Here is a 102,584-nt window from a genome sequence, read left to right as displayed (position 1 = left end):
GGTGAAAAGAGTTCGACGAGGGGAACCGAAAATGGTCGGGTGAAAAAATCCGAAAATCCCCGATTCCCCCCACCAGGAGAACCTCAGTGCCGTGGGATAGCAACCTTAGGGCATTTCCCACGATCCGCTATCCCCCTCCATTCAGCACTCGCCTCACCCACTCTGACGCTTTCCTCTTCTCCGAAATCAAACAAAAGGTCCCAGCTCGCGCAGGGATCGCATTACGAAGACCCCTGCTTCGAAAAAAATATCGAGTTACGAGAACAATAAAAACGTGTTTCACGCCCTCCCCCCTTTTCTCACCCACTGACCTTTTTCTGGCTACCTGCTTCGAAGTTCCCCATTTCTGGAGGTCAACTGCTGTGTGAGTACCGTGGGATACTTACATTAGCGCATTTCCCAAGATCCGGTATCCCTCTCCATTCAGCACTAGTCCCCCCCCCTCTGAGGCTTTCCTCTTCTTCGAAATAAAAAAAAGGTCACAGCTCGCGCAGGGATCATATTACGAAGACCTTAGCTTCGAAAAAATACCAAGTTACACGAGAACAATATAAACGTGTTTCGGGCCCTCCCTTTTCTCCCCCACTGACCTTTTTTTTCCTACCAGCTTCGAAGTTCCCCATTTCTGTGGAGGTCAACCGCTGCATGAGTCATCTATTAGCACAAAAGGTGTCTAAGAATGACTTTCGTCAATTGATGTTACACCTTTATTGAATTGAAATATTAGTAATGTGCGCGTAATTTCAAAAAGAATAAGACCAAACGCGACGTATTTCTGTGTTTATTTATGCATTTTACGCAAAGAAATAAATGTCAAAATACGACGGAGACTTAGCATTCTGGCGAAACACGATATGAGCAGCAGAGCTTCTCGGAAGTTGATGCGGTATTTTTTTCCGAAAGCATATATCAAGTTACAATTAATGAGTGGTGCTATAAATCTTTATTGTTACAGTCCCAGACAAAGGGATATTTTCTCAGAATATTTGGTTTCTCCCTGATAGCAATTCCAATTCATCTTCTTATCTCGTGAGAACTCCCAAAGATGGACTGAAAATAATTGAAGATAATCCGGTGGAATAGAGCTTGTATTTTGCAAAATGCCTCAGATTGTCAGCTAGCACTTGGCAGCAGAAGTGGGGGTAAAGCGATGTTAGTTGAATTAATGATATGCCCAATTGTTTCCATAAAATTAAAATATTCATTAATCAGCTAAATTCCTGTTCGAATCATTTAAAGGAAATCAAAATTACTCCCCAAAATCTTGTGTTGCCTGCTGCATAGGCAACCGAGTCAAACATTCCAGCATTCATCATTTAGTATTCGAGGTATTCGAAATTCGAGGTATTCGAATATTCGAGCAATGATTTAATATTCGAATTCGATATTCGAATTCGAGAAATCTGCTATTCGACCCATCTCTAGAAAATATCAATACATATTTGTGATTTCACAAAAATGTATTGATATTTTTGTGAAATCACAAAATTGCCCCGCCCCCAACGGATCTTTGAGGGGGCTCGGGCCCCCTCAGCCCCATGGAGTCGGCAGCACTGCTGGCAGTACATATTCTTTGTAAATAGAGTGTCATACCTCAATCATCATCCTCTCTCTCTTTTGTTCATTAACAGCTCTAAGGAGTCCTCCCTCACAAAATTCCTTGCCATTGTCTTGTGTGGAGTCAGGGCCATCCCAGTGGGGAGAAGTGAGAGGATTTTTCCCAGGCCCGCATATTGCTCTTGAAGGTGGCAAGGGTAAGATACCCTTTGAGAATTTTGTCTCAGACCCTAAAATGTTTCTGGGTGGCTCTGTGTACCAGTCTGTTTTTGGATTCTAGAATTCCTTGCCCTTGATTATCTTCAGTTAACCATACTTTCTCTCGAAATGAAATGTGAAAAACTTTATAATTCCTAAGGTCTGAGGTGTGAGTTAAGGGGAGGGGTTTGTCCAAGGAGGTGTTGATTGGGTTTAAGAGCATAGCTTTAGTCAAGAAGGAAGTAGAGGATTCCATTCTTAACTACTGTCTTCAAAATTGGTGGGGGGGGGGGGGGGAGAGGGAAGGTGGTGCCTGGGTCAGGTGGAAGGGTACAGCACTGTACTTAAATATGTAGTACTCAACTCACATTTACTTAATTACAGTAAATGTGAGTTGAGTGCACTGTTGAAATTTTGTTGCAGCTGATAGGAATATACATGGGGTGGGGGGGAACTGTATGTGAGGGGTGGAGGCTACAACAATGAGAATATTACGAATATACGAAGATGTTGTGGGAGCTATGGCTGGGGCGAGGATGAGCAAATTACCCGGAAATTTACATGTAAGTAATTATATACGTCCTCTAATTCGCGTGGCAAGACACAATTTGGAGTTTTATTTAAAATCTATAAATTGATATGAAAATAAGAAAATTGCGAAGTACCTAACTAAATAAGACAAATGGGGATGAGTTGTAACAGTGATTTCAAAAATTAGAAAAGAGAAAAAATATTGCCATTTCAGGGACTCGAACCCGGAACGCTCACAATAGGAGTCAAAGCACCCTAGAGTGCCCGTGCCGCCATTGTTGAAGTTGAGATAGATCAATTATTCAAGGGAAGTCAAGGTGCGCAAAATATTTACATGCAAAAATCTCTCAAACCAAGTAACAGTCAAGAGAAACACAAACAGTTTCAGGAACTCGCGAAGTAACTAAATAAAACAAATGGGTTGAGTTATAACAGTGATTTCAAAAATTAGAAAAGAGAAAAAAATATTGCCGTCACTGGGACTCAAACTTGGATCGGTCACGATAGGAGTCACAGCACTAAACTGCACCGCCATTGCTGAAGTTGAGAGGGAGCGACTATTCAAGGGAATTCAAGGTGCGCAAAATCTTTACATGCGAATATCTCTCGCACCCGGGTCTATGTGGAAGTAAGCGTGACACTTTTTCTACCTTACCTATATAGTTTCAGAAAATAACATCGGCATCCAGATCCCGAACATCACTTTGGCGATGTCTCCTTGTGAGTGTTTTTATGATAGAAAATTTATGAAAATGGTTTCCTAAAGTTCATTTCCTGCTGGTTTTTAAATTATGTATTCTGATATCTTTTAAAATCGCTTCAAAATTAAACTTTACAAAAACCATGTTTTTCATCAAAATTTGCCCGGCTGTCCTTTTAAAAATGGCTGCTAAAAAAAAAGTATGGCTTGTAATTTTTGTTTTGGATATCATTTTGTGATTGTTTACTTGTAGGCAACAAATATGCAATAAAAAAATCAGGAAAATTAAAAATGTCGAGCAACCTTGCCTGGGTGATTTGAAATGGATTGACCCTATATCGTTATCTCTTACGAAGCAAAGTAGTTGTATTCTTATATTTCCGAGGGGGGCATAATGAGTAAAAGTTAAGACAAATGTGTCGGTGGAGTCCTGATATGTGCAAAGAATACCTTTTGGGATGTTATAAGTCTGGAGTTTTAATGCATATATATTCATCTACCCAAAAATGCGGTCACTCTGAACTAAAATTATACAATTTTAGTCCGAACTTTAAATGTCTAGGCAATATTCTGACAGAAGATATTTAATTACTCGGAAAAAACAAACATACGTAATGTAGATACAAGTGAGAAATTTTGGCTGGATACTAGGTACTAATTTCTCCAAGAAAATCACGCGAAATCTCTTCACTGGCCAACTCATTGTTTTTTTTTTATGAAATGATCATTTCAATACCAGGACATAGTTTGGGATTGTTTCCTTCCTGAATTTTCAAGTGATCACAACATCATCCCACTTATCTTTCATCATTGAAGAATTTCACCACGTTTGTTCAGGGATTGCAGGTTCCTCCAGTTTGAGAGCCATAACTAAAATCAAATGACCTCAGGTAATTAAACAATAGGTAAAAACAAATTAGATTTTTTTATTTCTTTTGTTTTCCAACTCGACTCTTTTCAGTTGGTTATCAAGTTCCTTCCCATCAAGCTCAGCTCGTAGCAACATCAATTGTAAATCTTGCTTCTGCCTCTGGAATTTCAACTTTCCTTCCAGCGCTTCAATTTGCAAACGAGCAAGTTCAGTCTTGGCTTCAGCTAAAGCTGTGAAACACCGAGTGGCCTCCCTAGACTCAGATATTTTTGGGCGTTTTCTCCTTTGTGATGAGGCTGCAAAATAAATTTTTTAAATTAAATAACTAGTCTGATTATATTTTTTTGAGAACGACTAATAGTGACTTGAAGTACTTTTTTTAAGTTGGGTTTTCTCAGGGTGGAATAACTATGTGTCATGAAATAGCTCAAAAATGAAACATTAACAGATGTAAAAATCTTTCATAATGACTTGTGATTGAATTTGATTTATTTTAAAAAACCTACTTACCACCATCCTCATTGGAGCGTATTTGAGGTGCCTCCAAGGCCAATGGGGTTACATTTTCTGTCACTAGAAGATGCAAAATGAAATTAAAACTTGCAATTTAGATTCATCCACTTTAATGCACATGGGTAACCATCACATTAAGTTATAACTGATCATATTGCGTGATTAGTAATAAGGGTGGGTCGTTGAATCCACCTAAATCCATTGAATCCCAAAAATGTGAAGATTATTAAATGGATTTGAAGCAGAACACAAATGGTTTTTAATAAATCCCCTAACTCAGGTGACTCATCTATCAAAGCTACTAATATTTATTTCCATAAATAAAATTTAGGGAGAGCGTTTTCAGAAAGTTCACTCTAAATGAGAATACAATTTTGAAGTCACTAGTGTTATGTTGAGACATTGAGCTCCCTGGGATCTCCAAACCTGAGGATTTGAAATTGTTTGTGAAATTCTTATTGGTGCTTTCTGAAATTGATCCTCTCACTATCTAGGTATGAGCCGCAAATAGTGCTACCAGGAGGCAATGATGGAAAATATCCGCAGCTTGGCAGCATTTCACTACATGCAAAAAAATATTTGCAAGATGTAGAATTGTGAAGCACTGATTTTCAGAAGAAAGCACAACCACATCAGCATTGAAAAAACACATAAAGCTAAGTTATGCCCCAATTTCTCTGCGGCAAGCAATGAAGCACCTTCAGCCGGCATTGATGAAAGAATTTGGAAGTAAGGAGAGTGACGGTACCTTGAAGGATTCAAAATTCGATTCGAAACCCTGAAAGACACCATTTCGGACTTGGATTTGAGAAAATTTTGGATTCGATCCACCCTTAGTTGATAACATAATATGCATTAGCACAGGAAAATATGAAGTATAAAATGTTGTACTTTTTCCGAATAATAAGAATATGCAAAAGAGCAATCGACACTCACTGCCATCCCTGCTGGAACAAGGCTGATGAGAGTCCTCAGAGGTCAGTGGAGATGATGAACCAATTGCTGGGAAAAAATAAACTTTACCTGTAATATGTGCATTGCATCTCAGAAAATCAGATTTTGGAGAGGTTATTTATAAGCTGGAACCAAGGTGGGTAACAGCTCCCATACTGAGTTGAATAAGTTCCAAATTTTAAATGAGAAATCATTAAGTCTCAGTAAATAAATGCCCAGTAATCAGCCAATCACCCATTAATTAAAATCAAGAATATGCCTAAGTTGCAACTCATTAAGTACAATGTTATTTGATATTCAAGGGGAATGCCGCGAGGTGATTAGATGGGAGAGGCATATGCTTCTCTTCATAAAAGGATTTAAAATTTCAACATTTTCCAGCCAATAATCAATGGATTAAAAAAATGGAAAAATGCCTATTATTTTTTTAGGTCAATCAGAAATGATAGCAGCACTTTTTGGAGAGCAAGGCATTTTATTTTTTCTAAGCAAGCTAACATGAACCACATACATACAGAGGTAGGAATTGCTTTAATTTCTAATCAACATTAAGCCCGGAAACACGAGGATTAGGCATAATTGTCCTCAGGGGTCATTTGACTGTAGGTCACTACGTAGTAATTACATTGTCCACATGATTCAAATATCAAATTAATTAAATGAAAATAAAATTTGTAATTACTTCTATCTCCATTTTGGATAGCTAGGGATACATGTTTCCTCTTCAGATTTGCAGGAGGATAGGAGCCCCAATCTAATAAACAGAATCAAGATTTCTTGACCAACAGATATTTTCTAATAGAATCATAATGTAATATGATACTCGATGCTATAGTCTCCCTGAGAACTTACATATCAACAAGTATTATTACTCAAGGAATTGTCCAAAAAGAAAGTATTTAAAAAAACATTTAATGAGCTCTTAACAGCTGCCTTCATGTAATGGTCTTTCAGTTTGTGGCTGTTTAACAGTGATTTTTGCTTCACTTTTTATTTTAAGTTACATACCTGCCATTCCACTTGCACTAGTTCTGCTGCAGTTCCCATTATCCTAAAAAGAGCAAAAGATTTTAATTATATAAAAAAAGAGTAATCATCTGCTAATAAGTAAATCACAGCTAAAAAACTCACCAGCCCATTTTCTTCAGTCCTTTCTATTGGTTGACCTACCAGGTAAATGGAAATGAGACAAATATTATTTAAGTATTTATAAAAATAATAATAATGAGGTAATTGGAAATAAAAGTGAAACAAAGAGACAGAAACACAAGCACGTGAGGTGGACTTTACTCAAAAGGTTATTATTAACTTACACAAGATTTCACTTGAATATGATGCATTTAAATAATTACTATTACATCATTAAAAGTCAGTCTAATGTAAGTAATCCCATATAAGACTTAGCACACAAAAGACTTTTACACCCAATATGTACTTGAACGTTTATAATCATAATATAGAATCTCAGGTTTTCTTGGAAAATTAAAAGCATGGGAAAAGTTCTCAGATTTCCATTAGGGTCCAAGTGTTAATTTCTTCTGATGTGTTGAGGGCATAGTGTGCCATTGTCTTCAAGGTGATGAAGACAACGATGGCAGACTACGCCCTTGAAATGTCACAAGAAATCAACCCTTGGATCCAGAGGAAAGAACCCTTTCTACTATCATAAAATAATTTTGGCTGCTACATCTGAGTTGGCTTTCTGAGAAAAAATTTAATTGCACAGCTTATCTTTATTGCTGTACTAGAATTCGATGGGGTTGTTTAGTAGATCCACAATCACCATTCAATACAAGAATTCAGTAAATGGAAGGGAAAGATAAGTTGTGATGAAAAAATACTCTTCATTCATCCACTTCCTCAGTTTTAGATAAAAACACACAGCAGTTGGTGCCTAATTTCATAGGTGTAATGTTTTAAGAGTTACAATCCATTAACTTAAACAGGGAGAACTGCATGAGACTCTACCTTTCAAACTCTGTCATAGTTAACAATTACAATAAAAAATCGTAGATGAGGCCATTCTATCAGGTGATGGGATGAAGAATATGCATTAATTCAATCGTGAGATTTAGTCTTATACACAAAAAAAAGGACAAACAGCCTTTTAAATTATAGAACAATAATAACAACACTAACCAATATGAGAGAATTAAGACTGCTGAGCTAAAATATAAATCATGTTAATGAAGTATGATGTAAATGACAACCCAATTCACAATAATATAATTGATGTATTATGGATACCTGAATCGATCACCGAAAAAATTAATAAGTAATGCAGCGAACTTAAAAATAGTAACTTAAACAGAAGATATTTTGAATTGAAAAAATACTCACAAAATGTCATGAAATTTGTATCAAAGGTATTGTTCAGCCCATCTACTGCTATCCCAATTAAGGAGCACAAGCGCTCGTGAACAGGACTTATACTTTTGCCAACTGGTTCACAACCAGATCTTATAGCCTCCTCTCGTTCCGCAATCGCTCTGGCAAGAGCCTTTCTTGCTTCTTTCTTCAGGCTATCATACTTAATTCTCAGCTGCTCAGCTGTACGTGGAGTTGGGACCATTGCATTATATATATCTGATACTTCTCTCCATGCCTTGCTCTATTGACGGAAGAAATGCAAAGTACCCTTTTACTATACCCATGCACATTGGATGTAAAAGTTGATGCATTGACACTATCATTCATACTAAAGTGTATATGAGGATTTACCTTATCTCTCCAGGTTGCGGAATCAGTCTTTTTACTTTCTATTATCTCATGGAAGGATTCCACGACATCAATGAGCCGCCTCACTTCATGTTGACTGAAATTTGGTGACTTTCTTGATAAAATCATGTTCAATAGCTGTGTTCAATAATGGAAGGAAAGAACATTTGGAATGAAGAGGAATTTATGCCTAGAAGCCTCTTTTTAGTGAGTAAAGGATTTTTGTAACCTATATCCTTACTTCTGTAGGTCTCTGATAGATTGTTTTAGCGACTTAAACTTATTTTGGCTTTTAATCCAACTTTTAAGTATCAAAGGCAATAATTGCTTAAATTCTGGCTGTACATTGACAAGGTTACACTCATTCCTATAATAAAACCATTCACTTCACTTTCTGGAGTTTTTTTAAAAATAATTCCCTCACTAATCCTACCACTAATAAATAAAATAATTACATCAATAGATAAATGATTGAAATTATAAAGCCCTAGTCATAGTGTACCATTGTAGATTTTCATATCAGTCTTAATTGGTGACATATCATTATTTCTAAGCAATCATTCAATGGCAGAAGACTTATTCACACGATTTGTGTGACACATATACAGGGGAAGAATTAAAAATCATCGACAAGGGTGCACAAATAATAATAAATGCTATCATAGGATAACACTTCCTACCCAAATATGAATTCAACCTTAGTGTGTATTTACTTGAATGAAAAATTCCAGTCAAACAATACCACAATGCTGAAAAAAGTGAATTCATACATAGTAAATACAGCTTAGTGAAAGTTAAACTTGGATTGCAGTTTAAGAATTAACGTCAGGTACGCCTCCCATGCATGCATATGCAAACTCAACCAACTCTAGCTGAGTTGAAGGATAGGTAGTTGACAGTGTTACTGGGAAACATTACACGGATAAACTAAGGCAAGCTAATGACGAAATTTAAGGCACATGTCACAAGAGAAAACAGCCATAGATCAATAATCACCCTTAGATGAATATAAACTTCTTACTTTTCACATTCCCTGAGCATTACGCAAACATGAGTAGAGAATGATAATTCTTTCATGAGGTTGCCTTTGCCAAAATAAAAATACATATGACAAAAAGCAGGTGATGGTTCAATGGCAGAAGACTCAAGTAAACAAAAAAATTGATGAGGAAACATTCAAATTGGGCATTGATCTATCAGCCACTCCATGGATGAAGCAAATACAGCAAATAATGTAATGGTTTCCTCCGCCAGCACACACATTTAAAGGACTGTCACAGCCCAAAATTGGTTTATTCTACCATCTGTTCCAAATGGTCACATACTAACAGCTTCCTGAAATCCCGGAGGCCTGAATAACTTCAACTGGAAAAATCACACCTAACACTTCTCTTCTTCTGTTGAATCAACAGCATCCTCAGCCTCTCAGTGACAATCACTCTCAGTGGTTTCTCATGGCTAAGGTGGATGTCACCTCCCATCTACAAGGCCAGTGGTCTATGCCTTATGTGCTATCCAATAGCATTCAAACACATGAACAATTTTCACTAACTTACACATCTAAATGCAGAGATTAATCCAACAACATAATCCCTTTTCATTGAGGGACCAATTACTGCTCCATGAGAAGAGAGATTGGTTCACGAACTCATCATCCAAATGCTAATATTTTGATTAGGACACAGGATGGGAAGTTACTTCCATAACATTAATTACCACAGCCGAGGCAAGACATCCAGAGACGAAGTTTTCATCTATTAGATATTTGGTGAAGAATCCACTACTAAGTTGCTCAATTCCTCGAATATTTGCTCTTCTGTCTCAGTTTCATTCAATATATTTTATTCCTAATCACCTTCTTCACAGCAAAATATGTGGACATTTAAGATGGCAATACCTTACACACTTTGGTGAAGGGTGAGTCCACCAGTAAGCAACTGCAGCTACATTACAATAGATGGTGCTTCAGGTGCACCCACTGTGCCATCCATGCTTGCCAGTGATCTGTGGAAATAAGCAACTATGGAGTAAAAAATGAAGACTAAATATGCATGCACTAAACTCTACACTACACAATTAAAACTCATGTCAACACCCCCTATTAACTGATCTTATTCAATTGTTCCCCACAGACTGAAAATCCTTCACCATAATACCAATCTTCATAACAGATGCTATCCATGAGACAAAAAAACAGGGATGATATCCAAAGGTATGAACTATGTTAATCATGATAGTTATAACATATCTTAATAAAAGAAACAGCACCACCTTCAGAGTGTGAGAAAATTTGATTGAGGGAGCATAGTTTTAATGATGTTAAAACAATATTTGACAAGTTAACGCCAAGGAAGAATAAAATGGGTATGGTAATGGTGAAGAAATCTTTCTTTCTATATCATAGTTTTTGCTATATTTTTCCAAATATGAAGTAGGCTTGCATCATAAGGTTACTATTATAAACTGACAAGTTGTGAGTTGGAACAAAGGAATATAGGCCTATAAGAAAGAGAACACGCAATGCAACATGTAAATATTAATAAGTCCTTAGTAAATATAATGCAAAAACCCAATGTGCGAAAGATACTAAGCTGATCAAAAGTAAGGGACTTATCAAATAATACTCTCAGGTCAATAATCACAGCACACCTAGAAAAGAGAATATTCAAAATTAAGTCGTACCTTTTTACAATATGGAGTCTAATTCAATACAGACAAATGCAGTGGAAACAAATTCTAATTCAGCACAGAAGAAAATGAGGTGGGGACAAAAAGAATTCTGTGAGTGTAATATCTCACCTTCAATGAATCTGAATTTTCTGTACTCTTTATACTATTTGGGATCCTGGGATCAAAATTATCTCATTGTCAAGGCTGAAAAACTTTTTATCTTCACTGCATGAGACCTGACAGAAAATTTTCTCCTTTCACCATTTGTTTCCCCAAGAATGACTCAGACCCTTCCTTTATTGTTACGGATATACCCTCACTCCCACCTTCCAAATATCACCTCCCACCTTACACCTACAGCACAATAAGCCATTTTGTCCTGCATGTGGTTCACTTGTGCCTTTTTCCTTCCCTACTCTTCACTCTATAACCACAACCAACTACAAAAATTTGTTAAAATACAACTGGTATTCCCAAACACATTGGAGTTTTGTGTGTAGATGATGATACAAGAGCATTGAAACTGATTAGGTTTATTAATACATTATATGGAAATTCTCGTGGCTAAGCTCAAAGCCACTGAGGAGAGGATGGTGGGTCAACATTAAGATATAAAAGCAAGAAAGTGAGTTTACTAGTCAAATAAACAGTTGTTTCCTAAAAGCAATGGCATTTGGTGGGGGTATTGGTCTATTATTGGGTAACAAATTGATTGTCGACGAGTTGACTTTGTGGAAATTCATGGATAGTAATAATTCAAACATCTGCAGTAATTTTCCACACTTTTTTTAAAATTTGCTCTACCGAATGCTTACCCATCATTTTCAAGAGCTGTCTCTTTAATAAGACTCGAGACAACTCTTGATAATGATGTGTAAGCATCGAAACCCATTGAGCAAATTAAGAAGAGAGTGTGGAAAATTACAACAGTTGTTTGAATTATTATTATCGTTGGATAAGTTAGCCTAGTTAACCCTTTCGCTGCTGTTCAATCTCCGAAAACCTTCTCCTCACATGCGGCAAAAAGGTTAAAAAGTGTTTCATGGGCCCATGGAGCAGGTACTTCAATAATGGGCGTGGGACACCCTCTAAAGGGTCACTGATCCGGGACCCTATCCTCGACGAGCTCACCCACGCAGGACCATCTCATCGACCCTACCAGCGGAGGGCCTCCCTCCCGAAAAGTGACCGTCCTGACTGCAATTTGAAAATCAACCAAACAATCTGATCATCAAATAATGATTGCTTGCATCGCACTCCTGCCTATCAAGCAATCAAGTACATCTTTGAAACGTGTTTCTACAATGAAAAATAACGATTTTGTTAACTTTGCTAAAATGGCCATTTTCCGGTGGTTCGCAGCCACGTTTTTAGCAAAGTTAACAAAATCGTTATTTTTCATTGCAGAAACACAGTTCAAAGACGTACTTGATTGGTAGGAGTGCGATGAAAACAATCATTTTTTGATGATCGGATTGATTGATTGATTTTCAAATTGCAGTCAGAGCGGTCACTTTTGGGGAGGGAGGCTCCTCAAGGCTGGTAGGGTCGATGAGACGGTCCTCCGTGGGTGAGCTCGTCGAGGAAAGGGTCCTGGATTAGGGACCCTTCGAAGTGAAGACCACAGTGGTCAGTACAGCAACACTCATATCTTTGCAGGTGAGGTGACATTTACTTTAACAGCCATAGTGCTGCAATGTGGAAGGCTAGGAGAAACCACCACATCATTATTCCAAGGAGTTGCAGCCACTTCAATCAAATAATGAAAGACATGATGGCATTCTCTCAAGTAAAATATTTTGGAGGAGAACTAGTCCCCATTCCGAGCTCAAGGTGGGGCCTACTTGAGAGGGTACATTGGTAAAATGTGGTAGAACATTAAGGATGGGAACAGGGAATGAGAGAACACTTCGGATCAGTGCCAGGCTAGATAACTTGGAGGTGGAAGTGAGAAGAATGACCCTTGATATATTGAAAATATGTGAAGTGGCCTGAAGAAGATAATTTTGAAATAGAAGCAACAGAAATGTACACACAGGATTGATGGTTGTTATTGCTGGGGTGAGGATAATGCTTAGAAGAAGCACCAGTATGCGGGTGAAAAGCTTTCTGCCACATAATAGAAGGAAAATCATGGTCATGATTGAGGCCAAATTGTTAAGGCCTGTTTACACGATACATTAACACGTACGAGTTAATGTCTGTTTGCATGAATGACTTTTCGTGGACCAGAATGGAACATGTACGAATGCATGAACCAAATTAGAACAGGTTCTATTTTCTGGGCATGCATTCGCACAAGTTGGGTGGCTACACGGTGCATTTTTGCGTTCATTCTCGCATTCATACATTTAGACATTAACCCGTAAGTGTTAGTGCACCGTGTAAACAGGCCTTTAGATGCCATGGCGGTACAGGTTTACATGGCAATGACAAACTATGAAGGTGAAGAGGAGGAAGATGTAACATAAGCAGCATAACAGATGTGACGTAACGGGAGCAGATGTCTACAGGTACCATAATTTAGTATGATGATGAAATGTCACCTGAAATTCAAGAAACTGAAGAGAAATACATATGAAGTACAACAGGTGGAAAAAGTGAAGGAGACCCAACTATGTTAAGAAGAAGTAATGAGTGCAAAAAAGAGGATTTTACTAAGAAATCAAGGGAAGAAAGCTGGAACACCAATAAAAGGGGACAACAGGAGTTCACAAAAGAAGTTTTTGGGAGAAAAAGAGCCATCAAGAAAAGTCCAAAGATTACAGATGAAGTCGCATTGAAGAAAGTATAAGAATGCTAAAACTGAAAAAGGGCAACTAAACTACAAGGAATGAGTTTTTTTTAGGAAACATTATGTAGGATGTAACAGAGAATGCACAGGTGAGAAAGAAAAGACAGGGCGATAGGACAGTCGAGAGGTGAAGCTAGATTGGATGGGTGGGTGGTTAGGAGGATTGAGTGGAACACCGTATCAAACCAATCTCATGATTGCTGAATAATGATGATAATGAACCACTCCAGGGGTGGAGGAGGGTTATTCAAGGGGAATGAATTTGTGAGTCAAACCAATGTTCCATGGAAAGGGAACCAATGTTCCACCCTTTACATGCGGGAACCGTTCCCAAGGGGTATTTCAGAAGGCTTCAGCCGCAATACTGTTGCAGTGACAGATGAAGGGTAGCAGAGAACTGAGGAGGGAATGTGAGTAAACTGAGGACTGATGCTGCGAGAGGACAGAAAGTTGGAAAATTTTGATGGAGGGAGAAATTCATGATGAATAAAGAAGTGCACATATACAACAGACAAGAGGGATAGGGATGAGACAGCAGAGCAATACCAATAGGCAATATAGCAAATCAGTAGATATAACTGATTGAATTGGGAGGAATATAACAATTCAGGAAGAAAGGTAAGAGGAATGGACAAACGAAATAGAAATGAAAAAATGAAATAGAAAAGTTAAGGTTGAATGCTGCTGGGTGAGCTATGCCTAATACTTGGTGAGGCTGAACGATTAATGATGATATACTATATCCAAAGATCAAGCAATCAATCAATTAGCGGATGACAACAATAGAAGAATACTTTGAATGAACAAGAGTACCTTAAGTTCTAGGAACCCGCAACAAGAACTGTTCTGACAGACGAAAAATAGTGTACCTGAGGGCTGCGTTTGGCCGATATGAATATTGATTGTATAAGAGAATTATTGATCAATTAAAATTTAATGATGATCAGCCACATCAAAATTCATGATTCCAGACGCAGAGGCAGAAAAACATTGGCCACTCTATTTTACAATTGAATTAGAGAAGTTTACACGAACTGAGGTTATAGCGGACCGAGGTACGGTGAATCGCGAGACTTAGAGATAAGGATAGATATTCATAAACAACAAACTTGGAGTGTGAAATCGGTAAAATTAAATATAATAAACATACCTACTCTTCTCCAGAGGCTCGCATTTCAAGGCCTCTGATTTCAGTCGAATTTCTATGAATCATTAAAGGAGATGAGACATACACTTAAATCTGAATTTAATCGGTCAACCTGTAAATGTATCATTGAATCGAGCGGATTTTCCGCTCAATAATTCGCAATATATACAATGGCACTTCACAGAAAATTATTTAGCGCTTGCGGAATTGCTGTTGTTTACATAACTGAGGATGATGGAGGTCGGCCTACAGCTGAGAAGCCATGTTGAAATTGAAGAGCGGGTATGAGCGTACAGAATGCGATATGACGAGTTATTTTACATTTTTGTGAAGCAAGGTTTCATTCTATTTAGAAATGTTCGGATAGTCAATTTAAACCCTAGTAAGTTGATATTTTCATTGATTATTGAAATTGAATGTCTCCTGCGTATGTGCCACTTATATTGAGACGTGGGCTGTGGTCCTGCATGTTTACTGTGTATGTCACAATAATTTGCCATAAATATCCTTATTATTAATCGAAATAAGTGTAACATAACTCCCAGATATGTTTTACTGGCGTTTGGAAAAAATTTACGTTGGAAGCTCAGGAGATGTTAACCGTCACACCTAAGTAGGTGTGCCAGCATTTGTTGACAGCGTATCATATTTTTGTCAAATTCACCTTTTAAGTGTTATTGTAGTTGTTAATTCTTGATTTCGTTCACATTTATGACCTTTTATGTGTATTTTATTGTTCTGAAAGGCTTTTAAATGGTATCAAATTTCTGTTGTGCAATGACATCAATAATCGCTTATTAGCTCCTTCTTATTTTTTCAGGAGTACATGACGAACAAGATCTTTAGCAAATATTCCCTAATCCACATTCTTAGTAATATCCCTTGATAGTGATGAAATTTCTATAAAGCTCAATCCGTGGTGATCTTGATGAAGTAAGATTCCCAGGTAAGTTTTAAACGTATTTGATACCGATGTATTACTCACGAAAAACGGGATGGAACTGGTAATTTCATATTATTTCGTCCCTGCCTCAGTTGATAAGACACTCTTGATAGTCGGGTCTTTTCACACCGAATCAGGAAGATATTGCAAAATCATGCCAGGGGGGCTAAACTGTAGTATCTGAAACTTGTAGATGTGAAGGTAGAAGCAACCTTGTGGTCAATAGTAAACTTAATATAGCCTATGACTTTATTAATTAGAAGTTGTAAACTTTTGAGCAATTCTGTATGTAATCCTTGGTGCAAAAAGTGTAAATTCTCATGCATTCTAATGCTGCAGAATTCAGCCCAGATATTTTTGCATTAATCAAAGAGATTGCATCTGTTTTAAATTTTACTCACCTTCCTTTTGGATTAATAATTGGAAATCACAAAAAAGCTATTATTAAATAATTTCTGTAAAGGACAACCTTATTGCTCTTCAAACTTTCTTGTGACTCCATTGATTTGCGAGTAATTATATTTTTTTATTAGATGGCTGGACAATATATTCATTATCTGCTCTTTGATTCTTGTGTTTTTCAATGCAATTAATGTAAGCTTGTGTTGTCTCAATCTAATTATGTTGATTATGTCTTACATTACTACAATCACTATTGCTAATTTTAAGGAGATCAGTGTTATTTATAATCATCCATTTTATTAACGTAATGTAATCTGGAATCAGTCATCAGAGGTAATTGTAAGTGTTGAATATTCATTCATTAAAGCAATAATTTGGTACCATGGATTGTGTCATAATAGTAATTGTAGTATTCATATTGCTTTCTTTTTAAATGTAGTTCATGTTACAAAAACCTATTGTTAGTTAAATTTCCAAAGTAAGGGAAACTAATCTGAATTCATGTGGTTTCATTCCTTTCCAATACATTTTGCTTCACTTTCAGTAACCCCTACCCATAATAGTCACTTAAATTCTCACTTGTGCTGCAATTTCCTCATTGCTTAGAATCTGTAATTTTCAATTAGAATATTGTACTTGGTTATCCTATTGATCAGAGCTTTCGGTTCCATAGCAATTGGTCTTGGTTTGAAAGGTGGGGCTGGCATATTGAGAACTAGCCTCACCTTCATCGACAAGTGTAAATGAAAGGGGGAGAGAAATTCTTTGGAAATCCTAAAGTTACTGAGTGCAAGTTTTGTGTTATTGATGTATAACATACCTATTTGTCTTAATGTGCTGTGTGCCTAGATACAAGGATGTGCTTTATAATTTTATTAGCTTTTGAATCGAAGATTGTGAATGATTAATTATTTCATTTAGCTTAAAATTTGTTCTTTTTTCCATGCTAGCAAACAGAAGTACTATTTCACTAGGGTTTAATTTTTAAAATTCAATTAAAAAAAACATGTAACATGGGCTGCACTTTTTCACTCTATCTAGCTTTCTCATGTCAATTACTTAGGAGTTTGTTTTTCTTATTGTAATTTTTTTATTGTTCATAAATCAGGTGGAGTCATGGATGGAATCAAAGATGAAGACCGCAAGCGAAGGTTGCGGCTTCTGGAAGAAAAGATTCAAGATCCTCGAAGTATAGCCAATGTAGACTGCCTTTTGGTAAGTATTTCTGTGCTGTAATGAGTATAATTTGATACAAGTACATCTATGTGTCAACATTGATTCATATTCACAGGGTTGCAACTGCAAGTGTGGGATTGACCAAGGATATGTTTTTTTTTTTGAGAAACTTGTTATGTTTTAGATTTTTATTTGGAAAGTCTGTCAGAGTTGGAATAAATTCATTTGGTTATCTGAATTTAAGATCCATTCAAAATCTTGATTTCTGTGTTCATTATGTACTGCAATTGCAGGTTTACCTAACCTTGTGTTATGTTTTGAGGTTTGGGTATGCTTATCATAGTCTGAAGATAGACTACCATATTAATTTATCTCGCATGAATGAGAATCCTAGGCCGTCTTCATGACACAAGCAATTTTTACTAATTTTTGTGTTCATCATAAGTTTTGCTAGTAGTAAATTATTGGTCAGTAATGTCTATCTTTTATTTGTGTGTAAGCTGTCTGATTTCAACTTTAAAGGTCATCAATTTGGAATATTTTGATAAAGCTTGCTTTACTCTTTTAATTTTTTAATGTTTTGACTCAGTTCAGTTACTATCTTTGTGATGTATTTTCACCGTAAATTATTGTATCAGTGAATTAGCATAATGATTATTATCAGTGATGATGTTGCAATATGTACGATATAATTGTGCTTTTTTTCTTGTAGGACACCGTCCAGGCTCTGGTTGCTGATTGTGATCATCCTGCGGTGAAACGAATGAAAAATGTGGAAGCGTACATGAATAGATGTAAGTTTCATTGTTTCTCTTCTCTCTATTTCTCTCACTCGGGGATCATTGGAGTGATTGCTTAAAAATGATTGTTTCCTGGCATAATTTTCAGGGATGGCCAGTAGAGCTACCTATCACTTTCTCCATTTCTCTACTTATCCCTATTTCTATCACTGAAAATGTTATGAACTTGGATAACTTATTTTAAGTTGACTGCATTTCGTGTGTGGGCATTGGGTGGTTGACTATTTATGCGACTCATTTGGTGAGGAGTAGGATTGAGGAAAATGGAAAGGCAGAGAATGGGTAAATCATGAAATCTAACTGACGGTTAGAAATTCCCCCAGCTATGGTTTATGAGGTATGGGTATGGCAGGTTGTTCAAAGAAAAAAATGAGCTTGGATTCTGGTGAAATTATCGCAAAAATTGCTGTGGGGTTTGGTCAATCTATCTTCAATATCTGTCAATTTTTATTTATTAAAGAGAATGTCTGTTTGTCTGTCTGCTTTGCTTTTCTATATGACTGGACGGATTGCTACCTAAGTTAGTACTTAGGTGCATCTCATGCTCACGAACCCCATAGTGATACTTTCTGTTGTGTCCAAGCGTCCTTCGTGTGGTTTTCTCGTTTCAGTTTGTTACTACATGTCATACCACTTCTGCCATTGGGTATCCTGCCATAGGCACACCTCTAGATACGCTCAAATAGAAAAAGTAAAAATGCTGCCATGCGACCATGAATTCCACGTTCTAAGTTTCCCACTTCTTTGTGTACTATCCTGTAAGCAGCACCAGATGGCCTGCTAGTTTTGAATGATTGGGAAGCCCATCTTGCAAAGAGTAATTGTAGGGTGACTTTTGGCTTTCAATAGAATGAGAGCTGTAAATGTTATGATGTCAGAGCAAGTTATGGAAAAGGAGACATCGAAAATGGCAGTGATTCAGGAAGTGATTGCTTTATGGAAGCTACTGTCTGAAGGCTGGTTTATAGTTCAGTAAAACCTCTTTACATCGTAATGGAGGGGATCAAAATTTGGCCAATTTGATGTATGGAGGTTCACTACAGAGAGGTTTTAGTGATAGGCACCATTTTTTCGTATCCTTCGGAAATGAAAGGCACCACTGTCTTTTAAACCATTATATTTATGTGTTTTATCAAACATGCATGCATTGGTGAACATATATTTATTATTTAATAATTACAGATAGCGAGCTCTATGGCTTGATTTTTACCATGATTCGAGAAAAAACAATGTTATCTCTCTCAATTCAAGTCACTTAAAATGATTAGGATAGTTGGATACCTTATTTTTTATTCACTATTAGGTATTCTCTCATATTGAACAAAATGGCCACAACTAATGATTAACGTGAAAATTACAGCATATTAAAGTTATGTAAGAAAATAAAGAGTGAAACATTTATTGCTGAAATTGTCATTCCATGTACGTATTCGCAGCTGCATTAATGGTCTCTTGTTGTCTCGGTACAATTTTCGGAGATAGTTAGGCCGTCTCGGGGTATCTCCTTGGTATGATAAGTGGAGGTTTTATGATATAAAGAGGTTCACTACAAAGAGGTTTGCATATAAATTTACATGTAAATCAGATGGGACTGTAGGGGTGGTATGAAGTACGGAGGTTTACCATGTAAAGAGGTTCGCCACATAGAGGTTTTACTGTATAAATTAGCTACATATCATTTGTTTGGAGCACTTAGCGTGGAGCTCTGTCTATAATATGGGTATGCCAGGGTGTTGGTAGAAAAAAATTCGTGCAGAGCCTGGTGAAATTAATGCCGAAATCAGCATGGGGTTTGGTCGATTTTGAAGTATTGGGAAAATTAGCACAAAAAATTGTAACTTGCAGTGTTGGATTCAGTTTTTTCATGGTTGTTTTGTTAGTTCTAGGTGTGAATCGTGGAAGAAACAACCTCAGAGTGAAAAGCAAGCATCAGTCTGTCTCCAAGTCTAAAGGATGAAAATAATAACATTGTTAATCGAAAAAAGTGTTTGGGATTCCTAAGGGCAATAATAGTAAAAGTGGACCAATTATCATTAGCTTAATATCCTATTCTTATTTTTACATGCGCATAATATCAGTCTTGAAATATAATGTAAAATCTGTTTTTCAGATGACTCAGTTGCCAGTGATATCTTCCAGTTGCGCATGAAAACTGATGACTTCAATCTGATTAAGGTCATTGGAAGGGGTGCCTTTGGAGAAGTACAGCTGGTGGGTACATTCTTTCAATGACTGTTCTTATATCAGATTAAATGGTTCAAGAATCTCTGACTATAGTGCATGCTTTGTTTTATATTTGCTCTGAAAATGAAATGGATACATAGTTTTATCATTACGATGTCCTGGTTGACTCTTTATTTTGCAGGTGAGGAATAAGTCAACCAACAAAGTTTATGCCATGAAACTTCTTAGCAAATTTGAAATGGTGAGTGTGCCGCAAAAGGCTGCTTTTGTTGTCTGTGGTCTTTATTTTACATTTTTTATCGATAAGTTTCTCATCATCTAATTTAAAGACAGTACACTCTTGTTAATACGAAATGAATGAATATAAGATATGGAGTGATACTACTTTGCACTGTTGCATGTTTGCACTTGTAACATGTTTAATGATGTCAGTCTAATTTTTAAGGATTGTTTAGAAATACTTAATAATTGTATTATGATATGTTCTTTCCTATGTAGATCAAGAGATCAGACTCCGCCTTTTTTTGGGAAGAGCGGGATATTATGGCACATGCAAATTCTGAATGGATTGTGCAGTTACATTTTGCTTTCCAAGATACGAAATACCTGTACATGGTAATGGATTATATGCCTGGTAAGTAGACATCAGTTTTGTGGGCAACTGATTATGTAGTGGTGACTGCCTAGTAGAACAGTTTTGATGACTATATATGTTGAACTGTTCTATGATTCCCAAGTTTTTTTGTGATCCATGCAGTTTTTACTTCATTTTATGAATGAAATAAAAGGTTTTTCTGTAAACCTTGTAATGCTATAAGGCTATGGAAACATTTCTAAATGTAACAACTCCTCTTTGAAATCAGATTGGTATCTTTGTAAGAAACAGAGCTAGGTATGCTGTATGATTGGTTTTTATCCAAGCGTAGGTAATACACTTATCATTGTAGATCTAATAACTTTGAAATTCTCAACTTCCGCGTTAAAAAATCTCAAAAATCTAACTTACTTGGGTGTTGATATAGTCGGTCTTAAGCCAGCGCAATGTAAAGTTTTATGGAAATTCGAGAGCTTTACATGTCACGATTTTATTTCTCATGCAAAGTACTTTACTTATGATGATATTTATCATTGTTTTCATTTGAAATATAGATGTGTAAAGCTTGGTTTCCTTAATAGCCATTTGTTTATTTTTTTTGAGTGTGTAATAGCTCTCTTCTTTTTCAGGGGGAGACCTAGTTAATCTCATGTCTAATTATGATGTTCCTGAGAGGTGGGCTAAATTTTACTGTGCTGAGGTAGTTTTAGCATTGGATGCAATTCATTCCATGGGATTTGTACATAGGTAAGCAGCCATTCTCTATGAACTGGATCTGACATTTATACTCTTTCAGGCAAACATTTTTAGCTTGAAAAACATACGTATTTTTAGAAATTTTTGTTGGACAATATTAGACTTAACCTCCTCTAACTACAGCTGTCTCCCGATTATCCGGCTGCGGGTTATCTGTATTGCGGCTTATCTGTGCATGTGTTTTACACTTTTTCGATGTCTTCCGTGATCTTTAAAAAAAATGTAAATGACGGAAAAGCACCAGGATATTTGCATTTTAATGCTAGGCCACACAGGACTTATTATTTACATTAGAATTCCCTTCAAATAATGATATAATTTTATTTAGTTGCTATCAAGGAATGTTTCAAGTCTAATTTGGCGTCTGTTCTAGCAATGCTGACGATGATCAGCAGTGGGAAAAAAACTCTTGATTAATTTCCAAAGATTCTTCAATGTTTAACTAATCATAAATTAGATAAAATGTGATTAATGATCTTTAATTGCATATTTAATATCGTAAATTCGCAATTATTACTGTGGCCTCGCATGCGGTTAAATACGGCCCAAAGGAACCGGAGATATTGTCGCACTCGGGCATGTTTATGCTGCGACGAGTCAAGGTCAAATTGGAGAGAAAGGGAATAGCAGTGAAGGCAGTGAGGGAAGTTGAAGTAGAGATAGCATGAGTCATAGCCGGGCACTCGCCAGCGTAGACAATTTTCCATAAGTCATGGTTTGCTATAACTGCTACTGAGTGATTGCACACCCATTGCCTTCACGGGAGTTCTGTGTTCATGTTTTCCAAACATTGCGGTGTGCGATTGTGCTGCTCAGTGATCACGGATCTGCATCTGGCAGCAGTTACAGCCCGGACAACTTGTGCGAGACTCGACTAAGCGGCGTGGTGCGTGACAGTGTAGTCTCCTACGTTGCACAGTGGTTTTGAAGCATTTTTGTTAACTACTTTTCTGAATCTGTCATCTTGCAGCCACGGATGCGTGGTTTTCGGAAACCAGGTATGATACGGAGTGGTAGGAATGCGAGTAAAATCACGTTTTCGCCGCTAAAAAGATTGCGGTCAGGAAAAGAAAGCTCTTAATGATTCCAGAAAGCAATCTAAAATAACAGAAAATGTGCATAAATAATATTTAATCGTTTGATTTATATGAATTATGAAAATCAAATGATATTCAGGTGAAAGTTTGGATTATTTGTGTTTTCCGATTATTCGTGCTGTCTCTCCACAGCTTGGGTAATAGGGAGTATGCTGTACTACTCAAGTTAGATTAACTTTGTGGTGGCTATGTAACTATTAATTGGCACGTATCGAATGTGATTTACACAAAATCCATTCCATTTTACGTTAATTCACTGGTATGATTACATACATCTGAATTGGTTTGAGTGAAAAATATAAAAAGATATCATAAACTCCTAGGACTTTATCATCACAGTTCAAGTTATTTCTTCGTTCATTCGTATGTTAGTATTTAGAAAATGAATTTCAATCTTTGTATTGGATGTGATACTTGTGTATATTATAAGACATCACTCATACGATTTCCTCGATTACCACCTGGCAGCCCTCATTTCCTTCATCACATCCTGTCTACCCCTTGCTGGTAATGGTATTTGAGCATAATATTGTGTATACAGGTGACAAAGCTGTCTTCTATTCGCCTCAAAATCATTGGAAAGGATTGATTTATGGAATTAAGTTTCTATAAGTTAAATGTGGAGCTCAAAAAAAATGTTTTAGTATCATACCGTGATTCCACCTAGCCAACTTACCTAATTATTTCATTTGTTTTACCCTTTTCTTTAGGGATGTTAAACCAGACAACATGCTCCTTGACAAGCATGGGCACTTAAAACTGGCAGACTTTGGAACATGTATGCGCATGGATTTGGTAAGTGAAATAATAAGCCAAAAATTACTATATGAGAGGGGTCTTGAAACTATGGCCCATCGACCATACGTGGCACGGGAGACCCTCTCACCCGGCGAGTGATTCATGGTGTTTAGAAATATCTGGATAGTTAATTGCAAGCTTGTTAGGTGGTGCAAAGCATTCACCATCGTTTCTGAATTGTGCCAGAATCAAGGTCTTTTTAATTAACTATACAAACCCACTTTGCTCAGAAATTCTGAAAGAAGAAATATTATATTAAATCCTAACAAATAAACCTTTTCAAGGGGATATTGAAGGTTGTAGGGTGTTGCATTTTATGGAGAAGAAACGTCCTGTGAACCAGGCATCTTATCTATACCTCCTATGGTCTTAATGGTTCAGCAGAATCCATGTTCAAGTAGCAAGGTGAAACCCCCCTTTAACCGAAATAATTGGGGCAAGGCCCTCCCAGGTATCTGGAAACATTGATTACCTAATCAATGTTTCTGATTTATTAAATTTTTGTAATTTTTAAGGTCAGATTTAAAAAAAAGGCGTACGTATTGGGTTATCCCTTTGAATGCAGTTTCTGCGGCTACTCAGCTGATGTCACTTGCAGTCTTTGCATCTGCGTCATCTTCTTTGTTGGCAGGCTCAGCTGTTCCCTGCACCATGCCGACAATTTCATCCGTTAGCTCTAGTTCGAAGCAGGGATGGCGAGTGAAACGAAAATGTTTCTTTTCGCCTCGGAGGGAAACAAAAATATGAGGCCTAGGTGGATTTTCATTCCCGCATGAAATTAAAATCACCAAGGAGTTTCATTTCCACCTGGTACGAAACTTTATTCCCAGGAACGAAACTGAATTAATCAAAACTCCACTGCTCAATGAGCAGTGGAGTGTGCTCATAATTAAGTTTCGATCCCAGAAGTTGAGTGGAGGGGGATAAGAGGGAATAGTTTTGATCCATTACGTTTGACTAGTAGAGAGATGGAATGGTTTGCGGCGTAACTTCGTGAAATTGTCTCATATTAGAATGAAAAAACTTTGTAAATTTCACATTAATTTTATTAACACGACCAGTTTATTATTTTATTAACACTGACCACAATCCTAACCCTTACCCCACCCCCCCACCTAACGACTTAGTGTGACACACCGCACCGACTTTCCTAGCCTTCCTCTTCCTGGGTTTTTTCCCCCCACCTTCCCTCGCTCTCACTCAACCACCCCCTCTTGTCCAGCACCCGCCCCCATGTATCCCAGGGTATTTAAGACTGTCATTTCCTGTATATGCACCTGATGATGTCGCGCAGTGATGAAACTGGTCGTGTCAATAAAATTAATGTGAAATTTACAAAGTTTTTTCATTCTAATACTAGTAGAGAGGTTTAAACATTGACCAAAGAAATCGAATGGCCAGTTTGCGTTCACCGTTCTCCTGTTAGTGGTAAAAATATGAGTGCCCCATGCATTATGTTTAATGATGGTAGGCTGAACCTCTACTTCATTCAACCATACTTCATACTTTGTGTGTGGGTCGAAACTAAACTGTTCGAAGGAGAAGCATGTGGTCCCTCTGGTGCAAAACGTCATCTACGTTTTGTTTCGTCTCAGAGTTTTAGTTTAATATCGACCTGGAGTAGTTTTAACTCCGATTTCATTTCAGCCCTGAGTTAAGCTCCCCAGGTTCTAAATCCATTTTGTTTTATTTCTACATTTTGCTCCTGGGAACGAAACTATTGAAATTATCTGGTTTTGACTTTCGTTTAGTTTTGATTGTCATCCCAGGTTTGAAGTCGTGTCCTCATTGGTAGAATACCTGATGGTGCATTTTGTCTAGCCCAACTGTTAAGCAGGGTGCTATTGTATTAACTTTTAAATTGAGTGAAAGAATAGTTTTTGTCAGTAAACCTTTGAATATAACTGAGTACAATAATAAAAAAAACTATAATAACAATTTTGAAAGTGATTGTTTGATTTCATGGGACTACCAAATTCATTTAACTTGTCACGTTAACTGGCTAACAATGCTAGCATTATGTAGTTATCATTTTATGCTAGGCTTTTATTGATGCCAATATTTAATATAATAATTTTATTTATGAATAGGATGGGTTAGTTCGCTCGGATACTGCTGTTGGCACTCCTGACTATATATCGCCAGAAGTGCTTCAGTCACAGGGAGGTGAGGGGGAATATGGACGTGAATGTGACTGGTGGTCTGTGGGTGTTTTCCTGTACGAGATGCTTGTGGGTGATACACCTTTTTATGCTGACAGTTTAGTGGGCACGTATTCCAAAATTATGGACCATAGGAATTCTTTGCATTTTCCTCCTGATGTCGAGACAAGTCCGGAGGCAAGGTCACTGATCTGTGGCTTCCTGACTGACAGGTAAGTGTTGGTCTATGACTCACAGTAGCTGTTTGTGGTAACATATTAATGCATAATTTTGATTTCTCCTATGAGCTGTCTCCTCCATTGTTCTTTTAGATGTGAATACTTAATTGAACGTAATGAAGAAGTTGTGTATACCCTGGGTTCATATGGACTTAATCACCATTTTGTTTATTTGGAATAAGTAACTTTCATACTCTTTGCAGTTTAACTATTTGCTAAAACCCAGTTTTTTATGGAACATGTTTTGGTGTAATTTCTGTGACTTAATTTTATGACAATAAGGAGTTAGCATTTTCAATTTCTGCCATATTATGTAGATGTGGATTTGTGAAGGTATCTTAAATTCAAAACATTTTTTCCTTTTCCTGTATCTTTATTTGTACTTAAAGATGCATCCATGTGGTGGAACTAGTATAATAATTATTTTTGGAAAAGTACACAATGACGCCATGAATGTGAAAGTAATGAATAATGAAATTTGTTGATGTGCATATAAAATTTCAAAATTGTCATTCATGATGTATGTGATTCAGTTGTGTTTGAGGCTAATAAATGACCATTTTCCTTGAATGTCAATTAGGAGTAAGAGATTGGGACGCAATGGAATTGAGGAAATATGCCAGCACCCATTCTTCCAAAATGATCAGTGGACCTTTGAAACGATTAGGGAATGTAAGTAATTTATTTTTAATTTCTTCATGATTAGTTTTACTGGGCATATCCTTTGATAAGGATCTACTTGGCTGTTTCCATGTTCCTTTCTTAATGTAATCATTTCTCCTGAAAGTACTGATGGACTTTGACTGACACTTATGTTAAGCATCAATCTATGTCTCCTAAAATTCCATTGACATAATTTTGATTAAATTTGTCACGGTATTCAATAAATTTGATGAATTTGACAGTTAAGTTTGAAAATAAGTTTGCAACCTGCATTGCCATAAGCATATTTTTTATACGTTATAACCACTATGGCCAATTAGGTCACGCAGTAAAATCTTTTTTGGTGAAATTTTACTGTAATACCCATTTGCATGTAATATTTTTTTCCTTGGAATTGACTTTTTGGTGTTTAAGTTCTATATTTTTTGTCATTCTGTGGAATTCTGTGAAATAATTGTTCTTCTTGTAGTGTGTTTTTGAATATGTGAAGGAGAATCAAATGGAAATTGAAGTGCTACAATGTGAATTCAGTTGGAGTTAATACTGTACATTACTCTCCGTTTCTTTTGAATCACAAAACAATGAACTCTTGGCTTTGAAAAAATACATATTTGGTGCTTTTTCAAGGTTAAAGTGTCTCAGGATGCCTTTTCCTAAATTGTGATACATGCCGTTGCAAATTTCATTTGAGGATGATAGTGTTATTTAAGAGCTAAACGTTGATTTCAGGTGTACCTCCTGTTGTCCCTGAGCTATCTGGGGATGATGACACGAGTAATTTCGATGATGTGGAGAAAGATGAAGGACCAGAGGAAAATTTCCCCACCCCAAAAGCCTTTGCGGCCAACCACTTGCCGTTTGTTGGATTCACGTACTCCAGGGACCACCAGTATGTTCACATTTAGCCAATAAAAATACGTACATGTTTCACCTAAATGTGCACCAGTCGCCATCGTATGGAGCCACCTGACATTATGTACTGTCAAAATTAACTGCTGTGGTACCTCTTTATTAACAATGCGACACCATTTTATGAACTGTTCTCCTGGTCCTGGTTTAAGAACTCCAGATTTGGGAGAGTTCCATTTAATGTTTTACGAAGTATGAGTAATATTAATATCCCGTGGAGTAATATCATGTCTGCTTTACCAAGTCTATCAGTTTGTCAATTGTCTGCGGCAGTGGAGGGAGCTGCCCCATTGGACAATAAGAGAGCTGTGCAGCAAAATTTGTAATCAGAGTGATGAAAATAGCTGTCAATTTTCTTACTTCCCTGCATCAAACAACTGCAGCTCAATTCTGTAAATGTCATATGGCCGTCACATGCGGATTTCGTCAGTTTATTGACGGCTTTGACGCTGGAGCGATTCTGAAACTTTTTACTGATGTCACTCTGACTGCCGCGTCTGTGGAAGTATTCACGGCCAAGAGGGCCCGTGGTAGCTTCGTCGCGGCAATGCGCTCAAGATTTTCATTATGAATTTATGCTATGATTGATAATTAATAGCACATTATTCATTAATTACGATGGTGGCTATTTTATATTGTCACTTCCCATAAATAATATGTATTAAAAACAAATAAAAGAAATGCGTAAAGTTAAATTTACATCCGCCTACTATTTAAATTGATTGGCCTTTATTGCGATTGAAGTTGGTGAGAAGTTAAACCTTGCGCTGAAGGTTTGACAATTATCTTATATTTGTGCATCTACTAGAATGTACAAGTCAAATACTCACAACTTAATGTTCAATATAATTTGGAGTGGAGCCAATGATAAAAGTATTGTGCGGTATTGAATGTTAACAGATTTATTTAATATTTATTTCGTAAGTTCAAGCCTTCGATTTTTTTATTAAGAAGAATGAAGGCTCTTTACATAGCTCTGCTGTTGCATGAGCGTCAATGTCGACGGAGGCAACAGCTGCACATACTTTGGCGGCAGATCCGCGATATCAACAATCTCTTCGAGGATTGGCGATGGATATTGTCACTGAGCTCACACCACGATTAATTTGTAGACGTTCAAGTGGCCTGCCGGGGCATGCTTTAGTACGTTAAGGTAAACATAAATCATTCATTGAGGCTCTTCCATATTGCTGCCGTTAAGGCACACGGCCAACATGATTTTTTTCTCTGTAGACATAATAGAAACACTAAGGCATGTAAACAGTTCGTCCTCTAGTAAAAACTATTAATACCGTATAAGCGCGTGTAAGAGGCGCACCTTTTTTCCTAGAAATTGCAGCCGAAAATGCGGGTGCGCCTCTTACACAAACTTCTTATCTTCCCCCCCCTCCCCTTCACCGGTCGCAAGTCTAAGGGGAACTGAGTGGCCTTGGTTTTCAGTGTGAGTCAGTCATCTGTAATCCTCGGTCAAAAACAAGCGGCAGGCAGGGGAGTTTCTCCCTTAGTGACGTATTTTCAAAATGCTCCTGTTTGCTTTTCTTGTAAGCATCGCGCCGTTACGTCGGTACCCCATAGGTGAACATGGAAGATCGCGCAGGGTTTTTTGCTCCGGAGGGCGCGCTAAATTTACTGCCACGATTGGGCATCTCGCGGCATTTATACTGCATATGGTAATCGGTTATCAAAAGTAGAGAAACGCGTATTTTTGAAGTACATACCTAGTTAATAGTCAATATCTGTCTTGCCGAGTAATTTCCATTACGCTAAGGACCTGATTTTCCAAAAGTCATCTTCTAATGCTAATATGAGGATTATTGCAACTGAAAATTATATTGGTGTCAAAACCTGCACTTTAAAAAATTCGAACGAGTGTGTTCATTGTTGGACTAAATTGTGGATGGAAGAAATCAGAAATACTTATAAGTGAAGAGCGCGGAAGGAGAGGTACAGGGGAAGGAGCGCGATCCCTCCGTCTTCGAAGCAAGCAACGAAATACGGAGGGGAAGGAGCGCGCTCCCTCCCCTCCGTATTTCAAGCTACGAGGCTATGAACGAAGGAGCACGGGAAGAACACGTCCGATCTCGCATGTGACGTCGTTGCCTTCAATTCGAAGGGGCGAAGGCGCAGCAATGTGATATACGCAGTTTGCGTTGCCTAAAGTTTCCAGTCCGTCTCGTCTTGTTTGAATGCGCTTATGCTACGCTTGTTTCTTCCTAAATTGTCCTGTTTGGACTATTTTGAATATTAGTAGCCTTGTTTTAACCATAAATCTTTGTGACAAACAATTAGAGCTTAAAAAACTTAAATTCTGTCAGATATGCGTCGCGTTATCTCTCTTTCTTTTTTTGAACGCCGTGCGTGTCATACAATTATTGAAAGCTACCGAGATATCTTCGGGCTCAGTAAATGACTCACCTAGCATTTGGCCTCCAGAAACTGGGAGATCGATCAAGGTCAGTTGGTGAGACGGGGTAGGGATGAAACACGTTTCCATTGATCCCCTGTAACTTGATGTTTTCCTATTTTCCTGTGGGGTCTCGGAAAGAAAAAAAATGGCAGAGGCATTGGCTGATGGAGGGCCGAGTGTGGTTCCGTTAAATCTAAGACGTGGTTATTATCCTACGGCGCTGAATTGCCCCGATTGTTGTCCAAGCTCTTGGGAAGGTTCATGCTATGTGCTTGTCGTGTTTTGCCTTAAAATTTTCCACGGCTGCAATTCTATTGCTATACTCCTGCGAGAGCATTTAAACAAAATTGTTCGTGAATAGGACAAGCATCGTAGAGCAACAGCGTATGCGAAGAGAGGACCGGAACTCTTTTTTCTCCCTCTTATGCCGCTATTACCGCTAATTAATATTGAAAGAGAAAAGTTCGATAACTGTCGAAATTCCAGGCGAACGTCTGCAACACCGCGCGATAGTATAAAAAAAATGCCGCAAATTTTTTTTCTTCATAGCTCCGATGCTCAAAATAGGGGTGCGCCTCTTACACATGCTGATACAGTAATCAATTCGTATTCGCACTAAAACATTTTCACTGGTAAAACAGTGAATAGTGGCATGTGCTTGCACAATCTGACATATGCACGACAACGCATTTAAAATTGTGTACTAAAATGATGAGAACAGCTCAAACGCATACAAGAATGAACCACTGTGAGATAATAAAATAACACTTGTTCTCATTCCACGTAAGCATTTGCTCCAGATTATGAGAAAATTACTGCTAGTTGTGCAATTCCGTGCCTGCCACGTGATAACCTAGCTTTGATACGCAGCTCTTGACAACATACAAAAGAAGTAATATGAAGTTAATAGCTAAAAACTAAGCAACCGTAACTTATTATTAATAGGTAATTTTAAAAGAAAAGACTTGACTCAAATTTTAGTAAAGTCTTATCTCCTTAAGGAGTGAATCTACCATGGCATTACGTATGTTCCTCTATGATAACTGAAGTTGCAGTTGGCTGCTGAAGTAAGTTTGTGTCGAAGATGCTGATTCGTTCTTCGCATCTGCATAGCTACCAACATAAGAAACTAAAGTAATCGTTCGCAACTCGTCAAACATCTCACGACGCTGGCTTGTAGAATAGCTCGAACGTCTTTAATGGTGAGAGGCGTCAGAACTCCACTGTGGTTCGAAGCATGCCAGACGTAGAAATGACATTTATGGAATCGAGCTGCTGGTTGGGTTCCTACACTGCTATATTAAATAAAAACTAAGTGGAGCCAAGCCCTAAGATTGCACTGTTTTTTTTAACCCCTTTTTCTCTGAACAGCAGTTTAACTTGTCTTGCTTTTTACTCTTTTTTGAGGGGGAAGAGTGCTAAAAAGTGGTATTATAGTTAGTGCTACAAATTATTCATGCATCTTAACATATCTATCACATTCATTTAAGTTGCAATGCATTCAATCTTTATCTAGTTATTCCACTTGTTATCAATCTTTAATCGTGGTACACAAATGTTCACTGTCTTTGATGTGTTTCCGTCTTTCCAGGTTGCTGACTGGCCGTGATGCTCGAGGACATCCCTCATTGGATATGGTCAGTATGATGTCCAAATTAATTAAAGTTTTAAAATTCACCTTTCGTTTGATGCACCTTAAAATGCTGCATGAGTTAATTCAAGGTGGCCACTCTTCCTAAAAGTCAGGGAATTTCATCATGTCAGCAGTTTTGGAATGTCTGGTATTGGAGCAAAAATTCTATAAAGATCTTTTTTTTTTGTTAATGGTTATTTTTCATCTTCTTCTCCTACGAAATACACATATCTGAAACTTAAGCAAAGCATTCCAGGGATTTCATGCAGGTGCTGCTTTGTACTGTTGAAAATTCAGTTTTTCATTGTGATTTGAGTGAATTTACTTAAACATTAGCATTTCATTTTGATAAGTCGCATCTCTTATGTTCTGCATGGAGGATAGTATACTGAAAAATACACTTTTGTACTTGAGTGGCCACCGTGTAATTTTTTCATGAAAATTGTGGGTTATTTGCCTTACTGAAACAAGTTTGTGGACTAGGTGTTCATTTTGTGTGCGAGTTCTTTTATACATCAAGCATAACAAATTTAATTAATATATTCGTATTTTACCTTTTTTAATGTGAGTGCTACATAGTAATTTTTACTTGGTTCAGCTTTTGGTGGTACAAATGAACATTAATTGTAGCCAATTAACAAAGCATATTTTCTTACTGAAGTTTTGAATTGGGTTTTTGAAATTAATGAGCATGTTTTCTAAAAATAATTCTACATTTTAATTAAAGCATTGTTTTCAGTGGAATTTTTTTGGGAATGTGTGTAACAATTAGGGATGGGTTGGTTTGTTTTTTGGTTCCACCGGTTCTAGTGGTTGGAACTGGTACCGAAACGAAAGCCAATAATAACTGGCACTGAAATAATGGCAAGGAAACCCATTTGAATCCAGTACACTATTTGAAAGTAAAGGTTTTGCAAAAAATCTTGTGAAACATACAGTTGAAGATCTTTATGCATCAATCTAAACTACAGAATTAACAATGCGAAAGGTTTTCTGTAAACTTAATGAATGTGATATTTTTATGTCACCCCAACTAAATGACGGCCATATGATCCATTAGAAAACCTCCTCCTCACTCAGTTTGTCTTGTTGGGTAAAGTTACAATGAGGATACGGTGCACACTTCAAAATTGACTTGCATTGTATCCCAATGAACCAAAAGGGGAACTTCCAGAGTAACTATCAGTTAAACTCTACTAAGAGCAGAAATTTTTTCTTCTGGGAGGTGTGGGATAAATTGGTCCGTGCTTTATCAAGAAATTTTTACTGGATGTTGTGTTTTCCCACACGCTTCTATTTTCTAAGGTGGTGGGATCAGAAGGGGGAGAATGATATATCATATGATGATAATGTAGCTGGCTGAGTCAAATGTTCCAGAATGATTTTCATGGAAAAATGCTGAAGAAGGAGTTCTGTGAGATTCATTTGACTCTTGTCAATGTTTTCACGAGAATGTTCTTAATATTATATAATCATCGACAATAAGAGAGAAAGAGGCTACAAGCTTCACCTCGGCTATCACTTCTTTTGTGATAAACATATCTAAAGTTACAGACCATCCTGACTCCTGACAACTTTTGTCCCTTTTAGGGACAGTTCGAGCTATAGCTCTGATTTCAGTATCGACTTAATAATCCCTCTTTGCAATGATCCAGATTGTTTTACAATATTATCAGCAATTGATTAAGGAAAATTTGTCAATGATGCAATTATTATTATCCTATGTAAGCATAATCAGACAAATAATTCCCTATTTAATTGGAATTGAGCTATTTGAGTGCTAAATCCAAGGACCAGAACCATGAGCCGAAGCCTAGAACAGAACCAGAACCAAAAAAAGTGGAGCTGACCCACCCCCTGTTGTTATATAACAATTAAACATTTTTTTTCCTGGGCAGTTGAATTAATCTTTTACCAAGAGATAATATAATTAATCAACTAACAATCTTTTTCATGTCTCCATTGTGCTGAAAAATGCTGCAGGTTGATATTGTAAGTATTTGATTAATATTGATTTTAATAAAATTAATTTTATCATCTTTAAATGAACCACGGACCTTTGGCTTTCCAGGTTATTGCGCTGACCACTACGGAGACCACTTCGTTATCGAGTTTCCTTAAATTAATGGCAATTTTGCCAAGGTTCACAGAGAAAATGTTAGGAAAGCCAAAGGTTCATGATTCAATTCCCGGTCAAGAGTAATTTTTTCCCATGGCAATTATTGTGAATTTTGCAACTGTTCACATCAGGATTGAAATATGCCGCATCCACATTATGATTTTTCTTTTTTGTGGGCTTTCTCGTAGTAAAATAAATGTTTTCTGCTTTAATACCGAGATAGCTAACACACATTTTTAAATTTTGTATCTTAACTGAAGCAAAAGAGAGTCATTACCAAAATAATTAGCTGGAAAACCTGTTTGAAAACTTTTATTGAGAGTAAATTACATCACATTCTAAAAGCTATGCTATTATTGAACCAATCACTAAGGTGATGACTTAATGTTTTGTCTTAGGTAGTTTTCATAATGCTGTAGCAAAAATCATCAATAGCTTTCATAAATTAAACAACAGAAATTAAACAATTGATTCAGAACTGGATCTGAGAACCAATGCCATGAATTGAACAAGCAGAACAGATTAAAAAGTGGAATTGACCCCTCCTTAATTATGTTAATAGGTGTAAAAATACATTGCAAATCACCCACGGAAAAATATAATCATTTTATTTCACCAGAACTTGAGCCCAAAATACTTAAAATTGTGGCGTTTGAATAATAGGTAACCATGTTTGCTTTGAGTTATTTGAAGTCATGATGAAGGAAGTAATTTTGCAAAATGTTTTCAGGGAGGAGGAACAGCACAATTGGAAGGCGGAGAGGTGGCGATTAGGCTTGCCGAGGAGGAAGCTCAGAGGGCAAGGGTGCTTGCTAGGGATGCAGAGGCCAAGGCAGAAACCCTTGCCGCACAACTGGAAGCCACGATCAACAGGGAGGTGTCAGCGAGGTCGGAGGCTGCCCAGGCTCAGTCAACGCTCTCCATCATCAGGCACGAGCTTATAGAGGTGCTGTGATTTCATATCCACTCTTGCAACTTTCTGTTTGAAATGACATGATGGTTGATTTTATTATTTTAATAGATATGTTGCCTGGTAAAGGATGGAAACATTTTCATTCTCAAATGAAGGTTTGTAGGCATTTAATTCTGCAGTTTTGAAATCCTTATTTCCTTGATAGACTATTAAAAAATATAAAATAGGTGTGCAATAATTGCTATTTTATGTCTATAATTGGTTGATTATGCAGCTCTGGTCTCATACAATAATCATTTGTCTCTGCTATGGATCATTTTTATGCATTCAACTCAGCCTGTGGTTCCACAGTTGGGTCACTGAATTTCTTGCATGGGTCATTCCATGTCAGTTCACCCAGGCATGGCACCCACCGACTCGGATTTTAATGAAATTTTTGTCACTAGCTGCTATCACCTATCTAATGACCCATGTAAAATATTTCCTCTCTCACTCTCATAGTTTGTAAGATATGAGGAGTCGAAGTTTGAGATGTTTGCTCAGAAGTGGCGCTAGTGGGAGTAAAATTCCAGAGTGCAGGGCACAGGGTAAAAAGTCATAACTCAGAAACCACATGATATATTTGAATGAAATTTTGACCCCTTGTCTATCCAAGTACATAGCTTCCATAGTAATGTCTTTTATTCCCCTTGCATTGTTATGTTAGCCAAAATGATGTCAACAGTTGTTAATTAACCGATTTTTTTAGCTCAAAAACATTACAGTAAAATTCGGTTATAACGCGGGTCTAGGGGGACATAGCTTACACCCGCGTTAACGGACAACCGCGTTATAACGGGAAAATACGTGGGAAGCAATAAAAAACCCTTAAAGGTAATTTTTATAGCCAATTTATTTGCGTAATACATTATTAAAATATTTATTTTATGATTTAGACGCTCTACTTTAACGGGAGTTACTAAAATACTCTGATATTTTCTTTTGCCGCGGTAGTTGATGGCGTTTCTTTGTCACGTAATTTTTTATGCTTTGCAAGTGCAACAAATGAATACTATCGCAATCACTTTGTCCCTCCAACCAATTCATCAATTCACTTATATTATGTAATAAATGGCCAGTTTTTGGCATCTCGACCTCACATTCGTCTTCTTCATTCTCGCTCTCATCTTCCGATGATGCAGCTGTTTTTGCGCGGCTCTGGACTGCAGCCACAATTTCTTCGTCACTCTTATAAGACGATACAGGAGTTTCCTCGTCTTCGCGAACCCAGGCCTCGAGATCACTCACAAATAGTTTATTAGAAAGAACATCTGAAGCTTCACGTGCGTCCTCTTCCGTGAAACCCAAAAACTCGTCTTCGTCTTCCATGCTATCGCCCGCTGTATACTCGCACTTTGACCAGCAATTTAGGATTGTAGCTGAAGTTATTTTCTTCCATGCCAATCCAATATTATAAGCCATATTCTTCAGGGTGACTGTTTTCAGATATTCTTGTACCTGCAGTTCGAATTTATTACACTAGTGAGCAATTCCCGCCGATAATGGGCTTTAAATGCTCTAATTATCCCTTGATCCATGGGCTGAATAAGAGCTGTCGTATTTTTTGGTAAAAACGAAGCCACTATTTTGCCATCCCTCGATATCAAGAGCTCAGAAGACGGATGGGCCGGACAGTTATCTAACAGAAGTAGAGCCTTCTCTTCTAACTTTTTTGATCTTAAGTGGCTCTTAACCGATGGAACAAAATCTTCATTGAACCAAGATAAAAAAATGTCTCGAGTCATCCAGGCATTCTGACTGTTTTTGTAATTTATGGGTAGTGCTGTCATATTAACGTGCTTGAAGCACCGAGGACTTCGATTTTTACCAATACACAGGGGTTTTAACTTGTGACTTCCTGATTTGTTCGCGCACAGTAATAAAGTCACTCTTTCTTTGCTCATTTTTATTCCGGATTTATTTGCCGACTTCTTAATATCAAGTGATTTTGTTGGAAGCAATCTGTAGAAGAGAGCGGTTTCATCGCAGTTATACAATTGCTCTTCAGTGTACTCACCCTCATCAATCATCTTGCGTAAAGTCCCACAGAATTCTCTAGCGGCTTCACTGTCACTGGAACGAGATTCTCCTTGCATGTTAACTTGCGCTATCCCGTGGCGAATTTTCCACCTCGATAGCCAGCCAGCAGAAGCAACAAAATCATGAGCACCACCAATTTGTTTATTTAATTTCATTGCCTGTGCTTGTAAAAGTGGACCGGATAATGGAACACCTTCACTGCGCTTCTGAACAAACCACGTAAACAAACATTCATCCACATCACCAGCAGCACTCAATCTAGCCTTTTTTCTATCAAGTCCTATTTCGTCATCCACTTGATCAACAAATGATCGTAATTTATCTTCTTCTTTCATCCAACCACGAATAGTTCCTTCAGGAACACCAAACTCCCTGAATAAAGTTGATTTTGAATCACCGCGTTTCACTCTGTCGATTATGCCCAACTTTTCTTTTATTGTGTAAGTTTTCCTTTTGGCAGACATCGTTTTAACCCTAAAATCAATGAAAATTTTCGTAAAAAAGTAATTTTCATATTCATATTAAGACAAAGGTAAAACAGCCCATTCATTGTTAAATACTCGAAGCCTGTGGGCATTGAGTACCTACCTTGGTTTGGGCGCCGCGGTGCGAACGTACGAATGAGAATTATCTCAATCACCCAGAATCTCGAAAATTATTATAGCCGTGCAACACACTTTTCAGCTCGAGTTCACAAGACACAATGACCGATCAGGCATTACCGAGTTTTTTTTTATGGCTACGAAACAATGTATGGAATACGTCGCCAACCGCGTTAATACAATCGCTTGAAGTTGCGACGCGTCGGTAGTCACGCCGAGATAAAATTCGCCACAAAGTTACCTACCTCAAAAAAAAAGGTCAATGTAATCATCTCGGGGGACATGGTGAGACCCGCGGTATATCCGAAACCGCGGTAAAGTGAGGCGCGTAATAACCGGAATTTACTGTACTTCATATTTTCAGAATTATCACCAAAAGGCAGAGCAGTTAACTCATCCAATTTTTTTTTAAATTGAAGGTTAATATGTGCTCCAATATACTGTGAAATAAAAATGGTGGTGTTTTGACTGCCACCATGAGTATTTCAGGTTTTACTTTTTTTCTGCCCCCGTGAGAGGGATTTTGGACACGTACTGTAAGATAATAAGTATAAGTGTATCCATACCTTCATGAGGATATATTTGAAATATTGGTCAGTAAATCTAAGACCAAACATGTAGTCTAGTGAATGTGGCTCTTGTTCATACAATTGTTTTTAATAACAATACTTGGCTTGTGGCAGCTGAGGGGAAAAGAGTCCAAATGGCTCAGAAATGTGAAATGATGCTTTTTTTCCTGGAATTTACCCATTTTTCTAGTGTTTAGTTTATGGAAAAATTGGCATCAAAATACATTAGACTCTTACTGTGCATTAGAGGATAAATGGAAATACTAATTTAAATAAAATTATTTAAATAATACACTTCAATGTGTTTAAGGCATCTCCCGAACATCTCTGGAGGCTCTCTCGGGCAACTAAACGCTTAACAGTACCACCAATTCCATCACATGGGGATTTTCCATATGGGTGCATAAATTTCACTTTCACATCATGTTCTTCCTCTTGTTTAGAAATCACTAATCCAAAAAACCAGTGGTCATCATAAGCACATGCAATGTTCAAGTTTGTTAAGATCTGTGAAAAAGGGATTAAATGAGTCCCGCTGAACTGGAGTTTTACAAAGTTAGCCTCACTTTCACAGAAGAAGTGCGGTCTTCCAGACCCTTGGTGATGGAAGAGCTGGCAGAGCAAATGGTATTATGTACTTATAGACATGCAGCAGGTTGTCACCAATATCCACATTCCTTGATGGCAACTTGAGTATTAAATTTCTATTTCACTGGGAGAGATAATGCTGACACTATGTGCCCTTCTCCCCTGCCTCACATATGATTGAATTACATGGCAAACTTGAGAAGGTAATACAATCCCACCTATTCAGCCTCACTTTCCAGTGTTATTCCATCTCCCCAAGGAATAAGAGAATTAAGTGCAACCTCTACATTAGGAAGAATAAAATGTTTCAATGTATCACAGTGAGGGCATGATGAATCAAAATAGATTCTAGGGCATGATAAATCAAAATTGATTCTAATACCACTTTTACTCTTCTGCCAAGTCTTCTTGTGTGAAGATGCTCCATGGGTGTCCAAGTTTATTCTGTGTGTACGATCATTGTATATTTACCAGTACATTACAGTGTGTGCTATGAGTTAGGCGAAGCTGCTCATCGTGAACGACGACATTAAAAAAGGTTAGTGTCTCCACTATGCTTCAAAATGAGCAAATTGTTGAACTGTGCAGCATTGGAAAAGCAACTGCATCTGATTGCCTAAAAAAAGCTACACACCAGTGGTGCAACTGAACAAAATTGAGATCATGAATATGCTTCAAAAACAGCTGTTATCTCTCAGAAGTGGTGTACCTGGGGAAGTCCTATCCAATGTCTGCGAACATCACAGACTATAATATTTGAAAAAGTATGAAACCTACCAAATATATTGTCTTGATCCTTTTAAGAGCCACAAGAAGAAAATATCAAAATCACTGAGAAATGCAAGTCTTGAATTTGCAGAAAAGGCCTGTAAAATCCCAACTCTTCGGAAATTAGTGCCAGGAATGAAAATATGCCAGCCATGTAGGGAGGAAGTACAGAAACCCTCCAGGTTTGGAAATGAGCTTTCTGATGTTGAAGCAGTAGATAAAGACAGCAATGATAGTATTTTGAATTTTCAAACAACAGTACCCCAAGAAAAATCAACTGAGCTACTTAACAGAACGCTGCAAGATATAGGGGAGTCACCTTTAAAATTTCATGGCATATCATCTCACAGAAGGTCAACCTACGCTAAAAGGAAAGTAGAGTCAGCATGCAGTAATTTTAAAAGGAAAGTTAAGAGTTCTTGATAAAGAATTATCTCCAGAAAAGGATGACCCAAAACTCCCAAAAGAACTACTTCAGAAAGTTCATGATATGGATGTGCTCATAGACTTAATCAAACAAAAAGTTGACACATCAAGCACTCATCAAGGAAAGGTACATCTGTTATCGTTGATACCAACTTCATGGAGCAGGAAGAAAGTAATGGAAGAGTTTCATGTGAGTGAGTACACTGCCTGCCAAGCAAGAGAACTTTTCAGAGACAATGGAAAATTAGCTGCACCTGAATTGAGAAAAGGGAAGGCAAAAATAAAACATTACAATTAGTTAGGACTTTCTATGAAAGTGATGAGTACTCCAGAATGATGCCTGGAAAGAAAGATTCCATTAGTATCTCCAAAAATGTACATGTTCAGAAGAGATTATTACTTGCTAACTTGAAGGAATTGTATTCCACTTTTAAATTTGACTTCCCCAGAATTAAAATTGGCTTTTCTAAATTCTGCAACCTAGGTCCAAAATGGTTTGTGGTAGCAGGATCTCCTGGAACGCATTCAATGTGTGTTTGCACAATTCATTAAAATGTCAACCTACTGCTTAATGCCTGTAATATAGAGGAAACAAGCCAGGACCTAATTGGTTATTTCGTGTGCTCTAGAAATAATAGGGACTGTATACTGCGACATTGCTCTAAGAGTCCTTCACATGAAAAATTGAAAAGCTTACTGCTGAAAAAGTTTGAACAAGGTGACCCCAGAGATGAAGTTTCATACAGTCAGTGGGTTTCCAGGGACTGATATCAACTGGTGAACTTCACTGCGACATTTGATGAATATTGATTAACTTTAATTGAAAGAGTGAAAAAACTGGTGCCCCATTCATTTATTACGAAGGTACAGGCAAACTACCTTCAGCAAATGAAAGAAAATCTTGGGCCCCATGAAGCAGCTGTTCTCTTTGACTTCAGTGAGAACTACTCATATGTTATCCAGGATGAGGCACAAGGATATCACTGGACAAGTGATAGTTGTACGGTGTACACCATGTTGTGATTTATACTCGAGATCACCTGACTAAACAGCTTATTATTTCCAGTTTATGCATCTTGTCAGATGATTTGGATCATGATGTAGCTTTTGTTTATGAAACCCAAAGAATAATATTTAGCATTGTCAAAGAAAATTTTACTTTGGTCAAAAAATTGAGTTACTTCAGTGATGGTTGTGCAGGACGGTACAAGAACTGCAAAAAATTTCTCAATCTTTGCAAGCATTACCAGGATTTCTCCTTAATGGCATCACGGACATTCTTTGCTACAAGCCATGGAAAATCCCCATGTGATGGAATTGGTGGTATTGTTAAGCATTTAGTTAGTTGCCTGTGAGAGCCTCCAGAGATGTTCGGGAGATGCCTTAAACACATTGAAGTGTATTATTTAAATAATTTTATTTAAATTAGTATTTCCATTTATCCTCTAATGCACAGTAAGAGTCTAATGTATTTTGATGCCAATTTTTCCATAAACTAAACACTAGAAAAATGGGTAAATTCCAGGAAAAAAAGCATCATTTCACATTTCTGAGCCATTTGGACTCTTTTCCCCTCAGCTGCCACAAGCCAAGTATTGTTATTAAAAACAATTGTATGAACAAGAGCCACATTCACTAGACTACATGTTTGGTCTTAGATTTACTGACCAATATTTCAAATATATCCTCATGAAGGTATGGATACACTTATACTTATTATCTTACAGTACGTGTCCAAAATCCCTCTCACGGGGGCAGAAAAAAAGTAAAACCTGAAATACTCATGGTGGCAGTCAAAACACCACCATTTTTATTTCACAGTATATTGGAGCACATATTAACCTTCAATTTAAAAAAAAATTGGATGAGTTAACTGCTCTGCCTTTTGGTGATAATTCTGAAAATATGAAGTAATGTTTTTGAGCTAAAAAAATCGGTTAATTAACAACTGTTGACATCATTTTGGCTAACATAACAATGCAAGGGGAATAAAAGACATTACTATGGAAGCTATGTACTTGGATAGACAAGGGGTCAAAATTTCATTCAAATATATCATGTGGTTTCTGAGTTATGACTTTTTACCCTGTGCCCTGCACTCTGGAATTTTACTCCCACTAGCGCCACTTCTGAGCAAACATCTCAAACTTCGACTCCTCATATCTTACAAACTATGAGAGTGAGAGAGGAAATATTTTACATGGGTCATTAGATAGGTGATAGCAGCTAGTGACAAAAATTTCATTAAAATCCGAGTCGGTGGGTGTCATTTTGAAAATTTCTGGGTGATTTGACGTGGAATGACCCGCATAGAAGTTGTTTGATCCATTGTGAGAACAGATGTTTTCTTGGTGTGAGATGAAATTATTCATTTTTATTTACCACGTGAGTTGCTATGGCGAAGACAACAGTTTCACTGGCACTACTGCCAGCATTTTCAGGTCAAAGATGGTCTAAAGGCCAGGTCATCAGTAGTGCCAGGAAAACTTGTCTTTGCCATTGCAACCGACGCGGTATTAATTGAAAATGAAGAATTTGTGTGATCCATTGGTAGCCAATGAATATCTCAGCGCAGCATGAACCTCGCATATGTCATTCTGTTATTAGATTCTTATGAGAAGTTTGAAAACAGCATTTAATTTTTCCTGGCTGATAAATAGTGTTAGATTTTCTTGATGTTTTATGCCCTTTTATGATGTCTTGTGGGATTATCAGATAGTGAAAGTTTCTTTCTTGCTTAGCTCTACTTAATGAGTGTATGGGGAACTTGGCTGTTGTTTCCCATTTTTATGTTTGATTCTATTTTGCATTCCCATGAGGCCACATCAACCGCTTGTATAGAATTTGTCACTCTGATTAAATCCCCTTACTCAATTTGCCTTAGGTAGTAATTTGTCTTGGGTTACATTTCAAATCCTCTTGTTTCTTTCCCTTATAACTGTCTTGGTATTTTGTGGTGTTCAGCTTTGAATGAAAAAGCTATTTGACTCAAATTTTTTTTATTTATTTTAATGCATGAATTACTTTTTTGCTTTGCCCATGGTTTAACATTAGAAATTATTCTCTTTTAGGCTCAGCGTAAAGTAGATTTGGAGTCAGAAGTGAGACGCAAGGCTGAGTCGCAGCTTCAAGAAATAAAGAGGAAGTTGGAGGAAGAACAGGGCAGAAGGAATAGAGAAATGAACAACAACCAACAAGTGAATGAGAAAATTAGTGTTCTAGAGAAGCAGGTGAGATCTCTTGTGAATAATCCACTGTGTACCCATGTATTTTTGTGTCCTTTTCTGATGCTTATTGAATTGAGGCCTTTCACTGTCTCTCTTTCCTTTTGAGCTTCAAAGCCTGGATTTATTACCAATAGTATATTTTTTTCCATTGCTTTCACTCAAGATGAATTTGCTTTCATTAATATTCAGGGTTTAGATTGGATACTGAACTATTTAGTGTTGTACCTTTATGGAGATGAATGAAGTTCGAAGTTTAATTTTAAAAATTATATTGAAGATAGAGAAAAGCATTTTGAAAGTTGGAATGTAGAATGGTTTTTCTAATGAAGCATATGAAAGTACACTTAAAAATTTTCAGTTCCATCACACAATTATTGATAATATTACTATCCATCTCATAATATGACCTGCCAAGTTGAGTTTAAAATATTTATTCTGATGTAGGATAGAGGTGGGAATTTTAGTTCATTTGGTGGATTTGGTTCAAGGGATTTGATTCGTGGCAATGAATCGGTTCTTTAAATTTTTTATAATAAACCGAATGACAGGGGCGGATCCAGGATTTTTTTCTGGGAGGGGCACAAGCAAGGCCGTATCCAGGATTTTGTTCTGGGTGGGGCACAACGATACCTCGTAATACAAAACGAACGCAATCATAATGGGACCGTATTAAAAATCTGGCATATTTTTGAGGGTCTGGGGGGGGGGGGCACGTGCCCCCGTCCCCCCCCCCCCCCTGGATCCGCCTATGCCGAATGAACCGTGGGAATCTCAAATCCATGTGAATATCAAATCCATGTTATTATCGAATCCAGCTGAATCTCGAATCTTTGTGAATCTTGAATCCATGAAGAGTACATTTTGTATGTGTAATGTATTAATCATGCTTGAATCCATGAAAATCTGTCAGCCTACTGCATTTCAAATATTATGACAGATAGCAATTCACAGTTATTATTAATTTTCATAGTAAAGGCATCTCTAATAAATTGCTTTCAGATTTTAAAACCTCTTCGATTTGTCTGAATTTTATGCTGTACAAAATTAGTGGTCCACGAAAAATTGATTGTGAAATTCAATTACTCTTAATGTAAATGACTCCTAAACTAAGTTCAATCCGTCAGATTACAGACATTTTTAACTGTTCCATTGCATGCAACTATTTCTCAAAGACTTTCTTACTAATTAAAACATTTAATTGTGAAAGTGAAGAATTCATTTTAATTCCACCTAAAAAAAATCCGGTGCCTCAAGAAGTTTCATTTCACTGTTATATTCAGATGAATACTTATAGCACTGATTACTCTGGGAAAAAGCTCTTATCACATTTTACAAAATCAGTATATACTTAGTTCCGTCACACTATAATACATACCGCATACACCTATGACTCAAATCGATAATAATTATGGTGAAGAATTCATTTTTATTGCCAACCTGTATGGCCGAAGGATCTAAGGTTTTCCCGGCGAGTAGACTGGAGGAAGAGTTCTTGGGTTTCCAGCAGGGTCCAAGGGTTTTTCAGCGCCGACGTTTCGAGGGCGAAGATGAATGTCATCCTGAAGACGATGGCAGACTTCACCCTCGAAACGTCGGTGCTGAATAACCCTTGGACCTGGCTGGAAACCCGAGAACTCTTCCTCCAACATGTATGGCCATTCGTCAGGATCTAATGATGATTCACCACCTTTTATGGGTAGCATCAATGCAGTCAAGCTGAATTCAAATCGTTCTTATTGAACGATTTGGATTCGGAGGATTTGAATCGTCCATCGCTCATTTTGAACGATTCGAGTGGAAAACGTAGATTCAATTCATTCGGTTAATGCCCTTGAATCATTCATTTTGAACGATTCATTCATGAACGACACAGCTCTAATGTAGGATATTTGCTTATCTGACAAGAGCTGTTTTCCTAATTTTTCTTTGAGATTTCACTTCAGCAATAGGGGTTAAATGAGAAGAAACAATCCTTGGTTGTGAAAGATTATATTCATTACTACAATTAATATCAAATTATATACCAGTCTGCAAGCATATAAATAATTAATTAGACCCAAGCATGCACAGGGCATTATGTGCGAGTTTAAGGTGGTGGTTTCAGTTCCCTCCCAGCCATTGCCATTTTTTTCACTGCATTCATTTATGAGTTCATGATGTAGAGCTGTTATTGAAGCCATGCTTTATGAAAAATTTAACTCAATTGCATATATTGTATGCTTATTCTCTCTTCTCAAAAGGCTAACGAATTGGGAGAAAAGCTGAAAGGTGAAGCTGAAGCCAGTGCCCGTTTGAGGAAGCAGGTGGCTGAGCTCACAGTTGCTCGTACAGCGGCAGAGCAGGCTCGATCGGAGTTGACTGCCTCAATGGCACAGATGCAGTCGCAGCGGGAGGCTCTGCAGCAGGAAGTGGCTGTGCTCCAGGGACAACTGTCACAAGAGCGATCGTCTCGTTCACAAGCATCGGACTTACATCAAGAAATGGAAGGTGTGTCTCCCTATCTTACCGAACCTTTTAATCTCTGTTGATGGGCCTAGCATGTGTATACTGTGGGCAGCTGTGAAAGCTTTTGGTATCTTCTCCCTTAAATGTATGTACATGTATTAACTTCCTCTTTTTTCATTCTCTATTCTTTTGCACTTTTCCATGCCTAAAGTTAATTTAGCCTTACACTTTCATTGGTCATGCAATGGAGTGAGGCTAATATCAAGTTGAGATTTGATAACATATTCATAGGAACTGTACCTTCAGCTTTCTGCTGCAAATGTCATGAAGCTTCCCTAAGTTGAAGTCGCTGTTATTTGATTGCTGTGTGAAGCATTTAGGGATTTTAATCAGTTCGAAGTTTTTTCTGAGGAAGGATTCAATGCAGTTTTCAGTCCCTCAAGCGAGGCTTTTGTGCCAATCCTGTATTTTTTAAGTTAAGTTTTACTTTTTGCCTAATGTATTACTTTCTCAGGGGACTTAACATACTCCCTAATTTAAAATCAGACCCTGGAACAAATTCAATTTCATAAGCTTAGTAAGCAGCAAATTTTGTTGGAGCTGTACAATTCCAATAGTCATGGTTAAATAAAAACACAGTACTATTCCACAACCTTATATTTTTTTTGCAGTCTACTAGTTTCAACGTTTACAACGTCATTATCAAGACTCGTTGACGTTGTAAACGTTGAAACTAGTAGACTGCAAAAAAAATATAAGGTTGTGGAATAGTACTGTGTTTTTATTTAACCATGAATATCTCATCATTCCACCAAGTAACGCCTAAATCTGTTGATTTTAATTCCAATAGTGTTTTCGTTAAGAGTACAGTACACTCCCGATTATCGAGGCTAATGATGGGAGAGATGGCACGAATAAACTGAAAACACAGATAATCCAAACTTTCACTTAAAAGTCTAGTAATGTTCATAATTTACCTAAAACAAGAAATAAATTATTATTTATGCAGTTATTCTGTTATTTTAGAGTGCTTCCCGGACTCAATGAGAGCTTTCTTCGCCAGTTCGCGATCTTTTTAGTGGCGATAACATGGTTGTACTCGTATTATTAATGCTCCATGCAAGGCCTGGTTTTAAAAACCACACATCCGTGGCTGTGCGATTGCAGATACAGAAAAGTGGTTGGAACGAATGCTTCAAAACCACCACTGCTCGACGTCGGAAACTACACTGTCTGGCAGGCACCACGCCACGTAGTCGCGTCTCACACAAGTAGCCTGGGTTGCAACTTCTGCGGGATGTGTATCCATGATCAGGGAGCGCACTGCGAGGCTTGGAAAACAGGAACACAGTGCTCCCGTGAATGCAGCTAGCGTGCGATAGCTTCCGTTTTACGAAGGAGATTCTAATGGAAATAACAAGCCCGGGGTATCCTAATATTAAAGCAGTAATTCTGATGATTTTGCCTCCAATTTTATTTTTTTGTAAGGATTGCGGAAAAAATTGAGCGAGAGTGAAAATAATGAATGGATAATATGCAACCCGGATAATCTGCTGCTGTATATAGTATTGAGGATGTCATGCAGGGGATTATGTACTTGAACTCATTAAAATTTACTCTTATGTGTATTTTTTTCTTTCAGCTCGTCTTCAAGCTGCCCATTTGGAAGTGGAGAGGTGGGTGGTGAGGGGAGCCAAACTTGCAGAGGATAACAGACTGTTGGGGGAGCGTGTCTCTTCCTTGGAAAAGGAGGTGGCGTCGCTTGCCCTTGAGCTCAAAGCATCCGAGTCCCGCTATCGTCAGGAAGTTGCAGCACACCATGAGACCCAGCATTCCTGTCTAGTCTCCAAAGAGGAAGCCAACCTTGAAGTTGTTAAAGGTAATTATAGATATTCCAGAAAACTATGAAAAACATGAAGGATCTGGTACTTTCCCGGCAAATCTTGTTGATGAAGTCTTCTCGGGAAATCAGCCGGGTCAAGATTGACATTGCTGCCAACGTTTGGCCTCATCAATGGCCTCCTCTGCCATTGTCTTCAGGGCGAATGATGGACATGGTTAGTGGTGGGCTTATATACCCATTTGGGGCGGTCAAGTCGTCTGTGATTGGTCAGTTTTAGGTTTTCTTCCTCCTCTTAGTTTTCTCATTCTTTTGATCATGGGATTCCATGTCTTGCTGAGGTTGAAACCCGCGTCTCTATTCATTTTTTTATTTTCGATTCTTATTTCAATGGCCTCTTTTGTAAGACGGTCCCAATATCCCTTTGCCTTGCAAAGGATTTTGGTTTCATTGAACTTGATGTCATTATTGTATTTAATGCAGTGAATTTAGCCTTTCAGACCAGATCCAGATTAGTTACAGACCAAATATTTTTTCCTGGGTAAGCCTTCTAAAAATAATTAGCAAGTGTTATCCTGAAAACTATACTCCCCCTCAATACTATCGCTTGATTTTTACACACTTTGATTTTACTTCATATTTCGGTCCCTCCAACTGCCTAAAATCAAAGTTTTACTGTACATATTTTACGATAATGTAGAATTTTAAATTACTTCAAAAGCAGTTATTGAAGAATACTCACTCAGATTAATTCCAATAATGATTAAAACAATTCCGTAAAGACTCTAAAAAAAATCAAAGTAAGCATTTTGTGAGATTTGAAAAAAATTCTTGAGATTATGTGATGCAATATTACCAAGTTGCCATTTTTTGGTCCCGATGACAAGAGTTCACTGTAATTCCTTTTGACATATCCCTAACTAACATGATTTTAGGAAAAATAAAAGATGGTGCAATATTCAACGTACCATATGTATATAGAGAGGATATAAAACTCTCTAACCAAGTCTCAATGTGTTTTTTGATTGCATTTTGCACTGAATAAATCTCGACTCTTGGATACTCTACTGATAATTTTATTTTTATATTTTAGACAATTTCTTTTTATTATTATAATTGGATTAATCTTTGATGTCATAATTTTGTCATTGTCAAGTATTGCAAATCTTGCCCTTCTTGATTAGTATTACAGGTTTATAATTTTTCATTTTTAATACTACAATTGCCATTTCCATTTATTTTCTTAGGATTACAAGCCAAATTAAATGAGGAGAAAAGTGCTCGTCAGAAGGCTGAGTTATGTTGGCAAGAGAAAGAAAGACAAATGTCCATGTTATCTGTCGACTACCGCCAAATTCAGCAAAGGCTACAAAAACTTGAAGGAGAACATAGGCAAGAGGTTGAAAAGGTAATTACCTTTTTCATTAATTTTTCATTAATTTTTTTGAATTAATTTTTCATTAATTATCCACCTGAATCCGAATTTAATGATTTCTCATAAGGCAGTGAAACCCTTGTAACCGTGAGTGTCTGAGTGTATGAGGCCTTTGGAGAAATTTGTGGCTCTAGGAAATTTTGGTGTGTTTTGCTCATTGACTTCTTATTTTCCTACCATTCTACCCAATCCCTTCTCCTACACAATCTCACAACTGCCATCTACTGCTTTGGGAAATTTATTCAACGTCTGCATGTCTTAGGAACATTTATTATGGAAGCAAATTTTGCTGGGCATAGGCCATTATGAGTTCATGCTGTAACTAATGATTTTCTTGGGATATTCGCAATACTTAATATAGACTTTTCTCCTGGTGTATGGAATAGTTCTGCTATCTTTGCGAGATTTTTTAAATTTATTTTTGTAACTTAATCGATCTAGCCAAGGAAGTCCATAATCTTCCTATCATGTTGTTAATCATCTCATTAGTTCATATTATTATAGGGTGATAGGGAAATTTTTAAGCCTTGAAAATCTGCCTTGTGTATTTTTACTGAAGTGGAAACTCTGTGGTTGGCCTTTTAGGTCAAAGCGCTGGGGATACAGGTTGAACAGGAGCAGCAGAGGAGGTCCACAGTACAGTCTGAGCTGGGGTCTGCTTCGTCAGAAGTGGCTCACTTGCGTGCCAGGGAGACGCAGTTGAGTTCCGAGGTGGACTCGTTGAGGGTGAGCAAGAGAGCGTCCGAGGATGAGGTGAGGCGACTGCAGGCTGCTCGCTCGGTGGAGGAGATGCAGATGCGGGAACTGCAGGATCAGCTGGAGGCGGAGCAGTACTTCTCTGTGAGTGCTAAACTCCTCTTACATGTTATCTGCCAACTGAGGATTCTGTGAAATCTGGGAAAATTCCTTCGGACCATTTCCATTTACACCCTTCCATAATTTAATGATCTTAATTCATTCTTGATAATCCAAATGCTAATTGGAACAGTCATATTGTTCACAGGAAAGAGTATTGAGTCACTCACTCAGTGATTCGACCTGAATGCTGGTTTGAAAAGGTAAGAATAGAGCTCACCCGGGCCTAAGTCAGAGAATTGCACGCATTAAGGAAAAAGGGTGGGGAGGAGGGGAAGGAGAGCAGGTCTTATCCCAGGGCCACCTCACACTTAGCATGCCTTTTGTATCCTACAACTTGTGTTTTTTTTATAGCTCTGCAAGACATTCTATTCATTGTTGTCGCCTGGTGTATGGAATAGTTCTATTCAACAGATCCTTTTTGCTGATCATTTTAGGTGTGAAATGTTTTGGATTGATGGAATGTGCTCTATAAAGGGGTACTTAATCCCACCCACTTATTTTGCAGACGCTCTACAAGACGGAAGCGCAGGAACTGAGGGAGGAGAGTGAGGAGAGGTATAGGACTATCCAGGAATTGGAAGAGGAGAGAGGGGGACTGGCGCAGCAGTTGCAGTTGGCGCTGGCAAGGGCGGACAGTGAAGCCCTGGCTCGCTCCATCGCAGAAGAGACTGTGGCTGACCTCGAGAAGGAGAGAACTGTCCGAGAGCTGGAGGCCAATGACCTCTCTGCTAAGCATCATGCCGAAATAACATCGCGAGACAATTCCATTGCGGCTGTAAGTAGCCTAACACCTGTACTTGAAGTTGTTGGGGCCTCGAAATTTTGAATCAGGTTATCATCTAGGCCTGACCGCTGGATCAGGCTGTCTGTAATTTTGGGTTAAAAAGGGCCAGGTAGTAAATCTTTTAATGGCAAAAGGGGGGTAATGCAGCAATTGGGATGCAGGCACCGTCTTACATGAGAGGAGAGATATGCAAATGGTGAGGCTATTTTATGGCCAAAAGTGGTGTCATTATACCCTGAAGTAGACTTTGTTTTAAAAAACATAATGGATGTTATATCTTGTATGATGTTGGGTTTGATATGGTGGAAGTTTTTAACATTAGTAAAATAATAAATTGCAATATTTCCACTGAGTTTTATTATGACACTACACGTTTCGTCGTTACAAACAACACACTTGATAGTGTTGTTTGTTACGACAAAACGCGTAGTGTCATAATAAAACTCAGTGGAAATATTGCTGTCTTATTTTACTAATAATGGATGTTAATGAAGTGCCATCTTTCCAGTAGGCCTACCTATTAGCCCTGAGTTTTGTGTACTTGCGTAAAGTTAAGCAAAAAACCTGCTTTAATGTATTAATGCACATAATTTATTTTTCATCAAAAAAATATGGGCTAGGGATATGTCATGCATTTAAAGACTTATTCACGTTTAAAAAAATTCATATGTGCTTTTGAAATTCCCTCCTGTCGTGCGGGTGGACTAACATCTGCTATCTCAAGGGTTCGTAATGCATTGCTGGCAGTTGACGATTTTACAAACCAGTCTAAAAATAATTATTATGTCGCCCAGGCCCTTTTGTCGCTGATCAAAATGACAGGCAAATGCTACTTTGAACGCCATTTCATAGCTAGCAGTTTATGAATGATAAATCATTTTAATTTGAAGTCCTCCGAGGCATTAGCAGCTACGTGAAAGTCTTTCAATGCCTTGAAACCTGACCCAGGTTTTCCTTCCCTGAAAATGAATGAACGAGATTGCTTTCTTTTCCAAAACAATATCGTCTCATCAACACTAAAATTAGTATTAGTGTTATGATACTATTTTAATCAAATATGGATGGTTAAAATCAATATGTTAACTCTTAGAAAATCCCCTGTTATGAATGTTTAGCCTGAGGATTGTTTCATTTGATATTTATTTTTATGTTTAATGAATACTGCAGGGCTATTCTGTAAAAGATTGTGGCTGCGCTATCATAACGAAGATGCTATTGCGGCACAATATTATGCCTTCCTGATTCTCTATCTCAAAATAGCGGCCCCAAGCGGAATTTGGGGTCGATTTATGGCATTGAAAATAATGCCAGCATTCGGCTGGCGTAATTCCGATTGCGACTGCCTACCAGGGCATTTTTAACGCACGGATCGTAATACTCAATTGCTTCGATAGAGATATTGGAATGGAATAACATTACCCGTCCGTTACAATGGTTACACATTGTGCACAAATTCACTTAAGAGAAAGGCAATTACTCCACCTGGAAAGGCTCCAATGCCTTTGAAGTCGGAAAAGAAGATTTTATTAGATTTTTCGAGCGACTAAGGAACTATGAAGACACTTGTGCCAATAAACTTAAAACTGGCATTGCTGAGGAGAGGTCAAAGTGATTTTAATGTAAGATTGTCTACATCGCCTAAAAAAATATAAATCAGCATTGTTACTCGTAGTTTTACATAGTTATTGATTCTGACCTCTTTATTCCTCGTGGTTACCCTGTCAGCAGAGTCTAAAAGGAACAATACAAAGGAAACGAAACTTTTGTTTAGATTGTGCTATCAGCTCATGCAGGAGTGTTCTTCTTCCTTGCCTAAATACTATTATGTTTGATCAATTATATTGATTATAAATCCCCAAATGAAGCAGATGGATTAGGGACCGAACCTTGCTATAATTTTTCCCAAAGTTAATTATTGCATGTATACGCATTAGTATTTAAGCGTAAATGCTGCAGTATCATCAATGCTGTTGTCAATGAATTATGACTAACCTTTTCACTGTGTACCCTCATCTCTTATTTGCCGCTTTAAATTAATTATTATGTTTGATCACAGATTTTATTTATGAGTTACATCATAAATACTGTACGAGTTTGATTTTCGTCGCCTGCAATGCGCGGAACTGTTTTCGATTGTCAATTTCTATCTTGCTCTCAGACCAGCAGGTAATATCATAAAATCCAAAATTGGCTTTCGCTGATTGCTTGATAACGATGAAATAGTTTCAAAAATATATTTTAATTAATTATTTTTTGTTAGACAATTAGATAACTTACTGAATCTTTTAAATACCCAACATCCTAACATTATGTTCACAGTGGAAATAGAATCCGATAAACAAAGAAACTTTCTTGATCTCCCCATATCCATAGTTGGTGATAAACATGAATTTGGTGTATATAGAAAACTCTGCTATAGCGATACAATCATTCCAAGTGACTCATGCCATCCAGCCTCCCAGAAATTATCCTCATTTCATTCCATGTTGCATAGATTTACCGTTAAATGCTGTGAATTTCAATAGTGAACTTTCCAATATCAAATTAATTGCAGTTTCAAACGGCTATAGTGTAAACATTATTACCAAAATGTTTCAGAGAAAGTTAAAAATGCAAGCTATTTCACAGCTTTGCTCCCTTCCCCTCATCACAGAGAAATCCAAAAAATGGTGCCGGCTATTGTTTGTGGGGGATCTTTCAAATAGGCTTGCTCGCAAATTCCCCAAAAATAAATTCAATGTCTCTTTTTATAACCCCTACACTCTCGGTAAAGTTTTGTGTCGTAACAAAGACAAAATAGATACCATCAATCAATCCGGCATTTACAAGGTTAATTGTGATTCATGCAACATGTGTTACATCGGTCAAACAGGCAGAAGTTTCATTACCAAAATGAAAGAATGTAGAAGGTGCTGGAAAAATGGGAATGAAACGTCACTTCTCGCCAAACACCTTCTACAGACTTTGCATTGTTGTAATTTTAAACCTGAAATTCTACATTTAGAAAGTAAGGGCACAAGACTGGATGTTGTTGAGCAATTCGAAATTGTACAAAGTGATTTGAATACGCTCATGAATGAGCAAGTGTTTTTCACCCACTCCCCTCTCCTAAAGATACCCTTCGCCAAAACAAATGGTGAAATTCTTCCCTCACCCACGCCTTAAGTGACCCCAACATCCACGGGGTGTTTCCCGTCCGCCCACCCCCTCTACGTATTGTGTTTGACCATTTTCTTTCGCTGGCAATTTCCTCCCTTGTACCCCCGCTAACTTTCACTCCTTCTCAGCTAAACCAAAGGGACTCCTCACCCCCGCCTCTTTTCCTGCATCGCTACTTACTTCTCTCACTTTCAAAAGACACGCGGCCTCTATTTACCCTAAACCGCCCTTTTTTCGCTCTTCTCAACACCCCCTCCTCCCGTTTTGCTATGGTTCATCCCCACGTGTCGTCATTTTACAGTTATGACTAGAACCCTCCCTCCAACGTGGGTTCTCCACATCCCGTAGTTGTATCTTTTCCCACTGTCTCTACTCTGTATGCCTGTTCCCATCCCCCATCCTCAAAGATGTTAAATCCTCTCCTTTCTCAAGGGTATAAAAGGGATTTTCACACGTTCTGAAGTGTCTTGTACCAGATGATGGCTCAGTGAGCCGAAACGCGTTGTACGCATTAAAAATTCTTGTGGAAAAGTGCTACGAACCTTTATTTACTTAAATGTATCGTAAATAACTGAAAATGATAATGGCATTCTGATCTCTGTGAAATGTTGCCTTTTGATAACCTGATGATTGAATTAAACTGTTATTCGGAAATTGTAATATATTCCTGAAAGTCATTTTATTCAGGTGGCTCCTATTAATTAATTTTATTTAAATGTATTGGGGTATTATTATTATCATTATAATTATTATTATCATTATTTTTTATAATAATAGTATTTCAGTTAAATCATTCTCAAAATCATCTCTGAAGTAATGTTAAAATAACCGAGTGTTATTTTTTGAGGGATACATTTTGATTATCAAGACTGCCGTTGGTTCGCTTTGCCCATCCCATGACCCATTTCGCTCTTTCCATTCTGCGCATCCATATCTGGTTGTAGAAAGCTTTTTTTTGGAGTAGTACCCAATATATTGATCACAGCATTTTATTCAGAGTTAGTTTCATGGCATAATTTTATTTTTTCAGCTGAGGGAAAGAGAGGCAGAACTGAAGAATTCTCTGGAGCAGTTGAGGAAGGAGGGTGATGACCTGAAACATCAATTAAAGATAATGAAAGAGGGTGAGCAAAACAATATGTTTTATATCTCTACTTAAAGTAGTTTCAGAATTCAGCAGTTTCTCCCTATCAAGAAGTGCATTGGAGTAAAAATTGGAAGGCTTGTATTATCGAACTTTATATGGACTTTTTTTCAGAAGCTTTGAAAAACGATGAATGGGTTTGGCACATTCTTCTGTCGACAGAAGTTTTTCCCAATCCTTACCTTTTTGCATCATATGATAGCAATTTGCAAAGAAGTGCTTAAATGAAAACAATCACCAGTTGACGAAGGCAAATATTCATATTAGAGATACTATTGGTATCCTAGCTTTTATGACATTCATGTTGAGGTATTTTCAAGTTAAATGCAATAGTTTCGAGCCATGGTTTAATATTCGAATTCGATATTCGAGTTCAAGAAATCTGCTATTCGACCCATCTCTAATTAAGACCATACCTTTGTCACTTACTCTGACAAGTGAGACTTAAAATATAATTCGTGAATTGTAACCTGATATCCTGTTTTCGGAAAAAATGTCGCATCGACTGCCCAAGAAGCTCAGCTGCGAGGATATTGAGTTTTGCCAGAAAGCTAAGTCTCCATCGTATTTTTTCAACCATTGTCGAGGATTGGGAGCTGATAACACACAAAAAAATACTAGTAAATCACTATATTCTTAGATACATTCAAACGCACATACACTCAATCTTTCACGCACGTTGACATTTACTTTCTCTCATATCTCAATAAAATTATGTGAAAATATGATCATTTGAATATTTACTTTGCTGGAAACATCAAAGAGTATTTCCAATGCACAAAGCTAATTAAAATTGAGCTTTTATTCAGCCAACTCAGTCATTAACGTGCAACAAAATTAGTGGGGAAAAGCTTTCAATAACGCAGTATTAATTTACATTTGCGCGCAAAATGAGAGAACAAGAAAATACAGCTTAATAAAATCTTAGCAAAATATAACACGGTAACCCAGTCGCCAGAAATATGTAAACAAGTACGCAATTAATATCGTGTGTCAACTGTTTCTTCACTTTTTCGCAGCGTTCATTGCCAACACTCAAAATTTCAATGCCTATACTAGTAGTGGGTACTAACCAATTATTTTCCGCAATTAAGATTTCTGCTCGAACTTCATTTTCTTTTAAATCCACAGATGGAAATGGCCAACCAAGGATACAATTTTTAAATAGTTGAAAGTCGGAGTTCGAGTGTGTATGCTGTGTAGCAAGCTGTATCGTACCGGAGTGAGCGCAACCACTTCCATCACTAGAACTGCAAATTTTCACGTTGATTGGTGACTTGGGATTTATAAGCGATTTTTCTACAGAAATTAATGTAAATTCTTTCAAGGAATGATAATAAAGGGCCACTTTGTTTTGTTTAACATGTAAAAAACTCGATAACTATTCGATATTTTTTCTGCCATTGGGTATACGAGTGAATATCAATATCTTTGCGCTCGCATTTGAAAATTAACGTTATCACTTGAAATACGGTTATCACTTACGTAGGTACGGATTTATGTAAGTCGAGACATACGTAACTCGGGGGTTCCCTGTGTATGAGAAGACCCATTACTAGAGGTCCGTGAATTTCGCGAGACGCGATATTGCGAAATAACGGGAAATCGGTCAATTAAAACGAAATTTCGCGTTATTTGCGATTTAAGGTGGATTAGCAAAAAAATCACATCTAATGAGTCATAATCCATTGTTTAACGCTGCCGACGTTCATTTGCTCTATCTCATTACGATTCCAAGGTCAATTGACTCGTTTAGTCTCGCGCATAACGCATCCGCGTAATATCGCGCACTGTAGTGATTTCTCCGCCAGAATTTTCCGTTCAATTTATCACAGCCTCTCTCTTCGATTCCCATGCATCAATCCTGAAATATTTAGAATGAAGCACTTTCTCACCTGAAGAATTAGATATTGTGAATTAAAAATGTTGCGGAAAGAAATTTAACGCGGCCGCGGAAGAGCGGAAATACAAGCTCACGCGCGCGTTACGCGTCAATGCCAAGCAGTAATTCCGGTGACTCACCGCGACGCATTAGACCACATTAGACAGCGTTATTGGATAACTTGTTGCAGGAAAACCTTGAGTGTGGGTCTAATGTAACAATTTCGTTGACTTAAACACAGCCGCTGGCTGGGACCGGGCCGCCGTTCACGGCACGGCCCGCAGCGTGGCAGAGAGTCGTCTCGTCTGAAAGTGGCCTGAATTTTAGGGCGTCGTGGCGTGAACGGCGGGCGGCAAAAAGTCGTCTCGTCAGAAAGCGGCCGCAATGTAGCACTGACTGTATTTAACGCCTTAGGCGGCGTACCGCCGCACAGTGGGCTGAAATCGAAAAAAGCTGGACAAAACCTCAAAATCGATTTTTTTGAGTGCGGAAATTGAAACTTTGCAAAAATGTTGTCAATACATTAGTGCAAATTTTGACGCATGCTGTTTTTCATTGTCAATTTTTTTAAACAAATTACTTGGCCTCAAAGTGGAACAAATTTTGAAAAAATTGCCCTCATTGAATTTTTATCAAAATTCAGCATGTTAAAACTAATGCCACACCTTCTGTAGTTATTCAATAGAAACAAAAATTTACAATATTATTATGTGGTTTATTATTGTTAATTCTTGGCAACTTTCATAACTCATTTGTATTATTTGTGGCGGATACGATACAAAATGGCGGACCCTGTTTTTCGTCGAAATTTTGTGTTCTTGTAGGATTATAAAAAAAGGATCACCGAGTTACCTCGAGATATTTACGTTGAATTACATTAAACGTTTTAGAAAGTTCATCCAAAAAAATTAACTACGACCATTAGCATCAAGCAAAATAAAAATCGATGTTTTGAACCGCTCGCAGTCCGCGCGTATAAGTTGAACCATTTCTTTCATTTAATTTTGTCAGAAATTTTGTACAGTTAAAATTGTGTTAAAGGTTATGTAAAATGCTTAATAAAAGTATAAGTATACATGAAACATGTGGCATAAAATAATAAAACGCCCACAAACATGGGAAAATTGTTGCATTAAAATAACACCGCCAAGATTTTCTATAACACCGAAATCACATGGTTTTAAAACGAATTTTAGCAAAAAATAAAACCACTTTCACGGACCTCTACCCATTACTCTTAGATAATAATTTTTCCTATGGATCATTCCTGAACAGGAAGAGAGTTATCTATTTGAATCATTTTGAGAGAAAGAGATCAGTATCACCCATTAAGTCTTCTTATCACTCTTGCGCAATTTCATATCTATATATTCTAAATCACCAGAAAAAAATTAATACCTCACCATCGTGATGCATGGATTCTGAGAAATGTGACTTGAATATTTGTATGTTAGTTGCTCCTTAAATTCAAGTCTGGAGGTCATTTGTTGTGAAAGTCTCTCTCGTTTTGGGGAATTGCTTTAACTTCAAGGACTTATAAAATGAATGAATTATTATTCAACCAGAAAGTGAAGTGAAACAAGTGCTTTAAATGATTTTGGCACACTATTAATAGCAAGAAGCCAAATAATGGGTAACTTTTTGTCTTAATATCTCCCATTTAATGATCTATGCTCCCAGTCGCTTAGTGGATGGTTTTGATTTACAAGTATTGGGGCAATGAATATCAACCATATTTGGTGCTAAATACTTCATGGTATGATTGTGATAAAGTCCTCTTCAATATTTGTTACATGTGCAGAGGCTAACAGGGCTGCATCTGATGCTGAAGATATTGAGCGCCTTCGTAAGCAGCTTCGTACGGAGCAAATGCTGAAGATGCAAGCTGTAAATAAATTGGCAGAAATAATGAACAGGAAAGACATTGTTACTGGTGTGGGTGTTGGTGGCAGGAAGGGCAAGGTATCTTCAGCAGACTTGCGGCGCAAGGAAAAAGACTGCAGGAAGCTTCAACAGGAGCTCACAATGGTAAGAAGTAATATTCTTCTTTGCATCTAAAGTTGCTTGTGAATTTTTGGTTGATTGCTTGTATTTCAAATTAATTCCTTATTTGAAAGACCAAAGGTTTTTCCTGGTGAGTAAGTTGGATGTTTATTAAGATAAGATTATGGTTCAGAGTGAGTTATTGAAATGTTGGCATGGAACCAAATCTGACCCGTTTAGAAGCCCTAGAGTATTTCATCCATTATTTATGTGGTTACCATGAAGTTATTACCATTACGTAGACAATGAAATGAATAGGCTGAAACAAATTGCTAAACCAGTTATTGTAACATCAATAAACTTCCAATCTCACTGTCACTTGTACTGTAACAAAAGCAACAGTGCAATGAAATGCGTGAAATGTAAACACTGGTGATAGTGCACGATGAAGTGACCAGAATAAGTAATAAAATCAAACAGAACTTGTAAGCATACAAACGAATGAAAATTAATGTGCGTTCACTGTATTCCTAAAGAATAACTGCTTCAAATATGAAACATATTCCCTTTGCAACAGTTAGATACCTTTGATGGAAATGTATACGGTTGATTACACCAGTATGGAAGTAATAAATAATTTTGCCGAAGCTCATACACTAACTAATCACTTCACTTGTCGCTTCACTCTGTACTTCATTGTCTATATGCAATCAATTCACTTAGGGGTACACTGAAACCACAAATTGTGTTCACTTGCACTGGAGGCACAAGTTCACTGATCATTTTAGTTTCCTTGCAGCTATAAAAAAATTTCAATTCCTGTCAGCAATCACACTACATGGGTTTTCTGCCTTACTTTAAGAATGGATTTTCGTGTTCCTTATTGGCACAAATGTGTAAAAAATCCATTACACTATACAAATAAAACTGGAGTCCACAACGGTCCACCATATTTAGTAGCTCCCTTAGACAAGGCAGGTGGGCGACTAAGAGCTGGCTGCTAAGATAGTAGCATACAAAGCTTAATAGCCCTTAGTAACGATCTAAGAATACCATTGTGCTGGTATGATACTACTATACTACTTAGAACGCTACTTAGACGTTAGTAGCTTACTAAGGAAACTGTGAATACCGTTAGTCACTTCCATTGATGTAAGTTTCCCACCAAACACTGGACACCTCTTAGATGTGAATTAATTCTGAAACTGTTTTTTTTATTTATTTGGTTCCTTATTTTGATTGTCAGCTACTTAGTGAGACCACTATTAAAAGCTTTGTGTTATTCTCTTGTATTCTTTCGGCATTACCACATTCTAGTGTTCAAATTTAGAAATAAAATAAGGACCATTTGTTTCAACTTGAAATGACATTACTAGTTATAACGTTTGAGAAGCATGGTCTTGAGAGAAATCTTTCAAGCTGTCCCTACCAGCTCTAGTATTGATCTCATTATTCTTTCTGTTAGTGTTTCTTTGGGTTGCTATAAGCTTAATTGTTCATTAATTTCTGTCTTCAAATTGGAAACACGCTTCATAATAAGCTTTATTAGGTGCATTTTGGATAGTAATTACATCAGTCTCGGACCTCTCATCATAGATCTCTCATCATGAAATAGTGGAGATTTAATAATATTTCAACACATATGCTGCTCCCCCATTGGCTACTTCTAACTTTTACCTTAACAGTGGTAACTAAATAGTCATTATGGGAAATTAAAAACAGATTTAACTGTTAAAATAAATCCCTTCATGATATCATTACATTGAATACAGAATTTGAAATTTTGGTATGCGCGATTTGAGTTTTTAAATTTACACTGTCGAAAAATATGATCAAAATTCTGCTTTGAAAATGGCATGAAGTTTTGCCAAGTTAACTCTTATTAATCAGTACTGAAGATAATCATTCTCTCACATCCATACCTATATTATCCTGGTTATTACCTACAACTCAGTGTTGATTTTGAATCAGTCATGATTTTTGTCAAATTTTATGAAAGGGATTGCCCAATCAACTGATTTCCTACTAGTATTTGCTTTATTGTTGTAAAGCCATTTGTCTTGGTTGTAAAACAGATAACTAAGGTGCAAAATAAAAAATTGAATCATGCTGCTAATCGTACTTAATGAAATGATGATATCTGACAATTTTTCTCTGTATGTTTGCTTTGATGTTTCTAATCATATATTAACCTCAAATAGGAACGTGAGAAGTATGGACAAATGTGTATTAAGTACCAGAGAGAGGTTCAGGAGCTGCAAGCGCAGGTGGTGGAAGAAAGTACTTCGAAAGTACGACTTCAGATGGAGTGTGATAGCAAGGACTCTGAAATTGAGCAATTGCAAGGTCGACTGGCTGCGTTGTCTTCAGAAACAGCTTCCCTTTCGAGTGGGGGAGCTGCTGCTGATAATGACGTCGAGGATTCCGTGCAGGGTATGTGATACAAGTGCAATTTTTTTTAGTGATGTATGATTTAATTTTAACACATATAGTTTGTGGTCATAACGTTTTGTTCTGTTATAAATTACAGAGTCTCGTCTGGAGGGTTGGCTGTCTGTGCCGAATAAACAGAACATTCGTAGGCATGGCTGGAAAAAGCAATACGTTGTAGTGTCATCGAAGAAGATAATATTCTATAACTCTGAAATGGACAAAGCCAATGCAGACCCTGCTATGATTCTGGATCTCAAGTAAGTAATGAAATTGTGATTAATCATTTTATAATCAAACTCTCATTAATCTTTCTAGTCAATTGTATTACTCTAAGGATGTTTTTTGAAATTATAGTGAAGTTTGTACCTACTGCTAAGGTTTTAATTACGAAGAGAAGTATCTTCTCAATACTTAGTCTAGCATTTGGAAATCTCAGCATACAATTTCATGTTTAGCAGACTGCAGTATAAGATTAATTATCTGGAATGTCCAGGCCCAGTAGCATTTTGGTATAAAGATATTTCTAGTGTCCAGATTACATTACTAGAAGTAGGCAACCCCACAAAACAGTATTCAAGTTGGTGGTAAGAGCGCTCATCGAATAGGAGCTATGTTAATATGGCTGTGGTTAATGATGGTAAATTATGATAAGAATTAGGGATGAGTCGATTCCAATTGCCGATTCTCGGGCACGGATTCGGAATCGAGAATCGATCGCTTAAAGTCGATTCCAGGAAAATAAATGTTTTGAGCATAGACTATAAGCTTTGGGCATAAAGGCTGCTACACACCTAAGCGGCCGCGGTGTCAGCCTTGCCCGCGAAGAGGATATGCCCGGCACGCGGGTGCTGCGACAAACATACCTAAGCGGCCTCGGAAATATGAAAATGTTGGCAATAGCAACAAACCGACAAGCCCTGAAAGGCCGTGTTCATGAGCAACTCTCAGAGGGAAAAAAATGGAAACCACGGGATCAGGAAGCAATGCATGCGTTTTTCGTTCTTATATTAACCGCTGGTCACGGCAAATCAAATTATTGCAATAATGAATCACCATCGGAGAATTCATGTGGAACACCGATAGTATAATAGATCGAAATATATATTTTTTATTTTCAAATTATATTTGAAGTCTGATGATAATAAAAAAGTGCAGAGAGCGAGTTTTCGTGTGAAAAAAAAGTTTCTTATGAATACGCGCAGAGAGCAGGTTTTTTTATTCTACATTAAGTTATTTATAACTTTTTTCTTGAACTGACACGCGTCTGCATCAATAATAAAAATTTAGACACATTCGCGTTTCTATAGCCCAGTTTCATCATTGCAACCCTTGAGAAAGTTGATACTTGCTTGGCATAAGCCACCGCGGCCTCCGAGCGGACTCAACAGTTTGCATTCGGCCGCCACCGCGCACCCGCCAGGCTGCTCTGGTATGTGTGGACGCAATGAATGCTACATTATTGTTTAGCCACCGCAGCCAAACGACAATGAAGCCACCACAGCTATTGTTGTTTTACTCCATTCAATTTTTAAATTTTAACGATAGCAATGCTACAGATAAATCAATATCTCACCTGTGAGAAGGAATAAGAATCGATGGAATCCGAATCTGAAATTGATTTGAAGGAATTGGAATCGGAATCGAAAAAAAGTGGAATCGACTCATCCCTAATAAAAATACAATTTTTTTAACAAAATGTTTAAAAAAAATGCATATTTCCATGGTTAATCATTAGTAATTGGCAAAATGGGAGAAATTTTAAATGAGGTCACCTGTCAATGGAAAGAAATAGCACTCCTGTCTGAATGGAATATCAATATTTTACTGGCCTATATTGCTAATCATGATCATTGATCTGAATTATTGCCAAAATTATCAAGAATTGACGAAAATTCCTTATCAAATTTACGACTGACAGCTTAAAAAAGTTAAAGGTAAAAGTATAAGTTAAATTTTACAAATTCGCCATCATATATGAACAATGCACATGCTCGTTTAGGCTAAACGAGCACCCAGCACTGTGAGTTGAAGTATAAAAATGCAATGTAAATCTTGGAAGGAAAGAATCTTCAAATTAAGCAGAATAGCAAGTGCGTGAAGGTGAAAGATGTGGGGCTATTCCACTCCAGTTAAGGAAAGAAAAATACAGTAGACTCTCATTTATTCGAATAATGCTATTATGAAGTGCTCGTTTGTACCAAAAGGCTAATCAAATCTATAACGAAAGAAACGTCATTACAAAATTACAACCTCAGACCCCAGTCCCAGGTTATAAAATGAGAAGAAGTTCCACGGGTAAGCAACAGCATTTAAGTGGATATGCACCATGCAACATCGTAATCATTGTGCTATGTTTAAGTTCTCTTCGTGCGCTGTGCCCAAGAGCATCAATTATGGTTTTTTCTACATTAGGAGATACTTCAGTATACACGCAACATCATATAACAAGCTTAATTCCTGTGGAATCATGGTGACCCACTCATTTCCGGCCGTAAGTTGGCCGTATGATTAGTCCTCTTCTGATGAGTATTCAACTTTCAGAGATGTGAACATTAAAAAAATTCAAGCATGCCTGTAATTTCTCATTTGGTGACAATGGAGTGGGCCGATGTGATGCTGTGTGGCATATAAGAACTTGCACATTGAGCACAGTCTGAACTAAGTATCATTTAATCTGTGTGTAGTCATGAACTGTTCAGAATTTCGTCCGTTCTTCCTTCCTGCTGTCAGCGAATTTTTTTCGGCTTCAGCCCCGTCGCACACGCTGTTGGATTGGTTCGTCACAATCTTAAGTTAACGCAAAATTGTGATGCAGCGTTGCATTTTGAAGGATAACCACACTTTTCCATTGCTTTACATAGGGTTATCAATTTGCAAACTAGGTTTCAGAACTCATTTTGTTCATATATCGAGTAGTTCATAATTTATTCACGTATATCATACACATGACTCCGAAGCTATTCTGCAGCGGGACTATGAATATGGGAGATTTAACAGACGGAATTTTAGCAAGGTGTAATTTTTTGAGATGATTCTTTAAAGAAATAATCGTACGAAGTTCGTTATTATGAACCTCAGGTTTTTCGGTGCTGTGAACATCGTAATAACGAGAGTTTTCAATAGTTAACAAGAGGGTAATTGAAGGATAGGCACTTTGTAACATCTACTTGTCTGTGATGCATTATGAGTAATTTTGAATGTGCAGTGCATAAGATGTAAGCTTTCTCCCCACTCGATTCCTCTTGTGGAGTTTTACTCCATTCCTGTTATATATTCCTGATGCCATGGAATGGGTAGAAACACCATTATGCATTTCAAAAGGCCTTGAAGAAGCCTAATATGCTCTGAAGCAACACTTCCATTGCTTATGTAGCGATTTATTTGGCACTACGACTATGTATATTGTACGGGGGTAGTTGTCTACCCAAAAATATTCTGAAAAACCTTCTGTTGTTTGGATCTCGGGTTGTTTAGGATTTCAGATTATTGACTGGGTTTGTAAATGGATTGATGCAGTCACTTCAATATGTTCCAATTTTTTAGTTTCTTAAATTTATTTGAAAAAATTATTACTGCAGTATTTGATAACTATGTATTTTTCAGATTTTGATGAATTTATTTTTTTTCAGCAAAGTGTTCCATGTTCGTTCTGTGACTCAAGGAGATGTTATCAGAGCTGATGCCAAAGATATACCACGCATATTTCAGGTAAGGTAAAAGGCAAGAATTCCCAGAGTTTGAAAGGTTGTATTGCTTGCCTAGATTCATAAAGGAAACTTACCATGCGAATTTGAGGACGTATATAATTACTCACACATGAATTTCTGGGTAATGTGCTCTAGGCATGGGCAAAAAATACTGGTATTCGGTAGTACCGAGTGCTATTTTTTTTACTCCAGTAGTACCAGCCAGTATTTTTTTTGTGGTACTACCGGAGTATCGGTACTAGAAATACCGGTATTTCGACGGCGCTGCCATCTTATGTGTTATCAATCAACTACCTACCCAGCTACTTAAACAATTGAGTGTTGATAATACATCAAGGGAAGTAGGCCATTTCCAAGAAATAAACATTTTAACAATGGCTTTCAGCAAGAAGTGTTTATTTAATTAATGCCAAGGATATTTCTTAAGAAATAATAACAAGAGACAAGAAAATGTAGATGCGGACTTATGCAATAAGTGCACAACTTGTATTTGAGCACATTAAAAATAGTACCATCTGTTTACTTTAATTTAAAATGATGGTATAAGCATGGATACAGTTGATCATCGTAGGAAGAGACTGAAAATTAAGTATGCTATCATGATATAGGCATTTCTATGAAGCTTAAGCTTGTTTACAATAGTCATCAGCTTTTTTAATGTATTAACAATCATCATCCGTTTCTCATTTTTTTTACATACAACCAATCAAGTGCACCACCAAAAGAGACCAAATTAATTTTGCTTCTTAATTATTCACGTGTGTCCTCCTTCCTTAGTTCCTTTCTTGTTTTCTCATCATTTAACAGTACTTATACAAAACTCTGAGTTCGAGACAAGTGTTATCATTATTGATAAAGAAGATATTTACTTACCCAAATAAGGCAAGAAAAGTCAAAGTTATCGAACGCCACGTATGTATTTCTTTCTCTGAAATAAATGGAACAGCGACCCACACATCAAATTTTATTGGATGACATTATTTAGGCTTAACTAGCACCGATTCTTGTTGTGTAAAATCGTAAAATTAAATGTCTTAACATAAGAGGCACTTTTTTTAGGTAATTTCAGACTGGCAACGTAAGCTATGTGATATAAGAAGACTTTTTATTGTAAGTTATCGGCAGAAGACGTTCTAATGTTGGTCTCGAGTCCGAAAAAAAACCGGTGGCTTTAGGAAAAAAACTTATCTGATAGAGTTCCCGAGAGACCTTCACACTTCACATACACCAGGAAAACACCAAAATTAAATGGTATGAACCAAAGTCATTGCCTTTAAAAACTTCATCGCTATCACCCTTCTCACTATTAGAGAATCTAGCCTCCATGTATTTTTCCGATAAATTTTCGTAAAAAAATCCAGTAGAGGGTTTTTCAGTGTATTCATTCTGTATGTTGTGCTAATTTGCCGAAATACCGGATAATTAGTGTAATACAAGCGTTAAATCTCAAATTATTAACATATTTTATCAATTATGAAAGTACCGGTATACCGGTATATTTTCGGCGGTACTACCGGGAGAGTACTATTATTGCTTTATAATACTCATCACAATAACATAGGTAATTTTTCAAGTACCGCCCATGCCTAATGTGCTCATCCTTGCCCTAGCCATTGCTCCTACAGCCTCTTCATATATTTGTAATCTCAAATCTTTCTTCTCACCAAATAAACACCATTAGCTATCCTCACATTCAGTTACTGACCCAAGCAAGTTTCCCCCCCTACCTATTACGCTGCAATGGCCCTACGTTCCAGCAGCCTGCTTGTTATCGAAGTCTTTTTTGTCTATGCTTCGCACTCGTTTTCACACAATTTGGCCTTGGTGCCTCATTCAGGGATTAGCGAGAGTCAACTGTGGAGGGAGGATTGTCAAGGCGAAACTATTTGAAATACGTTTGGTAAGACACAATTTGGAGTTCCATTTTAAATCCATAAATTAATATGAAAAAAGAAAATTGCAAAGGAACCAAATTAAACAAATGGGGATAAATTGAAAAAGTGATTTCTAAAATTTTGAGATAGAAAAAAAATTAACCATCGCCGGAACTCGAACCTGGGACACACGCTACAGCAGAGACGAGACCAGTGCCCTAGCCCACCCGGCCACGGCGGTACTTGAGAGGAAAGCTGTGACACTTTTTCTACATAACCTTCGTAGTTTCTGAATAATAACATCGGCATCCAGATCCCAAACATCACTCTCGCGATGTCTCCTCGTAAGAAGATTTTAAAAAAATGGCCATTCGGGTTAGATAGGGGAAAACTGTTAATTTTCAAATAATGGACAACCATAGGTCTAGAATGTTGGATTTATTTATTCTGGAGCAGTTTCTCTTTATTTTCACTAAACAGTAAGAAAAATAGTGATTTAGACTCTAGGCTACTTGGTTTTGGAATGCAAATTATTGTTATCTTGCCATGGTTGATTCCCTTATGGTGGCAGAGTTTTTCATCAGCAACAAAAGTGTAGAGAGCGAAATGGAAAGGTACGATTAGTGCATATTATTCGTTAGATTAGATTGGACCAAGCATACGGTACTGCGTAAGGAACTGTTGGATCTCAGTGTAGTTATGTACCATTATAGTTTTTATGCCTTGTCTTTGAGTGTCTTCTTATATCATATGACTTAAATGTTAGTCCAAAATTATCAAAACTCAATGTCGGGTATAGAATCCAATGAATAGTTGAATGAACTATGCATAAAGGCCGTTTTACACGGTACACGGAGTTGCGCAATCTGACGTACGTGCGAAGGCGCAATCAAAATTGCGTCGTGTAAAGCTGTGAATTGCTAGAACACATGCGAGAATGCGTGGGTGCGAGAATGCGTGGATGCGAGACGGGAAAATAGCCCCTGTTCTAGTTTCGTTCATGCATTCATGCAATTCCACGCCATTTTAGAAATTAATGCAGCTCTAACCTGCGCAATTCCGTGCCCCGTGTAAAACGACTTTAATGGAGGGCCTACAGTGCCTTTCAAGTTTGGTGGATGTGATGCAAAAGCTTTCGCAATAATGTTACTGTTTCCTTTTTCTTCTCCAGTTGCTGTACGCAGGGGAGGGTGAGGCGCGTCGCCCAGAGGATGGGGCCTTGCTGCCTGGGGTCGTTGGCCCTGGGGGTGTGGGTGGGGTGGTAGGGGTGGGCGATGCTGGTGTTGCCGGTCACCCACCCGTTGGTGGGGGGGACGACAAACCAGGAGGCTCCTTCCCCCTCAAAGGCCATGAGTTCCTGCAGATATCGTTTCACATGCCCACAACGTGTGAAGTCTGCACAAAACCCATCTGGCATATGTTCCGTCCTCCGCCTGCTCTTGAGTGCCGACGTAAGATTTTTTCATCTCTATCCATTTATTTCCAATCACCCGAATGGGGAATGCCCTAATAAACTATCTGTAAAAATAATTGAGGAATATCGAAAAGGAGCTTGTGTAGGCATATCAGACCTTAAGGCCACTATACACGGCGAATGATTTCATTCGCGTGATCATTCGCATGATCATTCACCGTGTGTGATGGAACAATTCGCGAATGAACCTTCATGCCCATGATCATTCAGTGAAAATTAGAACATGTTCTATTTTGCTCACATGATCGTGTAAATGATCATGTGATCATTCAGCATGATCATTCACCGTGTGTAACGGCCTTAAGAAGCATTATTGCTGAGAGGTGTTGCATACTGCCATGGCACCATGAGGAATTGAACCTCCTACCAAGAAACAATAACCTTAATCTGCCTCTGCTGGTTACATGTTACATTAACTTGGAAGGGCTCATGAACATATTCATGAACATTTTTTTGGAATGAACTTGAACAAATGTTCAAACCAAATTGAAGATCTATTTCATGTTCAAAAATTCTCCCAAGTTTTATGGTTAAACTTTTTTTTTGCATTCATTCTCACATTAATTAAAATGTGTACTTGTCCATCTTAATTAGTGGTTAGACCATGATTTAAATGAATCTGAAGTTAATTTCAGAAGCATTCATTCATTTATGTCATTGTTGTTGACCAGGGTGCCGAATCAAGGTACACAAGGACCACCTGGACCGGAAAGAGGAAGTGATCGCACCTTGTAAAGTCCATTACGATCCAAACTCAGCCAGGGAACTCCTGGTGTTGGCTGCGTCCACTGAAGATCAGCAGCTATGGGTGGCGCGCCTTGGGAAAAAGATTCAGAAATGCGGATATAAAGCCAACAGCATAGGTGGTGCCTTTGCTGATGGCAATGCCGCTGGTGCCAAAGTGTCTCCCAGGTGAGCATCTCAAAGTTAATTTTTTAAATCTCACTTTATTCCTTGTTCTTTACTCCGGGTCACCAATACTCTGGATAACACTGAAAGTCAAGGAATTTCATTGGATCTGTGAAGTTGTGGAACATCAGGGAGAAACATGAAAAAAATTTGATATTTTCTGAAAAAGTTAACACTGGTTTTCTCTCATCCAAATACCCTGAGAGGTGATTCTTTGATATTTGAACATGGTATTCAGCTGGTGCTCCAAAATGTTGAAAACCCTTTAAAAATCGAAAGAGCACTTGTAAAATGAAGTTACATTTGTATTTTGAGCCAATTATTGTATTACATGTTGTTGTCCTTCTACAGTCTAATGGTTTATCTTCATTCAGAGTATTTATGACTCTACCATGACGTGCGTTCTCTTATGCCGTTTGGATTGTTGAGTTGCGTGATTTTGTCCTCAAGAAGGCCTTGAATGAATGTGCCTCTGTTTCTTATCTCTGCCAGGGAATCCACGCGTTCCACCCTAAAGCCATACGTGCAACAGCAGGGTCATCAGCAGAGGTCAGCCACATTGCCAGCCAATGCATCGTCCACGGCCAAGTGATGAACTCTGTGAACGGGGAGGGAAAACTGTCTTAAATGTGTTGTTGTGTGGATTTTGTCAAAAGCAGTTCCCGTTGCGGAGTGTGTGCCTTGCACGCTCTCTGCTTCTCACTTCTTTTTTTTGGGAATGACGCGGAGCGAGCGGATGTGGATATTAGTACACGTTAAAGTGCTTGCACAGTCCTTTTTATTCCCCCACCCCTCTTTCTTGACTCTTTGCGAACAATGTGCTGTGTCTGCTCTAGCCTCGGATATCCATGCTCAATTCGATTCCCTCAATTCTGGAAACCAACCGACTGAAAGTGCAACACTGCTTCCCTCCTGTCGCAGTCTCCCCCTCTTGTGAAGATTTTGTATTTCTGGCAAAAGTGTTTTTCTCATACTCACTTTGGCAATAACTTTGTCTCTTCTCAAGCATTAGGCATTTTGGAGGGAGTGTAAATGAATGAATGGATGAACGTGTGTTTTATCGAATGAATGAGACGTTACGAGAGTGAGAATGTGGGTCAGAAAGGATAATCGTGGTGTAATTCGCATTATGTTGATTTGTTACAATGTGGTTGGATCGAGAGGATTTCTTTTATGGGTCTTGCTTCTCCTCAGCATCTGGATGTATTTCTTTAAGTACAATGTGATTGATGGCCTCTTTTGCCTTATTTTGATACTTAAGGGGCGAAATAATCAAAGCACTTAATTGTTAATTGTTCAATGCTATTGCAAAAAGTGTCGAAAAAATGAAATTATTCTTGCAGTATTTTTAAGGTATACGTTTATCTTGCAAATTGAAATAAGCTGTTTGAAGGAGGAGAAATGAATTTTCTGTAAAGCCTTTTCTTTACAGAGTGTAATTTTGTCAAAATCATTATTGTTAAAAAAAGGGAACTCATTGCCTTTACGTTCTTCACTCAAGTTAAGACTGGCGACATCAAGTTGCTTATCTTTCTCTTGCTGTCTCAAGAAAGTTGTCTTATTTCATGAAATGAAGACTTGAGAGCAAGAATGGATGAAATTGTATGATCCTCATTAACCATTGGATATTTTAGTCTGCAATGAAAAGGTGCATTTAAAAATTGAAGTGAATGTTCTAGTTTCGTGTATTTTTGTGATTGGTGGTATTGTCACAAAGGCAAGGATGAAATGCCGAAAGTCACATCAGCCTCCCATTGTGTGGAGGTTTACTATTTCCTATCTTGCCTTAGTCCCCTGAAAAAAAGGCATCCGGAGGCGATGAACAATATTGGAATGCAACACCTAGGCCTTGGTGCACCCCTTTGTCAGTGCGAGAGGTGTTTTGTTTATTGTCTAACACATATAGGCTTTGCCTAGTTACTAATTCCTGATTGATGAAGGGAACTTTGCTCAAAATCTGTGATGTTTTTTTTTATTGAATGTTAGTCCTGGTCAAACCTTAACGGAGCATTAGTGCAATTTGTGCCTTGGCTCACTGTGTCCCTTCACCATTTGTGTCCTTTAGTAGCTGCCTCGCCTACGTTGTTAATCTTAGGTGCCTTCTCCCAATCAATGGGTATTAGAGGTTAGAACAAGATGGGACACCGAAAGCAGTGAGTTTGCTCAAGTTTTAAGTCATTAGGAATGGGGGAAGGATTAAGGAAAGTAATCAGGTTCGTAGTTGTGGTGAAAAGTGTGTTTTTCAGTCCTCGATACCTTCTGTAGTCCTTCCTACCTGCCGGGTCAGCTTTTGAGTACCTTTGCCGGAGTTTGTTAGGTGAAGTGGATCGTGCCTATAGTTCTTTGTGTTGCCTTCCAACGAGTGGTCTTTGTGGTAAAGATGGTGCAAAAGACTAAAAAGAAGTGAATGGATGTCTGGAGCAATTGTGCCTATCAAATTGGCTTAAAAAACTCTTTGTTAGCTTTCTTTAATTTTACTGGAAAAGATAAACTATTTTGTAGATACAGCCAAAGTGCTGAAATTTATGTGAATGTGAGATAATTTGTACACATTAAATAAATATGTCAATTCATATTTAAAATGAAGTTTTTTTTAATGTGTTGTACGCGTAAAATCCTTTCCAATTCATTTATTCAACCATTTCCGCTGTCCTTGGTTTTATTTTTTCTTTTTCGTTGTGTTTTAATTATTTGAGGCCACTGGCTGTTTTCAAAACCTACCAGGTTATTTAATTGGTGAATGAATTGCCAATTTTTCAATGTAGTGTTTGTCATTTGGCTAGCTTTTGTCTCGGGAGGTGATGGAAGGTATCCGTCTCACTGTGGATTGTGCTGGCTGTCCATGGGCTTCATCCCCCACTTTTCTTTGCTGCATGTATACAGAGTGTGTTTTATAAAGTAATTCATTTAACAGATTTGCACAAACACTTCAGATTATTCTAAGGACTGCCCTTGGGCCTCTAAACATTTTTTCCAGCAACTCTGTCATGACCGGTAGTTGCCCAGGAAGATTTCTTCCGAGACCTCTCAGGTCTTAGTCACGGCTGTCTTCTCTTTTATGGATGAAAAATGGGTTCATTTCAGGGCTGTCTTAATCCTAAGTAGCAGAAAGAAGTCTGCTGGGGCAACTTCAGGACTATAGGGGGTGGTGAGGCAGCATTTGAACCTTGTTTTGGTCAGGAACTAGTGGATTAGTAGCATGTTGTGGCAAGGGCCATTGTTGAGATGGAGTTGCCTTGTAGTGAAGATGTCTTTTCTCGTCCTGATGACCCTCTTCTGGAGTCTTTCCATTGCATCCATGTAAAAGAGGCGTTAACTGCCTGTCTGTGGTGAGAAAATGCCTTATGGACCCCAGCTTTGCTGTTGAAAAAGACAATGAGCACTAATTTCAATTTTGATTTGCTCATTCTTGCCTTTTTGGGTGTGAACGTCTACCTGGCCCTCCTTAAAGGCCTTTCAACACTTGGGTGTAGGACAAAACAGAGTCGCTATAAGTCTCACAAATAATATTGCTTGTCTTCTAAAGAGATTTTTTCATTATAGCATAAAGCTGAAACTTCGCTCGATCGTCGCCTCCATTTTTTCCATGACGAGGTCAGCCTGCAGAGATTTGCAATAACAGATGTTTTGCCGCTTCCATATCTTGGAGAGCACGTGTGGCATAGCTGAAAGTCCACCCCACCTCTCCCAAGTGGTTTCATTGCACTCGAACCAATAGGGACGGCACAGGAAATTCACACCCTGCATATGCAATGAGTGAGACTTGGAGCTCTTCAGGCTTGTAAAGTCATTGATACGGATAAAGTTAATTTTTCTTAATTTACAAAAAATATGCGTGGGAAACAATATACATACATATGTACTTGCATCAGAAATCAGCGGAAGTACTTTTTTTTATAAAAGTACTAGGGACAGGGCCGGATTTACCGTAAGGCAAAATAGGCACGTTCCGGTTGCAGTTCAAGAGGTGTCTTCTGTCACCTCATGCAAGTGGCTATGCCTTATCATAAAAATCGGGGAGGCTTCAAGTGAGGAGGGGCGCTAATGGAGAGGTGCCAATATCGTAACTTAGTTCAATTGTATTAAGCTCAACTTTGTGGAAGTTAATGCTTGAAAATGAAAAGGAGACTTCGTTGATTTCCACTGATTTATTTCGTCCGTATGACATGTTTCGAACCATAGAGGTCATTATCAAATTTGTTGTACTTGATAATGACCTCTATGGTTCGAAACATGCCGTATGGACAAAATAAATCAGTGGAAATCAACAAAGTCTCATTTTCGTTTATCGTAACTTTGGGTAAATCCGGCCCTGACTAGAGATAGGTCGGTTCCAGTAACCGGTTCTTAGTACAGCTGGTTCTTGTCCTGTGGAACCGGTATCGAGAACCGATTGCACAAAGTCAGTACTTTGGAACTGGCTCGGAACGGTGGTGAGAGATTGAATTTGTCGAAGCCGAAATTTAATGTACGAAAAACAAATGAACTTGCATGAGATATTATTTGATTCGCTGAAAATAATGATTTAAAACACGCATATTTCGATCCCATTGAAACTGCAGCATATTCAAGGCCATGGCTGCTGTCTTGCATGAGATTCTTTCAGTTTTCATTCATAACTTAAAATACTGTATGTATAAGAGAGCATTATCAGCAATTCATTAAAACTCTTTTAAATGTTCAATCTACTTTTCGTTGTTAAATTGTTTACCCTTTAAATAATAACAAATGTGTCAAGGGTGTTAGTAGTCACCCGCGCTGTTTCATATATTTGCAGAAAAGGAAGTGAGCAAGGACTGGAAGAAATTAGATCCAGAGATTACTGTGGTTGGATTTTGGTGGTGTCAGAGGATGATCATGGATTTTTCAAGATAGCGGAATAGGGTAGTTTCATTCATGAACGAAAACGAAAAGCATTGATTGCAATTCGTCACCCACTATTAGTGTAATCATAATATACAAATTATTTGGTTTTAGAAATCACAGTTTAGACGAATGGCAATGGTCAATTTTAACTGCATTTGAAAAGGGCCAGATTGCCGCCCATGCAATGCCACGCCACGTGACGTCACAGGGACCTAGTTTCTACACGAGTAGATAGAAGTTATACATCGTCTGAGGTTACCAATGCATGCATGAGGCACAAAGCTCAGGGAAACATCTCTTAATAATCACCTATTAAAACTGCACAAGGTCAGAAAGTTTCCTTTGTTTGATAGGATATTAATAACCCTAATTTAAGCCAAGCGCTACCTGCTAGCAGGGTACTCTGCTACCTGCTAGCAGCCTGCATCATATCAGCGCTCAAAGCCTCGCCCCAAGGTCACCTCACAATGCGGCAGCGGGAAGCAGACTGACGTCACACGGTCTTTTCCCATCATTCATACTTAGCCGTCGCATTTTCGCGCGCTTGAAAATTATCATTTTCATTTAATCGTGAAAAATAGATATCGTTATTTAAAAATCTAAGAGCGTGAAATGCGTACTCCAGGAGTAATAATCTTTCGATTTAGGCAATAAAAAGTAATAGGAAACCATCCTATTGTCTTCCAAATGGCATGCGTTTATTTCTTTGTGCATTCTTCTCAATAAAGACATCAACAGGTGGTGCAGGGGCAGATACAGAATTTTTTGTGGGGGGGCTCAAGGGTATGAGAGGTGTTCTCATATTTGAGATTGAAACAAAATACAAAAATTTCCGTCGAAAATATTCTTTTTATTTTAATATGAAATGTAATACTATTGAATTCAATAAGTGAGGTCTCATAATACACAAAATCAAACGAACATCATGATAACTATATTAAAAATCTCGCTTTTTTTTACGCATCTGTACATTTTTATTAATTTATTTGGTCCTTTTAACTTTATTAACCCCTCCTTCCCTCAAGTTTGATTACATATATGTATCAATATCCCCCGACAGCTCCTCCATTACACTGCAGGCTGTGAGACCCACATGCGGATACCCCAGATGATTCAGGGAAGGATAATTGATAAGAGGGGAGGGGATAGAGAAGTATGGGTTCATCCCCAGTGGGGTGTTGTAGTTCATCTTCCTAACTAAAGAAATTAATGCTCTGGTATAGGGGACTTGTTTGGATGATAGTGACAATTTAATGCAAATCTAATGTAACTGGCAGAAAACCTGAGATAATGACAAATTTTAAATTCATTCTTTTCTTCTTCCATTTCTCCATCCCCTTTTGTGTTTCGATGGTGAAATTCACTTAGTACATTATTCTGTGGATGGCAAGTGAATCTTTATTTAATTTTGTCATCATATTGAAATACTCTTTGCCCCTGTATCAGGGAATTCATCTTGTAAGAAATTGCTGAGCTGTGTTTCGATGTCTTCTCTCGTAGAAATGTTTTGATTTATGAAATTATCTATACAGTCATTTTTCTGTCTGATTGAAGGTATTTTTTTTTGCTGATATTCACAAAAAATATATTGGACAGTGTAAGACTGTCATAGCCATTTTTAGTCGAAGCTCATTTGTTTGAAACTCATTAAGTCATTTCGCATAACTTTCTTGTATTTTCATAAGGTGTTTTTCTCCTTTAATATCTGAGACAATTTAACCCTATCGAGACGGCGGAGTTTTCATCTTAGCATGACTGCTGTACTGAGCCCCAAGAGACTCTTCTTTCTCGTGGTACGGAGCATTTTTGGAGGGCATTCGTTAAGAAGGGTCTCGCTGAACCTTTTTCGACCCCTCCAAGCTGGAACTTCGCATTATCTCGGACTCCGAGAGTAGTTGTGCTCCCTCCTTTCCGGGTTTACGACCATACCTGCGGCATTGGTTCGCGGTCAACTTATGTATTGCTTATATGTATTTAGCAAATGGATAATTGTTGCTTGCATGTAAATTACAGACTTTGAATTGAATCCCTAATTTTTTATCTGAGCATTGTCAAATTTTAAACAAGTTCTAAGGCCATTATTAAAGCATTTAACGCAGCAACAATTTCCATGTAGATGTTTATACATAACTCGAGATATAAGTTAATATTTGTCGTAGAATTTCGTTTAAAAATTGTAAACGCTGCTCAAAAGACAAATAATTCAATTCTTAGTGTGTATTTCTTGAGAAATGAACAAATATTTATTTCGAAAATTGACTGTATAAACAATTGAATGACCGCTGTCCTGTACCGCTAGCGCGCTGAGAGGGGTTCTAAAAGACGAAGGGTCGAGTACAGTGGAACCTCGTTAAAGCGAGTACGGGCTATAGCGACACCCCCGCTATTACGAGAGATAGCCGATGCACCGTCAATTGACCCTATAATAAGCGTGTTAAAAATTCGTTTTTACAAGACCCTTTCGGTGTTGGCTCTCGCCATAGCGAGGGTTTTACCGCCGGAAGACTTTCATGAAGACTCCTTAACCTCTGTAATTGCTAGCGATCTGTTAGAAATGAAGTTAATGGAGTGCTCAGTCTCAAATTTATGTGGTAAACTGTCGTTCGATAAATATAATGATGACGAAACAATGCTTTGCATGATTTTTATTCAGTGCGGCGCTTATAAATTGTTTGAATAGTTAGTCGTTAATTGGGTAAGGAAATTTAGTGATGCAAAAAAACATCGCCTTTCGTCTGGATTTATGCTTACGTTTATCGGATAGATGTTTATCTGTCGCCGCACCACTCCTGTTCCTGTATATCTGTTCGCAACAGGTATATTGGCAATTATATGCTCCACCTCCGGTAAAGCGACAATTCGCTATAGCGAGTGTTTATTAGTGCACCGTGGGGTGTCGTTATATCGAGGTTTCACTGTACCTGCTCCCGGATTTCGAGGGTTAATCCTAAACCCCGAAGCGTTGGGTCCCAAGACAAAGACGTCGTAAACCCACGACCGTCCTTAAAGGGGGGGAGCTAGAACACGTAATTATACGGCTTTCGATCTCCTGGCCGGGTAAATCTCACACGTATAAATACGCCCGTCGTCTCGCAGGTCAGGAAACGTCCACACGTATACATACGTGTACAGTAGGGAAAAGGTTAAATGAAGTGAACTAATTTGATGTTTCTTTCTATTATTTTCATGCTGGAGTACATGAAGAACTTCATTCAAAAAATATTTTATACTGCAATGGCTTGTATGCTAATTTATGTTGTTCTTATAAAAGACTGTACCAGTTCCTGACAAATATTATTGTTGCCTTTTTACAATTGCTTTCATTACTATGAATATAACTAAGGTAACTTACTGTCAATTCCCCTAAGGCCTTGGTGGGTCTTCCCTCGAAATACCAACCAATGAAACTACACTTTTAGGGGTTAGGCGGAAGAGGGGACTTTTTAGTCTCAACTTCGCCCTGATAAAGGCATCTATTAATCCTCTGAATCAGTTATTTATGACTGATAAACTTACAAATGATACAATTGAACAAAGCTTACAAATTTTTTTCTTTTTATCTTAGTAAAGCCTGAAGATATGAGTTAGAATTTTTATTTTCTTAATTTAAAAGGTAAGTACATATCAATTCAGAATGCAGAGGAGAGCTGATAATGGGCATCTTAGCAACTTAAAATCAGCTACTAAGTAAGTCAATAGGGTGGTTTCCTATTTTTTTTATTGCCTAAATCGAAAGATTATTACGCCTGGAGTACGTATTTCATGCTTTTAGATTTTTATATGACAATATCTATTTTTCGCGATTAAATGAAAAGTGAAAATTTTGAAGTGGGCGAAAACGCGACAGGTAAGTATGAATGCCGGGAAAAACTGCGTGACGTCGTTCTGCTTCCCGCTGCCGCAAGTGAGGTGACCTTGGGGTAAGGCTCTGAGTGCTGATACGACGCAGGATGCTAGCAGGTAGCTGAGCACTTGGCTTAAATAAGGATTATTAATACCTTATCAAACGAAGAAAACTTTCCGACCTTAGCCAGTTTTAATAGGTGATTATTAAGACATGTTTCCCTGAGCTCTGTGCCTCATGCATGCATTGGTAATCTCAGACGATGTAAAACTCCTATCCTCTCGTGTAGAAACTAGGTCCCTGATGTGACGTCACGTGGAGTGGCATCGCATGGGTGCCAATCTGGCCTTTTTCAAATGAGGATAAAATTGACCCTTGCCATTCGTCTAAACCATTATTTATAAAACCAAATAATTTGTATATTATGAATACACTAATGGTGGGTAACGAATCGCAATCAATGCCTTTCGTTTTCTTTTATGAAGGAAACTACCCTATTGCCTCGAAATGGTACCAATGCAAACATATTTCACCCTTCACAAACACATTAGAAAGTAGTTATATCATTGATTTTCTGCATTGAAGATAGCTTCAAATTTAACCATCATTTTACGTTAAATAGAAATAAATATGCGTGACGTTCAACGAAAAGAGGATAAGAGAAGGGGCTGCATTACAAGCCAGCCATTCAGGGGAGGGACAATAAAAGGGTCTGATAACTGAATATGACTGAACACCACTACAGGCAATGGTAAATAGAGCATTAATGGGAATGAGGGTGAGTAGTGTTCCACCAACAGACGCACCTCAAGTTAAGTGGGGCAACTTACAGGAATACCTCCTCAAATGTTATTCTCACTTTGGAGATACAAGCCTCAAATCTCGTAGATTATACCTCTGGGACACCACATTTTCTCTAAAATGGACATTTTCAAAGATGGTTAATAGTGTCGCCTACTATGTCAGGAGGTATTCTCATAAATGGTATCATTAGAATCTGTTTATTTTTTTCCTCGGATTCTTTAACTTTAGTGGTTGTTGACTGCCCATTGATCAGCTGGCCTCCCCTCCCATCAACGGCTGGCTATTAAAAAAGCACTTCCTTGTATCCTCTTATCACTGAACATCGCCCCAGGAAATGGTAAATAGAGCATTGGGAAGGAGGGTGATTAATCGACTGCCCGCGGAAACAGCTCAAGTCGAGTGGGACTACTTACAAAGATACCTCCTCAAGTGTTATCGGTGTTATCCCAGCCGTGGAGATAAAAGCCTCAAATCTTGAAGAGTTTTGCCTCGGGGAGGTCAGGTTTTCTCTAAAATGGACATTTTCGAAGACAGTCACTAGTGTCGTAAGGTATGTGGGAGAAATTCTCGTAAATGGCATCATTAGAATTTGTTTACGTTTTTTCTCGACTTCTGTAACTTTGGTGGTTGTTGACTGCCCATTGATCGGCTGCCTTATCGTTCCTTCCATCTACGGCTGACTTGGAATACATTCCCTCACATTACCCTCGTTTCGCTAAACACCACTCCAGGCCAATGTAAACAGAGCATTGGTAAGGAGGATGAGTAGCGTTCCACCAATAGACGCAGCTCCAGTTAAATGGGGCAACTTAGAGATAACCTAAGGGTTATCCTCGCCATGGAGATACAAGTCTCAAATCTCGCAGTTTTATGCCTCTGGGACGTCACATTACGTTGCTTAATATTATATAATTGTTTTCTCCTGTTATTTTAGTCCTCTGTAATTAGCCTCGTGCTGTTTTTGGATTAAATAAATAAATAGATTGTAAGCCAGGTTGATCATTTTGCAACTTGTGTGGACAATGACTGTGAAGAGAAATACGCCCTGATAGTGCTTCATGGTCAGCGTGCGAGTTGAACAGTGGACTGCTACAGTAGACGACTTCGACGTTTAAACCAGGCTGTAGATAGTTTTCAAAATCGTAATTGCAGTACCTCTGTTAGTGTCATGCGTATTCAATTTAAAAATTTCCACGCGATAGTCGGTCAAGAGAGTAAAAAAGACAATAAAAAGAAGTCAATAAAATTTTTATGCTAAATTTATTAATTTTATTCTCGAAAGTTTCATCCATTATTAATCGGAGCGTTCCGTCTGAGCGAAAGGAAATGTAAGTCCTCCCGGAAATAACTTTCGTAATACCCTCCATTTCATCGTGGTCGATCATCATAGCTCGATAGGGTCGAAACGCGATTCGATTGTTTAAACCAAACAAGAAACAAGAACGTCGCCACATGCGGGTGGGGTGGTGCGAGTTCTGAATGAAGTCGTAAAAGTTACCACTATTTTACTGAAATTTTTTGTTTGTTTTAGTCTTACTCTTCAGGCTTTGATAACTTGTGGCCAAGTTTTAAGCGAACGAGGGGCAGATTCTCAGGAAAACTCGTGGAACGGGTAGAAGCGTGGTGGAACCGACGGTGGTAAGGAGGAAAATCGACGTAGAACAGCTTCACATTGTGTGGTAGGAAATTATTTTTTAAAATGAACTGCCAAGCTTTCGGCTGTGAAAACAGAAGTCTTCCCAAAAAAATTGGTTTAAGTTTTCATAGGTATGAGTTCATTCGGTTTGTTTTATAATTTCATTATTCCCTAATTTATTCTGAGTTACATGAATATATTTCTTCCCCTCCGCATTCGTGAAATTACCGCAATCCATCACAGAAACATTTTTCAATTGATTAAAATAGCGTAAACATATGTAAAGTTTTTCACTCTCGAACGATGAGAATGCGAATGATTACATACCCCCGCGACAAATTGGAAATACGTGGTATATAGGCTGGGAGTGCGAAAGTAGTGTCACATGTTTATGTAAAGATGAATATTTTTTCAACATTCACAGTATCAAACGGCCTGGAATATTGTGAAATCTTCTGAAAAGACGTAGAATTTCATTTTACTATTTCAGTGGCCACCCAAATATTTTGTTTTATAATTATAGCATGCATTAAGGAAAAGATAGTTATTACAACATAATGATAATGGGTACTTACGAGATTTACCTAAAAATCCCGGTGTTGATATTTCAGATTTTTTTATTCTGCGAGGCTTCATTTTTAACCTTACTTTTTTCTTTTAGTTATTCTATCTTTTTTTCTCAAGAACTCCATTTGTTATCTGACTATCCAAGAAAGCCAGTTCCATTTTTTATCTTACTTGAATTATTTTGAAGACTTTGAATGTTAGTGCAAAAATTAATTTTGAAAGTATATCGTTTAAACTGCAGGTTTCCCAAGGATGAGGCTTTGAGGAAGAAGTGGGAGATAGCCGTAGGCGGTGAAAATTGGAGTGCCCCTCCACTTTCTTTTCTCTGCTCCGATCATTTCGAACCAGATGAATTTGACAAGTCTGGAAAAGTAGTCAGGGTACTTAGAGGTGCCATTCCATCCATATTTTCCAATACAAGAAGGGATGATCATTTGGTGAGTAACTATTTCTCTATCAGTTCCCAGGACTGTTTTCTCTCATCGTATTTACCTGCAGAATGTGGATTTCCAGGTTATTTTTTGCCATTCAACAAATTTTTTCTTTGAGCTGGGGGCTGTTGGTATTCATCAAGGTGGAGTGAGGATTGACCATGGCATATTGTTGTGGGTTACCATATTGTATTGCTTTTGCAAATTTGTATTTTTTTAAGAGCTATTACCACTGTATACCCATTATTATTAATATTAACTATTAAACATTATTAATTCTTGGTTGTATGGTAACCATCTCACTCCTTTTTGGGAGTGCTGAAAGAGGATAATGGCCTGTGCATGTGCTGAGAAAGACTGAGAGACTTGCGATAAGATATGTACCTATGAATTTGAATGGAATACTGTTTATGGGCTCTCTAGTAGGTCCACTTAATTCTCTCTTATGGGTAGGACAATGGCATTTTTTTGCTGCAAATATAAATGGCATTTTATGATAAAGAACAAAAATACTGTGAAAGGAAAATGACAAAATTAAACAATGCCATTAAGGAAATGAAGGAGGAGAAATTTCTATTTATGCTAAAAATTTCAATGCTGCTATGTTATAAAAATTATATTCTCTAAGAGAGTCTTCACATTAGTTGTCATATCTATGGAACTGCAGAGTTTATTATTAAAGAATAATTTTTATGAAATTGAAACAATTTTATATTATGCATAGCAATTTTCAATCTGCCCTAATAAATTCTTCTCAAAAGTTGAAAATAGGCACAATTTCGAATTTTCCGTAAGTCTTACATTAGTATGAACAAGTGACATATCCACTGCTGTAGGAAAAATGTATCTCAGCCCTGGAAACTAATGAAAGTTGATTATTTTGTTGCCTAATGATAATTCAAGTTATTTTTTAGCAAAATCTGCCTTGTGGTAAAGCTCCGTTTTTACCCTTACTTTAATCTTCTAAAAAATATATTTTGTACAAGGCATTGTTTTGCCAAATGTTCCACGAAAAAGTTTTTTTTCCACGTATTTACTGTTTTCTTTGTCTTTAGGAGCAGTTGACTGCAAATGTGGAGAGTATTGATATTGACGACAACTCAAATTCAAACTTTGGCCACTGCGAAGGTGCTGTCGGTGAAGATATACACAACTTTGACTGTTCACGAGATTCTTTCTCTGATAACGAAACACCGCTGAATGAGGTAAAATCCTCACGTACATAATATCTGTTGATATTTTTATATATAAGCCTTTCCATGCCCAATTGAACTGAAATTTTGATAAAAATAGGTTTACATCTTTGGTTCCTTAACCCCTCAACGCCGTCATGCGTACCCAGTACGCGCCCTTTAAATTTCGTATGCCGCCGTCATGCGTACCTAGTACGCTTCCTGACCTACTGTATATAATATTTTTTCTTCGCCAGATATTGTTTTTAAAATTAAAACTAATTACTCTATCTTTTGAAGAAATGTTTTTCCTCTCCAATAAAATATTTATATCGACTTAATGCCTTCTGGATATTTTTAAATTTTTCGATGAAATTCCTTTTTAAACCAGTGTGTTGATGAATTGGGTCCAAAAACTCTATGCCTTTCTTCAACTGTACTATTTTAAAAACTGCCACCTATTCTGCTTGTGGGACGTCTAGAAGGGTCAACTACTTTAGCTTGAGATACGATATCTTCTAAGCTCACTGCCTTCTCTCCATCTTCTCCTTGTGTGTCGTCACCTCGAGCCCCAAGTGTTTGGTTCGCCTCGTTAGTCCTAAGCGTCCTAAGCGAAGGGACCATGTGCCTCGCTCTGCATTTATTTTTTTATTTTTTTCTGGATAGTAATCAACGAAGATAAGATTCCCTCTAAAGAGTCAGCGTATACCAGGACCCCTTCGAGATATTTTCTCGTCTCTTGATGGAGCTCCCAAATCACGCGCTTCAGTCCACTAGAGTCATTCATGCTGTGTGGTGTTCTTTCAGGTAGTGTGGGTGTACTTCCTGTGTGTGGTATTTTTATTTGGGGATCCTACAAAATGGGAATAGTATTGAAAGGCAAATAAAAGAGACTCTGAACTCTTTTTGTGTGTTAGGTTATAATAAATTCATTGGTGGGGTGAATTTCAAGGACCTGTTATTGCATTCGTACCTATTGGAAAGAAAACGCCATTACAAGTGGTGTATGAAGTTATTTAGGAGACTATTGAATCCCGCAGTCCTAAGTTCATATGCTGTTCACAGAGAAAACACGCATAAAAAATTGACTTAACATTTCGCGTGCCATTGGTCGAGGTAATATTTTTTAAATATCCAACTTCATACGGACTGTTTGGACATAGCCGTCACTCCTTACACAATTTCGTACCAAGACACACAGAAATACATTTCCTAAGGACAATTCCTGCAGCTGGGAAGAAATCAAAGTATCAAAGGAGGTGTTAAGTTTGTGCCTAATATGGGAAATGAAGAGACTGCGTGTACTGGTGTGAAACTTTTGCAGTGGGATTATGTTTGGATTGCTTCAAATCATGTCACACAAAGCAGATTTTCTAAGGTAAAATTATTTGATTGTTAACTTATTGACGTTTGAAACATTAGCACGTGATTACCTATATGAAATGATATGGTAGTAATAGAACAAATTCAGGGAAATGGGTGAAGTGATAAATTTTCAAGTAGGCGAAACGGGTAATCCTATCGAAAGTATCCAATCTGTTATGAAATTTTCAACCCCAAATAACTAAAATACATCATGTTATTGTATTTTAAAAATGCATGGAATGTCAGAGATCTCACAGCTTATTCGAAACAAAATTGAAATCTTTCAAAACTGAAAATTTATACATTAGTTCATAGAAGGAGATACATAAAACAATAAATATTTTTTCAAATCGCTCGAAAAATTATTTTATAGTAGGGCATTATATTACCCAAGTTTACAAAAATTTTCAATGATACTGATCGTATATTATGAAAGATATAAATTATTGAATGATAATATGCTAAAAAGGCAAAGTCATTTAAATCTCATCCGGCCGCTGAGATGGGATTTAATTAAATGCCCGCGGCACTTGAGGGGTTAAAAAGAACATTTTTAGCACTTCATAAAATAAAAAAACAGCTGAATATCTATTATTTTCAAAGTGGCAGTCTTAAGCTAAGGATTTAAATTGAAAAATAAGAATTTTTGAATGATTGCCATTTAGAATGTTTTTTTAATAACCTACAAGTATAGTGAAGTTGGTCATTAATACTACTTCTTTCTTAGTTGCATTTCTTGTTACTTATACTTGTGACTGTAAATTTGCTTTCAGAGAATAGCCAATGCTATGAAGAGGTTAACGCAAAACAGCAATATGAAATTCATGGAAAACTTTGACCCAGAGAAAAGCAACAGGGAGAGGAGAAAACTGTCAAGGAAGTTTAATTCGGGAGGGTATGTCTGAGTTCACTCACTCGCATTAGTGTAATAGTAAGCAATGCTCATTTTCACCTGAACTTGTGCCAGTAAGCCAGTACAGTGAGTCCTCGTTTAACGTTGTTGATTCGTTCCTGAAAAACACGACGTTAAGCGAAACAACGTTAAACGATGCAGTGTTTCCCATAAGAAACAATGTAAAAAATTTAGATTGGTTCCTAACAATCGATTTCTTCGTAAAGAATCCAGAATTTCCCGGGTAAGAATCCAAGGAGGCCCATTATCGGAGCCGTAACTTTTAAGCAGACTTCGTGACCAATAGGGAGACACCTGAACCTGGCCAAAATGTAAAAAAAATCTGACCCTCGGGAGCACGAGAATGAAGTGCAAGTCACATTTCGTGATGAGATGAATTCTTTAACCCGGCGGAAATCGCAAGAAACTCTCAGTACCGATTATTCACTTCAGCATGATAACCATTCATGCACAGCGCAAAGATAAAAGGTTGGGAATAAGGCATTATTAAATGAAATATACAAACTAAATTAAGATAGTATTTTAATGGCGAAACATCGATATTTTCAGTAACAGAAGAAATTTTAATTGTAAAATCTCGACCCGAAAACCTAAAACTAGACCGATCTCTCCAACAGTTGCACCTTCGTCAATTCTTATAATAATATCAAGTTTTTGTTCTAATATCGCCGTTTTTTCTTCACGTCTGAAGAACCACCAGGATAGACACTCCTCTTCGTGGACATTTTTTTAGGTTGGAATCAGAAAAATATACGGATAATGGGTAAATGAGGCGATAATTATTCGCTCAGATGCATATTTAACATACGCTACCCACGCCAACCTTTTCTGTCGAACGAAAATTTTCAATCGCAATAATATAGTAATATTTAATATACATCAGATGCGCTTGCGTCCTATTCGCCATTCATTTTTTTTTCGTCGCGCATAATTTGAACAACGTTATCGCGAAGCAATAACGACGTTAAATGATGAAGGGTTTCAATTTTTGGACAACGTTATCGTGAAACAACGTTAAACGGGACGACGTTAAACGAGGACACACTGTACTTATATTTTATCCAGTGGGCAGAGGAGGGTAAAGTACATTACAATTGTATTTTGGATTCAAAATACTTATTACTCATAAAAATTGTATTTGGAGTACAAAACATAAGCAACTCTTGAAAATTTTATTTGAAAAACGAAAATATAATTTTAGTTTCAAAATACTTTCTTAAAATATAAATCCGCCTTCGGATTGCAAAATTAAAATTTTCAATGCCATATATTAAAATGTATTAATAAATCATGAGTGCAGTTTTAGATAGGAAAAACGAATATACTTCATTGAAACTATAATGCAGTAACTAAGTAATCACTGATGAATTGATTGAACATGTGGTATGTTTCAAATTGTAAAATCAGACTGATACTTTTAAATAGTTAAAATTTCTGTGAAAATATCAAGTTAAGAGGAAAAAGGACGAGGTATATGATGATTTGGTGGTTGAGCATTCTATGTTGCATTTATGTTCTTGAATATTGAATCAATATTTCCATAAAGGAGTCACAAAATGCTTGAATATGATGGTATGGTGATGCTTTTAGAGGTATTCAGCATTATTCTTCATCCTTCCTAATGCTCAAATGAACTTGTCACTATAAAGTTGGTGAATATCAGCAGAATATGTGGTAGACTTTCTTTATTACGAAGTTCACAGGATTGAAAAACCAAAGGTTTGTAATAATGAAGTTAGTATGAATGTTTCATTTAGTAATCACAGCAAAAAAAATACTTGGCCAAAATTTCTTGTCTCTTCAATCTCCCGTAGTTATAGTCACACGGCGGAATAGCTTCAGAGTCATCTTTATAATATACATGATTAAATTGCGTGCAAAAATATAAAAACAAGCACATTCGTTAGAAGAATAAGGTATCATGCAATTGAGGGTTAATATCTTACCGAAAACAGTAAGTCCTCGATATACGAACAAGGTGGGCCCTGAGACCTTGTTCGTAAGTTGATAAACCTGTGCAAGGCATCAAAAAGTGTGGATATCCTTCAGAATGCAACATGGCATTGCAATTGTGCAATTAACTCATGATTGTGACAAGCTGATCTAGCTGTGTGTTAGATGTAGCTGGAGCTTAAAACAATCGCTGTCCACGGGAAGGAAGAACGAGCAAAATGCTGAACAGTTCCAGACTTCACCACAGATTAAATGTTCAGACTGTGCCCAAAATGCAAGTTCTTCTATGCCACACCACTTTACATTGGCCAACTCGAAAGGTGCCTAATGTGAAATTTCAGGCGTGCTTGAATTTTTCTATGATGTTTATCTTACTGAAGAAAGAGCCATAATTGACGCTCTGTGGCACAGTGCACGAGGAGAACTTTAGCGTAATGCAATGATTATAGCATAGCGTAGTGTATTTCGACCTAAATGCCTTTGCTAATTCGTGGAACTTCGTTATGTGGTAATAATGAAAATTTTGTATTAATGTTTCTTTTACTTTGGATTGGATTGGCCTTTTCGTCGTATCCAACGATTTGCTTCGTAAAAATGAAAACTTCGTAATAAATTTGTTCGTATTAACGAGAGTCTACTGTGTATGGCATTTTAAATCCCTGCTCTCTCTCTTTAATGTGAATCTAGAAAGAAACAGGCTGCAATTTATGACGACAAAGGGGTCCTCATAGCGAGTGGGAAAGACGTGTGCGACTGCATGAATCTTGACTGTCCAGGATGCCACTTTCCATGCCCAAGGTGCCAGTCTCCAAAATGTGGCCATGAGTGCAGGTGAGATTTCAAATATTTTGCCAGTACTCTCCTGATTTAATGGGATATTACGGTAAACTCTTAGTCATATGGTTTTCAATCACCTGGTCTGGTGGATTACCAACTCCTCCTTTTACCAAAAAATATCTCAGTGGTGAGAGGAAAAACATCATTTGAAAGTTAAACTAATCTAGAGAGAAGTGTGCGGAATGAAATCTCTTTTTACTGATACAGGCCTGCCAAGGAAAATGTTATCCACCTTATGTGGTGAAGGGAGGATGTTGCAAAATAATTTGTACAAAAGTTGTTAGTATCAAACCTAGAAATTTTATCATAACTAAAAAAATTCATTAATTAGAGTGAAACCTCTATGTCGTGAACCTCTTCGCATCATAAACCTCCATACTTCATACCACCCCTACGGTCCCATCAGATTTACATGTAAATTAAAGGCAAACATCTTTGTAGTGAACCTCTTTATCAACGAGATACCCCCGAGACAGCCTAACTACCTCCGCAAATCGTGCCGAGACAACTAGAGACCATTATTGCAGCTGCGATTACATACATAGAATAACATTTTCAGCAATAAAAGTTTCACCCTTATTTTTTTTCTTATACTCCTTAAACCCTCATACGGATTCGTTGCGCCTTAGCGGCGCTCATGGTTTTAAAAGTGGTGTAAAAATTTTCCATTTCAATAGTTTCAGTAGTCTATTTTTTCTGCTTTCTTCGTCTACATGTAAAATTTTGTTTGCATAGTGTTGATAGTTTACGTTTTATTGGCCTCTAATGAAAAAAGTTACGTCGTTGGATTTACGTCGCCGCTGCGGCGCTCAGTATTTCCTCGTCGCTACGTCGGGGACTACACTCTCAATGTTAATGTCAAAGCAATTATGTTTCGTATGCGCACTCGTAGAATAATGCTTCCTCACCGTCGTGTGAATATTTCTCGTGCAAGGAGGCAATTAGATAAAAAAGCCTGCTTTTTCTTTATCCTTCCATCGCTGCATGAGGGACAGGGAGAAAAGCCTAGTCAAAACACCTCGCGGTGACCCTCCCTTCATTCCAAGAAGGTCCAGCTTGGGTGTGTTATTAAGGTGGAGGGAAGTTCAATCAAGTTTTGTGGGAGGGGAGAAGAAGGCGGTGAATGACGAATAAGGAAGCTTAGTGGGAACCTATGGATAGTCTCAATGCTTGGGTCTGTGAAACGCTACGGAAAGAAAAGGTGAGGGAAGTCTTCCCAGGGTGAGGGTATCTGTCACCCCAGAATATTCTTCCATAAGTCCCTCACGCAGAGCTGGACGAAAGAAAATAGGTGCCTGTTCCTTCTTCCCTACCGTCTATAACCCATGCTTCTAAGAAGTTATTTTTTTTGGATTTCCCACCAATCCAGGAGTAAAACCTCATCTGGTGTACTTCCACACATCACATTTACCCGTCCATCTCTAAGGAAACGTTCTCAGTGAGGGAATGGGGCTCCGCGGTAGGAAAAAAATACCGGCACTTCTAGCTCCACCTCCAAAGCGGCGTTGGCTTCTTTGACACGTCGCTTATTATCTCATATTCTTTCCATTTCAAAACCCCTTAAGACTTGATTTTTTTAATTGCAGGATATAAACTCCCATAATATTCGTAAGATTTGCCTTGATCGCCAGAATCCTGTAAAAATCACGAAAGTAGCACTCGTCTCTTCTCACTTACCTACAGCTGTTCCATTATTAACGTTTAATAACTTATCCTTCTATATACACTGCAAAGATATAACATATGGGTGGATGCAGTGAAGCAAAATTATGTCAAATGGGCATATTTTTCTCATTTTTCATTTATAGTATTTAGATACATAATAATATAAACAATATAAACATCACAAGGCGGAGGTTGTCCAGCACTGCATATCAGAAAAAATATTTCAAACAACAATTACACACGAAATAAAAACTTTCATTTGAAATTAACAGACAAAAGGAACAGAAATAGAGAGCATTACGACAACAAATGGAAAATAATGCAGCGTTCCAGGTTTTTTGTAATAACTTACACAATAATGGGTTAAATTTAGCAAAACACGGTTAGAAATAAAGATAATAGATGTATTTACCATTATCAAGAAGAAAACTTGTAACTTGTAAAACACCCTTGTAAAACAGAAAACTTGTAAAGCGCCCTAACTTTGAAAGATAATAACAAAAAATGACGCAGCGCCGCTGCGGCGCCGTAAATCTGACGGAACCATAGGGGTAGTATGAAGTATGGAGGTTTACAATGTAAAGAGGTTCATTACATAGAGGTTTTACTGTATCATTTTTTATATGGATAAACTCAAGTTTGTTTCCCTAATCATCTATTGTGTAATTTTTTGCAGGGTCAACCGGAAGTGGACATATGAATGCATTGAGATTGAAGGGACAGAAATAATCATAACCCCCAATGAAAGTATTTTTAGAAGGGATTCATAGCTATGCCAATTTTGGTCACAAGTCCAACTGATGTGACTGTTATCAACACACGGTTAACACCTTAGGTGTAATTTTTTATTAAATTCCTTTTGAAGAATGTTTTGAACAATTTTTACTGAACTTAATGAAATGCCAAGCCTATATTGAACTAGGTAACACAAATTGGAATAGAAATGCCATTAAAGTTGGACTTAGTGTCAGTAGGGGCTCATGAAGTCAGCTACCGCTCGACACAATCTCGAAATATCTTGCTTTGCCATGGGTGGAAATTGAATATGTACGAAGATTTCTGTATTGTATTTGATGGCTAATTATCTCTGTACTCTAAAATCGCACTTGTCTGCCTTTATTATGTTCATCTTTAAACAGTTTATTAGATATTGCTTTCAAAAAGTAACATCAGAGGATCAACAAGATAATATTGTATGAGTTTTATGCAGCTGGATTACCAAATATCAGTGGAATTCAAAAGAGTTTAAGGGGAGAAGCATCTCAAAATGGCTATTACTGATTTTTGAATCACTTTGTATTTATTTTCTTCGTTTTATAGTATCTTTCATCTGCGGAAATTATGTATGAAAACCATATGTTTGTCAGCAATGAAGTCATTCCCATGAAATTCATTTTCCTTTACCTCTAATTCCATATTCATGGTAGGTCTCTAGCTATACTAGTTGCTGAAAGCTGTTCTTTCAATCTCATCATGGATGAGCTTGTACGCCAACAAAGAGGCCCTTTTGCCATGCCAGCATACCCAGCTTTCATTTCTGCAATGGGTATGCTATTGTTGCGAGGTTGATGCATTTTTTGAAATTAGTCTTTTGAGTTACGTGCAAAGCTCTTTCCAAATCATAGTTTTGTGGCACTGATTTTTATATAAAGACTGTGACAGGACCAAAGTCGAATTATGTATACAAGATTTTAATGGAAACTTATTTGCAAGCGATTTTACGTTACTTTTCAGAAAATGTAACAGAAGGCAGCAGTTTCCATAGTATCTGACAAATTCTGTGGAAGTATTTTTTTAATGTCCAGTTTTTGTGGTCATCTATTATTCTTCCAATGCCTGATCAATTTATTAGCGGAAAATTTGACTTATTTCAAGGTATACCATTTTTTATATTTTAGTTGGTTTTAAATTTTAGTTTCCTTTTATTAAAGTCATATAAGTTGAACCATGTAACATGATAATAGTGACAGAACTTTCTTGATTTAAAGTGATGAGGTAAAATCTGTCTTAGTTAAAGGAGGGTAGTTGAAAACATCAAGTTTCTGCCTGCGCTACTACTAGGCATAATTAGAGAACATTTTGAGGGCATTTCTATGTTATAAAAGGTCATTCACCTGTCTGAACCTGGCATATCAAATTGATTGCCCTTGGGACACAATTATTTTTTCACATTCATAACAATTAGACTTTTGGTATAGAAATTTCTTTCTCATCATGAGTCAAACTCATTGAATCGATGATCTTTGTCGTTAACTAGCTTGAAGTTAGCAATTAATGACAGATACACTGCCATGTTATTATCATAAGGATATCTATGCATTCATGATTATATGTAATTGCATAGAGTAATTCAACTTGTACCTGGACAATTGTTAGTGAGATGTAAAAAATGAAGTATTTTTTGTACTTTTTATACATAGCATGTATAGAAATAATGTGTATGCATGATGTATTTGATCTAAAAGATTTAAGGTCACAATTATTGTAATTGATGTACCACGATGAGTAGTAGTGTGATGTGAAATGTTTTATTCTTTTTTATCCAAAAAAGTTATAAAATTTCTCTTCTGAAATAGTCTTGCATTTATTATTTAATGATTTATTTTCATATATTGGGTTCAGCAAGTTATACAGTCCTGTACAGATCAAAGCTAGCAGCCCACACCTAAAAAATATCTCATTGCAGAGTTGATAACGATATGATAACACCAGAAAATCCTGCCTCATTGGGGCAGGATATCGTTTCAAATCCTCTGCTTAATGAGGCATTCTCTACCCTTAGAGCACAAGTATTCCGAGGTAGTCGAATGGTTGGACGCTGTGTGTTAGGGTGGTCCGAAAAAACTCAGGTTACTAATTTCGTGTCGTTCTAGTGCAGACAAGTTATGATGCGTTAGTGCAAGAAAAAAAAAGAATTTTTGAAATTGGACATCATCTTCCGATCCCACAAAACACCTTAAAAATGACAAAAATGAAAATAACTTTTTTTTCTTAGAGAAAAGAAAAAATTAAATGTATATTTTTTAATGTTAAAGCAAAAAAATATAACAAATAAGATAGATTATTATTATTAAATAGAGATACATGGTTTAAAAGTTATTTTGGATAGTGCCAGATCATTAAAATGCATAAATTATGCAATCTAGACGATTTTTCAGAGTTGTGTAATAAGTACTTGAAGTAATATTTTAGTCTAAAATACAAAATTTTTGATAGTGCAGCTCTTCCCTTGTTTAGATATCATTTATTAATATTTAAACAACCCAGAACTCTCCGTGGGGAGGTGGGTGGCTGCATTTCGAGTTCCACCCACACTCTTCCCTACTTGTAACCAATGAGGGTAAGTGCTATTTACAATAGTTTCATTTGCAGTCCTTTTAACTTTTAGTTTTTGAACGCTACTTAGTACTGCGATTTGGTGTTGAAGCCATAATGGACCTTGATTTGAGTACAGCCCTAATAAATCTAATTCTTGATCATTGACCACAAACCTTAAGGGATGCCTCTGTCACCAATTTCACTCACCACTCCACTGCTTGCGAGTGACATGGAAGGTTATTAATATATCAATCTGGTTTATCAGTTCCTCGCTAGCTTCCGACGAGTGCGGACGTCTAAGCGCGTCGAGGCATTCTCAAGAATATGTATCGCCTGTTTTGAGTTGTTCATTTCTAATGGCAGTATTATGAGTTCGCTACTTTCCACAAGTGGATAACTCCAAGGGTTAATGGAAGTGTGTTATTGGCAAAAAGAGGCCAGAATATATAAAGTTTTGGATAAAAAAAATCAGCTATGTCTTCGTGTTAGGTGTGCCAAAGATCAACCCGCAGCACTGTTCATCTCCTGTAGCGAGTGCAAAAGGATCTACCATGGACACTGCCTAAACATCCCTCTGTCAAAAGACAAAATTGATGGAATTTCTGCCAGCAAACAGCCATGGAAGTGCTCGGAGTGTTAAGCAGCACGTGCCGTCAGCAGGAGACATTCTGAAGATGTCACTGATTGAGTCGAAAGTGCGCCTGAGTGTAAATCTCTGCAGGATATTTACAACATGTTCTGTGTAATTAAAAAAGAGTTTAAGGAATCTGAAAAAAATCTTGGTAATTCTATTGATCGGCTGTACGATCGTTTAGACGAAAGTGCTAAAATTATTGAAGCGCAGGCAAAGAAAATAGACGAGTGCTATGTGAAAATTGAAACTTTGGAAAGCGAAAATGTTCTTCTTAAGACAAAATAATCTGAGGCTCAAGTGCACTACGATGATCTGGAGCAAAGAATGCTATCAAAAAATTTGAAATTCATGGTGTCCCCTTCACTAATGCTGAAAACCTTACTGGTAAAATTGGAGCAGAACTTGGCCTTGAGTTAAGCGAGAGTAATATTGAATATTGCCTATATTGAGTAATATTGCCTATCGCTTGAAGCCCAAGGAAATTGGTGAGCATGAGAGCGTACATGTGAGGCTCAGCAGTCAGCAAGTTAAGGAGGGTATATAGGCAAAACATAGGCTTAAGAGAAATTTCTCCACGCAGCATTTAACCCTGGACAACATTCCACCATCTGACGTCATCATTTACATTAACCAATCCCTGTGTCGGGGCCACCGTAGAGTCCTCAGTACTGCAAGAGAAGCTAAGAAAACTAAATGACTTCATTGCCTATTAACTCAATCTAAAAAAGAGGTGCTTATTGGGCATCAAAATTTAAGGAGTCTGAGAAGTAACTTTGACAGTTTAAATCTCATATATGTACTTTAAAAACTTAGCCATGCAATATTGTACTGACTTTTGGATAAAAGATCATGAAATAAGTCACTTTCAGATTAATGGCTACAAATACTTTGTGAAATGCAACAATGAAATGTGTCAATTGATGTGGAATTGAAGATATTGAACTTTTATTATGGAACACAATTTTAGTGCGGAGATGATAAAATACAAATTGAAACATAGAAATAGAATTTTTTTACAGAACTCAGTTTTAGCGTGAGGTGATAAAAATACGAATTGACGCATAGAAATTGAATTTTTCTTACAGAACAAAGTTTTAGTGCGGAGATGATAAAAAAAAGGATGGACACTTAGAAATTGAATTTTTATTATAGAACACAGTTTTGGTGCGGAGATGATAAAAATACGAATTGACACACAGGAATTGAATTTTTATTACAAAACACAGTTTTTGTGCGAGATGATAAAAATACGAATTGACACAAAATTGAATTATTTCTATAGGACACACTTTAGTGAGGTGATGATAAAATAACAATTTGACAAGTGGAAATTCAATTTTCATTACAGAACACAGTTTTAGTGCGGAGATGATAAAAATACGAATTGACATATAGAAATTGAAATTTTATTATACAACACAGCTCTAATGTGAGATGATATACATACCAATTGGCACAAAGGAATTGAATTTTTAGTACAGAACACAGTTTTATTGTGGAGATATTAAAATATGAATTGCCATACAGAAATTGAATTTTTATCAGAGAACACATTTTTATTGCTGAGAGGATATGAATACGAATTGACACGTAGAAATTTAATTTTTATTACAGAACACAGTTTTAGTGTTGAGATGATAAAATACGAATTGACTTTAGAAATAGAATTTTTATTACATTGCATAGTTTTAATGCGGAGATGATAAAAATATGAATTGACACAAAGGAATTAAATTTTTATTAGAGAACACAGTTTTAGTGCGTAGATGATAAAAATACGAATTGACACATGGAAATTGAATTAATTTTGCAGAACACACTTTTATAGTGGAGATGATAAAAATAAGAATTTACACGTAGAAGTTGAATTTTTATTACAAAACCCAGATTAAGTATGGAGATGATAAAAATACGAATTGACACAAAGAAATTGAATTTCTATTAAAGATACATTTTTATTTTGGAGATGATAAATGTACCAATTTAAACATAGAAATTGGATTTTTTTTAAAGAGTTTTGGTGTGGAGATGATTAATATAGGTATTGACACATAGAAATTTAATTTTTATTACAGAACACAGATTAAGTTTGGAGATGATAAAAATAAAAATTGACAGAGAAATTGGATTTTTAATACAGAACAGAGTTCTAGTGCCGAGATGGTAAAAGTACGAATTAACATATAGAAATATAATTTTTATTACAGTTTTATTGCAGAGATTTAAAAAATACAAATTTACGCATAGAAATTGAATTTTTATTATGGTGCACAGTTCAAGTGCGTAGTTTATAAAAATATGTATTAACACTTAGAAATTGAATTACATGAACGTGAATTAAGTGCGGAGATATTAAAAATACGAATTAACATATAGAAATTGAATTTTTATTACAGTAAGTAGTTTAAGTCCGGAGATGATAAAAATACATATTGACACTTGAAAATTGAATTTTTATTACAGAACAGAGATTTAGTGTGAGGTGATAAAATTAGGAATTGATACATAGAAATTGATTTTTATTATAGAATAAGGTTTTTGTGTTAGTTGAAAAAAATACGAAACAACACACAGAAATTGAATTTTTATTACAGAACAAAGTTGAGTGCGGTGATGATAAAAATACGAATTAAGGCATAGAAATTCAATTTTACTACATAACACACTTTTAGTTTGAGGTGATAAAAATACAAAATGACACATAGAAATTGAATTTTTATTACAAAACACAGATTAGGTGTGGAGATGAAAAATATGAATTGACAAATAGAAATTAAATTTTTATACAGAGTACATTTTATTGCGGAGAGGATAAATCTACCATTTTTATCATAGAAATTGATTTTTTTTTATAGAACACTGTTTTGGTGCGGAGATAATGGAAATAGGAATTGACATACAGAAATTGTATTTTTATTACCGAACACATTTTAAGTGTGCAGTTGATAAAAATGCGTATTGAGACATAATAATAATAATAATAATTTTTATTCACTTTAGGCAAGAACATTTGCATAGTTTCGTCAAATTGAATCAAATTAAATTTACAGAATTACAGCATATCAAAAAGAAGAAAAGAAAAAAAAAAAAATTTTTGTTTACAATAAAGGGCCTCTGCCCTTATCATACAATACATTCATATCACATTATATATGCATAAAATAGTACAGTTGTATTATACAGACCTTGCCCTCATTGACATTACAGAGGACCCTCCTTGCAAAGCAAAAAAAACTCTTCCGATGCATAAATTGGTTTTTGGAGCATAAAATTCCTCAGTTCAGCTTTGAATTTATTGAGAGAGTCTATACCCTTAAGGCGTTATGGTAGTGACGGCTGGGAGCCGCTCTGGGCGACCGAAGCCGATCGTTTTTTCCCCCTGCCGGAGTTCACATACCACTCAATTGTGGAACAACTAGAAGAGATAGAGACTTGCGGTTTTCTTTATTGTATTTAGAAGACGTGTATACACATTAAGGAAGGACATAAATAGTAATATGTCCTCAGGTGATCGAGAAAATCAAGTTGGACTTTGGTCAATTATAACTTGCCTCCAAGCTAAAACATAAGAATTTTTAAACCGTCTATCTGTGGCTACACTTTTCTTCCACAACCACCTTGAGACCCACAGTTCTATGCCAATTCGCGTGGCCTAAAATGTCTCTACCCTGGAGTACTGCAGGCCCAAAACGGCGACAAAGGATGTGATTCGGGCCAATTCGAATTTCTTACTTCCCCTCACCCCGCACCGCCCTCCCAACTACGGCAACGTCGCAGAAAGTGGAATGGGGAGTGATACCTCGCGCCCGCCCGTATCGTCGACGCGCCGAGACGAAGCGAGTATCTGGTTACCTATCGTTTTAAGGTGAGGGGGGTGAGGTCGAAGAAAAGCGAATGATATTCGCTTGGCCTTCCCCGAGTTGCGTGGTGTAAAGGCTACTGCATGAGAAGCGGAGAGGAACACTCCCCTCAGCTGTCTAGCCCGCCCTCCCACCTGTGTTTGAGGTGCGACTGCCGTGACTTCTCAGCTTCTTCGCTTTTCTCCACCTATCGTGAGGATCCGGTAAAAGAGAGCAGTCGCGTCTGTCAGTTGAATATCTGCTGTTTCAGTGGTTGTGTGTCTGAAAGCGAGCTGAAGATATGGCGAAACGAAAGGATAAGGGTTACAGGAAAAAGAGAAGGACTATCGAAATACGGAAGTAAGTCACCGTATTATCCTGCATCCTCTTTACCTGCACAATTTCCCCCTTAACAAAAATAAAACTTGGAGACGGTAACATTTTTTGGCAGAAAATGCTGCCAATTAATTGCTGAATTTGTTCAAACAGGCAATAATTGATCATTATACAATCTTACCTATTGTAGTTAGCTGTTTAGCAGATCAGGTTTCGTTGAATACCCTCCTGATAATCCTGTCTCGTGCATTATCTTCATCCCCACGTACTCTTGTCTCCTATTCTAAATCAACCGTCCTTTTCTTCCGTTTTCTATCTCAGTGATATCCACATGATCCAGCCAGCTTTACTTCCTTGTTTTGGTTGTCTTCATCAGTCATCTATTTTACTCCTGTGGTATCGCTTTATCGCATATTACTATTTATGTCCTTCCTTAATGTGTATACACGTCTTCTAAATACAATAAAGAAAACCGCAAGTCTCTATCTCTTCTAGTTGTTCCGCAATTGAGTGGTATGTGAACTCCGGCAGGGGGAAAAAACGATCGGCTTCGGTCGCCCAGAGCGGCTCCCAGCCGTCACTACCATAACGCCTTAATACTGTGAGGGAGTACGTTATGCAGCTTAACCCCTTTGTGATATGGTCCATCTGAATTTAATGTAGAGGATCTTTGCTCAACATGTATATCCATCTTAGATCTCGTGTTATATTGGTGAATGTCAAAATTTAACTCATACATGCTCATATTCCTTTTAACAAACAATATAGCTTCAAATATGTACAGAGCAGGAAGAGGCATGATTTGAGATTTGCAGAAATAAGGTCTACAGGACTCTCTGTTTTTGACTCATAGAAATTGGATTTTTATTACAGAACACTGATTAAGTGTGGAGATGATAAAAAAACAAATTGACACATGGAAATTGAATTTTTCTCACAAAACAGAGTTTTAGTGCCGAGATGATAAAAGTACAAAGCGACACGCAGAAACTGAATTTTTATTGCAATACACAGTTTTAGTACGCATACGATAAAAATAAGTATGTTACATAGATATTGAATTATTATTACAGAACACTGTTTTAGTGTGATGTGATAAAAATACGAATTGACGCATAGAAATGGAATTTTTGTTACAGAACACAGTTTCAATGCGGATATTTTAAAAGTACGTATTAAAACATAGAAATTGAATAATTTTAACTGAACACTGTTTTAATGTGTAGATGTTAATAATACGAATCAACAGATAAAAAATTGAATTTTTATTACAGGACACAAATTAATTCTGAGGTGATGAAAATACGAATTATCACAATGATATTGAATTTTTATAACAGAACACTGTTTAAGTTTTTGTTCCAGATACAGTTTTGTGGTGGATATGATAAAAATAGGAATTCACTCATAGAAATTGAATTTTTATTTCAGAGCACTCTCTTAGTGCGGGGATGAAAAAATAACAATTAAGCCATAGAAAATGAATTTTTATTGTAGAACACAGTTTCTACATGAGGTCATAAAAATACGAATTGACACATACTATGTGAATTCTTATTACAGAACACAGTTTTGTTAAAGAGATTATTAAAAAAACGAAATTGACTCATGGAAATTTATTTTTTTTATATAACACAGTTTTAGTGCAGAGATGATAAAATTACGAATTGGCACTAGAAATTTAATATTAATTACAGAACGCAGTTTTAGTGTGGAGATATTAAAAATACCAATTGACAAAAAGAAAGTGAATTTTACTACAAAACTTTGAATTAGCGTGGAGATGGTAGAAATACAAGTTGACAAATAGAAATTGAATTTTTTTATTATGGAGCACATTTTTAATGCGAAGAGGATGAAAATACCAATTTAAACATAGAAATTAAGTTTTAGTGCCGAGATGATAAAAGTACAAAGCGACACGTAGAAACAGAATTTTTATTACAATACAGAGTTTTATTACGCAGATGGTAAAAATAAGTATTGATTCATAAATATTGAATATTTATTACAGAACACTGTTTTAGTGTGATGTGATAAAAATGTGAATTGACAAATAGAAATTTAATTTTTTTTACTGAACACAGTTTTAGTGAGATGAGAAATATACAATTTGTCCAATAAAAATTAATTTTATTAAAGAACTCTGTTTTATTGTGGAGATGATAAAAATATGAATTGATACACAGAAATAGAATTTTTATTGGAGAACACAGTTTTAGTGCGGAGATGACAAACATACGAAGGGACATTTAGAAATTGAATTATTTTTACAAAATACATCTTTAGTACAGAGATGTTAAAAATACAAATTGACACACAGAAATTGAATTTTTATTACAAAACCTAGATTAAGTGTGGAGATGATAAAAATACTAATTGGGAAATAGAAATTGATTTTTTATTACAGAGCACAATTTTATTCCGGAGAGGATAAAAATACCATTTTAAACTGTTTTATTGTGGAGAAGATTAAAATACGAATAAAACACAGAAATTGAATTATTATTGCAGAACAAACGTTTAGTGTAGAGATGATTAAAGTACGAATAGACCCATAGAAATTGAAATTTTATCACAAAACACAGATTTATAACGCACATCATAAAAATAAGTACTGACACATAGAAAATGATTTTTTATTACAGAACACAATGTTATTGCGCAGATGATAAAAATTAGTATTAACACATGGAAATTGAATATTTATTACAGAACATAGTTTTAGTGCGAATATGATAAAAATACGAATTGACACATAGAATTGAATTTTTATCACAGAGCACAGGTTGTGCGTGATGTGAAAAAATGCGAATTGACTCATAGAAATTGAATTTTTGTTACAGAAAACACTTTTAGTGCTGAGATGTAAAAATACATATTGAGAATTAGAAATTGAATTTGTATTACAGAACATACTTAGAGTGCGGAAAGAATAAAAATACGAAGTTCCAAATAGAAATTAAATTTTTATTAAAGAGCGCATTTTTATTGCGAAAAATATAAAAATAAAAATTTCAATATATTGATTGAATTTAATTACAGAACACAGTTTTTGTGTCAGGTGACAAAAATGCAAATTAACGCATAGAAAGAGAATATTTATTACTGAAAACAGTTTTAGTTCAGGGATGAAAAAAAATACAAATTGTCTAATAAAAATTAAATTTTTTTTAAGAACACAGATTCATTGTGGAGATGATAAAAATGCGAATTGACGCGTAGAAAGTGAATTTTTATTGCAGAACACAGTTTTAGTACGGAGATAATAAAAATCAGAGAGACACACAGAAATTGAAATATTTTTAGAGAACACACATTTAGTGCGGAGACGATAAAAATACAAAGTGACACATAGAAATTGAATTTTTATGACAGAGCACATTTTATTGCGGAGAGGATGAAAATAACAATTTCAACATGGAAATTGAATTTTTTTTGCAGAACACACTTACAGTCGGATATGATAAAAATGCGAATTGACGCGTATAAAGTGAATTTTTATTACAGAGCACAGTTTAAGTTCCTAGTTGATAAAAATGCGTATTAAGACAAGAAATTGAATTTTTATAACAGAGCACAGTTATCGTGCGGGGATGATAAAAATACCAAGGGACACATAGAAATTGAATTATTTTTACTGAACACACCTTTACTGTGGAGATGATAAAAATATAATTTCACGGAAAAAACCTTAAAATAATTGAGGATATTCTAAAGAAAAACCATTTTCCAAAGAAACTTGTTCATTCTATACTTCACAAAAACAACACTAGATTTTCACGTACTCAAAATTCACTAAACAAAAATGATTCAGCAAATACAACATCCCCATACCGTGGAATCATCTATATTGGTAAATTATCTGAACAAATTACGAAGGTATTCAAAAAAATAAATTATAAAATTGCACACAAAAATCATAACACTCTAAACAAGCTCCTATACACAAAAATAAAATCTGAAACCCCTAAAACTCTAAACAGTAATATAATATATAAAATTTCTTGCCTCGATTGTGACACTTGTTATATAGGACAAACATCACAATATTTAAAAAAATAGAATTTCACAACATAAATCAACAGTAAAAGGTGGTATAACTCTGTGTGCTCTTGCTAGCCATAGCATAAACAATGGCCATATTTTTGATTTTGAGAACGCCGAAATTTTAGATCATGAAGTTATATTGAAAAAAAGACTTTTCAAGGAAATTGTTTATATTTCAAAAACGAAAAATTGTTGTAATAAAAAAACAGACACCGATAACCTCAGCAAAATTTATTTTTATTTAATACATCAAAATTAATGGTAACCTAGGTTGTGGCAATACCTTAGAAACAAAACATAAATAAATATGTTCAAAGTTATATATATATATATATATATATATACTACTTCATTCATTCACACGGCGCCATAAGCGCAAACATACATATAAATTCAAAGGTAAGGAAAGAAAGGGATAGCAACATGGAGAAATCATGGTAAATCTAAGCGTCCTGGTAGCGCAACTGGTAGAGCACCTGGCCGGCAACCAGGAGGTTCTGGGTTCGAGTCCCAGTCAGGCCGCATTTTTACCCTCTGATTTCTGGCTTTTTTCCACCTACCACAGCACCGTTGTCCTCGTCCTTTTTCTATTCCATGTTCCTATCCCTTTCTTTCCTTACCTTTGAATTTATATGTATGTTTGCGCTTATGGCGCCGTCTGAATGAATGAAGTAGTGTATCGGCCATATTGGCTTATTTCACTTGGGCTCTGCGTGCCCCGAAACGCGTGTTCCTGTCTCTTTCCCACTATCGTGTGAGTGTGTACCTTTCCTTTCATCCTTGTGTCCTCGTCCATTCCTTCCCCTGGTGAGTGGTGAGCTGCCCCAGTGCCATCTATTGGTTACTCTCGTGGGCCACAGCAAAGGGAGTTTTCTGTGTATAAACCCCCGCCGAAATCATGGTAAATCTAAGCGTCCTGGTAGCGCAACTGGTAGAGCACCTGGCCGGCAACCAGGAGGTTCTGGGTTCGAGTCCCAGTCAGGCCGCATTTTTACCCTCTGATTTCTGGCTTTTTTCCACCTACCACAGCACCGTTGTCCTCGTCCTTTTTCTATTCCATGTTCCTATCCCTTTCTTTCCTTACCTTTGAATTTATATATATATATATATATATATATATATATATAATATATATATATATATATATTTCTTTAAATTATATTGTATTATATAAAAAAAAACCAATTGTTCCTTCTTTTTGTATAAATATTGTGTATCGTCTTATTCTCTGTATTTTATATTGTTTCACACTTTTTCTAACATAGCCCTGAAGATGATTTAAGAAAATAAATCGAAACGTTGGCTGCTAACTTTTGTTTAAATGACGTATACTCCAGGAAATACCATATTATATATTAAATAAGGTCAAGAAAAGAAAAAAAATAATATTAACATAATTTCACACATAGAATTGAATTATTATTTCAGAGCACAGTTTTTGTGTGAGGTGAAAAAAATTGGAGTTGACTCGTAGATATTGAATTTTTGTAACAGAACACAGTTTTAGGGCGGAGATGAAAAAAATACAAATTGTCCAATAAAAATTGAATTTTTATTAAAGAACACAGCTTTATCACGGGTATAATAAAAATAAAAATTTACACATAGAAATTGAATTTTTTTACAGAGCACAGTTTTAGTGCGGAGATAAAAAAAATAAAAATTGTCAAACAAAAATGAATTTTCTTAAAGAACTCTGTTTTATTGCGGAGATGATAAAAATACGAATTGACACATAGA

The 102,584-nt window shown here is 37.0% G+C and overlaps 3 protein-coding genes across 6 annotated transcripts; 2 read left to right on the top strand and 1 right to left on the bottom strand.

Annotated features, from left to right (window-relative positions):
* Positions 1-3,892: 3,892 nt before the first annotated feature.
* On the bottom strand, positions 3,893-14,860 carry LOC124165962. Of its 3 annotated transcripts, XM_046543511.1 has the most exons (9): positions 14,657-14,860; positions 9,759-10,046; positions 8,046-8,180; positions 7,665-7,935; positions 6,456-6,490; positions 6,333-6,375; positions 5,307-5,372; positions 4,368-4,430; positions 3,893-4,153 (listed from the first exon to the last, which is right to left on the bottom strand). In XM_046543511.1, the coding sequence occupies exons 3-9, from the start codon at positions 8,169-8,171 to the stop codon at positions 3,903-3,905; spliced, it is 855 nt and encodes a 284-aa protein (XP_046399467.1). In that variant the 5' UTR covers positions 8,172-8,180; positions 9,759-10,046; positions 14,657-14,860; the 3' UTR covers positions 3,893-3,902. The 3 variants fall into 3 exon arrangements, with proteins under 3 accessions (XP_046399467.1, XP_046399465.1, XP_046399466.1); XM_046543509.1 differs by having other exon boundaries at positions 8,046-10,046; positions 14,657-14,859; XM_046543510.1 differs by having other exon boundaries at positions 8,046-10,046; positions 14,661-14,859.
* A 64-nt stretch (positions 14,861-14,924) lies between these two features.
* LOC124165960 (rho-associated protein kinase 2) lies at positions 14,925-71,196 on the top strand. Of its 2 annotated transcripts, XM_046543507.1 has the most exons (29): positions 14,926-15,035; positions 15,474-15,599; positions 17,107-17,213; positions 17,887-17,968; positions 20,085-20,185; positions 20,340-20,399; positions 20,657-20,792; positions 21,383-21,500; positions 23,317-23,401; positions 25,495-25,778; positions 26,365-26,456; positions 27,177-27,336; positions 31,355-31,400; positions 33,380-33,388; positions 34,246-34,461; positions 42,532-42,690; positions 44,928-45,174; positions 46,775-47,011; positions 48,220-48,380; positions 48,993-49,247; positions 49,771-50,040; positions 54,239-54,332; positions 58,036-58,262; positions 60,419-60,650; positions 60,748-60,907; positions 64,280-64,358; positions 67,403-67,682; positions 68,377-68,617; positions 69,107-71,196. In XM_046543507.1, the coding sequence occupies exons 3-29, from the start codon at positions 17,115-17,117 to the stop codon at positions 69,204-69,206; spliced, it is 4,230 nt and encodes a 1,409-aa protein (XP_046399463.1). In that variant the 5' UTR covers positions 14,926-15,035; positions 15,474-15,599; positions 17,107-17,114; the 3' UTR covers positions 69,207-71,196. The 2 variants fall into 2 exon arrangements, with proteins under 2 accessions (XP_046399464.1, XP_046399463.1); XM_046543508.1 differs by lacking the exon at positions 33,380-33,388 and having other exon boundaries at positions 14,925-15,035.
* Positions 71,197-71,839: 643 nt separating this feature from the next.
* LOC124165000 (ARL14 effector protein-like) lies at positions 71,840-91,242 on the top strand. Its single transcript, XM_046542239.1, has 7 exons — positions 71,840-71,936; positions 79,702-79,807; positions 80,573-80,768; positions 81,818-81,967; positions 84,073-84,194; positions 86,853-86,996; positions 89,344-91,242. The coding sequence occupies exons 1-7, from the start codon at positions 71,840-71,842 to the stop codon at positions 89,435-89,437; spliced, it is 909 nt and encodes a 302-aa protein (XP_046398195.1). The 3' UTR covers positions 89,438-91,242.
* Positions 91,243-102,584: the final 11,342 nt, after the last annotated feature.

Source organism: Ischnura elegans, chromosome 9 (genome assembly GCF_921293095.1).
Source record: "Ischnura elegans chromosome 9, ioIscEleg1.1, whole genome shotgun sequence".
Taxonomy (NCBI): Eukaryota; Metazoa; Arthropoda; class Insecta; order Odonata; family Coenagrionidae; genus Ischnura; species Ischnura elegans.
Note: the sequence above shows the minus strand (reverse complement) of the source record. Positions and strands in the feature narration are given on the sequence as shown.

Coding starts and splice junctions, on each gene's coding strand:
- LOC124165960 (XM_046543507.1), top strand. CDS start 17,115: ATGGATGGAATCAAAGATGAAGACCGCAAGCGAAGGTTGCGGCTTCTG. Junction 47,012..48,219: donor CAACCTTGAAGTTGTTAAAG/GTAATTATAGAT, acceptor TTATTTTCTTAG/GATTACAAGCCAAATTAAAT. Junction 50,041..54,238: donor GAGACAATTCCATTGCGGCT/GTAAGTAGCCTA, acceptor TTATTTTTTCAG/CTGAGGGAAAGAGAGGCAGA.
- LOC124165962 (XM_046543511.1), bottom strand. CDS start 8,171: ATGATTTTATCAAGAAAGTCACCAAATTTCAGTCAACATGAAGTGAGG. Junction 5,373..6,332: donor TAGTGCAAGTGGAATGGCAG/GTATGTAACTTA, acceptor ATTTTTTCCCAG/CAATTGGTTCATCATCTCCA. Junction 4,154..4,367: donor ACGCTCCAATGAGGATGGTG/GTAAGTAGGTTT, acceptor TTTATTTTGCAG/CCTCATCACAAAGGAGAAAA.
- LOC124165000 (XM_046542239.1), top strand. CDS start 71,840: ATGGAGTTGCCTTGTAGTGAAGATGTCTTTTCTCGTCCTGATGACCCT. Junction 71,937..79,701: donor AAAAGAGGCGTTAACTGCCT/GTCTGTGGTGAG, acceptor CCAAGTTTTAAG/CGAACGAGGGGCAGATTCTC. Junction 80,769..81,817: donor CAAGAAGGGATGATCATTTG/GTGAGTAACTAT, acceptor CTTTGTCTTTAG/GAGCAGTTGACTGCAAATGT.